We start from the raw sequence: 122,811 nt of genomic DNA on the forward strand, positions 1-122,811 counted from the left end.
GCGCCAGAGGCTGAACCTGCCGGGCTCGTCTGGGGCTCATTAATATGCATGTTATCATTTGTGGCTTCCCTTGTGGCTGTGTGTGCTGGAAGAGTTGGCTTTGCTCTGGTCACTTGTGTCTGCTGCCTGGTCTCAGAATGGCTGAGGAGCTGGCACCAGAAGGGTCACTGAGCCGCCAGCTGGCTTTGGCCTTGTTGAATACCTGTAGGTCAGGGCCTGCAGAAATTAGTGTTAAGCCAGCATTGGCCACACATCTCACCCTTCTCCCAGGGAAGGCTACTGCAAGCCGCTGGAGGTGTTTCCAACAGCTCTCACTCGCTTGGCAACCTTGCTTGCCCTACCAGGGCCACATGGGGCCTGTTTTCCTGCAGAGCTTAGGACCCACCACTCCTAATGACTTCAGTTTAAATGGTGGGTGCTGAGCGCTGCCAGAAATCAGGCCCACGCTGGTTCCAATTGGGCAGCCTAATCCAGGAGCAGTTTTGGCAGTACTGGCCTTATTCTGTCTAGCTGGATGACAGCCTCGCCCTGGGCTGAACCCAGAACCGAGACCCTGTTATGGGAAGGGGGGCACTGGAATGAATGAGCTTTTTCTACATCTTTACAGGCCGGGAAGGTTTCTCCTCCTCTTTCTCTCTTTAAAAGAGCGATTGTGGCTTGTTTTTTTCCCTTAGAAATATCAGGAACACCAAGGCTTCTGTCTGGATGGAGTCCCACACAGCTGAGTCAGAGCACCTGTGGGGACCTTTCCAAGCCCTGAGTTGGAAGGCGAAACAGCTGGTCCCTTACCAAAGCACTTTTCCTCTGTGTGCATTGGCATGTTTTTGAATGTTTTAAAACAATCTGAATGTGATGCCTTTCCTCCTCAGTTAACCAGCAGAGAAAGCTGGGAGGGAGGTTTCCAGAAAGAGACACCTTGTCCTGAGAAATGGCCAAAGGTCGCAGTTTCAGCCTCATGCGTAACAGGAAAAATTTTGAAATCTCCAAAATGTTCACAGGCCAGGAACGATTTTCCCATGCAGATCTCTGAACCAGGTTTCACTTCACTGGCCCAGTAAGGTTATAAATCCTGAGACTAGTTCTCCAGGGCCTCATAGAGCATTAGAGAGTCAGACAAAGTGACCTGAATTTCTAATTTAAATATAAGAAAAAAATTCCTTAGGGACCATAAAGATTCAAGAAAAAGCACAAGGTCTGGTTTAAATTAGTCCTTTGCAGCTCACCTTTAATCAGCTGGAACTGACAGCCAGTCTCTGCTTGGTGGGTTTGTACCTAACATAGGCCCTGATCCAGCACGGCATGGAAGCATACGCTTAAAGTGAACCACTTTTCGCTTAAGGGTTTTGCTTGAGAGGGACGGGCTGCTGAATCAGAACCATAGCATGCTAGGGCGAACATGCTAAAAGCACCTCCTACTGCTGGTTCAATTTGGTAGTGGGGAGGGAACAACCAGTTTTCCCAGAAGGGATGCAGGCTACCAATTAACCGTAACATTTTGGGGAGCAGACAACTCCTTGGCCTTCACCTCAGGCCTCTTGTGCATTGTCAGCAGGCCTGAGCCATGGCCTCCCTACCCACCGCCTTGCAGTGCTGGGAACAGTGCTTGGGAGACAATTACATTTTTTTTTAAATGTCTCTGCAGACACGTCGTGTTATGACACATAACATCAGTCTTGTCACGTTCCTGAGCTTCGTGACTGACGCAACTTGATGTGACATGCTCCTGTGTGACACATGACACAAGAGCAGGGCAATTCTCTAAACTGTGGTGTTTACAGGAAAGCATATCGGTGGTAGGGAAGGATAGGGCACTCCAAGTTTGTTTGCATTTCAAACCTATTTGTGCCCCCAAAGCACTCAGGCTGGCTGTGTGTAGTACTCAGCTATTTTCATAAGTCATTGTCAAGTTCGCTGTTTGCTGGCCACTCCCAGTGTGGCTGCCAGACAGTTCTGGAGCTCACAGCACTACTTCCCGCCATTCAGCTATGGCTTCTCCATTTGGTCTAATTAATCCTGATGTTCTGCCAGTGTTATTGTGACATTCCTCAGCAGAGAGAAAGAGCAGCTTGCCTCCCTGACAGCAAAGAAAAGGGAAAGAAATTGAACCACCAGCACTTAGTCCCTTCTTCTGTCAGATGGATAAGTTGTTTTTATCTTCCCCCTAAAGATCATAATAGGATGAGCCAAACTTCAGAGTTAAAGAGCTAGAGCAAGCAATCCCCATGCTGGCCTGCCTGGGAATTTGTTTGTAAGCCTGCAAGCCCTTTCAGAGACTAGCTATGTAAGGAGATATTTATGGAGCTAATAACTCACCTCTAATATGCAGTGTAATTTAGAATCGGCACATTGGAGATGATGTATACACAGGGATGGGTTTAAATTCAGCATTGTAACAGTACAAATTGTAGTAGAAGCAGAAAAAATGGATTGCGTGCTGCTTAGAGTCGCCTCAGTAGTTTGGAGTCAATTTTATAATAGACAATGCTAGACAGTTTCTAATAGTCTTGGTATTTATTGTATTAATGTAGCCCATTTATGAATTAATATCATTTGGACAATCAGGTCATTTGGTTATCAATGTTGCACCATTTTCCTGCCAAGCAGCAACAGTGGTTGTCTAAGCAGCAAGATGTGGAATTTCCGAGGATCTACATTTAAAAAGCACCATTGCCTGTCATTTTGCCAAGGTGTCTGAACGAGTGTGTTCTTGGGAATGTCAGTCTGACTCCATTGCTTGAAGGAAGCAATATTTAAATGTCGTATGGTGATGAAAAATGAAATAAGCCTGAATTCGATAATGAAATAGCATCTTTTCTTTCTGAACCTGGGGTTCCTTCCACTGTGTTTGAAAAATAAACATGCTGTTTGAGTCAGGCTTATGCCCCAATAATTAAAGTTTTTGAAAGGGCTCCTGCAAGCCTTGGTTTCTCTGGGCTAGAGAGTATGTTCAAGCCAGAGGTGATGGGCTAATGTGTCTTTGTTCTGCAAACAGATCCGAGCCGGGCTTGCTTTACATACCTCGCTTGCCATCTTGAGGCCACGGGAAGTAAACCAGCAGATGTGCACTTGCTTGCTCTGAGCCCATGCTGCTCAGAGGCGGCATCTGCATTCAGAATGGTCATTTACTTACAGTAAAAACAAACCAAAGAGGGGAGAATTCGCACAGTGCTCCCTTTGCAGGCCCTGTACGTTAATCCCCTGACATTCTAAGGCAGCCAGGACCCCGGGGTGGCAGATTTCCCCATCAACCTCTCCTTTGGAGAATGAGGGGTTAGTACTGAACTCTTCCGCTCACCCTAAACAGCCTGGAAATGGAGCCTGCCTGCTCTTGAGTTACAACACTCTGACCTGACTCTGAGCCTCAGTTGTTCGGAGAGTTGGAGCTCAGCACAGGACTTGACCTCCTTTTGCTATTTACCAGCTTTATGCCCATATCCTGAATGCCCCAGAGGGCTACTTGCAAAGAGGAGCTGCTATAAAATTTGTTTTTACACAGCTGATGATTAGCTGCAATTTATCATGCTGCGTGTATTAATTCTCTCTGTGCTGAAGGAATGCGAAGAGGCCCATTAGCGGATCTAGCTGAGTCGCTCCCTCTCACCATCTCAGACCTTGTTTAGCTGGCTCCCGTTTAGCACGACACTACGGTGCCACGGTAGGATTTCTTCCCACCATGTCTCAGATTTATCTCCTATGAGCCCTGCACTGGCACCTGTTGGAGCCTCCATATTATGCAACAGCTAGAATAAGTGATCTCCTGCCCTCAGCACCCACCTGCCTTTGGTTTGCTTGGGAATCCCACACCACCTTGCTGTGCAGGATAAAATGGAGGCATTTCTGCAGGTAGGTTTATAAAGTACTGCCGGGGCGGGGAGGAGGAGCAATTGGAAGAACCAGCAAGAAGGCCAGACAACGCAGTCTCCCAACACAGCTCTCCAGGGTGCAGATTCTTGGCCTATCCCTCCCCCGCCCCCCAGGTACAGACACATAGGACACTGTTCCACAGAGCACCTCAGAGAAATTAAATGCAGGACCGGTGTGGAAGTGCCACTAGCAGCCCACCTCACATGACCCCTCGGGCTGAAAGCCTCACATAAGCCAGGGTGCTCACACTGCATGACCTAGTGCCTGGGTTTAGGGCTCCTGAATCTCTGCTGCACCAATGGGCCTTTGGCCTGAGGAAGGACTGAGCAAAAAGCCTGAAGAGATTTCAAGACTGGGCCATACACCGGCAACTGAAAACTAGGATGTTCCCAGCTTCTAGAGCAGAGGGTTTGAGGGGTAGATGCCCGGAGGCAATGAGGGGGAAATCAACTGTTGCCATGATCCTACAAAGGAAGCTTAAGTCTCTGACTCACTGGAACAGTATAAACCACAGACAAGCTCGCCTAGTTCTACCAGCCTGGCAAAGAACCAGTGTGCATGGTGAGCTGGCTGGAAGGCAGCTACAAACCCATCCCACCTTGACAGAGGTATCCTCAGTCAAGTCAGAATTTCCCTGTTGCTCTGGGATCCCTGATCTGACAGCATCAGTGTAAAACTCTGAGATAGAACATGGGCCAGAGACCACAGCCAGTCACAACTTTCAGACTCAGCCCTCATTGTCTGGCTTGGAGAAGAGATTAGTTGAGTTAAGGAGAACATTGCAATGGAGCGTTCACAGCAAGCCTTTAGAGGAGCCTCTAGACCTAGCCCAGGTCAGGTCAGTATTATGCCAAATGGGACACGTCCTTCTCTGGAAGGAGTCCCTCAGGGAATCTGCATGGTGGTGGAGAAGGCTTACACTGCGTCACATTTGTGTGAGAGGCCCCAAGCACCCACATGGGCCTGTGGGGCCCTTCCTTGGCATTTTAGACTGAATCTTCACCCGCACACTGCAGACCCTCAGCAGGGATGTGTATACCACGCACTCCACAGCCTTTCTGGTATCTCCTGCTTGGGTGTCCAGGTTACTGGCTCTTTTTGGAATGTTCATCTTGTTTGGCGTTTTCTTACAAAGAATAGTTATGCATCCAAGCTAGCAGGAATGTGGGCTCTTTCAATGTGACCAGAAACCTGCTGGCTATAATGTATCACTGCCCAGAACTTAGTCTACACTGACTAAATGCTTTTCAGGAGCAGACATTTCATTAGAAGGTCAACTGTGACAGGGCCTCAGATGAACAGATGCTCAGGCCCTTCCAAACTTTCTGGGTCCTTACTCCATTTCTAATTTCACGGCATTTCTCCCAGAGAGAGGATTTAGTTACTTTAAACTCTGAATGGCTGTTTCTGTTATGTTGATGGTTCTGTTTACAAAGTCTTCAGATTATGTTATCTAAAGGCACAAGCTCTGGGCTGGATTCAGGAATCACTGGGAGAATTTCCTGGCCTGGGATAGGCTGAAGGTCAGACTAGAGGATCGTAATGGTCTTCTCTGGCCTTAAAAATCTATGATTGTACATGCAGGTCCTCCCAAGACTTCCTTTGGCCACTGTGCAAGAGGATTCCAGCATCTAAGAGGTTCCATTTGGGCCTCCAGAGTTTACAGGCTGCAATAAACAGCTCCCCCTAAGCAGCCAGAACACCTGAAATAATACCTCCAGGAAACAAGAAACCTAAAACAAGCAAGCGTCGCACTCCCATGTGTTTGCAATTCTACAGCTGCTTTCATTTTGCTGGATTCTTCCAGCATAGCAAGAGGGGACTGTTGCCATCAGATGAATCTTTTAAAACTCTATAACGTGATTTCATTGAACACTTTTAGTACGAGCCATTTAATACCCTCTGCTAATGGTTACAGTGAACACATTCACCCCCGCCACATGGATATGGATTTTAAAAACCCCAGACTATTAAAGCCGCATTCAGTCATGTTAGAAGGGAGCAGGGCTCCGGACAGGACTGGAATGCCATGTACCGTGCTGTCGTTCAGTTTAGGAAACCGTGCTTTCCTTCTCTCCAGGCTGCCCGTGTGCTTCAGAGTCACGCAATGTGAGCATTGCTGGTTTACAGTATGTGATTTCCGTGTCATCTGCATAACTGCCTCAGGCTGTTTTCAGATCTTTATGCATTAACTCAACATGGAGATACAAGAAATATTTCAATGCTAATTCTTTTTAAAATGATAAAATTTGTCTGTATTACAAAAGTTAAGCCCCCAGATTCCTGAAAGCAAAAAATATTTAAATGTATTTCCATATAAATTTTGGTTTAGAATTTAATACCCTTTTAACATATATTAAAATTTTAACATTTCGCAAGCACTTGACTACTTTAAGGGATTAGTTGTATGTGCTGGATTAAAGGGCTCGCCAGCAGATTGCTGGGAGGTGAGGTGACGAGAGAAGTCAGCTAGACAAAGTTAGCCACCACTGCTGTGTTTTCATTATTTTGCTAGGTACTTCAAAGCACTGTTGACATTCCTTGCTGCATTGGCTGGTGCATTCTGGGTGCCCAGAGAGTTCTCTTGCAGACTTTCTTTTGACCACTAGAAAAACCCATACACAATGAATGAGTTTCATGGCTATTTCAGTTCTCCCATGTGAGAATCTGCCACTTACCTATTTCTGCAGCAGAATGACTGTCCAGTGTGGGACAATTCTGTGCATAAACCAGGAGCACTCGAGTAAAAGAGATTATAATAAAAACCCTAAAGTTAATTAGAAACTCAATGATTTGGGAGGAACTGGATGAGTAGTCTTCTGTTTTCCACCAGATAAATAAGCTACATAGACTGGGTAATCAATGATAAAGGGGAAATGTTAGACAGCAGTTACAACAAACTCTTTCGCAAACACTTCCCTTTTTCAAAGGGTCTATTTTTCAATCAAGCTTTCAGGGTCCATTTTCTCTTGTGAAAGTTCAGACAATCAGAGCTGTAAAGAAAACTATCTCCTAACATAACCATTTGTATTCTGGCTTGATTCTGTTAGTCTCTTTGTTGCTGGAGGATTCAAATCATCTCAGTATTAAGCAATAAAATAAAAAAACAAAATCAAAATATCGCTGTGAGCTGGTCTCTTTTCCTGAAGCTCAGGCACATTCCTTTGGCTTGTGTCCCTGGTTCTCTCTCTGTAAAACATTGTTATTAGTCAATAAAAGTTAAATCCCTTAGATAAAATGACACCCCCTGTGGAGGAACAGAAGGCACCCCCTGGCCTTACTGATTAACTCTCTGCAGTCCCAGGACTGCTCATGCCTCCCTCTACAAATAGAAAGATCAGATAAAGATCTAATCCAATTATATCTCCGTGCTCCCAGTATTCTTCTGTTTTAATGGAACTTTCTTTGTTCTTCTAAGCAAGAATCTTCCATCTTTGCCCGGCTCTATTTTAAAATCTGGGTGACAAAATCTGGGTGACAAAACAGTGCTGGAAATCTGAGAATTCCAACCCAGTGGAGGGAATGGCCATGGCTAAGAGTCTGATGCTGCAGCATCCCATGAAGTGAATAAGAGTTTGCAGGATTGCTCCTGAGGCCTGTGAGTGACTAAAGGTAACTTTGTTCAATAGCTTGGTATTGATATGGCTCAGGATTGTGTAGCAGACAGGCCAGACTTCCCTCTGGCAGGAATGCTCCCCGCTCCATGGACTGCAGAAGAGAGGCACCACTTCACACCAGCAAGGGCCTATCCCAACGATCTGACGATCCGTGCTTGTGCGGACAATGTGCCTTTGATGTATGTTCCAAAACCAACATCACCCCCAAAGGGCCAGTTAGTTATTGCCTGGGCTTTGTTTTGTCTCTTTGAACATTCTTTTCCTGCCTTCTTGCCTTGTTAGAGTTTGGCACATAAACATCCTTGTACTGAACAATACACTCAGCTGTAGGCTGCGCACAGGTGGGTACGAGCTACGGCCCCAGTGAGTGTCCAACAATTCAGCTATCACTGCCGGGTCCCAGAATACGTAAGGAAAGCAAGATTGTGGCGGTTACTGAGAGTGTCAGAGAACTGATGACCTTATCCAAGAACTCCTGATGGACCTGTGCACAAGGAGGCCAGGAATCTAGACCATGAGTTTGAGCATCGTCAGACAGACTTCACCCCACCCACATCGAAGAACCGGCACACCTCTACCCCGATATAACACGAATTCGGATATAACGCGGTAAAGCAGTGCTCTCGGGGGGCAGGGCTGCGCACCCTGGCGGATCAAAGCAAGTTCGATATAACGCGGTTTCACCTATAACACGGTAAGATTTTTGGGCTCCCGAGGACAGCGTTATATTGGGGTAGAAGAGTAGTAGTTTTGATGTCTCTACAGTCTTCTCCACAAAAGTCTTACAACTTTCTCAAAGATCTGGACAACTGTACGCTCACTTCTGGAGACTTGTGCAATATGCACAGGCGCCATTTAGTGTTGGCACCAACTTAATTCCCCACATCCATCATAAAAAACGACCACGTGCCAATAGACATGGGAATAACTTGTCTCTTGAGAAGTGTCCTGTTCTCACTACAACACACAGCCAGGGCCCTCAGTGCAACAGTCACAGCAATTTAAAACCTCAGATTCCATCCACGTCCCCACTAGCTGGTTCCATGGCTCAGTAGCTCCAAGGCATTACCAAAGAGCCTGTTGGAGACCCTGAGCTAGTACCCAGCCTGCCAGAGAGTCACCCGAGCATCGCTCTCAGAGGTGACTCTCTTGACATTTTGCAGCACCTCTTTTCCTGCTGAATGCTGCAGACACGGCCTCACACAGACCCGTCACGGCAGCGTCCAGCACCTCACACTCTCTAGTGTCGTTACCCTCACAGCCCCATCAGGAAGGGAAAGGAAGCGCTGTCATCCCCATCTGGGAGGTACCGGGAGGATGGATCCATGGCCACACAGATGGAGTAAGGAACGGAACCAGGTCTCAAGTGCCAGGCTGGTCACCCTGACTGGGTCACCCTGCTTCTCTGGGGCTGTCCTTGTGATCGGGCTGTTGCCAGCTCCCCAAGCAGCAGCAGCCTCACTCAATCCCTAATGCAGGCAACTACAAGAACCATCCTGCTGCAGTGGTTCTCAAACTTTTGTACTGGTGACCCCTTTCACATAGCAAGCCTCTGAGTGCAACCCGCCCCTTATAAATTAAAACCACTTCTTATATATTTAACACCATTATCAATGCTGGAGGCAAAGTGGGGTTTGGGGTGGAGGCTGACAGCTTGTGACCCACCCAGGTAATAACTTCGTGACCCCCTGAGGGGTCCCGACCCCAGTTTGAGAACCCCTGGGCTAGGCAATGCCGTTCTCAAACCCTCTCCCCCCAGCTCCTCCCTTGGCTGCACGGAGCACTTCTCCCAGCGGCCCACAGGATCCAGGCAGCCAGCGCTACCCATTGCGGCCACAGGCCCTGAACCAGCACTGGGCAGCTGGGAAAAGCAAACCCCAAGTGCTTGGATTGATTAAATGAAAACCTGGGTTACTGCAGGTGGCCCCAGGGAGTTCCTGGCACACTGGGCCATCCACCACAAAGCCAGGACCAACCGTGGGAAACCTGGTTCCTTTACCTACCTGTGTCCTTCAGGAGGAGTTCACTTGTGAGACACAACACACGTGCCCACTGTGGGCTCCCAGCCCCGTCCCAGATGGGCTGGAGCCCGACCTCACTTGGCCATCCCTAGCGTTCTCCACTTGCAGTACCTCTGTTGGGGTTCCCATGACAAAGGAGTCCCTCGGCTTGGATCCCCTCCCTGCTGGTGACCTTGTGATAGCTGCTAAGAACTAGTCAGGATCCCCCCAGAGCTGGGCAATGCGGCTCCTGGATGGGCCAAGACCAGTCACTACAGACCAATATAAGGGTCCTGCTAACAACCCTGCTGGCCAAGGCGGTGACAGACAGGATGTGGAACCAGGACTCTGGATCATAGCACAGAGTGTCTCTGGCTGCCTCTGCATTTAGTTGCTTTACAGCTAGTTCAGCATAGCCCAGTCTTTGATCTACACCTCACAAGTTGCTCCAGAACGCAACTGCGCAGCCTGAGACCAGCTTTGTCTTACACACGTGCTAGCCATGAAGTTTGGTAGCGAGGGCGCTGGAATGTGTAGGGGCACAGAGAAGACACATTCAAAGGCAGACGCAGGTCTCTGCCCAGCTCTCAGGTGCATGCAGAAGCAGCGGGCTGCCCTGGACAAGCTGATCACGGCCCTTCCTCACGGTTAATACAGAGGAGAGTCCATACGGAAACATGAAGTCATTTCATTTTAGTTGAGTTGCCGCTTCGGAGCAGGTCCTGGCCTCCCCATGGAGACAGTCATTGTACTCGTGTCACCAGTGGCCCTGCAAGCAGCTGTTGCTACTCCTTCATTTGCAACCAGGTCACCATATAGCCTGAGGGACCCAACAGCTGATGTCCGTAGTTGATATTGAAGACATCTGTTCATCTCAGTGGGTTGGGAGTTAAAAGACCATTGTCATCCTTGCAAACAACAGGTTATGGGAGCCAACAGAATGCCAGAGAGACAGAGCAGCCCCACCAAAGTGAGCTTGACTCGGAAAAGCTGCAGAGATGGCAGTGAAGCTGGCACCGGGGTGACATGGGTATGGGGCGATGTTATATGCAGCACAGTAAAAATGGCAGAGCTCAGCAAACATTTGGATTCCTTGTATTTCCATGCTTGAGCAGGAATTATTTGGAGGGTAGCAGCAGTATGGCGGGGAGCAGCTGCACACCCCATCACAGTGCGGGGGGTTGGAAGGGGTAGCTGGCCTTGCTTTGGAAGTTCCGGTGCACATCCCAGTTCACTGGAGTATTAGGGCAGGAGGGAAGTGGGTACCAAGAGTGCCATAGACAACATGGCTTATTACAACCCAAATGCACCTGTGCCAGAGCCGTACTGTTTAAAGGGGATGTTCCCAAACGAGATCCTAGAGCAGACAGCACAGCCAGCACTGTATGGACAGGCGCCTCTCAGGCTGCAGCTCCACACCCTCACCGTGTCCACAAGGGTCGGTCTCCAACACTGGCAGCCCAGTATTGTACCGGGGTGAATGGTCTGAGCAGACTCAGCCAGAGCACACCACTCATGTTTCCCTCTGTCATAAACAGATAGCTAAGGGTTAAAGTTCTTTTACCTGTAAAGGGTTAACACAGGGAACCAAACACCTGACCAGAGGACCAATCAGGAAACAAGACTTTTTCAAATCTGGGTGGAGGGAAGTTTTGGGTGTGAGTTCGTTGTTCTTTGTCTTGGGTCTGTGCCCTCTCAGCTCTGAGAGTGATTTTTCTATGTCCAGGCTTTCTAATCTTCTGTTTCCAAGTTGTAAGTACAAGGATCGTAAGACAATAGGTTTATATTGGTTTTTTTTGTATTTACATGTGTGTAGTTGCTGGAATGTGTTAAATTGTATTCTTTTTGGATAAGGCTGTTTATTCATTTTTTTCCTTTAAGCAATTGACCCTGTATTTTGTCACCTTAATACAGAGATCCTTTTATGTCCTTTTTTCATTCTTTTTATATAAAGCTTTCTTTTTAAGACCTGTTGGAGTTTTTCTTTAATGGGGACTCCAGGGAATTGAGTCTGCAGCTCACCAGGGAATTGGTGGGAGGAAGAAGTCAGGGGGAAAATCTCTGTGTGTTAGATTTACTAAGCCTGACTTTGCATACCCTCTGGGTGAGGGGGAAGAGAGATTAGATCTCTCGGTACTTGTGTTTCCAGGACTGGAAGCAGGGAATCTCCTAGGGTCGTCCAGGGAGGGGAGCCTGGGAGGAAGTAACAAGGAAACAAGGGGAGGGGGTTATTTCCCTTTGTTGTAAGACTCAAGGCATCTGAGTCTTGGGGTCCCCCAGGGAAGGTTTTGGGGAGACCACAGTGAGCTAGGCACTGTATAATTCCTGGCTGGTGGCAGCAATTACCAGGTCCAAGCTAGTAACTAAGCTTGGAGGTTTTCATGCTAACACCCATATTTTGGACGCTAAGGTCCAGATCTGGGAAGAAATGTTATGACACCCTCAGTGCTAATGATCAGGGTCTAACTCTTCAGGGGAGCCAGGCACTCGAAGGGGAACCGGGGACCAGCTGCACTCCAGTTCTGCTCTTGAGACTAACAGCCAGCACCTGAAGGAGCCACCCCAGCTTGTCTCTCATAATGGGGGGCACAATGAATGGCCTCACGCTGCCCTCTCTCCTCCCAGGGCCAGTCTGGCTGTGACCCTCTGACCCAGATCTGCCCCCTACTCCCATCACCCTGCATAGAAGCCACCGGACTTGCAGCAAGGGACCAGGCTCCTGCAGGACAGGAGGATTTTGCAGGTAACTGAAGATTCTCAGGCAGTTTGACACGTTGTCCCCAAGGTCAGGGCTGATCACTAATCACTGGGTATTATCTGTAGAGCTGGGGGCTCCCGAGTCTCACTCTCACCCACACCCTGGGACTAGCCTACCCAATGCTTCTTCAGCCTTGGTTCCTCTGGGCAGTGAGGAGAGGGCAGGGCCAGCCAAGCCTTGCTGTACAGCCTTGTTCGTGCAGCTGGGGAATGCCTGTATGCCCAGCCGTTCTGCTAGGAGGACACCATACCTGGCTGGGTGCATTTCCCATCCCAAACCCTTCCTGTCTCCAACAGCTCCTCACAGCACGGTCTGCGGATTTCATAATGCTGGGCACATTTTGGAAGCATTTTCCATGTCAGAGTTTAATGAAGTGCCGTTTACTGTTATTTTTATTTGCTTGCACCCTCTGAACACAAACGATCACTCCGGACTAACTCCTGCAATATTGCTTGTATAATGCATCCGCATTCCGATTAACCAGCTTGAACATTGCCCTCTTAGCAGGTATCTGAGCAGGATGAGCAAGCAGAGCGGATGGGTTTTTATGGAGCTAGGCACATTGAGAGAGAGAGGGATTTGGCTGTGGACATTACTCTGCACAAGAAGCAGACAGTGGGTTCATTACAGCAGCCACCGGCCTAGCTCCTGTCTCCTCCTGCCAGGGAACTCACATAGGATGAGGCTCAAAGCAACTTCACACTTACATTTTGAGGGCTGTGTTACTGTGCATTTAAGATGGGCAGCAGAGCTGCCTCCAGTTCTGGCTGCGAGCTGCAGGCAAGGCTATGCTGGCCCCAGCTGATGCCCTTGGCTCCCAGCCCATGGTGTGGATGCTCAGATATCAGCTGTGTCTGGAGAGGGAATGTGGGAGGCCTAGGATTAACTCTTGGCATTTTCCCAGCTGCCAGCCAGATGAACCATGAGGTGCATGCTCCTATAGAACATGCAGGCTTCCAGGGCCGATGCAGCCCCTCGCTCTAAGAGGCCTGAAGCCCTGAACCAAGACTCTTCAGAGACCCCACAGAAGTCCCCTACACAGCTGCTGAACCAAGCAAGTGCGTGCTGCTGCCTAGTCTCCTACGCCACAGTTAGGGAAACACAACACTGTGTTCAGAGACAACTGCCCAGCCCAGAGAAAATTCACCTGGTGCCCAGACAAAGGGGCTGGAGAGACCCAGACACCTTGAAAGAGAGGGCAGAGACCCAGCCAGGCAGGCCACCCCAGGGACAGAGGGTGAGCAGTAGCCAGTTTAGGTGGAGGTGGAATACAGCACAAAGAGTAGAAAGACCAAAGCCAGGCCAGGCAGCCTCTGCAGCGCCTGCTCCCCTGGGCATGGATCTCCACTGCTACTGTCACCCCACACAGCCGCCCCCCTGCCTGCAGCCTAGGAGCGTGTCCTTTCCATGGGGCAGCCCAGACAGACCACACCGTTCAATCTTGCTGCCGCACTCTGCTTCTTTGGTGGCCATAGGGATGGCACCCTTACAAGTCTTTCTACTGCTGTGGGTCCAAGACTATCCTGAGAACATAGGAACCAACAGACTGGATCAGACGAGGTACAAGAACTCTGCATTTGGCAGCCTGCCCCCAGCTTACATTTCATCCTGATCTGCAACTGCTCGAGCTCGGTGCAGGCCCTTGCTCTGAGCATAACACCATGGAGCCTGGGGAAGACATTGACAGTCCTGCTTTGCACCCAAGACCCCCACAAGTCAACTTCAAACAACAAATGAAATTTAGTGTTTTCAATTTCAAATTGCTCCTTTGGTGTTTTAAAAATAATAAATTACTAATCAGCAGCCACCCCCTCTCCTGCGTCCTTTGCAGCGACACTCCAATAATTAATTACAAACTACAATACTGATCAGCTTGCATGTACTCAGTCTTTACTGACAATCATTAACCATAATATGAAATTTATAATGTTGAGACACGAAACCCCGGTGAGATGAACTGCTCTGCTTTTTAATCAGTTTTATGGGATGATATAATGCATTGATCGACAAAGACAAGATACAGTATGTGTTCCTACATCTATAGCTGTGCAATCTTCTTAATTTAGATTTACAGAAGGTGTCTTGCTGCAAAGGGGAAAGACAAGGCTCAGCTGCCTTGTATAGGATGGCTCGTTCCCAGCCAGCTGGGACATCCTCTGCTAGGTAAGCATCCCAGGCACTGAGTGTTTGCTGCCTGGGATTCCCTCCAAGAGCATCATGGGGTGGAAAAGCTCTCTAAGGCTACTCATGGCTGCAGACAACCGAAGGCAGATCACGCATGCTACAGCACCTGCATCCACAGATGGGGCTGGCCAAGCTTGTACAGATGTTCCATCTCCCAAAGCAATGAGAGTTTCTATGTGCAGCCTCCAGCTACCTGGACAGGACAAAGGACAAGAGGCTAAACTAACAAAGTGGCAACAGCCCAGCGCCAAAGTCTCTGTGCAGCCACTTAATCGGACTTGCAGCGTAAGCCTATGACAGCCGACCAGTCAGACGTCCCAAAGACTGAAGCCTGTGCAAGGCCTGCAGTGGCAAAGGGCTGACTCTCTGCTTAGAGGGGAGTGAATTTGAATCACACAGAGGTAGGAGGACCAGATTATGTGAACAAAATATCAGGACACATGGGGGGCAGGTCCAGAGCGCCGTTGAAGGGGGAAAAAAAACGCCAATTGGCGGCACTTCAGCGGCAACTCAATGGTGCCACTCCATTCTTCGGCGGCAATTCAGCGGCGGGTTCTTCACTCCTTCTCTTCCTCTTCGGCGGCACTTCGGCGGCAGCTCAAAGAGGAAGAGAGGGACTGAGGGACCTGCCGCCAAATTCCTGCCAAAGGCCCGGATGTGCTGCCCTTTGTATTGGCCGCCCCAAGCACCTGCTTCCTTAGCTGGCGCCTGGAGCCGGCCCTGGGAAAGAGGAACCAATAGACTCAGTGGGACGTTTGGCCAAGAACTGGACGTGTGTCATGGCCGTGGCTAAGCCCAGAATCTGGGTGGGAGAAACCCCCTTCTGTGTGCACAGCACAGTACTGTCTTGCTCGGTGTAGTTGTGAACATACTGAGTGCTTTGTACTGGATAAGAAAGCACAGCCTGCTTCATAACCCCAGAGACACCAATGCAACAGCCTCAGACGGGTGAGGAGATGGCAGCAAGCTCCCAGAATCTGGTCCCTGGAGATAAGTCAGTTTCAAACTCCCATAAGATCCAGATTTGGTGCATTCTCCCCAAATTGGCTTTGGGCCAAATCCTAAAGTCCTAACTTCTGCAAAACTCTAGTGGATTTCAATGGGGGCTTAGTCCATGTGAGGACAGCGGGGTTTGGCCCTGCATTAGTATGATGCAGATATCAGAGAGACGATCCAGTAACAGACTTTAACGTGACATTTTTAGTGTAATTATTGTGTGAAAAACAGGGGGTGCAGGGGCCAGCATGGATGTGCTGCCAGAGTGACTCAAGAGCCCCCTTCCTTTGCAGGATACAAGCTGATCATATGTCTCCTCACGGAAACGAGTGAGGGGAGACCAATGTGCACAAGAGGGGTGTGGGAGAAGGGTCCCTCTGGAGGTCTCCGTGTGTGCACACATTTGTGAGGCTCTGTGCACCCGTACGTGAGGGGGTGGCATTTTCACACCCTTGCATAGCACATCCTAATCTCATTGCTTTGCATGTGCTTGCGAGTCTCTCCCCCTCCCCCCCCAATGCATCTGTGGCTTGGCCATTCCCTTCTAAAGCAGCACTGCCCCATGAAGCCCAGACAGCTGGTAACCACATTTGTGTGTTACGCTGTCATATCCTATTTGCAAGCATGTTCCTGCACTACATTCACGAGCGGTTGGACTGGGTGTTTTCAGGTCAGACATTGTGCCCAATACAAGCAAAGTTTCTGCTTTCCCCAACAGCTCGTTAACTGGGAAGTGGTTCATGCAGGTGAGCTGGGGGCCAAGGCTGTGACAGGCACTCACCTTTCCAGGTGGTGCTTTGGGAGCCTTGTGCAGCTCTCACTCTGGGGGCAGCTCAGCTCTGACTGGGAGCAGGCACAAATTCATCCAGGGAACGCGAGCTGCAGACATTTAACAGTTTCATGGCAAGAGCAGGAGGTTTCCTGCCACTGCAGGGAGAGACCTGAGAGCACCAGGGAAATCTGCCACTTGCAGCTCCCAGAGCCCTGGGCAGAGAACCCCTGGAATGATGCACGATCCAGAGGCATGGTGGGTGCTGTGCAGAGTCCAACACCAGGTTGTCTCCCAGAACAGCCTCACGAGAGCCCCCTGCAGTGCTGAGGAAGGGTGGGGATAGAACACAACACCCAGCAGTGTGGCTGAGCCAGAGGCTTAGAACAAGGCCAGCGTCCCCACACGACTGTATTTGTTTTTCATTTCATGTGATCTATTGTGTTTGCACTTGTTTGAAGGGAGCAGCGAGGAGCAATGCTTAAAGACATGGTGGCAGAAGCGTAGGGATGAGGTGTGAGAGCTGCTCAGGGAGGGGTAGCAGGTGTCCAGGGCTGCATAGGAGGAGGCATGGAGATGGGGGGGAGGAAATCCACCAATCAGTGCAAGTCAAGAGGGGCCAAGAGAAGATGAATGGCCCCTGCTGCAAAGAACTCTGGAGCTGGACTCTGCCATCATGCTCAGGGCGGAAGCACCTCAGAGCCAGCCCCTGCCACAGGGCTGACCCAGGAAGGGTGACCAGACAGCAAGTGTGAAAAATCAGGATGGGGGTGCGGGGGTAATAGGCAGCCATATAAGAAAAGCCCCAAATATCGGGACTATCCCTATAAAATTGGGACATCTGGTCACCCTAGACCCAGGTGGAGAAGACAGAGCAGCACTGACAATTCCAGTGCCTTGGGATTACAGGGTAACTCTTGCTGCATCCGCACCATTGGCTCTACACTTGCTAAACTTTGCACGTTCCCCCAGCCTGGGGTCCACAATTCATCAAGAGAAGGTTTTAGGCCTCTTCTCTAGAAGACCTTAGTAGGCTCACATAGGCCAGCAGCCCTCCGCAGCAAGTTCAGAACGGCACAGCCCCTGCACACTGCCAGGGCTAAGGCGAATTGGCTGAAGTTTCTTACCTCACAAAGGCAACGACAGTAGCGCCACGTCAGGCTGCCTGTGTTAGCTGCTGACGTCAAAGGACAGAGAAGACACCTCTCCAGTAAACTCAGTGCTCGGTTTAATAGACAATGTGCCTGGGCTATGGGCAGATACCACAGAAAATAAAAAATGTCAGATTCTTGAGGCTCCCAAAGCAGCTGGTGTACGTTCCTTGCCCTTCTTGCCTGACAGGCTGGCCATGCAGGTGGTGTTCTGCATCACTTGAGATCATCAGTACTTCTAATGAATCCAACTGCTGCTATGAACTACCTCAGCCAATGGGAAGGGGCTGCTCTCACCCGGCTGGCACAGGAATTATTAATGTTCTGCGTAATGGACAGCAGGCAGGGTGGGTTAGCCTGGGGGAAGTAGCTGGGACGGCATGGTTACCAAGGCTGTGATGAACAACGGAAGGACTGGTTACCTGGTGCAGTGCAGGCTGATTTCAGCAGGGAGCACAGCTCTGCCCTGTGCACAAGGGCAGGATGGCATTCAGGGAGATCCGAGACACTTGGAGCAGGCTGCACTATGGAAATGTAGGTCGGGTATTTCTGAGCACGGTACCACGGCTGCCAACTTACTCAAAAACATGCAGCAGAAAAGCAGTTTCAGCATCTTGTGAGTCCTGATGAGCCTTCTGTGGGGCCTAGTGTGTCAGCATGGGGGGAAGGGACAGGGCCGTTAGGCTCTTACTCCTAACGACCAGCCCCTGAACTACTCCTCCAGGAAGCTGGGAGCACACCAAAGGGTGTAACAAGCTTTCACCAGGTAGAAGGCCTCCAGCCTGGTGGGGTTTAAAATACGGCTGGGATTTCCAGCAGATCTGAAGGGCGCTGGGCACCTGAATTCAGAGAATTGGGCACCTAAATCCCTCAGACTACTTGGAAATTCCCAGCCTAAATGACCAAGGTCAATTTTTAATGGACACGTTTTTAAAAGTGCTGTTTAATTAAAGTTGTTGAGGAGAGTTATTTTGGAATTTCATTACCATATTGGGTTTAATGCCAAGGAGTGGCTGGGGCCCGGAGGTTAAGCACTGAAATCACTTTATAAAGTACTGCTGCAAACATCTCTAAAGCTCCCAGGTGACACCACTAACTCCACCTGATAGATACCTGATAGAAAACCAGACACTGCTCAGACCCTGACCACACTGGTGAGAAAATGCACAATATAGCAGTAAATAAAATGCAATTAAGAGTTAGAGGGAATTGTACTGACAATCTACCAGTGCAGACACATCCCAAGCCCCATGGGGAACCAGGCACATGCAACATGAGATAAACCTCTATCTATGGAGATCAAAGATGGCACAGAAGGACCCAGTGGAATGACACCCACTCACGCCCATTCTGAGTTTGTGGACACACACCCCAGGATCATCATCTGTAGCAAGCAGTGGGGACTGTGACTGCAGTTCTCCAGGGCCCTGCTTGCTGTGCAGAGTGAGGATAAGACACTCCCTCCCCCAGCAGAGTGGAGCTTTTACACCCACCGTGCACTGGTGTGACCGACTCCCCCCAGGCCGTGCCGGAGAGAATCAGGCCCTTGGTGTCGTGGGTGAAGTTGCTCTTGTGCAGCTTCTGGTTAGTGCTGAGTGATTCTAACCCAGCTGTGAAGCCTTTCAATTTGCGATTGCTGGTGCTCACACCACTAGATGTGTTCATTAGTGACATGGCCTTGTCATTTGGGGACAAGCTGGATGACAAGACTGTCTAAGGGAGTCTTAAAGGTTCCAGTGTGTGGCAAACCCCTGGCATGATTCTGGGACCACAGGCAGGCAGGGAGGGAGACAAACAGGAACATGAGCTGACTGCTGGAGCTTTTGGAGCTGCTGCTAACGCTCCTGCCTGTACCTCTGGGCAAACGAAGCCTCCACCCTTGGTGCCCTGGGACCAGCCCCGGAGGTAGGTGAGATTTGTGATTCCAAAGGGCTACTCAGGTCTGAGGAGCAGGAGATTTGGGTTAGAAACACAACCAGGAAGGCTGGTCTAGTTACAGTCACACTCCTGCCTGGAGGTCACCAGACCTCTGTGCAGGCGGGCACACAGAACAGCAGCGACGTCCATTCCTGGCACCAAGTCCCAGGAGCAGACTCCTTTTTCGAGCACTTCTGCACCCAGGGACGCCACGCAATGGTTTCCTGACTGACCTCAGCATTTCCCCCTCAGTGACCCTGCCTGGGAACCACTCAACACAGTCCTGATTCTTGGGCTTCAAAACAAGCTATTGTGCAACTTCCTCTGCCGCCACATCTATCCCGTAGCCGGGACAGTGACCTCGAGAAGTCACCTGCACCATTCTGAGCCCGGCTTCCCTCAGCTCAACTCATTTGCTAGGCAGGGAGGTTCTCAGGCACCAGCAGAGCTGCTGCACACAGAGCAGATTAAATGTTTGCTCAGCAGAAAAAGGTGAGGAAGGGAGAATCCACAGCTGGCAGAGGAGGAAGCCTGCTCCCCTCAGGGTCCTTTCTCTGCCCACCCTGACACTTACAGGAGAGGTACATTTTAGAAACAGAGTTTTAAAGTCTCGCCTCTCCTAGGCAGAGGTTTTCCCATCCCCCAGCTCTGACAGGAATTAGCCAACTGGCCCCGCAGCCATGGGAGGGGAGTATTCTGTTCAATTTACACCTGAAATAACCAAGAGGTGGGATCCAGAGGTGCTGAGCAGCCCCAGATCCCACTGACACCAGTATCCAAACCCAGGAGTCAGTGGAAAAGCCAGGTGGAAGGGGTTGCTACCTGCCCAGCCTGGCTCGGATGCTAAGGATGCAGGGGAGGGAGTGCAGGTAGAAGGAGAAGCCATTTCTCAGGCTGAAGGCCGGTCAGAGTGCAGACCCTAGGGAGTCCGTCTTCCTTCCCAGGCACAGCACATTCATAATGGGGAACCACGTTTGCAGAACGCACTGAACTGGGTCTCTCGGGGCTTGGCAAGTGCTGATGGTTTGAAATCCAGCCTGAACAGATGGCCGTGGAGCCACCTTCAGATACACCTGGCGTGCGGAAGGACATGTCCTGTCATTTAAGTCTCTGCAGGGGGTGAAACAAAACCAACCAGGCTGCAGCTTCTCTGTAGGAACCAACAGCCCACATCATCCTGCTCGCAGGGCTCAGTATTAAAAGGCAAAGTGAGCCACAGCCAGAGAGAAAGACCTGCCTCTGAGTCCTGGCCTGCTCAGAGCTTGCCATTGCTGGCTCTTCTTTCCTGCTCCCCTTGCTTTGTGGGTCCTTAAAACCAGCTCCCGAGGGGGCCGTGAGAGCAGGCAGGCTGCAGCACAGCTACAAGCTCCACCCCGCTCTTCCCCCCCCCCCCCCCAAGCAGACCCCTGCCAACCGATTCAGCAGCATGTGCCGGCTCAACAGGGAGTAGTTCCCTCCCTCGGCCTTCTCTGCAGGGGAGCGAGAGAACACATGCCCACGAGCTGCCTTGGCTTCGCGCTGCGAGATTGGGAAATGTGCAAAGAATGAACGCAGCTGCATGAGAAGCCATCGCATTGCCCGCATTCAGCCGGCACTGCAGTCGTGTTGCCAAGCCGCGCGCTCTACCTGGGCTCAGCCTTGGGAGGAAGATTTACCTCCCTTGGTATCAGTCATTGTCTGGAAGAGGGAGAGGGGGAGAAACCTTGGTTTGCCTTGCCAGGCTTTTTGCTGGGATGATCTGGGTGAGTTTCTAGCCCTGAGCGCCTGTGGCAGCCCTTTAACGATGCTGTGCTGCCATAAGGCTGTACTGGTCCAATAAAAGATTATCAGCTAAATAAAACAAGAAGTGAGTGATGCCACTGTGCCCTGCTGGATTGAAATTGTGCGAGCAAAGTGGTTTTCTCAGGGAGATTTATTTCCGCTGCCGGCTGCAGGCAGGCAGCCCAGCAGAAAGCACGAGCGGCTCACTCACTGCGTGCTGGTGGGGTGAGGGCTGGGTTTTTGTGTCCTTTGCAAGGGAATCAGAACAATAAAGCCAGTGCAAACAGACATTCTCTCTGCCACCACAGGATTAACCCGGCCAGGGGCAGCCTGTGCCCAGGCTCACCCTGCTCTCCTGCTGCAGCCCTCACGCCAGGCACACCCCAGCCAGCACTTCAGCGCTACCATCCCATCCATGGCTGGCCTGGCTGCCAAACGGATGGGTCTGGCCTGGGCCTGCAGGCTCCCCGAGTCAGCGAAGCTGCCCTCTACCAGACCAGGAGTTCAGCCTCCTCTGAACCAGCAGGGGCTGGGAGAGGGGCAGCAGACAGGCTCAGCCACTGCAGAGAAGAAATGCCCTGCCCAGCCACCCCAGGGCTCTGTTCTTCAAGCCTCTCAGCTAAAGGCAGGGCCATGGACGGAGAGTAAAGGCAGCAGACAGGATTCTCTGTGCAGCTCCCTTCCAGGACTGTACGTTCCTGACACCACAGGCCTGTGAGGCAAAGCTGATCCTGATGCGCGCATGACCCCAGGGGCAGACTCTGCACTTGCCAGGAATTGCAGAATCACATCAGATGACATCGTCCATTCTAAGGGTTCCTCTGCCACCCACCATCACGTCTGCACACCCGCTGACTGCCCTGGTAACATGTACCCACCTGCTAGGCTGCCAGCTCTCCCACATGCCTCCTGGTGCTGCTTTGCGCTCCCAGCCAGCCGGGTGCTGAACCCAGCAGCCCAACGGTTAACAATAGTTGGTCGGAGAAGCTGATTGTATGTATCAGTTCTGAGCAGGAAGTACCCTTGGAGAGAGAGGATCAGCCAGGTCAAAGCCAGCAGGACAGGATTGATTTAAAAGTAGGTGCTAGGTAGCCTGGTGACAGATCTAAGAGCCATGCAATATTCTGCAGTGTCCTGGGGGCAGTTAGCAGGGGAGGAGAAGATGTGTTTACCTGGAGTTTGCAGGAAGAGTTACAGTTCTGGCTGTGATTGATGCACTCACAGACAGGACTGTTTGGGCTAAAGCAGGACCAGCTGTTATAATATTTTAAATGTCAACAAACTAAAACTCAGCTTATGCTGAATTACGAGGGAACGTTCCTGAACCTCAGCCAGATCCACGCTAACTCAGGGAGCTGGGGCCATTGCGCTCATCAAATGTTAGGGGGGCTTGAGAGTGCTAGAAAATCTAACCACACAGCCTTTGGCTACACTGGCGCTTTACAGCGCTGCATCTTTCTCGCTCAGGGGCGTGAAAAAACACCCCCCTGAGCGCTGCAAGATACTGCGCTGTAAAGCGCCAGTGTGAACAGCACCCCAAAGGCCTTGGCTACACTCGAAACTTCAAAGCGCTGCCGCGAGTGTGGTCACAGCACCAGCGCTGCACGTCCTCCACCTCCTCATGGGGATTCGCTCCCAGCGCTGGGAAGGAACAAGCTGTCAAAGCACCTTCTAAATCTGCAGCCAGGCTAGGGTGACCAGACTGCAAGTGTGAAAAATCGGGACGCGTGGGGGGTAATAAGGGCCTATATAAGAAAAAGCCCCAAATATTGGGACAGTCCCTATAAAATCGGGACATCTGGTCACCCTATGCCAGGCAGACGACTCGGCCCCAGCAAGTCCCAGAGGGAGAGGGCCTGAAGGGACAGATGAGTCAGCACTGCCTGCCATTCGCCCCCCAAACTGGTAAGGGGGATTCAGGCAGAGGCTTCTTCAGCCAGCTCAATAAACAGCCTGAACCAAGCAGCTCTCAGCATCACCCAAGCCTCAGGAATCCCGGCTGCACCCAACAGCCAGGCTGCCCGTGGAAAGAATCTTCTCAAGACAGCCCTTCAGCGAGTGCCCTGGCTCTGCGGGCAAGGCAGGCTGTCCTGTCCCTCCATGCACGGACAGTGGCCAGGAATCGCAGGGGTGCCACTTATCAGCTGCAGCCTGGGAAGATGCAAAGCACAGAGCTGCTACCAGCCTGCATACAGCATGAGAGGGACAAAGGGAGTTGGATCAGCATGTTATCTTCTCTCCATCGGGCAAGAGACACCTCCTCCCGGCCCCCCCCCCATCCTACCAGGCACAATTCAGAATGCAAACTGCACCTCTCCAGTTGGGTCCATTCAGCAGCCCTGCTCACACCTCTTCTGTCAGAACATCAGCCTAGACCGCTCCTCCACAAAGGGAAAGTGAAGGTGGTAAAGAGAGAGGGGATACATCGTGATCAAAGGGAAGTAATTACATTCCCAGTCCAAGAACAATCATGGGTAGAACCAATGAACATTGATTTTCTGTTCTGTCAGGAATTGACTATTTTGCCATGAGCCCATTTGCACTGGTTTGTTGTGTGTATGCTCAGATGCCTCTGGGGAGCAACAAGCTGTGTGAAGACAATTCGGTGTAAATGTAGATTCATGTGGGCATAATCTTCTTTGGGCAGGAAGAAACAGCTCCAGCAAAAAAAACCAGTGTCAACAGATCCCAGCCCATCCGAAACTGTGTGGGCTAAATGCTACCATTCCCTCTGGACATGGGACCACCATCCAAGGCTGCTGCGATTGTATGCTGCACACTTTGGGTTCCACAGCGTTATTGCGCAGGGCAAGAAACGAAATGGCTCTGCTGGAGAGAGCAGCTGGCATGTTCAAGCAGGGCAGACAGAGCCACTGGGATCCTGTCTTCATACGTGTCCATGCAGTGCCTAGCACCACCCAGCCCAGTGGTGACCCGGGCACTCCCACAGGGCAGAAAAAAATCACAGTAGGAACATCCGGCTGCCATTAACTATCTCGTCATGTCCAGAGTGCTCAGTGGTGTCTCAGTGCTGAGCTCTCTCTGGCTGGACAGCTGGGTGACTGGAAAGTTTTTCCTCTGCTTTCATTTTTGCTGGAAAGGAGCTGAGGGTTATTGGTGTTTTAAGGAACTTCCTGGAAGTTGGTGGCTGTTTAATTTACCCTTAGAACTAGTGGCTTTTGTCTGCAATTTTTACCATGCAGATAAACAGGATAATTACACACACCGCCCAGGCATCTGAGCACAGAAACAGATAGGACGCTATTGTTTTCTATGGCCACGTTACACACAGTAACTGGACCTGTAAATCAAATATCACATTCAACTTGCAAAGAGGTTTAAAGATAGCTCACTAGTGCCATCTAGGGGCCAGACCACCCCAGTGGGCACATGTTCATACAGAGTGAGGACAGCAAACTAACCAACCTCACAGTATTGTTACAACCAAATGGACCTTTCCTCCCCTCCCCAGCCCGTTCTCAGCAGCTGAGAAAGGGCTAGCGAGTGACAAGGTAACTGGTGGAAGGGAGCCGCCGTTTCTCTGAGGAAGGAAGGCTCTGGCTTGGCAGGGGCTAGCACTTTGTTAAGGCCGGAAGGGAGCATGGTGACCATCTAGTCTCACCTATGGCATGGGATGGTTTAGCTGGGGTTGGTCCTGCTTTGAGTAGGGGTTTGGACTAGATACCTCCCTTCCAACTCTGATAGTCTAGGATTCTCTGATCACACAGGCCTGAGAATCTCACTGCACTGAGTGATTCCTGCCTCCAGCCCAGAACCCTGGCAGACCCCTCTCCTGTAGGAAGGCGTCCGTGCTCGACAGCAGTTGTGTCATTGGAATGAATTAAATGATAGTGGGAAGCTGCATAAACTAATGAGGCCCAAGCCTGAGTCCACATGCAGCTCAATGCCAGACTGGAAATATGGCAGCTTTCTGAAGATAGGTATGAGCGCAAACTACCTGGTCTTGCTGGGAAAGGGATCCCCTGCCCTGAATCTCTCCTTTTGCCTGCATGCCAGTTAAATGCCCAGCAGAAAGAACCCTTTGCCCTGACGGGCACCACTCGTGAGTTGCGTAGCCCAGTCCTGCCATGGGTGGTACAGAGTCATTAGCCCTGAGCTACCCGCAGACGGGATCCAGCCTCAGCCGGGACCCTCCGTCGGTGATGGGGACTGCACAGCCCCTCGGCAGCTCAGTCTGGAGTCTCGTGCCAGCATTTAATCTGGCCTGTTCCTCCTGCTGTTTAACCTGTTCCTCTGTCCCCATTGGCTAGTGAGCAAACCACAGCTCTGTCCAACAGCCAACCCCAACTGCTCCAAAACCCTGGGTCCGAGCCCCCAAATCATGGAACCCCACACGACAGTCCTTTACAAATCATAAATGTCGGGCTCGTTTTCCCTCCTCTGCTCTGTGAACCACAAGGGGGCAAGCAGGGCACGTTTCCCAGCGTTCCTCTGCCACCCGGAGGACCTGACACTCGCTGCTGGTTGAAATGAAAGACGAGATTCGCAAATAATCACCTAGCTGCAGGTGCTGGGGCTTTAATACAAACAGCAGCTCTTGTGAAAAAGTCACACGGGTCGGTAACATGGACCATCGCCACACCTCTCTCTCCAGACTGCTGCCCTTTCCCTCCCACACGCCCCCACATGCTGGGAGCAACTCTGCATCAAAGGCCAGAATGTGCCCTCTGGCTCCATGCATTCTCCCATGTTATGCACCGGCAGCGAGACACAATGAATCAGTTGGTTTATACCTGCAACCTGTGTAAACAGCAAGGCATTTATCCCTCACTCACCACTGTGGGGTCCTCTCGCACCCACCACACTAGGCACCATTCCTGGAAGTGCCGCTTCCCTGAGAGACCCTGTGGAGCAGGGCCCAGCACACTGATGGCTCTGGCACTCAGGCCAGGCCGCAGCCTGTCTGGACACAGCATCGCCGACTGGCTTCCAAATCAGAGAAGGACTAGCTGCTGAGAAATGGCCAATTTCTACCTTGCATAGTGCTCGCAGGAGGGAGAAGGGAACAGATCCCCTGCAATGTGCTCCTCTTGCACAGGGGCTGGTAGATGAGCAGAGGGACTGGGAGGCCACCCCCTTGTGCCCCCCCAGGGCAGAGATGGCACGTAACAGAAGCTTTGCTGCCACTGCTACACAGAAAGCTCTTACTCCTGCCACGTGGAATACAACATCCTGCCAAACTCTTCAGGGAACAGATCAGGATAGGCCACCTGGCCCTTGGGAGGCACTACTCCGAGTGGGAGATGAGTCACAGAGACTGATAAATGGTTAGTGTCCATCTCGCCCCATGGGCCAGGGATTGCTCCCCAAGTCTGTTCCCCAGGGCTCGCTGGACTGCAGCTCTTCACTCTCCAAGTTACATGCAGACACACTTTTGGTGGGTGCTACCTAGACACATAACCTGCTCCAGCCATTTCTCCTGAGTGCACCATACAGGACAACGGTCTGGAAATCCCACGGAAGGGCCTTTACTCAAGGTCACAGCCTTTCCCTCTCACAGCCGCTTCACCAAGCCATCAGTGCCCCTGCACACAATCCGCCATCAGCCCCCCATATAATCTCCCAGCCTATTACTACCTGTCCCCGGGGTCCCACCTCCCCCATCCCCAGCACACAGGCTCTGGGGAAACCTCCCAAAACTGAAGCAACTCCCCTTTCACCACAAGCTGTCCATAATGAGTGACTCTAGCTGCCCCCTGAGGGGGAAAATGCAGGAGCATTGTCGTTTCTATTCCCTTCTGAATATATGCACACAATCTATTCCTGCCACATCGGTGGGGGCCAGACCACAGGTGTGTAAACACAGCCATGGATCCGTCCCTAAACAACACACCTCTTGCAGCCCAGGGCTTCCCAGGGACACCGCAGGGAAAGGAAGCAGCGCACTTGAAAGATTCCCCAACAAAAGGGTGCATATGTCCAAACGCCAGTTCAAATGCCCCGTCAGACCCCTGCCCGGAGTGCCAGAGGCCTCGCTCTTGGTATGGGAAAGATGGCACTGTCGTACCAGCAAGGACTTTCTCCACCGACGCCAACTTTCCACCAATGCCTGCCTGCACCGGCAGAAGGACACCAAGTCCTGGCACAAGGACTCCTTAGGCTTGAGCTTTGCAGCTGGAAAGGACAAGGCTCTGGAGACAGCCTGGTAGAAAGGGCCCAGACCTGCATGCACATGTGAAGAGCTTTTCTCTCCTAGACACCTGCCTTTGCCCTTACCCAACCATTCAGCAGCTGAGCTGAACCAACTGGGACCTGTAACCACCCAGCCCGTTGATGGGACACAGTTACCACTGCATTCACCTCCTGCCATGAGAAAGACCCCTGACTCCTCTGAGACACCTGCCATGTACAAGGGACGAAACTTCACCAGCAACCCCAAAGCTCTGGGCCAGGGCCCGAGCCTGTGGGAGCAGGGACAGACTGGAGAACAATGCACTTGGGGCATACGACCGTACAGAAGAAGGGACCACAGCAATCTGGAGCTGGCTCCAGGTTACACCAGTTCACACACAAAACTCCTTTGGTTCCTTTGCTACAATCTCTCAGCCATGAACAGTTGCTGCCAGACCTGTAAACTCTGCCATATCCCATCCCACAGGAAGCAAATCTGGGCTTCCAAACACTGTATTGTAGATGATCAAATTTCTACTGCACAGTCACCCTCACCCCAAACACACATTCTCCCTCTGCAGATGTCATTACAAAAATGGGATCTGAAACCACTTTCTATTGCCTCCTCTGCTGAGAGCTTCGATTTCAGATACCATCACCTAGAATAACTGGGCACCGGTATCTACTCCTGAATAAACCCCATTCGTTGGAAAGCATGCCATTATAGCTCCAGTAATTGTATATATTGCGAAGTGCTTGAGTCAGCAGTCCTGCTGGATTTTGCTTTCGACATCTGCAACCCTATAAATCTTTGTCTCCTTCAGGTGACCTGTAGGCTCCCTGCGCTCTGCACAGGCTCCCATTCACCGCTCCCAGCACTGCCATGCCTGTCTGAGCGGTGTCTGACCCCCAAGGGGGTCACTGCCCTCCTGAACAGCCGCTTGATTTGTAACCTCCCATGGAAGAATGTTACCAGGGCTCGTTCCCATACACTCAAGGGTGTGCTGTACTTCAGAGACACCAGCCAGGAGAGCAGATCCCCACAGCTCTGCTCCCATCTATATGGGGAGGTTCGCCAAAGAAGGGTGCAAACACTTGGGGAGGGGAGATGGCCCCCTGAATGGTCCCATTTTCCTACACTCTGTTGTCATGGGGCTGACAAAACGGCGCCAAGTTGCAGCACTAGAGATCAGATGCCTGCAGAGTGCTGGGTGCTGCTCTCGGAACTACAGGCTAGTTTGCTGTGTTGGACAAAACTGTTTAGAACTGACAGCCCCTCCTGGCTGTGCTGAGCCCAGGGCAGGATGCCAGGGGCCCAGACACCATAATGATGGTCCCAGTAAAGGACCTGAATAGAGGATTCTCCCAGACGGTCACCAGCGCCGTGTAGCATTCAGTGTGATGGCCAGGTCGGTGCCGTGTTGCAGCAATTCCCCAGCCACAGGGCCAGAGTGGAGTCTCTGAAAAAATGCAGGAGGCCTTAGCGACTCCCTTGTGGCAGAGGGGAGAGATGGGCCATGTCCATCCTTGTGGACCATCTGTTGCCAAGGGCGGCTGGGATGCAGCGCGCCCCCTTGGCTAGCTCACAGCTCACTTTGCAGCTGAAGCCTTCCAGTTACCAGGCCTGAGCTGGGCTTTTTTTTTTAATTGTTTTCAAAACAGATTTCATGTGGTCCCAAAATGAGACCATGATTGTAAATTAAAGTGTAATTAGCCTTTATGCTTTTATATTCATTAACTCTTCTCTGTTAATGATGCAGAGGCTGGAGCACAAACCCAGCATTATGAAACCACATCCAGGAAATAAAATAGTGATTTAGATAATGGCCAGAATGTATTGCTACTTACACATAATTAAACAAATGCTCCATTTAAACTTGGAAACATGAATGAATCTTGATTAACCCCAGCCCAATGAGTCTGTCCGTGATTTCGTTAAGTGACTGTGCTGCTAACGGGGACTGGCAGGAGGAAGCAGGCTTGCTACAGCCATCAAACACACCTGCAAGGCGCAGGTGCTGCAACGTGCTCACAGGGCACAGGTGGGAAAGCGCCAGGCAAGTCTAGTGGGGACTAGCCATTGCAATGGGTGTGAGTGAGGCTCCTGCTGCGACGGCGACTGCCCAGCTCAATAGCTGCAGGGGCGGCACTCCAATGTTCAGCTCCAACAGACACCCACCTCCTGCAGCCTCCACGACTGCTCCTGTGCCCACGTCCAGTTTATCCTGCTGTGTAAAGTGTCAGGGTTAAATCCCTGCGGACAGCAGCGTCCTGCCCCCTGCAGCGAAGTTCCAGGTCCTGCTGGCCCATCTCTGCTCCCATTTCAGGAGAATGCAGGAGTTCAGCTCCTGCCTCACATTTTTACTACACTGTTGCATTACCAGCTGGTTTCCTGCCTGTCTTGCTATTCTGGGGTGCCACTAAAGAGGAAATACTAGTGTGCTAGGAGACCAGCAGTCCTTGGATTTAGATCTGTACATCCGGAACAAAAAGATTCAACCCAAAAAAGGAGAAAAATGTGTCTGGCCAGAGACAGTCGGGAGAGTGCTGCCCAATGCAGCAGAGCATTGCAGGGCATTCACCTTCTATCATTACACAGGGAGGCCGTGCAACGTGAAAGGACAAACCCCACAAGTCACCAGGAGATTTGAGCTGAGCAGGGAGAAGCTTGTGACATTTAGTCAGACAGGAAGGGGGCTCATTGAATTAAAAACCTGAGTAACCTTGCCCTGGGCAGCTGTGGTTTTCATGATGGCCCTGGAGACGCAGAACAATTTCTCCACCACCCCAGAGGCCACAAAGTGGGCTCGATCATGGACTGCCAGCCAAAGGGACAGCAAACCACTTGGCATTGTGACACCCAGGGGCTCAGCAGAGTGGCTGTCCCAGCCGACTTGCTCAAAGCCCATCATGGTGCCAGCCCCTCTCACAGGGACACTCCCCCACTCAAGGGCTGCCTCGCCCCAGCATACGCCCGAGAGCCCTGGCATGGGGCAGGCTGTGGAGTGATGGCCAGCGATGGAAGCTGGGAGCTCCAGCCCCGAGGCCAGCTCCCCACTGAAGGCTACAGGCCCGGGGATCAGCCCAGCTGGGGCTCTATCTCAGCAGTTTGCTTGTTATCATTTTAATCTGCCCCAGGCTCCCCATTAGTTACTATGGAAACAACCTCATCCTTAGTTTGGAAGGAGCTTTGTGAAGTCCACTAGTGCCATATAAAATTAATTTCTGTGGCGTACACAAATTCCAGCCCCAGTTAGAGAGAGCAGGTGGGGGAGAGAGGGGAGACCCGCCCGCACACACACACACACACGCTATTTTCCCTGTTCATTCTCTCTGAGGGGGCAGCCTGAGCATCCTGCCCACGATTGGCGAGTGCAGGGGGAATTTTGCTAGCACGGGCCTAGGCAGTGAGAGGGCCCAGCCCGAATCTAATCCTGAGGACATCCAGACTTGGCGTCCAGTTAAGGCAAACACAACCCTAGAGACAAACAAACACAGGAACAGTTAGTGTGGATGGGCCAACGGGAACAACTGAAACCAAGCTGGAGGAGGGTGTGAGAGAGGACATGGAGGCAGACAGCAAAGGGGCTGTCCAGAGCTCAGAGGGGGCAGCAGGAGAGATGGTGGCTTTAGCAAAACTGGGCAGGAAGCAATTTGTCTGTCCGGTGAAGATTTTCAAGAGTTTGAAAAATGTTTCCCCATCTTGAATCGGGGCAAAAAAATGTAGAAATATTGAAAATTTTCAAGAACCAAAAAACTGAAACATTTTTAGTTTGGGTCAAACAAAATGTTTCATTTCAATTTTTGACCTTTTTTCTTTTTCTTTATAACCTTTTATTCAGTCTAATTAACTTATATTTCAAAACGCAAACTCCAGCTGAGCCAGACAAACAGAATTATTTATTTAAAAAATGTTGAAACAAAATGGTTGGACAATTTCAAAACACGTTTTCCCAAAATTGTTTCAAGTGCGGAGATTGAGTGATACTGATGCCGTTTTGTGAACAGCTGCAATTTTGACAAAATGGCATTTTCTCATTGACAAAGGAGCAGGGCGTGCATGACTTAGTTAGGGGAGATGCTGTACCCGGAGCCAGCCAGTGATAAACTCACTGTTCTAGTTCAGAGGGGATGCTGTAAAACCCCTGATTTCAGCAATAATGGATTATTGGGCATGGTGGCTCGTGTGTATCTCAGTGTTATTACATTCTGCTCCTTACCAGCATCTACAGCAATGACTTGGCAAAGGCACGATGGCAGCTTAGATTAAATTATACCCTTCTGCAGCCCTAAGGTTTGCATCTTACATTTTCAGCAGCTTTCAGCAGCCTTATGGCTATAATAAGCATTATAATCCAAGGAGGAACTACAGAAGATAAGGAAAGGTTGGGTCCCTTGTGGCGCTTTAGAGCACATCAAAGTGCAGAAAGTTTCAAGCCCTAGCCTGGCTGGGGTTCTCCTCACCCTGCATTGCCCTGTGCATAGGTGTCGACTCTGCTCCGTACCCATCGTCAGCCAAGCTCCCCGGCAAGCGTGCCGCACGGGCGGGAAGAGGCGGGGCAGGGGTGGGGCCAGGGTGGCGGGGGGGGTCAAGCACCCACTGGGCAGAGGGGAAGTTGGTGCCCATGGCCCTGTGATGCTCTAGTGTCGCTCAATCTCGGGCGTGGTTCTCCCCAGACTCACATACCGCCTGGCCTGGCAAAGGTGGTGCTAACAGAGCGATGCAAAGCCTGCTCTCGTGGGAAAGTCAGTCCCAGCAATGGCTGGTGTCCGATGACAGGGAAAGAACAGCCAGCCAGGCAGAACCCACTCTGCTACCCTTACACATGGGACCCAGCGCCCCAGGCACCCAGCTGCATTGTCTGTCTGCTCTCCTGCCAGAACACCGGGCCTGTGTGGGGTCCACGCCTGGTGCTCTGGAGCAGTTAAAGCAGTGGGTCAGGTGGTGAGCAGCTACTCATGGATACTGACCGATAGCTCCCTAGGTCTGCCCTCTGCCTCCCTCCCGTCAGCAGGTGCCAGACACAGGGTATCCTCCTGCCCACCTAGCTCTCATAGCGCCCCAGTGCCCCTACATGGGGCTGTCCTGACCCACACAGAGAAGAGGGACAATGCAGTGGATCCTCCCCCAGAAGCCCCAACATTTCTAATCACCAGCGATCCACAGCAGTGGCTGGATAACGACAAGCAGCTGAGGAGGCCCTGAACGCACCTGTGCCTTCCAACAAGCCACATGGAAAGGTGCCCAGGCTGCTGAGTCTCCCGTGGCATGAATGAGCAGGTCCCCAAAGCAGTCAGGCTGTGCTACTTTGCCCCCAGCACAGCAATGGAGCAGCAGCTCAACCAATTGTGGCTTTGAGGGAAGCCAGGAGCTTTAAGGAATATGCTCCCCTGTACAAAAGTTAGAAAAGAAGCCGGAAAGCCCCCTGAAGCTGGCATGCTGCTGGAGCATGGCTTTGTATGCGGCCAACTCCCAAGCCTCAGAGCCGCAGGCTTTGGGATCAGATAGTGGCACCAGCAAAGAACATGCTGTGAGGGAGAATGGAGAAACGGCCACCAACCCTCCCACACAGCCCCTTGGGAATGGCAGCAGGAGGGCTCCTGGGCCAGATCAGCAGCCATGGGGTGTTGGGGACTAATGCAATGGGACCCAGTGCAGGATACCGGGAAAGGGAGCTGCAGATCGTCCTCACCACACTCCCAGCAAGCCTGCTCGGAGTCAATGCTACCCTGACGCGATGGAAATATATAGGAACCTCAGGCAGCTCCACTGTCACAGGCCTGCCAGAGCCCGAGTTCAAGGTTCAACACTCCTGCCATGGCTGCCGATGGCATCTCCGGTACCTAGAGGTGAGCAGAGAGCATTCTGACTGGCTGCCTCGGAACGAGCCCTGGGCTTTCTCACAGCCCCCAACACCGGAGGCTGGAATTAGCCACAGAGCTCCCCCCTTGACTGCTGGGGGACTCGCAAGGGAGGGAGCTTCCGCAGGGGCTTTCAACCCAGGTGACGGAGCATCCCGCAAGCGTGGGGTCAGCCCATGTGCTGGTTTTCTAACAGGCATGGTCCTGCTGGTCCCGGGTGGAATCACACACTTGAAAAGGGTCATTCTAGTCTACAGGCAGCAAACGCTGCTGCCGCTGCTGGGTGGAGAGATACAGGCTGGGGCCAATACACTGCCTGGAACAAAAATCCCAGCAACCTGTAATCCTAAACTGGTTAGGGAGACCCAGGTGTGGGTCAGGGAGGCAAGACTGCGCATACACACATGCAACTCTCTCACACACACACAGACATGCACACACTCACACACATAGACACACACACTTGCACATACACACTCTCACACACAAACACACTTGCACGTTGTCATAACTTTAGTCCCAGATTTGGACCTTAGCGTCCAAAATATGGGGGTTAGCATGAAAACCTCCAAGCTTCGTTACCAGCTTGGACCTGGTACTTGCTGCCACCACCCAAAAAATTAGAGTGTTTTGGGGCACTCTGGTCCCCCTGAAAAACCTTCCCTGGGGACCCCAAGACCCAAATCCCTTGAGTCTCACAACAAAGGGAAATAATCCTTTTTCCCTTCCCCTCTCCAGGTGCTCCTGGAGAGATACACAGACACAAGCTCTGTGAATCCAAACAGAGTGACTCCCCCTCTCCGTTCCCAGTCCTGGAAACAAAAGCACTTTCCTATTCCCCCAGAGGGAATGCAAAATCAGGCTAGCAAATCCAACACACACAGATCTCCCCCTGATTTCTTCCTCCCACCAATTCCCTGGTGAGTACAGACTCAGTTTCCCTGAAGTAAAGAAAAACTCCCAACAGGTCTTAAAAGAAAGCTTTATATAAAAAAGAAAGAAAAATACATACAAATGGTCTCTCTGTATTAAGGTGACAAAATACAGGGTTAATTGCTTAAAAGAAATATGAATAAACAGCCTTATTCAAAAAGAATACAAATCAAAGCACTCCAGCACTTATATTCATGCAAATACCAAAGAAAAGAAACCATATAACTTACTATCTGATCTCTTTGTCCTTACACTTAGAAACAGAAGATTAGAAAGTAAAACTACTTCTCCAAAGCTCAGAGACAGCAGGCAGACAGAAAACAAAGACCTCAGACACAAAATTCCCTCCACCCAAAGTTGAAAAAATCCGGTTTCCTGATTGGTTCTCTGGTCAGGTGCTTCAGGTGAAAGAGACATTAACTCTTAGCTATCTGTTTATGACACACGTACACACTTGCTCACATACAGACATGCATAGACACACACTCGCACCCACAAACACATGTACTGACACTCAGACATACATACACAAAAACAGACACTCACATGCACAGACACACTCGCACACACCCAAACACATGTACAGACACTCAGACAGACACACACAAACACTCACATGCACAGACAGACAGACACACAGAGACATGCACACCCTTTCATTCTCCCTCCCCCAAGGCCATAGAGACACCAGTGCCTCCTCCCAGCTCCAGCACATGCAAACAGGCCCTAGCTACACTCTGTGGGCACAACTCCTCCTCCCGCTGGGGCTGTGCTCTCCGGGCTAGTGACCGGCCCAAGGGGAGCACAGGCTACAGAGACCTCAGGAGCAGGACAGGCCCTTGTGTGCCTGGCTGTCAAGCAGCTCGGAGCCAGGTGCCCTTCCCAGGGCCAACAGTGGCCGTGGGGGTCTGTTCTGGGCTGGAGCCAGGTGCACATAGAGCACTGCAGCGAGTGCTGAAGGGCAGGCTTTGTACCGGTTTAATTGAACCTGCACAGCTCTGTGTGTGGACCCTCCTCTTGAATCACCCTGGCTCGCAGCCATCTAGCCTGCATTGGTAAGTGTACAGACTAAACCCACAGAACCAGATTTGAACCAATCAGAGAGAGTTCACACACAAATGTTGCTCTGGTTTAACTAAACCAGTTTCATTTAAATCAGTGCAACTCCCATTTGCAGCTGGGCCCTCAGCCTGTGCAGCCAGGTAGAGAGTGGGCAGGGACCACCAGAGCCATGGGATGTCTCCTCCACTCCTGGCTGCTCCTTGCCCAGCACCTGGCAATGTCCAGGATGCCTCATCCAAGCCACATGGAGACGGGTCCTGCCCCAAGGAGCATCCCATCTGTCATGCACATCAGGAGCAAGCGCAACCAAGGAAAGCCAGAGCCAATAGAGAGGCCAGAGCGGCGAAGGGGCACCAGGGCTGCAGGTATTACTCAGCACAGCAAGCTGACTCAGTGCCCTGGGAGCAGGAAGGATTTGATTGGCTGCACTATAGGAGGAGGAGGAGGATGCAATTGGCTGGGAGATATGACTTCATTGCAAAAAGATGCACAGGCTGACTCGTTATTGGAAGCAAGTGTTTCTATCAGACTCATAAGGTATGTCTCCTCTGCACCCATGGCCGGCTTTAAGCCGATTCCCCAGAATTGGGCCCCACACAGAAGAGGGCCTCGTGCCTGCGCCTAAGGGGGCCCCGCTCCGGGGGTTTCGGCGGCATTTCGGCGGTGGGTGGTCCTTCAGTGCCACGGAAAACCCGGAGCAGATCCCCCTGCCACCGAAATGCTGCCAAAGACTCTCAGAGCGGGACCCCCTTCCAATCTGGCCCCCCAGGTCATAAAGCCAGCCCTGTCTGCACCCTAAGTCCAGCCTCTGACTCAGGTTTCAGCCCCAGCCCCCAGTCCACACACAAATCAGTCTGACTTGGGTCAGCCAGCACTCAGGGCATGGGATCCTGCTGGTGCATCAGAGCCCAAGTCCTGCTGGACTCAGGTCCAAGCCTATTGAGCAGTGTGGATGCAGGTCAAGCCGCAGACCCGAGTCGGAAGGACTGCGTAGTGCAGTGTGGATGCGTTAGCCTGGCTGTGAGACCAGGGTCCAGCCCTTGTAAACCCAGGTTTCCAATGCAGTGTGGATGCTCAAGCTCAGAGCTGGAAATATCAAGTCTACCAGGCTGGGTCCCACAGTGTGCAGTGCAGAGATACCCACAGAGGGAAGAGGCCTGGCTATATGGACCCAGCCCGGGGTAGTTCCCTGCAGTCTTTTCCCCAAGGTCTGCCCCAACCCAGCGCTAAGTGGCTGGAGCAGTTTGGTGCTGCTGCCTCTTCCCCCCTTGAATGATTCCACCAGGGCAGGTCCTTCAGGCTCAGTCCAGGAGCCTGGCCACATCACACACAGTGCGTTTGGAAGCACAGATTGCAGCCCCCATAGCTCTGCCTAGACGAGGGACAGAGGACCATGGCAGTGCAGGCCAGCCACCCCTCTACTGGCCCACCACACGGCTAGTCCCGTTACACCTGCACTGTGACTTTACCTTGACCAGCTCAGCATGCGGGAGCTGGCGTCATCTAACCTCCCAATCCCAGCCCCGCTGGACTCTGAGCAGAGGCCTGGCCTGCAGCAGAGCGCCTCTCTGGTAGCTCATATGTAACAGATACAGCAGACATGATAGACGGGGCCGTTATGACCCAGTGTGTCGAGACCTTCACTCCCAGGGACTTCCTTGTTCACGGACCATTGACTCAACAGACCATAACGGCTCCATCTATCGGGGTCAATATGGGCGCCTTTGACACATGACAGACAATAATTGCTCCTGCTTAGAGACTCTTTAGTTCATGGATCATTGACCTGATGGGCTGTAACAGCTCTGAAGGAGGCTGCAAATGCGCTGTACACCCCTGTGCTTAAATACCCTCAGGAAAGAATGGCTGGGTCAAATCCCAGCGTGCGCGCACACCCACACATGTTCAGGCCTGGTCTGACGCTCGTGGTACTCACCCTCTGACAGGAGAATCACCAGGAACAGCTTCTGTTTCTCTTCCTCTTTGGAAGCGAGGTTACTGGAGCAAAAAGTGCCAACACTGAGGAGCCGAGCTCCCCCACCCCAGCGCCCAGAAAGCCGCTCGCAGGTAAAGATCCTCAGAGACGTCCCTCCCTGGCAGCGTGTGGAGGGCATTGCCGTAGCACAGACAGGCCAGCATCTCTCTCCAGTGGCAACTAATGTGCCATGGCTTTACCCACTCAGCTGCGCAGCTCGCTACAGGCCCAGGCTTCCTCCTCTGGGCCCCACCCTCCATCCAGACAGCTGCTGTAGGGCACAGAAGTCAGGCCCTGCTCCTCTCACCTGCCATGGAGCTGGGCGCTTTGGGCTGAGGCCAGCTACCTTGAAGCACCCTGAAGCCTGGCGGGGATGAATGATGGGGCTGGGGTGGAGCCACACAGGGCAGCTGGATAGTTTCACTCCACAGTCAAACACACCCAGGTTCCACCCAGAGGAGGAGACATTGGAGGGTAGAACCACAGGAGCAGAAAGTACTCCCATCAGGGAAAGACCACAAGCCCCTGTGACCCAGGCTGGAGGCGGGAGCAGGACACCAAAGCGGGGCCAGAGGCCTGGGGCTCCATGGGAAACTAAGGGACCGAGTGTGGAAGTTACATGGTTAAACAGGGACATAACTTTCCTCAGAGCCATGGGGAAGGCAGGACATAAAAGCATCAGAATGCACCAGGGGCCTGCCACTGCTTGTTGGGGGGCTTATTCTTCAGTGTCTTTAACCCTAAGAAAAGCTTTTCCTTGTCCCCTATGTGCAGGGGCTGAGGTGAGCCAAGCTGGCCTGTCAGCAGCAACATGTCAACCCAGATGGGGCCATGACAGGGTAACAAGCCTTGTGGATGGGGGGAAGCGGTAGACATGGTATATCTTGACTTTAGTAAGGCTTTTGATACTGTTTCGCATGACCTTCTCATAAACAAACTAGGGAAATACAACCTAGATGGAGCTACTATAAGGTGAGTGCAAAACTGGTTGGAAAACCATTCCCGGTGGTTCACAGTCATGCTGGAAGGACATAATTAGTGGGGTCTCGCAGAGATCAGTTCTGGGTCCAGTTCTGTACAATACCTTCATCTATGACTTAGATATTAGCATAGAGAGTACACTAATAAAGTTTGCAGACAATACCAAGCTGGGAGGGGTTGCAAGTGCTCTGGAGGACAGGATTAAAATTCAAAATGATCTGGACACATTGGAGAAATGGTCTGAAGTCAATAGGATGAAATTCAATAAGGACAAATGCAAATTACTCCGGTTAGGAAGGAACAGTCAGTTGCACACATACGAAATGGAAAATGGCTGCCCAGGAAGGAGTGCTGCGGAAAGGGACCTGGGGTCATAGTGGATCACAAGCTAAACATGAGTCAACAGTGTTTGTTACGCTGTTGCAAAAAAAAGCAAACATCATTCTGGGATGTGTTAGCAGGAGTGTTGTAAGCAAGACACGAGAAGTAATTCTTCTGCTCTACTCCGCACTGATTAGGCCTCAGCTGGAGTATTGTGTCCAGTTCTGGGCGCCACATTTCAGGAAAGATGTGGACAAATTGGAGAAAGGCCAGAGAAGAGCAACAAAAAACATTAAAGGTCTAGAAAACATGACCTAGGAGGGAAGATTGAAAAAAACTGGGTTTGTTTAATCTGCAGACGAGAGGACTGTGAGGGGACATGATAACAGTTTTTAAGTATGTAAAAGGTTGTTACAAGGAGGAGGGAGAAAAATTGTTCTTCTTAACCTCTGAGAATCGGAGAAGCAGCAATGGGCTTAAATTGCAGCAAGGGCGGTTTAGGTTGGACATTAGGAAAAACTTCCTAACTGTCAGGGTGGTTACGCACTGGAATAAATTGCCTAGGGAGGTTGTGGAATCTCCATCATTGGAGATTTTTAAGAGCAGGTTGGACAAACACCTGTCAGGGATGGTGAGGGGGGTTTGCTTCAGGATGGAGGGCAGAGGTGGGGAGTGGGGACTATGATTCGGATAGCAGGGAGGCTGCAGGTCAGGACTGAGGGACAGCAGAGGCACTTGCACCCTGCCTGCCCTGTGTGAAAGCCAGAGAGGCCTGCTGGTTACGCAGGGCTAACTCTGCCCAGGAGAGGCATTAAGCAGCATGTTATTGCCTGTTCCAGAGAGCCCAGACAAAGGGGCCGCCTGCGCTCCAGGTTGGGGCCACGCAGTTCAGCTGGGACAGAGTTTCTGGGAATCTTGCTTGAGCGCAACACCTCTGAGCAGATTCGCTCCCAACTCCTTTGCATACCCGCCACCTGTTTAATGCTGCTGTTCTGGAAGCCGTATAGGGGTCAAGCAGCCCTGTTCCCAGCCTGGCAGATACAGTAGACTGCCCAGCTTGCGCTCTGCCGCTGCAGCTGCACACGCCATAGGGAACAAGTCATTAATGACAGAGCTCATTATTAGGCCAGCAGGTAACATTCCACAGGGCCAGGGTGAAAAATAGTGATCTCCAAACCACCTCCTCTCTCCACCAGCTGAAAAGCCACGATTAATATTAGCATCTGTTGAGCCCCACACGGCACAAACTTTAGCCAAGGAAGGGGAACAAGAGGGACTTCAGAACAAAGCCTCAAAGATCCAGCCCACTCCATACCCTGCCCCAGCACTTTGACTCCTGACAAGCTGCATTCGTGAGGCCTCCTCGGTAATTGCGTGCCTGTGGACCAGTGCATGCACAGCTGCCAGGCAGTGACAGCCCTCGTGAGCAAGGCGAGAAAGAGACTCCAGCAGTTTGGTTTTGTGCAATTCCTGAATCTGAAGTGCAAACCCAGGAACAGGCTGTTTTCTGATGCTCTAAAAGCCTCAGGGGTTCAAAGGGCGACAAGACTGGGCGACCCCGTGAATGGGGCACTGGGCTGATCCCTCTGGAAACCCGAGCTCCTCTCTGGGGTGAGGATGTGGTGAGCTGCAAGTCCAGTGTGTGCCCTGTTGAGTTCAGTGGACATTTCTGCCAGTCACAGAACCACCACAGATTTGACCGTCTCTGCCCAAGCAGGGCCCGTGAACAGCAGGGCACCTGCTGCTGCAGTCAGGCCTGAGGCGTACTGGCAGAGCTATGGGGGGAACCATACTGGCGGCTGTGGGGGAGATCTCAGGCAAGTCTGATGCCAGGAAGTCTCTCTTCCAACAGCACCAGCTTCACACACAATTTAAACTATACACTATGAAAAATCCACGGGAGTAGCCTCCCCAGGAGAAACCACCAGCTGGCCCAGCACGTCCTGCTCACCCCTCAGGAGAGGCAGCAGACTGCAGAATAAACTGCTCCTGACCCTATGGTCAGAACAAAGGGCCTGGCTATTTCCCAGACACATGCTGGGGAGAGGCAGACTCAGCCCTCCTAGCAGCCAGGACTCTTCTCTGGCTGTGTTGGCTCCTGCTGGTTGTCAGGGAACCTTCAGAGGCTTAGCTGCCATTGCTCAGAGTATCCATGAAAGGGGAGCAGGTTTCCCGGGCCCTGAACTGCTGGTGAGAGAAACACAGAGAGACACTCTCAGGAAACACAGGCAGGTTTGAGCTCCAGTGCATGTAACCTGCTGTCTGCACTGGGCTCTGTCTAACCGAGTGAGGACCCAGTTTCTGCTGCACCCAGGACTGTGCTGCGCAGGAGGCTGGGCTCCACATGGAAGCTGGTCTGAAGTGACATCTGCAGGCACATGAAGGCCTCTCCCCAGCCTTTCCTTCTAGCTCCAGGCGGGGTCACAAACCTTCTAATCAAAGACCTCCCAGCAGCTTTTTCTTTAACCTTCCTTTGCTTTGAACCTGATGCCTTCAACTCTCCTTCAGATGAGCTCCTCCCGAGTCTGCCAGTCAGGTGAACTGAATGCGTGTAATCCTGGCAGAACCACAGGCAATGGGAGAAAGGAGGCAAGGAAGGACGAGCCCAGCCTTTGCTCTTGTCCCTGCCAGCAATGCGCAGGACTCTGATAGAATGAAGCACTATGGGAGCCATCAATAAGCAGCATTCCCTGGCCACCCGGGCCTTCACCCAGGACCGTCCCATGAAATTCCTCACGCACGCTGGATACAGCACTCTCAGGAAAGGCACTCAACTCCCAAGGTCTGGAGGCTGAAAATCTCTCTGATGCTAACTTCCAGGTATATGATTTAATGAAAGGCACAATAAGAAGTGAAACAATTAGAATTTCTGCCTCATTATCATGGTAATCTTATCAGTCGGATAATGAGGTATTAATGGAGATTTAATGTGCCTCTCATAACAGAATCCCTTGGAGAAAACACATAAGGAAATTGCAGTAAATCCACTTAATGATGGAAAGGTCCCCAAACACCATATTCCAAAGGATGAAAAATGCTGGATGCAAATGAGTGAGAATCAAGGTCAATAACACTGCAGGGACTGAGCTAATGGTGGGCCTGGATACAGATAATAAAAATTGCATGTTGCTTTTCAAACCTCAGCCTTTGTTGTTTTCAAGTGTGCATTTCAGCTAATGAACTAACAGAACCGAACAGGGTGAATTGTGTGTTTTAGAAATGACTGAAAACCCTACCTGAGCTGATGTGTCCAGGCGGGACGGACTCTCACCCTCCCACCGTCTGATGCAGGGCAGAAGTCGCTGGTCCAGGCAGCTAAAGAGGAAAGAGGCGTTTGTACCCAACATGACACCAAAGGGCAGGTGCAGCCGGAAGAATAGCAAGGCGGGGTCATCCACCAGCCAAGGGAGGGCGAGCGGGAGACTCAGCGGCCCAAGGTGGTGTCTAAAGGCCCAGGGTCACTCCAAGCATGGCTTCCTCTCCAGTCAGAAATGGTGCAGGGCAAGGAGCTTCTCCGGCCAGCAGCACCTTGGCAGCAGATGTGGAGGAGCTAAGTCCACTCCTGCAGGCCAGTGTCTTTGTGCCAATGCAGCAGAGGAAGCTGCAGGCCTCGATGCACTAATGACTCTGAGCCTCCCCTTTGCACGGACCATCTGGGGTCTGCAGGTGCTTTGCACCTATCAGTTACTCCCAGGAATCTGGGCCCCAGTTCTGTAGCTGCTACTGACGCAGCTCTGCAGGAATGGCTCTGCACTGCGCCGTGCCGGGGGGTCCCCTTGGTCCTGACACACCTTCCACTTTGGGACTCACTGGGCCGTCAGTGACCACAATCAGACCCTGAACTACACTCCCTGGGCATGGGCAGCCCACGGCCCACTTGTGCCTCCCTTTCCCTGCTGTTTCCAGGCCTCAGCGAGTGATCCCAGGGCTGTCACTCAAAGCACAGCAGAGCAGGGCCCAGGGAGCTGGCCACTGAGGTTTGCAGCACGGCAGGTGTCAGTGAAATATGGCTGCCCCGCCACAAGACACAGATTGGGTTTCTTGTTAATGGAAATGGCTGGGAATGGAAACCCTCCCCACCTCCACACAACTCCAACTTCTGACCTTGCCAAGGGGGGCAGGGCTCAGGCTGACAGTTCCTGCCGGTGGGCTCCTTAGCTCCTCTGACCAAGACCCAGGTGCTGCTTGGGACAGAGGAGGTTTACCGGGGGAAATGCCCAGCATGGGGCCCACCTGACAGACTCAGCTCTTTGCTCAGGGCTCCATCCTGCCAGCGGGTGATCAGGGCCGGCTTGCTTGCACCTGGGGACTAGCAGCACAGCAGAGGGAGGGGAGGACACCACAGGCCAGGCAGCCTCCTCCACCGTTAGAAGCTGCTAGATTCAACCTCTTGACAGCACAGGCCTGGACAAAGGTCAGTGACCATCACTAACAGCCTGGCAGCTGACCTGGGGTGCCATGAACTGTAGGGCCACTGCCAGCACCCAGTGCTGGGGCTTTAGACCCCACAGCTGCTGCCTCTCCCTCCTTGTCCCCTTGGCTGAGATGGGGGAATGAGTGACCCCCCTCATAGGAGAGGGGCTCCAGGCCCAGGGGAGGGGGCTGATGTTGCCTCTCGCTGGGGCAGTAGCTGGAGCTGGCACGTTCCACCAGAATGTTTCTGCAGCTGCAGGTTGCAGCATCTGTTGAGCTGGTGCCTGGCTTTATCAGTCACAGATTTTCAAGGAATCGTCTCCCCATTTATCATCATCATGGCTCCAACCTGCAGTGTGCGGTGGCCATGGGCTGCCAGTGTGCTGCCCACCACAGGCCCCTGGCCTCCCGCTCATCCGTTCTCTCCTGTTTACAGCGACATTCACATGCCGGTGGGGGAGCTGCCTCTCCTCACAGCCTGTCACAGGCCACGTCTCCACAGTCCCTTCTGCTGCCAGCATGTTCTCCACCCGCCCCACCCTCAGGGGCTCCGGCTGTCCTGGGATGGTCCCTCGGGTTGTTGTGTGTGCCCAGGTCATCTATCTCCTGATGATCTCCTCAGGCCAGGCCCTCTCGGCCCCCTTGTCTAGGATGTGCTTGGCTCTGGGCCAGCCCAGTGCAAGTGTAAGGAAGTGGGAGTAACGACGGTCCTGTTCCCTGAATGCCTGGAGAGGAAGGTGTCTGAGGAAGGCGCAGAGCTGTCACTGCATGAACTCTGACCAGCTCCCCGCCGCCCTGGGGCCAGGCAGGAAGGGTGCCAGGAAGGGTGGCTGCAGGGTGCCTGGCACACGCTGCTGTCTGACTGGCGCCCACAGTGGCACTTCCCTGAGCCCTTCCTGGCCCGACCGAGGATCTCATGCTCTCCGTCCAGGCTCCCAGCATAGTGTCAGTGCAGGTGGCATCTGGCCAGAGAGCTGGGCTCCCGTGCAGCCCCTCCCATGGTGAGCATGGGGGCATTTGCCCACTGGTGACAGAACAGCCTCCTTGGGGAACTCTGCCCTAGCCGTCTTTGGAAAGTATCGTCAGAGCTTCCGGAACCTATCGCATGCCTCTTCGTTACAGTTAGCAGCTGGACAGAAGAGTGGGGAGCCAGCCCCCTGCACCCAGCCAGCTCTCCCTAGGGCACGAGCAAGTGCTCTGCAATCAGGCAGTGCATGCCTCACGGTGCTGCGAGATCCTGGAACCTCGCTCCCCAGACGCGGGCTGCAGGAGGAGGGGGAGCAGGTGGGTTTTCATTGCACGGTTTCTGCATTCTCAGCTCTCCAATAACTCGTGGTGACAGCTAGAAGCTTTGAGCCTTGCGGGGGGGGCAGGGGAGGGCAGTGAGAGACTATGGGACAAATGCATGTGCCGGATGCTTCTGCTAGAATGGTCCCTGGAGGGAGCTGGGGGGGTGATGCACTGTGCTTCCCCTCTGGCACATGCTCCCATGCGGACCAGTTCATAGTGGGAGCTGCCAGATGCCCGCGGGGAGGGCAGGGCCTTGGGGGATGTGCATGGGGCTCTCAGCCGCTAGATGTCACCCGTGGAAAGGGAACGAGAGAGGCCGGGCCTGGGCTTGCAGCCATGTGCGGCCTGCCAGCATCTCCCCTTCCCCGCCCAGTCAGGCAGGTGTAATGCTCTCTCCCGGGCGCTACCAGCAAACGATGCTCTCAGGGTGGGTGCAGGGCCTCAGCTGCAGGGGCCCCTCACTGCTCCAGTCCCCGCCTCATCTGCGGCCAGGGGCTGTGCGGCAGTGCAGTGCAGGCAGCATGGTGCTGAATGGGCCCAGTGCACGGCAGGCCAGGCCTTGTCTCACTGCGCTGCCTGGCGTGGCCATTGGAGCCGGAGGACAGAGGCGGGGCTGGTGCAAGTCACTTACCAGCAGTTGCCCGGCCACACGAGGGGTGAAAAGGTCAGCGGCAGCTCCCCTTCCCAGCATGCTGCCTTCTGGCTGGAGTCACACATGCCTGCAGGCTGCAGTGTCACAGGGCCAGAGAGGCCGGCTCACGTGGAGAATATGGCACGGCTCTGCCAGCAGCATGGGTAAGTGCCCCTGCCTCCTCCAGGGGTCTAGGAACCAGGTGGGCAGGCAGGGTGGGGCTCGGCCCCTTGGTCTGCAAGGCAGCTGGTAGCTCAGTGCCATGCGGACACCCGCCCGGCAGGAGCCTGCTGACACTTGCCCTCTAGCCACCCAGAGGTGGGGCTGGCATCACTGTGCCCTTTCTATGCCCACCCAGATTCCCTCGCTCTCCAGAGCATGCTGGGATGAAGACCCTGCCCTGGAACAATTCAGGAGCTTCTGTGGAAAACTCCTGCCTGAAGCGAATGCCAGTGGCAAGGGGCTGTGCTCTCATGCACCCCCTCGTAAGCACACACAAAGCCAGGAAATGTGCCTGTATTTTTCCTCTCAGCCATTCGGCTCCTCTCATTGCTCCATCAGCTCGTTACTTGGCTGTAAAGGTTTGTTTCCAGGTTAGGGAGGAAACCCAGATCTGCTGTGCACATAGCAGAAGCCAGTGGAACTCTGTTCAGGGGCCAGATAAACCAGCTAAGAACTGGGGATGGGAGGGGAGTGTTGTCTAAGGGATCCAAGCAGTGGGGACTGGGCATCAGGGCTCCTGGGCTGCATTCTTGGCTTTGGGAGGCATGTGGGGTCTAGTGGATTAAAGCAGGGATGACTGGAGTCCTGTGGCTTGGTCACAGGCCTCAGTGCTCTGCCCTGTTAAATGTCTATAAGCAGGGCCAGCTCTAGCCATTTAACCGCCCCAAGCACGGCAGCACGCCACAGGGGGTGCTCTGCCACTTGCCAGCCCCGCGGCTCCGGTGGATCTCCCCCAGGCTTCCCTGCAGAGGGTCTGCCCGTCCCGCGGCTCTGGTGGATCTCCCGCAGGTGTGCCTGAGGATGCTCCACTGGAGCCGTGGGACTGGCCGACCCTCCGCAGGGACGCCTGCGGGAGGTCCACTGGAGCCTCCTTCCGCCCTCCCAGCAACTGGCAGAGCGCCCCCCGCGGCATGCCATCCCAAGCATGCGCTTGGTGCACTGGGGCCTGGTGCCAGCCCTGTCTATAAGAATCCTTACCTGCTGGGAGACAGGGAGGGATAGCTCAGTGGTTTGAACGTTGGCCTGCTAAACCCAGGGTTGTGAGTTCAATCCTTGAGGGGGCCATTTAGGGATCTGGGCAAAAATCTGTCTAGGGATTGGGCCTGCTTTGAGCAGAGGGTTGGACTAGATGACCTCCTGAGGTCCCTTCCAACCCTGATATTCTATGAGTCTATGCTCTGGTATCTGAGAGGGTGAGCTCATGCTTGAGGGTCCTCAGCAGAATAGCAAGAGGGCAACAAAGCTCCGTTCAGTGATAGATGTGTCATTAGGCCCAGGTGCCAGCCTCTGCTGTGTGCTGGGCTCTCATGAGCTGTTTATTGCAGGATCCCCCTCTGGGTGGCCCCGGTCCTGGAACAAGCAGCAACAATGAAGTGTGATAAGAGCAGGAGGCACAAGGCATACAGACTCATCCGTAGGCGGCTGGTGAGAACAAAGGAGGTGGGGAAGGAGCCCAGCCTTTTGCTTCAGGCTCCCCTCAAAGAGCAGGGCCTTGGGAGCGAAGGGGAGGCTAATGGGTAAACCTAGCTCTAGTGCAGGGGTCGGCAGCCTTTCAGAAGTGGTGGGCCAAGTCTTAAATTTATGCACTCTAATATAAGGTTTCGCATACCAGTCATACATTTTAACCTTTTTAGAAGGTCTCTTTCTATAAGTCTATAATATATAACTAAACTATTACTGTATGTAAAGTAAATCAGGTTTTTAAAATGTTTAAGCAGCTTCATTTACAATTAAACTAAAATGCAGAGCCCCCCGGCCTGGTGGCCAGGACCCGAGCAGTGTGAGTGCCACTGAAAATCAGCTCTCATGCCGCCTTCAGCATATGTGCCATAGGTTGCCTACCCCTGCTCTAGTGTTACATTGAGTACATGGGACATGTGGGATGCAATGGACTTCTAGGGAGCTGCAGAGCACTGCAGAGTTGCATGGCTAGCTAGGGCACGGACAGTGGGTTTGCAGTAAAGTCAAGACAGCTTACCCTGGACCTGAACTGACAGCCCCGGTGCTAGAGGAGCCATGAACCTCTTCCCCAAGGACGCTCTGCAGCCTTACGCTGCAGTGATTTCCATGACCTACATGTGGTGCCACAGCTCATGGCAAAGAGGCATGTGAGGGGCCCTTTTCACATCTGCTCTGGGGACGAAATGGTTGTGTACAATGTGCCCATTTTGTAGCATTGTCCAGTATAACCTGTCTGCTTGTACTTAAAGTGGGAAGGAAGAATAGGCCTGGAGAAAACAAAGTATCCAACTTACATTTACCCAAAGGAGCTGAAGAACTTAATGAGATCCGCCTTCCCAGCAGGGGTCTGCGACTATCCTGACCCAGACCACAGCAAGGTATTGCCAGGAGAGCCTTTCCCTACTGCAGCGGGCAGCCTCTCTGAGGTCACAGCATTAGAGAGGGTTAATTATCAGAGAAAGGGAAGTGTTAAAGCTTCATCTCACCTTTCGGTGCTTGGGGCAGGAGGCAGAAAATTAAACTAGGGGCTGAGGATGAATCTGTCTTGCAGATTCTTGCAACAATCCAGGCCTAGCTCTCCTTAGAGTGGAATCAATGCCCTGGCAATTCTAGGTTTGCCATCCTGGCAGTCCGCATGCCTCTGCTCTGCACTTGCAACAGGCAAGACCAGGCCTATCAATTGCTTGGGGCAGGACTTGGCTCCCCACAGCAACCAGTGGGCTCCTAGTCCCTTGCTTTCCCTGAGCGACAGAGCTCAGGCATCCGTAGAATCCCAGTTTGGCTCCAGAGTGAATCTCTTTCTGCTCTTCTTCGAGGTAAGGGGACTCTGCGCCCCAGGCAGAAGGAAAAAGCTGCTCTGCCTGCCACTCCCTTGCAGTGGAACTAGGCAATGCAGCTGCCTTTTCTGTATCTCTGAGAAGCCTTCCCTGCAGGGCTCAGGAGCCTCCCTCTCCTCCAGAGGGGCATGCCAGCTACAGCTCTTGGCAGTGCAGCTCCACGAGGCCTGATCCTAGCTGCTGAAGCTGCAGAGCAGAAAGCTCCATTCTGGGAACTGTGAGCCTGGCTGCAAGAGACCAGCATCCCAGCACGAAGACTGCCCGCTGGCCTGGCTCCCATCCTTTGCTCTGTGGTAGCACTGAGGGCCCCTGCTCATGCTTACACGGGGTAAGAAGGGGGTATTGTGATTCTCCTCCACTGCCCTGCCCAGGTAAACCATCAGCATCTGTGAGCACAACAGAGGGCCAGAGTCTCACTAGTGTAACGCAGTGCAGTTCACCCAGTCCCCTGGAGCCACGCAGCGTTGGTGTGGTTGTGTCAGTCCCAGGATATTAGAGACAGGGTGGAGGAGGTGTAATATTTGAGCTATACCAAGCTCTTCCTGAGGCTTTATCTTCCTGAAGAAGAGTTGGGGGTAGCTTGAAAGCTTGTCTCTCGCCCTAAGAGAAGTTGGTGCAGTAAACGATGTTACACATCCCCAGGGCAGGCTCTAGGTTTTCTGCCACCCCGCATCCCCAAAAAAAGCTGTTCGGCAGCGGTTCCTTCACTCCTTCTCTTCCTCTTCAGCGGCACTTCGGCGGCAGCTCAAAGAGGAAGAGAGGGACTGAGGGACCTGCCGCCGAATTCCTGCCAAAGGCCCGGATGTGCCGCCCCTTTGTATTGGCCGCCTCAAGCACCTGCTTCCTTAGCTGGCGCCTGGAGCCAGCCCTGCACCTCCCCCCCCCGAGCTGTGAATTACAGCAGCTGGAGATCTGGCGTGGAACAAGAGCACCCTTTGGTTTGTCAGAACCATGTTGTGGGGGGATGGGTGTACTGCTCACGCGGTGGGCTGTAACTATGTGCATCCTCCTGTTTGAAGGTGGTACACGTGACGCTCGAAGACCTGCACCTGCTCAATCACCCCGAGGCAGGGAGTGCACAGCCGTCTGCAATAGACCTTCTTCAGGCAGCAGAGCATTTACCGGAACAGGATGCAATGAGGCAGCGGCAAGAGAGTTAATTTCACCCTGCCCAGGAATGACGTACATAGGGCTCCAGCTACGTCCCTCCCTCAAAACAGTCCTCCCAACTCACCCCATTACAGCCAAGTCTCACTGGCAGGTCTCGAGCTCTCTCCCCAGGAGCCCACCCTATGAGCAAAAACACCTTTGTACCCACCTGCAGCCACCTCCCCTTTCTCCAAAGGGCAAACTGCTGAGTGAGTTCCCATTTCTCTTACCTGTCACTGTGGTCCTGGCTTGATCTTCCACCCAGCTGCTATTCCCCTAACGAGATCTGCTGCCAGAGGAAAGCAGCACAGCTTGCATCCTTCACTCCACCGTGGAAAGGGAAGTTCTTGACTGGTCCCAAAAGTGACAACAGAAGAGCTGCATGGAGGTGGGGGTGAATGCTTTTCCAGCAGCCCAAGCCCAGGGGGCAGAATAGCCCCAGCAGATGTACACTATACCCTTTCCACTGATACAGGTGGTGAGGTAGGTCTGAGGCAGAGCCTTAAGCTGTGAATGCTCATTTCCACTGTCCTGGTCTAGGAATTGGTACAGCTATGCTCTCAGGGGTGTGAAAAGTCCGCTCCCCAGAAAGACAGCGTTATACTGACCTAACCTCCAATGTAGTCAGCACTAGGTCACGAGAAGAAGTCTTCTGTTGACCTAGCTACTGCCTCTCAGAGATGGATTACTGATGCTGATGAGAGACACCCTCCCGGTGGCATGGGTAGCACCCACGGAGTGCATCCATTGCCAGCTGTTAGTCACAGAGTGACCATGGGCAAGTCATTTCACCTTCTGTGTTTGTTTCCACAACCACACTTATCTGACAAAAGTAGTTCATGCTTTGAGAGCCTTGTATGAAAAATGCTGGAGAAGTGCAATGCTAGGTATTCCCTACTCATTACTGTTCTGACAAGAGGATGTGTTGTGAATTTCATTTTTGTTAATAAAGGCTTTATGAAACCAGATCCCTTATTGAGGCTGCTGTAAGTGGAGAAAATGTGAACAAAATTAACTCCTGCTGAACTGTTGTTTCAGAAGCACATTTAAGATAAGGACTTCACTTTTGATGTTAAATTATATTGCTGGGAAAATATTCTGTGTAATGGACTGAAACACGGATGGTTTTCTCCTAGCCCTATTGTGACTGTGCATGTTGAAAGAAGCTTTTCAGTTAAAAAATATACATTGTGTATGACAGCTTAATTTTACATATTGCTGCTTTTGAACAGATCAGTGTGGAATGAGGCCAGATGGACTGAGGGGAAAAAAACAACTACTACTAAACTTTTACATTCAGCCAAGGTAGATGCTGTTCAAACACTAGATGACGAGAGATCATTGGATGGTATTGAATTGCTTTCCCATCCCAAAATACAACCATGTAAACGTTTTCAGCTGCAAACCACAGCACTGTCTCAATCCATAAGAGGTGCAGGATTCTTACTGTATAAGATTTGCTGTTGGGCTGTTGCCAAATTATTCCACTCTGCTAGCCGAATTAAATGGAGGACAGAACCTAGCAAAGTCTACCCTTTAACTGCCAGATAATGTTAAATGAGATTACTAGTAGATTAACCTGTTCAAGATAGTCTATTCATCCTTCAGGCAGCAGCATGTTAATCTGAACCATGTGTTATGGTCTTCAGTTTTCAATAGACCTTTTTTTTAAAAAGGGAAGAAAAACTTAAGTGATTTTAGTGCTATGGACCTGACAGCCATGGTGAATGAAATCTTCTATCCACTGATCAGGTACAGTACAGGCAGCGAGAGAGAGAGCTTCTCCTCCAGAGAGTCCTGCCCAGGTTAGAGAGTCCTGTACTGGAGCCATCACCTGCACAGGGCTAGAAATGACTTCACTGCAAACTTATTTGATCTTTTGCTCCATGTTGAGACTGGCAACAGGGCCAATCAGCTTCAATAGTGATGGTGGACTTTGTGAGACTTGAAATGCAATACTATGCTCAGGACTGTACAAACAGTGATGCAGAAATCTGTCCATCACACTGCAGTGCAAGTCCCCAAACGCCACCAACTGGCCACTTGGTAACTACCATCACTATTAATCAGTGCCCTAGAAGCGAAAAGCTCCTTATCCTGTCACTGGGGTCTTGTTTCCTTTCTGCCCTTCCCCCACACCACATCCTTTGAGCTGTACATGTGCATAGATGGGAGGAGTCTACAGATGCAACATCCCAGAAAAGTGTTGAATTGAAAACAAAGTGCAAAAATTAGTGGAAACAAAGTTGTATATATTACAATAAAATAAGCTTGAAATGCTGGCTTCAATGCCATTGCTGAATATACAGAACATGACCTGAATGTTACAATGCAGAGATGCAAAACCCAGTCACGGTTAAACTGCTCTCCTTTTTAATCAGTTTTTACAGAATGATATAATACATTAATAATCACAGTAGAGACAAGATGGGTTTTCTGTATACAAGATTGTGCAAGCTCATTAATTTAAAATTTTAAAGGCTTTACCAGTTTCAAGAGAGGCAGTACAAAGCTTTTAAATAGAGGTGAAGCACAATTAAAGGTACAGAACACACAATAGTAACTCAGCAATTAATTCTCAAGTAGTACAGGCTCAACCAAGCTATCAGCTGTTACCCAAATAAAAGGAGTACTTTCCCCTTCCTACAGTCCATTGTTTTTTCTGCTGCTCCAGGTTCTCCTGCCACACAGCTAGTCTAAGACTGCTTTATATATATATGCCACAAATTACTAGACTTTAGACAAATATGCTTCACTTTCATGCAGCTTTGAGAAGCAGGACTGCTCTTGACTGCTTCCCCTTTCTTAGCCTACTAATTTCCCTCTACAAACTATTCAGCATTAAACATGTCAACGAAATTGCAAATTTCTGATAGAATTTGGCTTAATAGAACATCAACCTTTTCAAACTAACAATCTGATGCAATACTCGGTGCTCACCACAAACTACCTACAGTAAAGAGGATTCTGTTTGTGGCTTCTTCCTAAAATTTATGGCAGTTACATTCAGTATTTGTTAGTACCAAAAAAAAGGCCATCCATTGCAATTCTTCTTGAAGAACAAGCTTTAAAAAGAAAAATCATCAGGGGTTAGAAGTAAAAGGGGATTCCCCTGCAGATGAAAGAGTCGAGTCTCTTCCCTCCTGCTCCCCATCCCAAGAGAGGAAAATAATGCCTTTGTAACATGTATGGGCCCAATCATATGAAATCACAGACAGGCGAGTACTCCTTACTCCTTCAGGCAGCACCCTGAACTTCAATAATTCGGCCTTGAGTCTGCATATATAATCTGCTGTTAATAACCTCCACTCCCCACCTCCCAAAACATTTGTCAGTTCACCGTTAAGTAGCTGAAGTAATTCTAACAGCAGGCACTGAAGTTCTGAGTACTGATTCAATGCAATGTGTGTGTATGGCTGGCTGGAGCCTTTTGGCAAAACAGTTCTTTACTGTTTGGTCCTTAATGTGCTTTCCATCTTTAATTTTCTTACTATTGCACAACAGAAAACGGAAAGTCTTCTTCCTGTACATATAATTTAACATGTTAAAACAAAATCAGGACACCAGGAAAAAACACACACACACACACACACACACACACACACACACTACAATAAGATTCCTAATTCTTTGGAAAGCCTAATTCTTTGACTACATTAATAACAGCGTATAAAAGGCTTTTATAGCCGGTTAAAAAAGAAGCAAAGGACCATCCTGCTGTGAAGATTCTCACCTATATTGGGGCTTATACAAATATTTACCATTTTTAAAATATTTTTATTTTAAAAATTGTTCAAGTTCTTCAGTAACTTTTCTATACAGAAAAGCAGCGAAGTGATACAAATGTGAAGAAAATGGTTTTTGTCAGGAGAAAACAAAACAAAAAACTTTCCAATAAAGAGAATAAATCCTGAAGATCTGATCAAGCTGATCACAGAATCATAGATCAACTCCTTTGTGTCCAGACTGCTCATAATAAAAAGGTAAAATGTATGATAAACACTGACTATCATTTGCTCCCCCGTAGAGAGTTTTGTGCCAAATGTTAAATACACCTCTACCCCGATATAACACAAACCGATATAACACGAATTCAGATATAACGCAGTAAAGCAGTGCTATGGGGGGGCCGGCCTGTGCACTCCGGCAGATCAAAGAAACTTCAATGTAACGGTTTCACCTATAACACAGTAAGATTTTTTGGTTCCCAAGGACAGTGTTATATCTGGGTAGAGGTGTATAAGAAAACAGTTTAGAATAAGACAGGTTTTAGGGACCAAATATTCTCCGTCACTAAAACCAAAAATTGCAGAATTAAGGGTACAACAGTTTTATATCAACACAGTAAATTCTCAGTGATAATTTAACATAACAGAACACTTCTAAATTGTGACATAACAGATGTACGTTGCTTTTAGATGTAATTCTGGCTCTCTCTTAAAGGGCAGTATTGTGCTTCGCTGCTGAATGTTATTGGTCAGGGCTGTGAATGCAATATATTAGCACCAAAAAACCATGAGAGCTAAACAACTAGACTATTACAATGCCATTCAGACTCAAGATCACAGTAAAGCAGACTACACTAACTACATTGCTACTAGAAAGTATTGCTGTACCCTGTAAGTCTATTATAGAGGAGAAAGAGTATAAACAAACTTAAAAAAAAATACCATCTCACTTGATTCCCCATGATTTATTTAACATGATAAAAATGATATACTGAATTAAACATTAATGATTAATTCATTGAAAACAAAGGTTTTTTTCACTGAATTATGCCTAGACGGGTAACACAATCACATCTCAATCACTTAATACTGTACATAGATTGTTATAATTTCAGTTAATGTCTCTCAGAAGTAATAGTTAATTAGATTTTTATGGATTCCCTTTTTAAACAGCTCACGTGGCTTCTAACATGTGGTATGTTGGCCTTTTCAAGTACAGAAAAAATCTTCAATCCATTTTTAACTAGTGTTTAAAAATATAAACTGTTCATCTATTTAAAGAAGGGATGCAGATTATGTAATTTCTTTCACCACTCAAAGCCAGCAAATCCAGCTCACCTCACTGCCAGTGAAGTGATGTACACTGGGAGAAAGAGGAGAGAACGAGGAGTAATGCCAGCATTGGAGGTGTTAAGCAGTGTGCCTTTTACAAAAGAAATTGATCGCAGCCCTTTTTTAGCTAGATCTACAAGAACAAAGGCCAATGACCACTCACAGGAGTATAAGAAATGGCTTGGGCCAGCTATGGAAACACTATTATTTTTGCTCATCAAGGAAGTGCACCTGCTCTTCTCATAACTGTCAGTTTCAAACGGGAGAGGGGTGAGACACATCTGCAAAGATTCCCTGAACTGATTTCATGATGTGTTTTATAAAGGACAATGTGGTACTTATAAAATATTTTATATGAATAGTAAAAGCTGCACTGCTAGAGAAAAGACGATACAAAGAACACATAGTAAAAAAACATTCACTGAAACCCCTGGCATGTATATTTAATGTGAATAATCAAAATATATATTACAGTTTCAGGTTCTGTAAGGAATTCTGTTTGGGGTTTGTACAGTATACACAGTATTTCAGATGAAAAATATTACAATAAGGTATATACTATTCCTTTTTATATTAGAACTTATCTATTGAAACTTACAGCCCTCTCTTCTATAAATTTAAACTATTTATTTAAAATGCTCTAATTCCCGAGCCAAAATTTTAAACTTTCAAGTGAGAGCCCTGTGAATTGTAAATTCCAGTTTCAGAAAGTTCTGTAAACTTTATTAAATTTAAATAAATATTTAGGTTTGCCCTTTTTAAACTTATCCTATTGAGGAAGTCATCTCATTACCCAATACAGTATGTCACAATCTGCTGTAGGAGAGAGAAACTGCTTGTTTGCTGGTTGAAAGGATAATGAGTCCAAAGATGACTGCAGTTTATTAAATATTATATCATATATTTACATTGTCCTCAGGTTTTAATTTTACCATAGGTGAAGTACAATTTATAATTGTGTCAACTGCTACAAACTTTCAGTGCAGCTGGTGTTCTCTTATAAAAGGTGTATTGAGCTAGAAAGGCTCTTAAAAGTGCTTGCCATGATCTTTTTGGTTGGAAACAAAGAAAATGAATGAATTTACATAAAGAGAAGTCTAGGGGGAAAATAGTGTCTGCGTGAAAGGGGCAGTGACAGCAGAATTTCCTAAGCGATTTTGAGAATCCACAATACCTGAAAAATGTGGTCCCTTTTCCCTGTGCTAATCCCTAAAGGGGGAAAAGATGCAACCAAAACAGAGAGGAAAGAAAACCTGTTTAATTAATTAATCTGATTAGTAAAAAAAATTTAAATGCTTCCACTCTGTACAATATTATACAAGGAAAGTATTTCTTCAGCCTTTGAAACAGCTGATCTACATTCTTACAGGCTCTTTGCAGCTAACAGTCTGTCTACACAGGTGCTCCTTTGGGTCACTTGCGATCATCAATGGTTTTAATAAATTCAACTGCTGCTGTGAACTGCATCCACCAGTAAGATTCTTCTCCAGTTAAACAGTTAGCATAGAAGCTACTGATGTACTGAACAGTGGACAACAAGCAGGGTGGGTTTGCCTGGGGGTGAAAAAGAAAAGGTACATGCCTCAATTAAGTTTGAGACCAACGTTTTAAAAAAGTGTTACAGATACAATGGAATTGAAATGGAATGTTATATATATAAGCACCCACAACCTAGGTTTTGAGTATTACACGCTGGTAGGGCAGTGACTGTGCAGACAAATACAGACACCATTCCACACTCAGCAGCAGCTCCTTGAGCACCGTATGCAAGAACTGGCTTTGCTAAGGAGGCATGCTGGCTTATTCTCTCCAGAAAGAGTCCCAGGAGCTTTAAAATTCCCTCCAGACACCAGTGACTTCCACTGGTACAAAGGACTATGATTTTATTGGCTCACACAGGAGAGGGCAGCCTCCAATTCCTAGTTCTTTTGAGTCAGCAAATGCATGTAAGTCGGAGTTCTAATGAAGAATCTGGCCCTAAGCTAGGCTATTCTCAGTACCAACTGAGCCACAGACAAATGTTGAGGCACAGCATTTTAGCTGATTGACTCCCAGATTTGCATATAACCAGAACAATGTCCCATCTGTGACTAACTTTCTGGTGCAAGTTGTGCCATACAAATGAAGTCTGCACTTTAAATCAGATATACAGTCAATAGAATGCATAACATCTCTTCAGAGGATTTGATGGTTTATCACAAGAATTAAAGGAAACATACCTATATCTATCTATAAAGTATCTATGTTCTCTGCTAGAAGACTCACCTTTATCAGAACAAACACCAAAACAGGAACAAAGTCATCTGCCCCAGGGACTGAATCTTCATTGGCCAAACTCAGCAGGTTCATGATGGTTGAACACATTCGCAGAATACACTGCACTTTGTCCCGTGGGGTTTTGTAAGCGCTGATTGTGCGGATTTCAGACTGCGCAGATGGCCATGGTGCCTCCCGGAGATACACCTAAAGAGAAGAAAAACATTTCCAATTCTAGTCAGTCCAAGCGATTAAGGATCTTCTGCAGTGCACTCTAATACTGGAGACTTAAAGGTGGGAGCAGCACACTGAGGAATGGGAAATTAAGGGACAAATTTGATACAGTACACCTCATCAGAAAGCCTCCCTCATTCTGTGTGTATAAACACTGAAGGGAAGTAATATTAATGGTGTGACTAGCATACAATCAGCTTGTTCTTTTATTGATTTTCCCCAAGAGCCAGTGTTTCAGAAGAAGATCGAGACATAAGGTTCTAGCATCCATATAAAATGATTTACTGACCCTCGCCTGTTCAGAGGTGTGGACCAAGAACTGAACTGGAAGCCAGGAATGCATGAGTTCTAGACCTGCCTCTGACATGGACTTTTTCCTTTGACACTGGACTAATCACTTAATCTCATTTTATTTCTGTCTCCCTACCTGTATTATAAGGTTAATAAGTTCCTTCATCCTACATAACGGTGCTGAGAGGACTTACTGTTGTAAAGCAATTTGAAGAAGAATCATGCTGCATAAAGGGCCAAGTATTATCCAGGTTAAAAACTATTATGCTAAGACTAGTAGCTGAAATCCTGTGCTGCCGCACAGGTATAATTCTTGAAGTTGTGTGTGTAAAAAAAGCTGAAAATAGCTGGGAACTGAAAAATTAGATGGTAACAAACCGCAAGTCCCAGTGATGATTGAAGCTGGTGATATTCTAAACAAAATTAGCTCCCTCCCATTTGTAGCTATTTCCACTGCTTCACACTGACTCAGACATTCTAGGCTTCAGAGTGAGACCCAGACAGTGACAATCCTGGAATCTTATTAGGAAGACAAGGAAGGCAGTATCAGCAGCCATGGGAAGCTGAAGAATTATCTTCACACCCAAGGCTGGAGTTGATCTCTGCCTATCAGGGATTGCTTGGGAATAACAGAATCATCCCTGCCTTGATGCAGGGATATACATTACTAGAAGTACATTCCAACCTAGGTAATACTATGAGATTTTAGTTTACCTGGTGAATATAAACCACTACTACGATATACATGAGTCTTGAGCCCTTTAGTTAAACCACCTCTTAAAAAAAAAAAAAAAACAGTGTTTTTACAGAGTTACTGCTTGTCAGTTCAGGTGGGTTGGATATTGTTAGTGGCTTTTTTTTAAATGAAGAGCCCTCCATATTAGTTTACCATTTGTCACTTGTGCACTGACTAATATTAAATACATCTTCAAACTTGTGTTTCATGAGTGGAGTATAACAAACAGTATCACCCAAGGACAAGGAGTAAACTGTACAGCTACGTCACCTGCTTTAGGAAGAGAAGTGCTACTATTTCCTCTAGTTTGAAATACAAAAATAGAGGGAAGAAGCAGTTACCTCTGGTATCTGAAGTGCTCGGTGGTTTGCAGTCACTACCTTAGACAACCTTTGGATATGCTCATGAAGGACCCTGAAAAAGAGGGGGAACAAAAGTGAAGTGAGAAAAGGAGACAGCCAGCCACCTCAAGAGACCAAATGTAGTTTTCATAGAAGAGGCAAAAACCCCTTTTGGATTTCCCATGCAATAAGGTGAGTTTATAAATAAGACCTATTTGAACAATACACTGCACACAAGAGTAAGCAACAGGAACACCGTGTACAAATAGTAACCACGGTCAGTTTGCATTGGCCTCACTAACAGCAGGATTTGCCTTATGGTACACCAAATCCAATACCATGCTGGCTGCAGCAGTCAAAAACCTGGTGCCCTAAGGAAGATGAAAAACCCAGGAGGTACATGGCCAACTGCACTAAAACTGTCAATGGAGGGTGTGTGCCCTGAAGAAAGTTTTAATTATCCATCGTGGAACACAAAACTACAGGGGTTATCATCTAGTTCCTACATTATACAGTTAGGATTATTTTCCTCTGGCTTTAGTAGCTTGCTGCGACTGCAGATCTTTGCATAGGATGTTAAAATAAAAACCTAAAATAGTTTCTCTCTCATACAGAAAACCTATTTAATGTAAACAATTAAGGCAAGGCAAAGCAAGGAGGTTGTGTGGTAAGGCTGGCTTATCTGCCTAGGCACTCAAGTTTGTTTCCTGGAAAGAGCAGTGCTGCTTTCTCTACACACTGCGAGATAACTCAGGTACATCTAGTCTTGTTCACTTACTGGTCACGCAAAATGTCTCCATCCTGATTAGGGTAGAATGAGAGTTTGAAAATGCGATTCATCACACTGCGTTCTATGGCTAGCTGTGCATCCTGGAGCTGCTCTTCACTGGCATTTTGCCAGATGACATCCTGGGCCATGGCCCCATATAAAAACTGAAGAAAGTCTTCTACTTGGGCTGTTTTATCGTCTGCTGCAGTGAGTTTCTGGAAATCTGAATACAAAGCAAAAGGAGGAAATTCAACTAAAAAGGCAAAATTAAAGCAGTTTATCTGGCTCTACTTTCTGGAAGTGCCATAAACTGGTCAATGGTGGTAAAGGTTCTTGTCTGTAGCTTTTTGGGTGGGGGAGTATGGGGAGGAACATGGTCATTCCGATGAAGAAATTAGAAAGAAGTAGAGGATACATTTTACAGGACTGTGTGGTCTAAGCACTCTGCTTGGCACTGTACTACTCACTTCATTTGAGGCCATTAGCAAGTTACCTAATTCTCATGACTCACCCCTTCCCCCTAAACACAGATACTTTTCTACCTCTCTCATTGGGCACTAGGAAGAGGAAAAGTATAAGTATAATTACTGTAAAGGTCACCAATAGGGACCAATATCATTAAGGCTGTCAGACATTATCACTAGGAAGGGAAGAGATTAAGAAAGTCCATGAGTATCATTTTCCAGTCTTATATTTGATTAAAAATGCATTGTTGCTATAGTCACATTTATGTAACAAAACATATACTAAAATACAGGGTGTGCAATGCAGCCAGGGTAATGCAATGGGTAATAGGACCACTGGCCATCTCTCTTGGTTCCTCGCACTCAGGAAGCACAGCTATCAATTCCACCTCCCTGCAGCCAGTTGCTAGTTCTTCTCTCTAGCCTAGCAGCTCAGAGATTCTTTCAGGACCAAATTTCTCCTTTCTGCCCTGTGACAATGTTTATGAAGCTGCAGCAAAGCAAAGCCCAAAACCATGGAGTGACTGTGCATTGCTTGTTTCCTCTACATTTCTCTGCTCGGATTACTTTCAGATTCTACATACGGATAGATTTTTAAAAGCAGTTCTTTTAAGGCAGTAGTTCTCTAGACTAAGGTGCCCTGTGCCAAGATGAATCCCACGTATAAGCATAATACAGCTTTCCAAACACCAACTGTTCCCTGTATCCTCTGAGACACAGTTAGACCTGGTTTCAACCAGTAAACAAATCTATTCTAGGAGTCTAACTTGAGGCACAGTCTATTTATTTTTAAATACTGAACACAAAAAGGTACAGATGACCCACACTCTACATTAAATTACCTTGAATGAATTCCCTTATCTTTTTTTCTTTGCTTTCCAGAAGTAACCTCACACAAACTGTGGTGAAATATCTGTTGGCGACTTCCTTATCACGTAATACCCTTTGCAGGAGCCTTTCCAGATGGGCTTGTGTGGTCTGCAGACCTTGGCGACATCGAGTTAAATAAGCAATATATGGAGCCCTTTTCCTAAAATTAAAAATGCTTTTCTCATTAGGGATTCCACAATAAAGACAGCACTAGCTCCTAAACCTGGTAACAGAATGACATGAGAGGAGCCTTCAACTCTCCTAGGTTTTACAGAATAGCAAGTCCTGAATTCAAGCTGTTGTACAACCTTCTGTTTAGTGCCTCAGCCTATGCAGTAAGACACAACTAACCAGATTCCAATGCTGGTTCGCTGACTCCACAGCCCTCCCACTCCAAGAAGTGAGAGACTGCAGCAGAATCTAAATGCAGGTCTCCTGTGTGCCAGTGCAGAGCAGCACCCTCAGGCTGGCCTAACATTCTCTTACTGGAGTTTGTTACTAGTTGGGCTGATTTAAGATTCAAGCCTTTCATGGTTCGTTCCCAGAAAGGAGATAGAATTTTAGCATTTGGTGGGAAAGCGGAGATGTAAAAAGTTGACTTTTGCTAAGCCAAGTTGGACACTTCCAATCTGCTAATGGATAAAAACCTGCACATGACAACTGCTCAATAATGATAAAAAAAACAAATTACCTATAATCCTCTGCAATGGAAGCCAGTAGCTTTCGACATGTTCGGTTATCAAAGCGGCTTACACAGCGCATTGTCTCCTGCAGTTGGGCCATCAAATTCTTATCTTGTAGATTAATAGCTTCAGCTAACTGAACTTTCAGGAAGCACACAATTTCATTGTCTGACCAGAAACATGACAGAATTAGCATACTGCCTACATGGTTTTAGACAGAAGAGAGGTGAAAGAGTGCTTTTATCAGAGAGAGCTGCATGGAAAAGCTGGTGCACATAATACTTTCAAACCATTACACTGATGTATGTTAAGCAATATCCAACACTCGTGTTATTTTGATATACATTTGCCACAATTATTTAAGAAGGGACTTTAAATGACCTGGATAAGGGATAAGTAAAGGAAAAACTGCAAGTAAAAAAAACTTAGAAATGCACATACATATATTACATACGTGCAAATGTACATGAGTGCACACTTTTCTTAAGCAAACAGCTGAGTTAATCTGAAAAGACACTAACTCGTCCAGTGCATCCTTTCTCAATTTCCTACAGTTTCTCTGCTGCTCCATTTTATAATGTTTTAACAGGAGGCTATTCCCTGGCAGACTCAGGTTCTGCCTACACTACGTTACTGCACAACTTTGCCAAGGTACCTTGTTACAACACACTGGAAACTGGGATTTGTCAGGTTGTCTCATGCGTGGGAAAAACACGGAAGAAAATATGAAGATGATGGTAGGGGTAGGAAAAACAAAGTCAAATAGAGAACTGTGTGTTTGTACGTGTAAGAGGATTTACCATCAGGGTCAGTGTGATCTGGTAGGCCATTTCTTGTTGAATGGGTCAACATTGGGAAGGCAATGGAATCTGCTGAACAAAGAGCCAGTCTCAGTTTCTTCTTTGCATCCCTAAAGAGAACAAGTGTTATTTTCTCTAAATACAGTGTTGCTTAAAATACACTTGCAATAACAAGTATTTACATCTTTAAAAATCTCTTAGAAACTTTTTTATGCAATCTTAACAGACTCAGACGGTAAAGATTTATTATTTTCAAATAGTGCCAACAGCATTGATGCTTTTGATGATATGCCACTTAGTTCAGCTCTTCAAACAAACTGCTCCCATTTAACACAGCTTTAGAAGAGGTATCTTTCAGTAAGTACTGGAATGCAACTTCATGAAACTTAGTCCCAACCTTGGCTATATCGGAATCTTTACCAACTAAAATTAATGACCTCTTTTCAGTGAATTTCATGCTCGTGAAAGGTGTCCAGCTTAGCAACCCTGAAGACTGACATTGTCCATCCATAACAGGCACAGTATACAGACCTTATCAAGCTACTTTGGCAATGTTCCTCAGCACTGATCTGGAGCAGACTCCCAGAATTCTCAGACCATGAACACTAATCTTTGGCCTTTCCACTGGGTCTGTCAAGGTTGTTAATAATTGGCCAAGTGAAGTGAGGCCCTACATTCAACTCATGGGCATTTATGTTTGTCTGTAACCAATAACTTTTGAACACTGCATTCAATCAAGTCCTGAATTTCAGGAAATGTTCTAGGTATTAAGACACAGAATCTTATTGATTTTGGTGAAAGATGGAGAAATAGAGATGCCTGATTTTCACAAAATCAGAACCACACAATGCCCACTTGGTGCTGCAGCAGCAGAATCTCTCTAGTGCTACTGCTGCCTACAGATATCACACGCAACAGCGATAGGCTGCTCTCTCTCTTTGGGTGTACAGCTTGGCCTACATAAGCAACAGAGCATTTTCAGTTCCCAAGTACCAGAGATGTTTGTACCAAAAGTGCAGAACTGTACTGGAAAAGCTGAAGCTGGCACATAAGAAAACAGTCCCTGCCCCAAAGAACTTACAATACAGGATGCCTAATTATGTAGGCACAAGTCCACAAATAACTGGACTAATACCAAAAACTCATGTAGTCTACTGAAGAGATATTGATAGTAACTGAAAGTAGTTACAATTAAGCAGGGCTGAATTCAAAGCAATGACCTAGAAGCCATAGATACAATGTCCCAGAACCAACCCCTTGAGCAATCCAGTCATCTTGTGCATTTATTAGCTAGTGCATTGTTTAATGAATAATATTTAAACATTGCTACATCAACCCTATACTATTTTAGACATGCAGCCCAGAAGTCTGGGATCTTCATTAGCGAATTAACTTTCAGTGCTTTCTCCCAACACAAACTAAACATCTTAATTCCTTTAGCAAACAAAAATCCACATGAATGTATACAATTATGGGAGGCTTTTTTTACGTGTCAATCCTAAATGGTATATGCACGGAGACAGATGGAACCAATTGCTTCACTCCCAAGTTATACAGGTTCATTAAAATAAGTATGAGACTCTTTAACATAGGAGGTTTAAATGCTGGAAGAAACTGGAGGCAGAACAAAAAGGAGAAACCTGGAATGGAGTAAAGCTTAATAAAACTGATGATAGGTGAAAAAAGGCATACAGCTACATATGCTTGTAAGGTGATATAGCAGCAAAAAGCCAATGTAACTTTGGACTGCATTTGTGGAGGCATCACATCCTGGGAAAGGGGTGTAGGTCCTTCTCTATACAGCTGTGGTGCAACTGCATCTTGGCAGGTGTATTCAGTTCTTGAGCCCCTAATTTCCAAAGAAACAGGAGGAAGCTTGGCAGAGAGCAACAGAAATGATCAGGGAGCTGGAAAGAAGGACAAAGAAGAGACCCAGAAAGAGAAATGATTTGGCATATTAAAAAGTGTAAGTGGGAGGAAAAGAGTGGGACTAAGCAGAAGGAAATATAGGTGGAACTTCAGGAAAACCTTCTTGAGAGTGTGCACTAACAGACTGAAAAATACACTCAGTAGAAGTGGTGGATATCCCATCATTTAACTACACTGGACAAAAAATATCTGGAAGTCTACAGTAAGAAACAATACTACTGGTCCCCAGGAGACTAATTCTTTCCCACCATTAAGATTAAGGACACCTACAGTATATATCATGATTTCTCTGAAGATCAACCACATGGCTTCAGCTTTTGTCTTAATCCAACAACAAAATCAAAGTTACACACACAAATATTACGTTTACCTGTAAGAGAAAGCAGAGTCTTGCGGCTGTGCTACTTGACTTGCAGAATCTGGGAGGTCATCAGCTGACATATTCTGCAGGGCTTCATCGCGTGGAGAGTCGTGTATACTTTCACCATCTCCAATTACCTCTAAGCAAACATTCCAACAGAGAATTCACAGAAAGGAACTTGACTGTCTAGTACTATATTGTTTGTTTTTTCTCATTTTCAATTTCCAAGAAGTTTTTTTAATTATATAGAAAAGAAACCTAGGTCAATCCATCCATCCATCAAAAAAAAAAAAGAATAGAATTTTAGAGTAAATTAAAAAAGATTCAAAATATGTACTGTACAATTTGCTTTTAAAAGGAACTGTATAATTCTGTTTTAGATCTCAATGTCCTTTTATTGTTTTCCAGTTCTTCTAAAAAAAAAATTGCTAATATGAGATGCATAAACTAACAACACTAAGAAATCCCAGCTGATTCAATCACGGAGTTCTGGCCTTGGAGATTATCGTTTAGCTCCCATTATCAGCGTGGATGCAATTATAAATTAAACAAAGAGAAACTTCCTTGCTCCCCGCACTAGAGAGAGTGTTAATATAGTTCAGATGTTAGTATCATTTGACTAGAATATCATTTGACTAGACTATTTAAGGGGTGTTCAACTTTATCACCAAGAGGTTTTGTGCTGCCCATTTTTTATTGTTGTGGATGTAGCGCTGCAAAAGTTCTTACCTGCACTTTCAAAATTTACTATAGCTCCTTCACTTGGGCTGGTTCGCTTAATAGCATTCCTATATTTGTCCAGGATATCCTCTGCAGCCTGTGCCTGTGCACTTAGTCTGGGATTGGGATCATCTGAACAATGAGGAAAATATAACAGGAATTAGCTCCATGTGGTGCTGAGTTCAATGCTAAGTGCAAACAACACTGCATAACAAGTTTAAAACCCATTAAGTCTTCAGGGCAGGTACTGACTAACCACAATAACCTCCTCAGTTAGGAAGCTAATTTTGAATATTAAAATGTTCTCTCTATACTAGTCTATACATTGCTGTAAAAGGTAACGTTTTGGCTGTCCCAGGAGAACATTTGGGGTGCATACTCTTAGTAAAGGCACTGCAAGAGCAATATACAAACCTTGAAGTGTTGAGAATCTCTCAGACACAAAGTCATCTTTGTCTTTTTCTTGTTTTTCTTTTTTTCTAAATGGTATAGGAGCTGGAAATTACAGAAAGTCTGTATAAGACACATTATACATGGAGACAATAAAGCATGGAATTACGAACTACATTTAGAAACAGTAAGTTTAACATCAAATAAAGTCTCCATGAAGGGTATTTAGATGTGTAAGAAACTGCAAAGGTGATGTCTGAAGCTTCTCAGTAACACAAGTCCTCTTTAAATACAAAAGTTAATGATACCCAAGCCTGTGGGGTGAAACAGGCAGTCTATTGTGAACATATTACAAATTATGTCCTTAACAGTTACTAAGCTGAGCCAGACAATCAGCACCCCCAAAAAGCCTGGCCTTCTGAGTTCAGTATTTTTCATTTACTGATTAGGAATTGAAACTGGCTAGTTTCACAAATTTACTCTAGACATATGTCCACAGATCCAGAGTCATGCACTGATTATAGTGATGTCAATTGTTTCTGGAAGCTACTTCCAATGAATGGTTCCTGATAAAAGTCACAATCCACTGTGCAATACTAAAATATGTAGAAAAACAAAATTCAGTTGTATAAAAGTATTTAAGTCAAATTCATCCAAGAAGAGTTTCCCCTCTGCAAACTGGGGACAATGCTGTTCTATTTTCACACAGGTGTTGTGACATTTAACATTTAGATAATACTTTACGTATGCAAAGTCTTAAATACTAGACATTATCTTTTAGACTGAATGTATACCTAATATCCTTTACTTCTAAAATGGTACTAATACCCATAAATTCAAACCCAATACATCTGTTAGTCTTTAAGGTGCACAGGACTCTTTGTTGCTTTTTACATAAATTCTAAGACTCTTTTGTGATCTACTGGCCAGATTTCATCATTTACAAGATCTCTGACTTTGCACTACCTGATTTTGTTAAGTAATTAGCATAACAATCTCGGATTAAAACAACATAGAAAGGGCAGAAAGTACTGTGAGCCTGGACTGGTTGCAACCTTCATGTAGTCAACTATTCAGACTGACCATTTAATATATGATCTCACAGTAACTGGAGAGTTAGTCACAAATTTTCCTATCAAAGTGCAGATTTATTGAAAGCAATGTACAGCATTTCTAAAGGCACCAAGAACGTGTAAACGTGAGGCTGTTACCTTTGGGCATGGCAGAAACGAAACGCTTTCTCCACCAGGGTCTGTTCCTGTCAGATTTTTCATCGTCACTATCTTTTCGTTCCTCATTCTACAGGGAAAGTGAGTTTTTATTTCAATCAACACTATGCTGAAATCATTACATGATTTTGTACAATGGAAGACTGAAAAATATTTTCTTGATTACCAGTAACAGATCATATCACATTACCTGCAAAGCAGCACAACAACAAAGTAAAACAACCTGCTCTTGAAAGTTTAAGTCCTCCCTTGAAGAGGTGTTTGTAAGTTTGAGTGTAACTATTTGTTCTGGACTAAAAGTCGGTGTACAACAATCCAAGAAAATCTCTCTCAAAAAAGGGCAATGTTTGTTTTCATTATGTTGACGCATTTACTACTACAAGACTTTATGGTTAGAGATTCATTTTGGGGGTCCTACAACTAAAGCATGTCACATAAATCGAAAAAAGGGACTTTGTCTATTTAGGCCATTCATCCCATCTTAAGCTTTGACTTTTATAAGTAATACTACAGGCCACCCTTCAGAAGGTGCCAGAATTGCACTATGCTTCCCTAGTTAATATATTTAATGCTAACAACACTAGAAACACATTTCTACTCAAAAATGACGTGAGAAAAAAAAACAAAGATGCAAAATCAGTTCAGCTTCACAACAGATGTCTTACCTCTCCTCTAGAGGAATCTTTACTGGGGGATGACGAAGAGGACTGAGGCGCAGGCCCTGAAGCAGCTGCCCCAATGTTGGGTGTTTGTGTGGGAAGCTCCCTTTCTTCATTGCCAGGCCGCCTGTTCCAGCCAGGGTCACTCATCGGTCTCCGAACTGATGACACTATGTCAGAGCTCCTGCTGCGGACCAGCCTTTCTGGATAGGAATGCCTTTGTTTGAACGCCTCCAAATCAGTTGGGATTAAGATGTGGGAACCAAAATTTGGGAATCTGGCCTCATTACCTCCCATAGCTCCTTCCAAGATTGGCGGATCTGGTGGCGGATGAGCGGGTCTTGCATAGTGCACTTTAGGCCTAACCACTGCCGATACACCTGAAGCAATGAAAAATTACATCATTGAACCAAACATTGAAGGATTATACTGGGGTGGTTATGTGTGTACATGCATTTCTCAAATGGGTAAGATTTTTTCCCAACTAAAATGGACAGCAGCCTTTGATGTACAGTAACTCTTCACTTAAAGTCATCCTAGTTAATGTTGTTCTGTTGTTACGTTGCTGATCAATTAGAGAACATGCTCATTTAAAGCTGTGCAATGCTCCCTTATAACACTGTTTGGCAGCTGCCTGCTTTGTCCACTGCTTGCAGGAAGAGCAGCCCGTTGCAGCTAACTGGTGGGGGGGGGCTTGGAAGCAGGATGGACAGGCAGCCCCCCCATCAGCTCCCCACTCCCCTAAATTCCCTGTGTGGCAGCCCCCTAGCAGGCTATCAATTGCTGGCAGTTCAGCTATCGCTCCCCCCACTGCCGTGTGCTGCTCCTGCCCTCTGCCTTGGAGCTGCTCCCAGGAGCTTCCTGCTTGCTGTGTGAGGAAGAGAGAGGGGGGCTAATGTCAAGGTGTCCTCCTCCCCTCCCTGCTCCTCTCCCCCACTTACCTCATCCATAGAGCAGGGGGGAAAACATGACAGGGCTCATGATGGAGGGAGCTTGCTGACTGCAGCTGCTCTCTCAACTTCCTAATATATTTTAAAAGGCAATGTACTTAGAGTGGGACCAGTGTACTTAAAGGGACAATGCGTGTGTGTCACTCTCTCTCTCTTTCACACAGGGTGTGTGCCTCTGTCTGCCACGCTGTCTCCCCTCTCTCCATTTGTGCTGCCTTGTAGAGAGTGAGGCTACATTAACAACAACATGTTAACCCTTGAGGGCTCAGCCAAGTGCTAGTTCATCATTTAGCAGCAAGGCATTCCCTGGGAAATATCCCACTCTCTTCCACCCTCTACCTTTCACCACCTCAATCAAGCTTCACAATCATTGCTATGTACAGTATTAAATTGTTTGTTTACATTGTAAACTTTAAAACTTATAACTCAAATATATATAATTTCCCTGGAATCTAACTCCCCTCTATTTACATTAATTCTTATGGGGAAATTGGATTCGCTTAACATCGTTTAGCCTAAAGTTGCATTTTTCAGGAACACGACTACAACGCTAAGCAAGAAGTTACTGTATTGATCTTAAAAACAAGAATAGCTCATTCTTTACAATTTACCTTCATGTGATGACAGAGGGTCAAACAATGCAAGCAAAGAGTCCGACTGAGAAGGGGGAGAAGTCAACTGACTGGCTCCTGAAACAATACAGAAAGTGGGTCTGCATGTGCAATGCACTATTCACTGCTTCTTAGCTAGAGTGCTGCACAATACAAATGCAGTCACAGAGCTTATGAAACAGGCAGCATTTAGATCCTTTTACAATGTTAATAAATGCTTAACACACTTCAAAATGTACTGACAGGAAGGCACCTGAAAGCACTCACAGGACTGAACAGTCAAATTATTATAAAAACTGTTAAAAAACACACACACACACACACACACACACACACCCTCAGAGAACAGTGAAGGGAGTGAGTCTCAAGTGCAAAAGAGCAGTCAACCTAACTTGGTTGAATTAGATAGAATAAAGACTTAGATCTCAGACTCTGCAATACTTCACCACCTCCTCTTTCTATTCATAAGCATAAACACGTCTGCTGAACAAATATGGAGAGAATGATTGTAAGTGGTTTCTCAAAAACCAGAAAATACATTTTCTAAATATAATTGAACTTTTCTTCTACACAGCGTTTACCCCACTTATTCTTGCTGGGATGTACAGTGTTAAAAGGTTTTACAGTCACAAGTTTAACAATTCCTGATGAGCTTTCATCTAAGGCGCAGTTTATTTTTCACTTACTATCCAAGGGCTTTACTTACCATGAGCTGTTTCATCCATATCAGGACTTGTCACAGAATCTTTCCCTCCAAAGTCAGAGCTACACTCAGACCTAAGGTCCTCGATCTTATTAGGAATATCCTCAGAGGTTGCACTAATACCTTACAAATAACAAAAGAAGGATCTGTGAGGGTCTTTGAGACAAAAAGGATGCAGATATCAAAAACATTAAACTTTTTTGTGACAGCTGCAATGAGCTGGGGTATTCTTGCTGCCAACTCCCTAACACTGAATTCAAGAGAAATGGCAGCTTGACATTCTGAGAGCCATGACTTTAGAATCTGTCCTGATATAAAGGTTTTGTAATCTTCGGGTTCCATCTGTTTATTCTGCTATTTAATATAAGCTTATGTACATGCTTTGATGTTATGACTGGCAATATAAAGGACCTTAAGACTGACAAATAATTTGCACAAATCTATGACAGAAAATGTAAGTAAAGTGCAGAGAGAGACTACAGAGGTGTGCTAAACAAAATGGGATGAAGAGAAGCTGAAGGGAGGTGTCCACAGTGAGATGCAAGGAAATATTAGGTGATTTCTTAGATTCAAACACCCTGTTGCAAGTCTCTGCTTCTGTACAACAGATTCTCTGGATTTCACTCCATTCAGTAGGATGGAGAGCACGGTACTACTGCTCTGGAAATCAGAGTATGAGCACCAGACAAAAAAATCCTTTCAAGGATGAGAATAAATATGATGAAACTAAGCACATGGCAAAACATACTGGTTACCATCTAATAAAGCAGAACTTGTTCCTGAAAATAAAAACACACCTGACACGACGCTGAGGCCTGGTGTACTGGGACGAGAACTGACCTCCCTCACATCTGTGTCATCAGAGGTGCTGCCTAGCCCAGAACAGCTTTCCAGCTCCTGCAGTCTTTCCTCCTGCTTTAGGTCTGGGGCCTCTAAACAGGAAATGGTGCGCATGCATTACTGCCTGATGTTATAGTCTCTTACAATTCACATGCAAAAAGATGGTGTAGGGATTTAGATTTTAATGTAAAGAGAGTCTAGCTAACTTTGCGAAATGTACTCTGAAATGGCAACAAATAATTTGAGCTATTTCAGCCAATTCTACTGTGCTGTACTGCAGGCAAGATAATGCAGATAGTCCTTTATATCTGCAGGGCATTTTGCTAGATCTATTTTTACTCTAACAAAAACCAAAATTTGAATTATTGAGTTTCCTAGCCAGAGACTATGGAATGATATATTAAATGCTCATGAAAACATTGACAGTATGTAAAAATTCTGCCTAGAAAGATTCCCATAGTTCTACAGTGCTCCTTTTATTCTTAGTTTTTCCAGAACACTGCAAACAGTCACCAAGTCATGCTAGATCTTCTCTCACATTATAATTTAGTCGTCTGTCCATCATGGTAAGGTTAATGGAGTCACAAAGCTTAGCGCCTTCTGCGCATTAGAAGTCTTTGTGCACTGCACCTACTCACCCAAACAAATTAAAAACAAGACATACACCACAGCACATCTGCCATCCTCCTAGTCATTGCTCATCATACACCCTTCCCCCACCTTACAGCATGCTACCCAGCCAAAGAGAATGGCTACAAACCAGCTTATTTTGTGCAACCTGAGAGCTATATAGGTATTTGTATTCACAATATGTCAATCTTAAAGACTTCCATAATTCTCACAGTTTTATTTTGGAATAATAAGCAATCATCTTTGTTTGAAAAAGGACCACTATGATTACCACCTGCCTCTGAAATAGCATGTGGTCTTTGGGCAGGTAATATTCCCTTTCAAAGTGATGGTTTCAAGTGAAGCACTTATCCAAAAATATTTATGAAATAATGCTTTGCAGTTCATGTCAAAGACCAAACTAAAGATGAGTTGCGGGATTCTGACCTGAATCACTTGGCAATACCTCCACACTCCACGCTTCACTGGTGGTTTCTGATATGGTTGACCCTGTGCACGGGTCAAGCAGCACAGATCCTGAACCTGGCAAACATAGCAAGCTGCCAAGCATGTTCTCTGCAGCTGTACCTGCACAACCAAGAGGGAAGAATGGATCAGGTAGGAAAGATGAGAGGATTCTGGTAAGACAGACACCATAAACTGGGTGTCCAGTATTAAGTAATTATAAAAAAGACACACAACGTCTACTGGCGGGGGGAGGGGGGAGGGAGAGAGAGAGAAAGTACCCATAACAAAGGCAGGACAGATGTCTAAAGTTTTCCTACAAAGAAACTTAGATTTAACAACCCCACATTTATTTCATAACTAAACAGAGACTGAATGAGAGTTCCAAAAGCCTCCTTGCTTTGCAGCAAGCTTAAAGTAGTTTTCATGTCGGATGTGCACAGTTACCTGCAATTTCTTGCAACCGGTCTTCATCAATATTTGGATCAAAGTCACTGCCCAAGACATCTGTGCTCCAGGTCTCGCTCACAGTTTCTGATATGTCCCTGTCATCAGTCAATCCCATCATATCACGAATTTCAAATTTACGGAGCTTGTCATCAAGATTATCCTGAGTCGTAGCTATGTAAACAAAAGGTCTCAAAAATTCTTCAATATGCTATAGGACAGGAAACTAATTCTATCAAGTAAAATGCAGTTTTAAATAACTAGGATCTGTACAGTACTTTAATAATAATCACAATAATTTGTATATTCAAATAGATGCAATGTGACAACATTCTTTACTCATATTTGAGAAACACTAGAGATTTATTTATGAGAAAAGGTTTAAAAAGTGTATATATTTGCCTAACACAGAGCTATCATAACTGTCTATAACTATGAATGACCGACACCAAGGAGTAAGTAAATTATGGTGAAAACTGACTAGAAGGGAGATTAATTTGTGGAAGGGAAGAGGCTGCATTCCTATCAGTTGGACCACTTTGACCTCTCCAGTTAAAGTGTTGGTAAGTATAAAAATATCTACGATCTAACATTTCCAATTGCTACAATTCAAATCATCCTTTTCCCTCTTGAAGAGGAAGGCATCACAAAACAAAAATTTAAAAATATTTTATTATAGTGACTGAGATTTCAAAATACAATATAAGGTCACTGTTCTAAGAATGATGTTAACATTGTTTTAGAGGACAACAATAGCTTGCTGATGAAAAAAATCAATGAAAATGTAAGATATTCAAAAAAGTGTTAAAGTAATTAAACGATGTAGAAAGCCCCTTTATTCATCTCAGACATATCCAATTTAGAGATTTAAAACTTATGGATTTAGAGAAATTGTAACAGTCTACTCGCTTTGAGCTGTGTATCTGCACCTACCTTGTTCATGTTCTAACAGCTGCAGGGCTTCAACACCATTGCTCCCAGAAGGCCCTGCACCAAGCTCTGACACAGACTCTCCTTCTAAATCCAAAGAGGACACAGAATTGGAGCGATTTGATGGACCTGACGAAAATTGATTTTCCTGTTAGATTTGTTCAGATCAGACTATTTATTTTCCAAACTCGTACCATAAACAAGATACAACTTACTAGTAAGACTGAAAAAAGAGCTGAAGCCTGTCATTTTCAATACAAATTAGCCATGTATGTGAAATACTGAACTGAGGAACTCAAAAATTCTTCTCAATATGCCGAACTATTTAGTAAGTGTGTTAAATACCAACATCTCTATCTTGTAGAATTGGAAACTGGAACACTTAGCTTTCAAGTAATTAACACTTTACAACTTTTTAGTGCCACACAACAACATTAACTAATCTTCAGATACCTTGCCACACATGGTTAGCACATCAATATTAGTGTACTAGCTTTTAGTCAAAATTCAAACACAAACTTTTGTAATGATTAGTTTTCTCTAATAACTTGATTTTGTTTATATTGAAAACAAAGAGAAAAAACTAATCATGGAAAGTTAAATAAAACAACATATTACCTGGAACATTTGAATGGCTTGTAGAAGCCTATTCAACATCCCAGGGAAACCTCTCTTTGCTGTGTGTGATACTCATATAAAAGAGCTATTGTTCTAGGCTCCTAACATTTTGGCATACAAAAAAATTGATAAAAATAAGATTAAAAGTCAGTATGTGAACTATTTATTGACAATTTAGATTGCAGTTATGCCAATAACATGCACCAAGTTGAAAGTCCTTTTTTCAACTACATTTTTTGTTCATCTCTTCCAGTCCAAAATTATCTTCAGCAACCAGTATGTCAAAGTTTCAGTCAAGAATGACTTGTTAGGGCCAAACATGAAGGCAGGCTTTTCGGGGGAAAATGAGGGTATGTCTATACTACGGGATTATTCCGATTTTACATAAACCGGTTTTGTAAAACAGATTGTATAAAGTCGAGTGCACGTGGCCACACTAAGCACATTAATTTGGTGGTGTGTGCCCATGTACTGAGGCTAGCGTGGATTTCCGGAGCATTGCACTGTGGGTAGCTATCCCATAGTTCCCGCAGTCTCCCCTGCCCATTGGAATTCTGGGTTGAGATCCCAATGCATGATGGTGCAAAAACAGTGTCGCGGGTGATTCTGGGTAAATGTCATCACTCATTCCTTCCTCTGTGAAAGCAACGGCAGACAATCATTTTGCACCCTTTTTCCCTGGATTGCCCTAGCAGATGCCACAGCATGGCAACCATGGAGCCCGTTTTGCCTTTTGTCACTGTCAGCGGCATCCTGTACACATATGGTGACAGAGGCGGCACTGCAGTGCTACACAGCAGCATTCATTTGCCATCGCAAGGTAGCAGAGACAGTTACCAGTCGTTCTGTACCGTCTGCTGTGCCATTGTAAATTGGCAATGAGATGACAGTTATCAGTCATTCTGTACCGTCTGCCGCTGTCATGGGTGCTCCTGGCTGGTCTTAGCCGAGGTCGGCCGGGGGCGCAAAGACAAAAATGGGAACGACTCCCTGATTCAATCCCTCCTTTATGGTTTATCTAAAAATAGAGTCAGTCCTGCCTAGAATATGGGGCAAGTGTACTAGAGAACCAGTGTATCAGAGAACCCATGAGCACAGCCACTCTGTGTCAGATCCCGCAGAAATGATGAGCTGCATGCCATTTACAGGGGGTGCCCCTGCAACAACCTCACCCCGTTGATTCCTTTCTCCCCCAACCTTTCTGGGCTACTGTGGCAGTGTCCCCCATTTGTGTGATGAAGTAAAGAATGCAGGAATAAGAAACACTGACTTTTTAGTGAGATAAAATGAGGGGGAGGCAGCCTCCAGCTGCTATAATAGTCCAGGCAGGACATTAAACCATGTGGGGGAGAGGAGCCCAGTATCCCACTGCTATGATAGTCCAGGCAGTACAGAATCTTTTCTTTAGACATGAAAGGGGCGGGGGGGTCTGATGGAACTCAGCTCCCAGTTGCTATGAGGACGGTTACCAGCCGTTCTGTACCATCTACTGGGAATGACCGGGAGTCATTCCTATTTTTACCCAGGCGCCCCCGGCCGACCTCACCTGAGGCCAGCCAGGAGCACTCATGGGCTGATGATGACGATGGATAGCAGTCATATTGTACCGTCTGCTACCGGGGAGGGGAGGGGGAGGGGAGGGGAGAGGATGCTGCTATTCATTGCCGCAGCACTGCGTCTACCAGCAGCATGCAGTAGACATAGGGTGACATATAAAAAAGTCAAGAAACGATTTTTTCCCCTTTTCTTTCACGGGGGGTGGGGGGGGGGCAGAAAGGAGGGGTAAATTGACGACATATACCCTGAATCACCCCGGACAATGTGTTTGACCCTACAGGCATTGGGAGCTCAGCCAAGAATGCAAATGCTTTTCGGAGACTGCAGGGACTGTGGGATAGCTGGAGTCCTCAGTACCCCCTCCCTCCCTCCATGAGCGTCCATTTGATTCTTTGGCTTTCCGTTACGCTTGTACACAGCACTGTGCTGTGGCGTCTGTCTATCATAGCCTGGAGATTTTTTCAAATGCTTTCTCATTTCGTCTTCTGTAACGGAGCTCTGATAGAACAGATAGGCAAATAACACAGGAATGCAGAGGCAAGATTAGAAAAGCAAAGGCACAAAATGAACTCAAACTAGCTATGGGAATAAAGGGAAACAAGAAGACTTTTTATCAATACATTCGAAGCAAGAGGAAGACTAAGGACAGGGTAGGCCCACTGCTCAATGCGGAGGGGGTAACAGTAACGGGAGACTTGGAAATGGCAGAGATGCTTAATGACTTCTTTGTTTCGGTCTTCACTGAGAAGTCTGAAGGAATGTCTAGTATAGTGAATGCTTACGGGAAGAGGGTAGATTTAGAAGAGAAAATAAGCAAAGAGCAAGTAAAAAATCACTTAGAAAAGTTAGATGCCTGCAAGTCACCAGGGCCTGATGAAATGCATCCTAGAATACTGAAGGAGTTAATAGAAGAGGTATCTGAGCCTCTAGCTATTATCTTTGGGAAATCATGGGAGACGGGGGAGATTCCAGAAGACTGGAAGGGGGCAAATATAGTGCCCATCTATAAAAAGGGAAATAAAAACAACCCAGGAAACTACAGACCAGTTAGTTTAACTTCTGTGCCAGGGAAGATAATGGAGCAGGTAATCAAAGAAATCATCTGCAAACACTTGGAAGGTGGTAAGGTGATAGGGAATAGCCAGCATGGATTTGTAAAGAACAAATCATGTCAAACTAATCTGATAACATTCTTTGATAGGATAACGAGCCTTGTGGATAAGGGAGAAGCGGTGGATGTGATATATCTAGACTTCAGTAAGGCATTTGATACAGTCTCGCATGATATTCTTATAGATAAGCTAGGAAAGTACAATTTAGATGGGGCTACTATAAGGTGGGTGCATAACTGGCTGGATAACCGTACTCAGAGAGTAGTTGTTAATGGCTCCCAATCCTGCTGGAAAGGTATAACAAGTGGGGTTCCACAGGGTTCTGTTTTGGGACCGGTTCTGTTCAATATCTTCATCAACGATTTAGATGTTGGCATAGAAAGTACGCTTATTAAGTTTGCAGATGATACCAAACTGGGAGGGATTGCAACTGCTTTGGAGGACAGGGTCAAAATTCAAAATGATCTGGACAAGTTGGAGAAATGGTCTGAGGTAAACAGGATGAAGTTCAATAAAGATAAATGCAAAGTGCTCCACTTAGGAAGGAACAATCAGTTTCACACATACAGAATGGGAGGAGACTGTCTAGGAAGGAGTATGGCAGAAAGAGATCTAGGGGTCATAGTGGACCACAAGCTTAATATGAGTCAACAGTGTGATACTGTTGCAAAAAAAGCAAACGTGATTCTGGGATGCATTAACAGGTGTGTTGTAAACAAGACACGAGAAGTCATTCTTCCGCTTTACTCTGCGCTGGTTAGGCCCCAACTGGAGTATTGTGTCCAGTTCTGGGCACCGCATTTCAAGAAAGATGTGGAGAAATTGGAGAGGGTCCAGAGAAGAGCAACAAGAATGATTAAAGGTCTTGAGAACATGACCTATGAAGGAAGGCTGAAGGAATTGGGTTTGTTTAGTTTGGAAAAGAGAAGACTGAGAGGGGACATGATAGCAGTTTTCAGGTATCTAAAAGGGTGTCATCAGGAGGAGGGAGAAAACTTGTTCACCTTAGCCTCCAATGATAGAACAAGAAGCAATGGGCTTAAACTGCAGCAAGGGAGATTTAGGTTGGACATTAGGAAAAAGTTCCTAACTGTCAGAGTAGTTAAACACTGGAATAGATTGCCTAGGGAAGTTGTGGAATCTCCATCTCTGGAGATATTTAAGAGTAGGTTAGATAAATGTCTATCAGGGATGGTCTAGACAGTATTTGGTCCTGCCATGAGGGCAGGGGACTGGACTCGATGACCTCTCGAGGTCCCTTCCAGTCCTAGAGTCTATGAGTCTATGAGATTTGTCTCCCCATACAGCGATCAGATCCAGTATCGCCCGTACAGCCCATGCTGGAGCTCTTTTTGGATTTGGGACTGCATCACCACCTGTGCTGATCAGAGCTCCACGCTGGGCAAACAGTAAACGAAGTTCAAAAGTTTGTGGGGCTTTTCCTGTTTACCTGGCCAGTGCATCCGAGCTGAGATTGCTGTCCAGAGCAGTCACAATGGTGCACTGTGGGATACCGCCCGGAGGCCAATACCGTCGATTTGCAGCCACACTAACCCTAATCCGATATGGTAATACCGATTTCAGCGCTACTCCTCTCGTCGGCGAGGAGTACAGAAACCGGTTTAAAGAGCCCTTTATATCAATATAAAGGGCCTCGTTGTGTGGACAGGTGCAGTGTTAAATCGGTTTAACGCTGCTAAAATTGGTTTAAATGCGTAGTGTAGACCAGGCCTCTGACAGCCTTTGCAAAGGCAGATATGACATGCTGGATATAACAGAAGCTTCTTTTAGAATTAAAATCTGAAAACAAACTTTTTGAATACTTAAGTAACCCTTCACCTTCAGATATTCCTTCCAGATTATCACTGCAGAGGGAAAAGCGCAAGGTTTTATCAGGTTTACCGTGGAGTTTGGTTTCATCAACAGGGACATCTCCTTGTCCTCCATCGGCAAGCTGCATGTTTAAGACCTATGGGGGGGGGGGGAAATCAACATGTTTAATTGACCCAGAAAAAAATTAATTAATTTTATTTACAAGTCAGTCTAACAACTGAAACCAGATTTTTTTCAACTTTTCTAGATCTTTAATGGCTCAGTCAGTATCTAACATCTCACATTTGAGGAAAGGTTATTTGAATCAAGACTGAGCACGTTTCTGCAAAGTAACAACCTGGTGAGATTTTAAAATAGTCAAGATTTAGACGTGCAGTATATCATGAAAATGGAACCTCAACTGACTTTTTACTCTAATGGCACCTTAATATCACACAGCAATAGATAATTATAGCATTCCAACAGGAGGGAATCTGAACTATTGGGCAAGACACTAATAGACTTAAGGAAGTTGTCCTCTTATTCAAAGGACACATTATGCCAACAATTGCAGATGCATAACGTAATACTTGGATATTCAGCATTTACAAGCTCGGATATGGCAGCTCAGGTTTGCTCCCAAGCAATCTATCATGAAGTAACATCTCCACAGGCTTGACATAATTAACTCTTCATGATTTATTATGCTGCAGTAGTTAAGTCTGTTTCACCACTTTCATTCTAAATACTACGTTTCAAGAGTTTATAACTTGGGCATGCACAGTAACTTCCATATACAAAAGTTTCTAGAGGATTAGCATAAGACTTAATAGGCTTGCAAAGCACAGAACAAACCAGTTCCTCTGGAGATACTAAAATCTCTTGGTTCTATGAATCAGAAGGTTTTACCCTACTAAGAAAGACGAGGCATATCTCTGCACAGAATGACAAGGCAGGGATGGCTTAATGAAGGTAGTGTTTATCTGCTTTCAAAATCCAACTGCAGACACCACACCTTTACCTGGCAGCAGAGAGACACCAAAACCATATAAAACACAATACTTACTTTACAGTTGTCCTCCAAGGCTTCTTCAGAGTCATTAAAATTGGCCAGGTGTCAACTTGTGCGCACACACACATACACTCACACTCACTCACTATGAGGGAGGGAAGATGGTAAGTACTCTGTTAATTTACTACTTAAGTCCAAGGAACCTTCTCTGAGATCCTTCCTGTCCCACAACAGCAAAAAGGCAGAAGATTCAGGGAGTGAACCATTGGCTAGGTCGTTTTGTTAAACACTAGTCTAACTCCTGTTGGGAGAGGGGTCCATATAGTTTGGATGGCCTCCACCTCAATAAAAAGGAAACAAATCTCCTTGGGGACAGGCTGGCTACAGTAATGAGGAGGGCATTAAACTAACAGCAAAAGGGGATGGTAAAAAGAGGGAAGCACTCATCATAAAATCAAGATGTTGAGAACAAAATTAATCAAGGAACCAAAGGACAAGAAGAGACGAAATTCCTGAATTGCCTATACACCAATGCTAGGAGCCTGTAACAAACAAAAAGAATTGGAATTGCTCATTTGTGTGCATAAATTCAATCTATTTGGTATTACTGAAACCTGGTAGGATGTATCACATTATTGAAACATTAAAATCAATGGTTATAACCTATTTAGGAAGGATCAAGTAGGCAAAAAGGGAGAGGGAACAGCATTCGATGTCAAAAATGGCATTACCTGTTTCCGAGTCACAGATAACTCGGAAGAAAGTGATGTTGAATGATTATGGACCAATGTCCTAAGAGATAAAGCAAAAGATGGGATATTAGTTGGTGTCTGCTACAGACCACCAAATCACACTAGGGAACAGGATGACAGGCACGTAAGGGGGCCATCTATAAATTGTAGGCAAAAAAAGTGTGATCGGGGGGATTTCAGTTTGAGAGCCATATGCTGGAGGTCTCATGCTGCCAGTACTAAAACATCCTTGGAATTTCTAAACATTATAGATGACAATTTCTCAACTTAAAAAGTATTGCATCCAAGACGCAGGAATTCTGTATTAGACCTTGTCTAACAGATAAAGAGGACCTGACCACAGAACTAAAATTAATGGTAGCTTTGAGACAAGTGATCATTCCTTGATCACATTTATAACGTGCAGAATACAGTCCAGACCAACAATATGTATACTTGGTGCTTTACTAGGGCCAAATTACAAAGCTGAAAACAATTACGAGACAAATCAGCTGGGAGGAGGAATTTAATCAGAAAAGTATGAAAGATAATTGGAAATCATTTAAAAACATCTTATGGGACGCCCAAAACTCACAATTAAGGAAGAACACCACACTGGTTAAAAAAGTGACCTTGTTCAGAGGGGAAATGAAGGCTGCTATTAAAAAATGATAATAATAGTAATCACCACTACCACCACCACCAATGGAAGGAAAGGGAAGTTGACAGAAATGAATATACATCAGAAGTTAGAATTGTAGAAAACTGATAAGGGAAGTAAAGGAACCCAAGTATAAATATTTGGCAAACAGCATTAAGGACAATAAGGAGTATTTAAAACATATTAGGAACAAAAAATCTTGACAAAGGAATTGGTCCATTACTAGATGGAAATGGTAGAACCATCAATAATAATGCAAAAAAACCAGACAAGGTAGTTTAATAAATATTTCTGTTCTTTATTTGGTGAAAAAAAACAGATGATATAGTCTCATCCAGGGCTTTGGAGCGGAGCCCAGAGCTGGAGAGTGGAGCAGCTCCGGAGCAGAGGAGCTGCAGGTTTTTGCCTGAAGCTGGAGCAGAGCCGAAGCACAGTTCCAAAGCCCTGGTCTCATCATATGGTCATGATACCACTCCTTTAATTCCACTAGTATCTCTGCAGGATGTTAAACAGAAGCTACTAAAGTAAGACATTTTTAAATCAGCAGGTCCAGATAATTCTTTGATGCAAGAGTTTTGAAAGAGCTGGCTAAGCAGCTTGCTAGACCATTAATGATGATTTTCCATATGTCCTGGAACCTCCCCAGTTCTCCAAAGGGCCGTAAGATAGGTAAATGTTGTGCCAATTTAAACAAACAAACAAACAAACAGGATGACCTGGGCGATTACAGGCCTGCCAGCTAGACGCTGATCCCAGTCTCAACTGAGACTTAAAGGAGGGCAATGTAATTAATGCAAGTCAACATGGGTTCATGGAAAATACATTGCGTCAAACTAACTTGATATTTTTTGATTAATTTACAAATCTGGTTGATAAAAGTAATAGTGTTGATGTAATATACATAGACTTCTGAAAGGTGTTTGACTTGGCACCCCATAACATTTTAATAAAAAACTAGAATGATATATGGCACATGTTAAATGGATTAAAAATGGCTAAGTGACAGATCTCAAAATGTAACTGTAAACTGGGAATTTTCATTGAGAGGCTGTGTTTCCAACGGGGTCCTGTAGGGATCAGTTCTTAGCCCTATGCTATTTAACATTTTTATCAATGACCTGGAAGAAAACATAAAACCATCACTGATAAAGTTTGCAGATGACACAAAAATTGGGGGAGTGGTAAATAATGAAGATAGGTACTGAGTCATATTATTGCTTGGTAAACTGGGTGCAAGAAAACAGTGTGTTTTAAAACGGCTAAATGTAAATGTATACATCTAGAAACAAAAGATGTAGGCCATACTTACAAAACAGGGGACTATCCTGGGAAACAGTGACGGAAAAAAGATTTGGGGGTCATAGTGGATAATCAGCTGAATATGAGCTCCAAGTGTGATGCTGTGGGCAAAACAGCTAATGCAATCCTGGGATGGATAAACAAGGGAATCTTGATTAGGAACACAGAGGTTATTTTACCTCTTTATTTGGTACTGGTGTGACTGCTGCTGGAATACTGTGTCCAGTTCTGGTGCTCACAATTCAAGGATGGTGATAAATTGGAGAGGGTTCAGAGAAGAGCCATGAGAAGGATTACAGCATTAGAAAATATGCCTTACAGCGATGGCCTCAAAGATAGCAATCTATTTAGATTAACACAGCCAAGGTTAAAGGGTTACTTGATTATAATCTATATGCAGAACAAATATTTAATAATAGGCTCTTCAATCTAGCAGAGAAAGATATAACATGATCTAGTGGCTAGATGTTGAAACTAGACAAATTCAAACTGAAAACAAGGCATAAAAGAGTAATTAACCATTGGAACAATTGACCAAGGGGTGTACATTCCCACCACCGGCAATTTTTAAACCAAGACCAGATGTTCTAAAATGTTCTAGGAATTATTTTGAGGAAGTTCTATGGCCTGTGTTAAACAGGAGGTCAATCTACATCACAGTGGTCCCTTCTGGCCTTGGAATCTATGAATGGAAGGCTCTGGCATAACCACCTACCTGTTTAATCAGGATGCTGTATTAATCATTACAAACAGAAATCAGTTGTGGTTTGGAGAACATTTGCAACACCTAAATACAGTGGAACAAATACAGGGTTTTAGCCCTAATTCTCCAGTTTAAACCTTGTCTTAGTTTGTCACAAACTTAGTATTATTTCATGGTCTGAACATACATTCTTCACTTCTCAAAGCATGTGATTTCTATTGGACACCTTTTTCATACCTCATTTTCTGACATCATCCCCGGAGTAAGCTGCGGACCTGTTCCCAAAGAAATAACCAGCACTTCTTCTGGCTGAACTTCCTGTATAGACTCCTGGGAGGATCCCTCATGGTCTCCATGCTGGTCCATTGGAATATTTGATCTATTTCTGCTACGGGTAGCTAATGATACATGTTAAAATACAGAGTGTTATGAAGGTTTTCAATATTTAAACTCTCAAGAGTACACCTCTACCTCGATAAAACGCGACCCAATATAACACGAATTCGGATATAACGCAGTAAAGCAGCGCTGGGGTGTGGGGTGGGGGCCTGTGCACTCCAGCGGATCAAAGCAAGTTCAATATAATGCGGTTTCACCTATAACGCAGTAAGACTTTTTGGCTCCCAAGGACAGCGTTATATCGGGATAAAGGTGTATCTACAAATGCTATACAATACACATGTGTGATGTTAGCGCATGCATACCAAAGAATGGGCAAAAATGCAGAGTACAATTTACAACTTTCTGGAAAGGTGGACACTGATACTGGGGATGTGCAAAACTGACACTGGGGCTGTGTAATTATTTAAATATTGCACTACTGTGAAAATATCAGACTTGTAGCATAATGGCTTAAGAAGCATATAACATACCATGCTTCTCCATTAACCCCCAGATATTCCTGTCCGAGATGGGCAGGACAGCTTTCCCTTTAGGTTACCTGCACACATTCTTCCTTTGCAAGAGAGACTCCTCTCTGCTTCTGTACCATTGCAAAAAGAGAGCACCAGCAGAAAGGCACTTTAGCTTCCATGTTTAAAATACCCTTTCAGTAGTGGTGGGGTTTTTTTCCCCTACAAACTGCAGTCATGCCAACCTCACAGTCTCATGACCTAAAAGCACCTTGCACTGATAAGAGATCTCCATCGCATTAAATAATAGGAAAATGATCATCAAAAAGCACCAGGAGACCAAGACAACCAAATGAAGAACACCTGGAAAAGCAATTTTTTGCATTTGTCCAGTGAACCATTTATGGGTCCTTCCCGGGCCCTTGCTGAATTTAACAAGCAGGGAAACTTAAAGACCCTATTATTGCCAGCTAGAAGGGCATCAAGCCTCTTATGGCTAAGAGGTCTGTTCAGAAACAATGTAGAACAATGGTCCCCAACCTTTCTGTTGCAATAGCATCTTCGTGTTCCCAGAAGAGTGTGACGGGCTCTGAACGACCAGCCACCAAAATGCCGCCTAGAAGTGACATTGAGAAGCACTGTCACTGAAATGCCACTGAGAACAGTGGCATTTCAGCAGCAATGCTTCTTGGCGTTGCTGCTTCTCAGCGGCTGGTTGTCCTTGTCAGTAGGCAGGTGCACATAAATGCCATGGAACCCGCGGGCACTGCATTGGGGACCACTGATGTAGAGGGTGGATATGGGGGCAGGGAGGAGGAAGGAGAAAAATGAAGTGGTGAGAGAATTGTTTTTATTTTTATGTTTTTTAAAACTTGAATGTCTAAGAACCAGCTCTCCATTTAAAATTCTAATCTCCAAGATCTCTGACAAGATTGATTATTTAATGCTATGCACTAGGCCAGTGGTTTTCAAACTATTGTTCTGGTGACCCCTTTCACACAGCACGTTTCTGAGTGTGACCCCCCCCTTATAAATTAAACTCCCTCCCCCCTTTTTTTTTTAATCTATAACATCATTATAAATGTCGGAGGCAAAGCGGAGTTTGGCGTGGAGGCTGACAGCTTGCAACCCCCCACCTAATAACCTTACGACACCCTGAGCGGTCCTGACCCCAGTTTGAGAACCCCCTACACTAGGCCATGAAATAACTGGATTATAAATTAAGCTTTTTGGGGCATCATCTGCTACTACATGTTTGTATAGTGCCTAAAGCCCAGATACTTAATAAGGACTGTTAGAACACTACTTTAATAAGAACGGCCATACTGGGTCAGATCAAAGGTCCATTTAGCCCAGTATCCTGTCTTCCGATAGTGGCCAATGCCAGGTGCCCCAGAGGAAATGAACAGAACAGATAATCAAGTGATCTATCCCCTGTCGCCCATCCCAGCTTCTGCCAAAACGGAGGCTAGGGACATACATACATACAGACATACAGACAGAAAGGTAGGTTAACCCTTTAGCATTCACCAGCAAACCCTCTGGACTACACCCAGACATCAGTGATAGTTACTCAACATGTTAGCTGGTGCCCATCCCAGAAATGCCTGCAAGAATAGGCAAAGAGTTCATAGGCAACACAGAACTCACTGTAAGGGAAGGCACACTGCCAGCAACTCAGACAGTGCTGTTCAGAACAGCTATCTGAACTCTTACTTAAAAAACAAACCAACAAATAAAACTTTGTAACCAAATGTACAGCATTACAAAAGAATTAAGGCCCTGCATCCCATGAGTTGCTGAGCACTGTCCAATCCAGTCAACAGAAGCTAAAGGCACACACAGCCCCTTGCGCAACTAGGTTCTAAAGCAGCATTACTTCAATGTTTTGTAGAGTAAACCTTTTATTAGGGCATTTAAGACAGTTTTGGACTTTATTGGGCAAGACCTTTTCAGCAAAATCTGATATAAAAGGGGATTCAAGTGTACACTAGATTGGATGTGTCAAACACTTACAAGCAAAAGCTGGTAAGCCCTTATTCCTTTTACCTCTTGGGCATGTTAATTTATAATTTTTGTGATGGCATAAATAAAATGGAAAATGCCACTCTAAGCCTGGCCTAGGATGGGTCTATCCTGTTAGCAGGTGCTGGTAAAGGAAATAAGTCATTCAGAATAGTGGTATGCCACACCTTGCACTGGAGAGCCACTCAACAAGAAGAGCGCAGAAAGTCACAACAACAAAACAAAAACAAAAACAAAACAAAAAAATCACCACAAACCTGAAGACCTGATGTTACATCATCAGAAACGGACAAACACATGGCAAAGCAATATCCTAACACTCTGTGGTTCTGATTACTCTGTGGTTCTCTAACTCCTTTTAATATAATCTTCTCTCCCTCTCCCCATTCTGGACCCTTTGGAGAAAGAGTCAATGACCTGAAGTTCCTTATCTTATCTAGGGGCTGGCAGCATCGCATCAATTTCCTCAGTTGAAACATGGGAGCTGAGGCCAAATGTGCAAACTGAGAGAAACTTTTACCTTCAAATATCATGCATCAAAGAGAGAGTAGGCTTTTTAGGGTACTACATTTTTCTAGCTATTTAAGTAGGAATTGGCCTTTGTAATGGAACAAACAAAGAAGCCTGCAACAAAGCAAACTAAAGACAAGCATGAGAAGCATGGTTTTATGAAGTGAATAGAAGTTTTGCATAGAGGAAGAAAGGAAAGAGTCCATTACCCACCAAATGGGGTTACTAGATTAATGTGAGCTGAGAGATTGGTGGTAGAAGTATCCCAGGCAGTAATGGCTGCCAACTGTTGTCCTGGGTTTCGACAGCATTAAACAGAAACAAAATCAAGCCTTTGAACAACAAAAATATTTTAAACTGTAAAATAAATACAAACAAGTTGTTACTTCACTAATGTAAACTTAGAATAGCAGTTGTGCACAGAGAGGTAAGGATAACTCAGGGTACCAAAATGAGGTTTTAGTAATTGCTACCTTTAATTTACTATTTTAAGTATAAATATTTTTGCCTATGTTACAGATAAATACCAAGCTCTTTTTCTACTGAATACCAATATTCCAATCATAAAAGTAAACACTTTAACAGAGTCCAATATTTAAGTATCTAGAGGAAAAAAGTGTCACATTTTGAGATGGGATATTTCTGAGCTGAAAAAGTATAAGATCATGAAATTCTATGCTTCAGAAGAGAATGTGCAACATCACATCAGTACCCAGATTTAAGACACCATAATTACAAGGCAATCTCCCCTCTTAAACTGCTTAGCACTTGTTTAGCATTATCTTTAATGGATCCCCCTTCCTGCCATTTTCCATACTGGTGTTGCCAAATGTCTGCACCCTGGCTTCCTTACCCACTCTCATCACTTGAGTGATCATCTCCATGGTGATGATTTAAATCTACCTCCCTACACCTAACCTCTCCCCAACTGACCAGATTTCCATCTCTTCCTGTTTCTCCAGCATTTTATTACAACATTCTGCCACTTCTCTAACTATAGCAAAATCTGAACAGCCTTCTTTCCTCCTACTTTCTCCTCATATCCAAACCCTCTCTGTATCAATGTTGACAACTGCACTATCCTCACCACCACTCAATCTCTGACTCTTCCCTTTCCTTCTTTCCTATCCACTGGCCTGCACCATTTCACTAACATATGATAAGATTAGATTAAGTCTACATTACATGCGAACTAGGAGCCCTACAACTTCATTTACTATATGAATACACTAAAATTCAGTCTGGTTTAAGAGGTGTAAATAGGAGTAAAGGAAAAATTACACTATGAATTGGAATATTCTTCCAAGGAAAGTGGTGGAAACATCTCGGAAATTTCAAACTTGACTAGACAAGGCACTAGAAAAAAATATGACAAAAGTACAGTCCTGCTAGAGTGGTTACACCAGAAAGATGATCCAACAGATATTTTCATTACATAAAGTCTGATTCAATGACAACTATGCTACACAAACACACACACAGTGGAAGTGGTGTGAAGAAAACTTAAGCATATCCTACAAGAGGACTGAAGAAATGCTGAAGAAGTGTATACAGGATGCAGGAAAGCCTATGAACAAAAAGCTTTTGTTATAAGAATTTCTCTCAATCTTCCTCACCTATAGGCAGTCGATTTTTTTTGTTGGCTGGGGTAGTTGCAGGGGAGAGTTGTGGGGTATTGTAAGGAGTCATTTCAAGGCTGCTACTTTTCCCGGGTCTGTTCTGGGGTAAGTTTGCCAACAAGTTTTCCAGAGCCATCCGATCTTCCTTCAGCTGATCACTTGACATTACATTCCGCATAAAGCCAACCTACAAAATTAGAGTTTGTATAATTAAGAAAGGAGCATGAAGCTACATATTAACCTACTACACCCACTTATATCTCTCTCCTGCAAGCATGTGCAGGAAAACATTACTCCTATTGAATAACCAGGATATTACCAGATTAATAAGTTGGCTGTATGTCATATAAACCACAGTCCTACTCAACCCTTCTAGAAGGTTAACTGAGGACATCGGAGGGGTTTCCACAGCACGCCCACTAATAACAACATCCAGGAAAGCAGCAACACAGCTCTGCAAGGAGAAGACGTAGGTTTTTTAGTGAAAGGTTTCAAATTTTAGAGCTACAGAACACCACAAAAGGTACAAGAGGTATACACATAATTTACATGGGAATATGAGTTTTGTTGCTTCTTACATATTTAGCAAATCAAACATCTTTTAGCCAATGAACAGTAAGTACAAAATTATGCAAAAAATTTAGGAGTTTCCTTCACTCCATATCTGCTTTGAAAGTGTCACTTGTTTAAATAGATTCTATAGTGCTCAATACTTAAGTACAGTTTTAAAAATGCTGTTATGCAATGGCACTAGAAGACTTAAACTAGCTCACAGTAATGAACTTGTACTTAAATTGTTCCTTCCTCGGGAACCAGCTGAGCATAGCTTACAAGTGAAACAAAATTATAGGGGACAGGGATAGGCAAGTAAGGGAACTGTCAATTTAAAAGTCATATCTAACTTAATGTTTACCTAGTTACATTAAAAGTAGCAAGAGAGATTGAAAGAAATGAGCAAAAAAAGTTTGTTAGTTTGCTTTCTGCATTTGACAGCACATTGTGTATAGTCAGTTTCACTGTTTCCTCCACAGAGTCAGTTCCCCTATTGTGTGTGCATCCTTCATACAGTAAGAAAGGAGAGTACACAATTTACTAAAAAGGGCAGAGAGGTGGGAGGAAGAGAGGAAATGAGGCAAAAACTGACAGGAAGATCCATGGGCTGGTGTGCAATTTTTTTTTTCTTTAAATTGACTACATGGCGTTCCCTTAAATAAAAGTAGTTTATGCTAAATTCAGCAGAGAAAATTATTAAAAAAAAAATCACTTCATATCTGTTTCAGAAAGTATCATACTTTGACATTTTGTTAATATTGTCATTTAAGCAACAAGGTAGTGTGTGTCTAGTAGTCAGGAAGCATCACTCCAAGTTTTATTCCCAGCTCTGACTCTACTGTATGTGACCATGCGGATGTCACTTAACCTGTACCTCAGTTTACCTACTCATAAATTAGATGTGCTGCTCACCTACCTCATAAGAGGGCTGTGAAGCTTATTTGTTTGTGAAATGCTTTGAGATTCTCAGATGAGAGGGGCTACAGAAAGGCAAAGTGTCAAATATGTACATATGTACTATTTTGTGACTCTTACTTTGTCGAATTTGCCAAGGTTGCTCTTCATGTGCGGATCTCCCTCTTCAGAACCTGTCATTGCCAACTGCTGCAAAAGTCTCCCGACCTACAATGGAAAAAGAATACTTTGGGCAAATATTTCAGAAACCATTACAGAACAACAAGATAGACTGTAATACAGGAATCAAATGAGAAAGCTCTTCCATTTTAAACTATTTTAATTTACATATAGACTTTCCCAGAGTTACTTTTGGGGCTAAAATTTCTCACAATTGTTCTTAGGCCTGAAGTAAAACGTTCTACATGGAAATATACTCAGTCCTGCCTTGAGTGCATGGGACTAGACTAGATAACCTCTCGAGGTCCCTTTCAGTCCTATGATTGTATGAAAGTTTCACTAAAAAAAGTTATCCGAGTTATCTAAACAGGAAGAGTATTTTCTCCTATTAAGAAAATTATGTACTTTTTTCCACCCCCAACTCAAAGGCTGCTTTGTTTTAATTCCCTCTTTCATTCAATGAACAATCTATAATAGTACCTTATTTGAAATTATTTCATTATTTGTAAAAGAAATCCTAGCCATTTGTTTGAATATTGCACGCAAAGCAGTTATTTTCCATATGTTTTTAAGCCTATGCTGGAGTATTAGGCTCTGATTCTTCACAGCAAATATGGAAGGGATGAGGATTGAACCTAGAGGTCTTAGACCTGTAAATTTTGGTAGACAAGCATGGAAAAAACACAAACCTCTGACTCAGTTTGTACACTGCTTAACATCTTTTTCCTGAAAATTAACCTTCCTTAACCTGTCACCAAGAGGTTTATAAAACTGAGTCCTATAACAATATACAAAAAATGATATGGCAAGTATATAAGTGATCCCTTGTTTTACAGCAGCATCTAAAGAACCCAATCAGGATTAAGGCCCCCTCCTGCTATGCACTGTGCAAACATAGTAAAACACTCTCTCTGCTCTACAAAACTTACTGAAATGAATTTCATCAGTCAGTTCACCAGTTACACGTACATACGTTGATGCCATGTTTTGCCCCATGTACATGGAACATGCGGCAGTTTTTTAGTTAAATGGGTGCTATTTAATACCACTAATGAATATTAAGTTCCCAAAACATTTGCACAAAGACAAATTCTGTTACCTGAAGGCATATTCTAAAGTGTTAATACAGCGGGTAGTTTCCCAATAAGCAACATAGTGTACATCTATTCAGAGGACAAGAGAGACAGACATTTAGCAGAAGTGCTAAATGACTTTGTTTCAGTTTTCACTAAAAAGTTCAGTAGCAATTGGACATCTAATGTAGTGAAGATTAGGTAGGATCAGAGGCTAAAATAGGGAAAGAACAAGTTAAAAAATGGCATGGACAAGTTAGATATCTTCAGGTCACCAGGGCCTAATGAAATACATCTTAGAATACTCAAGGAGCTGACTGAAGGGATATCTGAGCCATTAGCGATTATCTTTGAAAAGTCATGGAAGATGGGAGAGATTCCAGAGGACTGGAAAAAGGCAAATATAGTGCCAAGCTAAAAAGAGGGAATAAAGACAACCTGGGAAATTCCAGAGCAGTCAGCTTAAACTTCAGTACTCAGAAAGACAATTAAGCAAATAATCAAGCAATCAATTTGCAGACACCTAGAAGGTGATAAGTAACAGTCAGCATGGATTTGTCAAGAACAAATCATCTCAAACTAACCTAATAGCTTTCTTTGAGAGGGTAACAAGCCTTGTGGATGGGAGGGAAGTGGTAGATGTGGTATATCTTGACTATGTAAGGCTTCTGATACTGTCTCACATGACCTTCTCATAAACAAAGTAGGGAAACACAACCTAGATGGAGCTACTATAAGGTGGGCGCACAACTAGTTGGAAAACCATTCCCAGAGGGTAGTCATCAGGGGTTCACAGTCAAGCTGGAAGGGCATATCGAGTGGGATCCCACAGGGATCAGTTCTGGGTCTAGTTCTGTTCAATATCTTCATCGATGATTTAGATAATGGCATAGAGAGTACACTTATAAAGTTTACAGACGATACCAAGCTGGGAAGGGTTGCAAGTGCTTTGGAGGATAGGATTAAAATTCAAAAGGACCTGGACAAATCGGATAAACTGTCTGAAGTAAATCAAATGAAGTTCAATAAGGACAAATGCAAAGTACTCCCCTTAGAAGGAACTATCAGTTGCACACAACAAAATGGGAAATGACTGCCTAAGAAAGGAGTACTGTGGAAAAGATCTGGGGGTCACAGTGGATCACAAGCAAAATATGAATCAACAGTGTTGAGTGCTGCAAAAACAAAAACAAGGGGTGGGCGTGCAAATAATATCCCCGAACGTATTGGCAGGAGTGTTGTAAGCAAGATGTGAAGTCATTCTTCCGCTCTACTCTGCGCTGTTACATCTTCAACTGGAGTATTGTATCCAGTTCTGGGTGCCACATTTTGGGAAAGATGTGGACAAACTAGAGAGAGTCCAGAGAACAACAACAAAAAAGCTTAAAGGTCTAGAAAACAAGACCTGTGAGGAGAGACTGAATAGGACAAGAAGCATTGGTCTTAAAATGCAGAAAGGGCTATTTAGGTTAGACATTAAGAAAACTTCCTAACTGTCAGGGTGGTTAAGCACTGGAATAAATTGCCTAGGTATGTTGTGGAATCTCCATCATTGGAGATTTTTTAAGAGCATGTTAGACAAACACCTGTCAGGTATAGTCTAGATAATACAGGGTACTGGACTAGAAGACCTCTCAAGGTCCCTTCCAGTCATAGAGTTGTATGGAATTCTATTATTTCAGTTAGTGCAGATTAGCAAAAAAATACAAATATGCTAGCAAAAGTGGAAGGATATTAAAATTTACAAGAGCTGCTAGATCAGTCTTACAAATATTTGTACTTTACAGCTCTCACCCATGTCAAAGCAGGTGTATTGCCTTTTAAAGCAGTTTAGATGGTTGCTATATATTTCTGAACTTCAACAGCGGAAATCAAAAACACCAATATATGTCTTTTAAAACTCAGCATTTTAAAACAAATGGATATTCAAGCTTTAAAATTTGCCTCTTCAGGAATCATAATAGCAGAAATATTTTAAGTCAGGTTTCATCATCTTATCTCTAGTAAAATCAGTAAAAATACTTTAACAATAGCCCCAATAAATGCTTAGAAGATCTCAGATATGAGGAGAGGTTGCAAACGACTGTAGAGGATTTTTAAACTAAAGGTATGGAGGAAAGCTGACAGGTGTGGAGCTGAACATAGTTCAGGCAGAAAAATCTCTTAGGAATAAATTTACTAAAGGGAGATCTCTATGCCCTAGTAAAGACGATAGAAGAGAATTTGGTATAGTATAGACAGGAGAAAGTAAGGAACAGCCAAATGCAAAGGACTCCATTTAAATACAAAATGTACAAATGTTTATATACAACTGCTAGATATCTAAATACGAAGATGGGTGAACTACAATGCCTGGCATTAAAATGAGGATATTGATATAATAGGCATCACAAAAACTGAGTGGAAGGAGGATAACTAATGAGACATGGTAATACTCGGATTCAAAAATATACAGAAATGACAGTAGGTCATGCCGATGGGGAACTGTATGTGAAAGGAAGCACAGAGTCAAAGTAAAAATCTTAAATGAATAACTCTGCCCCATAGAATCTCTCTGAATAGAAAGCCCATGATTGAACAACAAGTGTATAGCTGTAGGAATATACTACCAACCACCTGATCAAGATGGTGATGATGATTGTGAAATGCTCAGGGAGAGGCTAAAAAGAGGCTATAAAGGCAGAAAACGTAATAAAAATGGGGGATTTCAATTATTCTCATATTGAAATGGTACATGTCACCTCAGGAAGTAATGGAGAGAAAAATTTCTAGACACCAAGGAGTAGCTTGTCCTGGCACCTACAAGAGGAGAGGCAAGTCTTGATTTAGTCGTAAGTGGAGAATAGGATATAGACAGCAGTTAAATATAGTTGAACTGCTCAATAGTAGAGACCATAATGTAATTAAATTTAACATCTCTGTAGAGGAAAAAAAGCCAAAGAAACCCACCGCAGTCAAATTTAATTTAAAAAAGGGGAACTGTACAATAATGAGGAAGTTAGTTAAACAGAAATTAAAAAGGAACAGTCACAAGGGTGAAACACCGGCAAACTACAGGGAGACTATTTAAAAACACCATAATAGGAGGAGGCTCAAACAAAATGTATACCCTGAATTTGAAAAACAAAGAACAAAAAAATGCCACCATAGCTAAATAGCGAAGTAAAAAGAAATAAGAGGCAAAAAAGGTATCCTTTTAAAAATTGGAAGTCAAATCCTAGTGAGGAAAATAGATAAGAGCATAGACTCTGGCAAGTCAATTATAAAGCAGGCCACAAAAGAATATGAAGAGCAACTAACTCAAGACACAAAAACTGACAACAAAAAAAAGTTAACTACATCAGAAGTAGGAAGCCTGCCAAAAAAATCAGTAGGGCCAGTGTATGACTGAAGTGCTAAAAGAGCACTCCAGGAAGACAAGGCTGTTGCAGCAAAGCTAATGAATTCTTTGCATTGTCTTAACTGCAGAGGATATGGGGGAGATCCCCACACACAAGCCATTCTTTTCAGGTAACAAATCTGAGGAACGGTTCCAGATTCACGTGTCAATAGAGGAGGCTGGAACAAACAGATGAATATGGTCCTCATGACTTATTACTATCAATTTTATCAAAGAGTTCTGAAGGAAGTCCAATATGAAATTGCAGAACTACTAACTGTGGTACATAACCCACTGCTTAAAATCAGACTCTGTACCAGATGACTGGAGGGTAGCTAATGTAACATCAATTTTTTAAAAAGCTCCAGAGGCAATCACATGCCAATAAGCCTAACTTCAGTACCAGGCAAAATGCTTGCTATAGTAAAAAACAGAATTATCAGACACATGCAGGGCTTTGGAGCTGTGTTCCGGCTCCGCTCCAGCTCCAGGCAAAAAACTGTAGCTTCACTGCTCCAGAGGCGCTCCGTGCTCCAGCTCCGGGCTCCGTTCCAAAGCCCTGGACACATGGATGCTTTTATAAAGGGAAATCATGTCTCATCATTCTGTTAGAACTCTCAGAGGGGGTCAGCAAGCATGTGGACAAGGGGGATCCAGTTGATACGCATATTTGGACTTTGAGAAAGCCTTTGATGCTATCCCTCACTAAAAGCTCTTAATCAAACTAAGAAGTTATGGGATAAGAGGGAATGGTTCTCTCATGGGTCAGTACGTCATTAAAAGATAACAAACAAAGGGTAGGAAAAACGGTCAGCTTTCAGGGGTCTGTACTGGGACCTATGCTGTGGAAAAGGGAGTGAAAAGAGAGTGAATTGTGGCGTTGCAAAATCTGATGATGATACAAAATTACTCAAGATAGTTAAGTCCAAAGCCAATTGTGAAGAGTTACAAAGGAATCTCACAAAACTGGGTGCCTGGGCAACAAAATAGCAGATGAAACGATGTTACTAAGTGAAATGCACACAGGAAAAAATAACCCCAACTATACATTAAAATGATGGGGTCTAAATTAGCTGTTACCACTTAAAAATCTTGGAGTCATCATGGATAGTTCTCTGAAAACATCCACTCAGTGTGCAGCGCCAGTAACAAAAAAAAACAAACAAACCCCCCCACACACAACTAGGAAATATAAGACAGAAAATAGATCTTATAAATCCACGGTACACCCACACCTTGAATACTAGGTGCAGTTCTAGTCGCCCCATCTCAAAAAACATACTAGAATTGTGAAAAGTACTGAGCAGGGCAACCAAAATGACTGGGGTAGCCAACATCTTCCATATATGAGGAGAGATTGTTCAATTTAGGAGAGGAACAACCAAGAGGGAATATGACAGAGGTCTACAAAATTATGAAAGGCACAGAGAAAGTGAACAGGGAAGTGTTTTATTTACACCTTCACAGAACACAAGAATTAAGGGTCATGTAATGAAATTAATAAGCAGCAGGTTTAAATAAACAAAAGGAAGTATTTCTTTACACAACACATAGTCAACATATGGAACTCATTGCCATGGGATGCTCTGAAGGCTAAAAGTACAGTAACTCCCCACTTAACGTAATTATGTTCCTTCAAGCAAAATGATGTTAAGCGAATCTAATTTCCCCATAATTAATGTTAATTGGGGGGAGGGAGTGTTCCAGGGAAATTTTGCTTTGTTGAGGTGGTGAAATCAGAGGGTGGGATATTTCCCAGGGAATGTCTTATTACTAAATGATGAACTAGCACTAGGCTGAGCCCTCAAGAGTTAACACATTGTTGTTAATACAGCCTCTCACACTCTACAATGCAGCAGGAATGGAGGGAGGAGAAATGACATATATGAGAGAGGAGATACATTCATTGCCCCTTTAAGTAAGCTGACCACACTCTAAGTACTTTACCTTTTTAAGCAGATCAGCAAGTTGAGACAGCAGTTGCAGCCAGCAAGCTCCCTCAGTCCTGAGCCCTGTCATGTCCACTCCTGCTCTGTGGAGATGGGGGGCAGGAGCGGGCGGACACCTGGACATTAGCACCCCTCTTCCCCTCCTCCTCCTCCCTCCCTCCCCCCGCACAGCAAGCAGGAGGCTCCCGGGAGCAGCTCCAAGGCAGAGGGCAGGAGCAGCATACGGCACAGGGGGGAGGGACAGCTGAACTGCCCAGCAATTGATAGCCTGTTGAGTGGCTTAAAAAAAGAATGAGATAAATTAATGGTCTCTCAATGGCTATTAGCCAAGATGGTCAGGGACACAACTCTATGCTTCTGGTGTGCCTAAACCTCCAACTGCTAGAAGCTGGGACCGGATGACAGGATACATCATTCAAAATTGCCCTGTTCATTCCCTCTGAAGCTTCTGTCATTGGACACTGTTGGAAGACAAAATACTGGGCTAGATGGACCATTGGTCTGACCCAGCACGGCCATTCTTATCTGGTCTTATTTGTTTAGAGTAACATAATAAAGGAAGTGGTACCTGCATCAGATTAAATCTTGCCACCTCGTTTATTGGGGCATCCGAAATTATTCCATACTGTTCTGGGTTGACAACTGCAGGACAAATGAAACATGCAAGCAGAAGATCCGTGCACATTGCTCGCACCTCCCCAACCTCCAGGCGGTCTACACAGGAGAGTGTTTTGTACATTTGTGATAAAATCCATCTCAAGCTATGCGGAAAGCAGTATGTGTTCTGCTTGAGATAACCAATGAATTTGTTCACCAAAGCCACTAACTTAGCCTCATTGGAATCCACCATTTCTTGGACTTTTTGTTTGAATCTTTCTGTGCCTTTCTCCCCAAAGAGTTTTTCCTGTTGTGCGGAAGAGAATCTCTCAATCAATTTGCTTGCATCTGTTTCTAGGTGGTCTTCATCTTCCACCAGCAGCTGCATGATTGGCTCATGCAATGTTGCAGTGAGGAAGAGTTTTGCAGAGAAGAGTCCTTCAGAAAAAAGTTTGAATAAAATGCTGAATGCACACGTGCCTCTCCTCAAAAGCCGTCTGGGATTGTCGCTTTCCTTCAGTTCAAATTCTATCAAGTAACGCAAAACTTGAAGGAGGTAGCTCTCATCTTCCTGCATGATGCAATTCCCATAGATGGAGGTAAAGACTGTGTAAATAACACTTTGTGTGTTGTCCTGGTTGAGTTTCTCTCCAGCAACCAGAGAGGAAGCAATAAGCCTAGGGTTCTCTCTCAACCTGTTGAGGAATTCTCCATAAGCAGTCTCTTGAAATCCCAACTGCTTGTACCCATCAACAAACTGTGTGTCCTCCAAGACTTTGGCATGCTGGCAGCATTCAGCAGGAGAAGCTTCAGCACTTCAGAGAAAAAAACAGTGAAAAAATTCAATTATTTGTAACAGGACTGTCAAACGATTAAAAAATTAATTGCGATTAATCACAAGATAAAAAAGTCCCGATTAATTGTAGTTTTAATTATACTGTTAAACCAGTGGTTCTCGAACTTTTGTACTGGTGACCCCTTTCACATAGCAAGCCTCAAGTGCACCTCCCCTTATAAATTAAAAACACTTTTAAATATATTTAACACCATTATGAATGCTGAAGGCAAAGCAGCATTTGGGGTGGAGGCTGACAGCTCACGACCCCCCATGTAATAACCTTGCGACCCCTTGAGGGGTCCTGACCCCAGTTTGAGAACCCGTGTTAAACAATAATAGAATAGAATACCATCTATTTAAATATTTTTGGATGTTTCTACATTTTCAAATATACTGATTTAAATTACAATACAGAATGCAAAGTGTACGGTACTCACTTTGTATTATTTTTTATTACAAATATTTGCGTGTGTGTGGGGAGGGGAGCGCTGTCTCTTTAAACGGAGCACTCAGAAGCTTGAATGCTTTTTTCAGCCAGCAGCAGCTGCTGTTGGCAGCACTCACTCCTGAGCTAGCAGCAGACAGGCTCCTCCTGATTCCCCACCTCAGCTCAGTGGCGACTTGGGAACATGTGCAGGGGGAGGGGGAAAACCCAATATCAGCCCCTCACCCCCACTTTGCGCAGCAGACAGGAGGCAGGCTCCCAGTCTGGAGCAGGTTGGCCAGGAGCAGCAGTGGAGCACAGGTATCCCTGTCCCAGAGGCATGTAGCAGCTTCCCCGCTCCAGCACAGCATCCTGGGCGGTGGCCTCCCTCGCACACCCCTAAGGCCGGGCTCTTCTCTCCTCCTCCCCCAGAAGGTGTTTAGCCAGCTCTCCCAAATTGCCTGCAATCTCTTCTCCCTGTCCGCCTTCTGCCCACTGGCACAGGCGGTATCTACCTCCCCGCCACCACCACATCCCATCTACAGAGATGCAAGATTAAGACTCATTTAAAAAAAATAACACTCTAATTTGTTTTGAGTTAATTGCATGCAGTAACTGCGATTAATCGACAGCCCTAATTTTTAATAGGCAAATTATGAAATCTAAAAGCAGCAGCATTCTGAATCCATTACCAGGAGCTCTAGACCAGTTGTTTCCAAACTTTTTTCTAGGGACCCAACTGAAGAAAACTGTTGATGCCAGCGACCCAACGGAGCTGGGGATAAGGGGCTCGGAGTGTGGGAGGGGCTCTGGGGTGGGACAAGGGATGAGGGTTTTGAGGTGCAGCAGGGGCTCCCGGTTTGGGGGGAGCTCAGGGTGCAGGAGGGGGGCCGGGCTCTGGGGGTGCAGACTCTGGGGTGGGGCCAGAGATGAGGGACTTGGGGTACAGAAAGGGGTTCTGGGTTGGGGGGGCACGCTCACGGTTGGGGCAAGAGATTGAGGCGCAAGGTTGGGGCACGGAGTTACCTCTGGCAGCTCCCGGTCAGCGTCACAGCCAGGGTGCAGATGCAGGCTTCTGGCCTGTCCTGGCACCATAGATCATGCTGCGCCTGAAGCAGCCAGCAGCAGGTCCAACTCCTAGGCAGGGGTGCAGGCAGCGCTCCCAGCCCAGTTCCCACTGGCCAGGTACCAGCCAAAGGGAGTTTAGAGCCAGTGCTTGGGATAGGGGCTGCGCACGGAGCCCCATGGCCCTCCGGCTTAGAAGACAGAACTGCGGCTGGCTGCTTCCAGGGCGCAGCGTGGTGTCAGAATAGGTAGGCACTAGCCTGCCTTAGCTGGGCAGCACCACCGACGGGACTTAACGTCCCATTCAGCTGTGCTGACCAGAGCGACCCAGAGTCTTACACGCCACGACCCAGTACTGGATTGTGACCCAAACTTTGAAAAATGCTGCTCTAGACAATAGAGTAAAAAAATACACTGCAAGAATTTTTCCTTTATTTAAAAAAAAAAAAAAAAGAAGAATTTTTCCTTTATTTAAAAAAAAAAAAAAAAAAGAAGATAGCAGTTAACATCTACAATCTTTATTGTACGTTTCAAAAACAAAAAAAAAAAAATTGTGAACATTAGTCAATTTATGAGCTTCATTACCACAACAAACTTGAGCGTTTAATAATAAAAACAATTTCTTACTATGAACTACCAATCAGAAGAGATGCAACATGTATATATACACACACCGGAAGTCCAAAAATAAAAAAATAAAAAAAAGGTAGAGTGTTTTAACTACCAGTAGTCACATCATATTTAAGAGCAAATCTGAGACAACTCAGATTTCCTGTTTTAGAATAATTTTTCAGAATGGTTTTAGAGCCATTAAAATTGTGTCTTTAGAATCATCTTTTGTGCTCAATATATAGTATGAAAGGAATCATGGATTTCTTTTAATTCACAAGAGTTTAGGAATTCAATTTCCCAGAAAGCATTTATCACCTTGTTATGATAAGTCTGTCCAAGTTAATCCTTTGCTGCTTGGAAATCCACGCTGTGTGGTACAGTTTCTCAGCTGTCTTCAATACATCTGTATTTAATCTCTGAATAAGTTGCTTTTCTGAGTTTACATAGAGCCGTTCCTGCTTGAGGTGATGAGCCAGAGTGTGAATATCCAGCTTCACCATCTTTGAGGGTGAGAGGACTACACTGTACACACTGCAAAAGGAAAAATACATGAAGAATTTCACATTATATATGGCTTCTATTTCTTAAAACTCAAGCAGACAAAAAGAATTTGAATACTGAAAAGTTATCAAAAACTTCATGATAAAATTTAAGAACCAGTGATAATTGTAAGTTTATGACTTACTGTAACTATAGTATGTATCTTTGATTCTGATTTTCCTCATGGATCCCTACTTTCTTCCTGGATTGCATTTTTTAAATGGACAACCAACCTAATTCTCAGTTACTGAGGGACAATCTCTACTCATTGATATATTTTGCTTTCCACAACCAAATCTCTGTACAACTTTTCATGAGGGATGTACCCAAGTACTTGGATTCTAATATCTAAACTGTATCGTTAAATCTATTCACCTCAATTTGGATTATTGCTGATTATGTACTCTATGAATCACATGACTTTAAAAACAAACTTTGTATTTGTGGACAATCTAAACACTATACCCAGATGTAAAGACACTTTTCTGAACCTATGTATTCTATAATTTTTTTAACATTAGCTTTAATACAAATTTTAAATCTAGCCCCACCTCCCCAACCCCAGGCAACATCCCTAGTTATTGGGCCATCCTTCATCACTGTAAAACACTTCAAGTTGATAATGTGATCTTCAAAATTTCTCACATGCACTTGCAGGGTTCGGTGACATCATATTGGCCAGTTCCACACATATTAAAGCTGCTCTCAGCTCTGGTAACTTAAACATTATTCTGTTTTCACTAATAACAGCAAAGCTCTCCCCAAAGTGCCACACTGGGGTGAGGGGAGGTGGGGGAGGGAGAACACCCTCAGGATTACCCTTCTAATTTCTAATGGTGGAGGCCAGCATGATGACCCACAGACTCAATCATACAGGAGGTAGAAGGGGGAAAGGAGTCCCATTCTAACATATTATATGGTCAGGTCAGTGCTCAGTGAGCAAAGGAGTACATGTGAATAAGATTTATCAGAACACATACTTATTTTAAACTGCAGCATAGCTTAAACTGCAGCATAGCTTAGTATTTGGGTCTAGTATTTGGGTCCTGCCACGAGGGCAGGGGACTGGACTCGATGACCTCTCGAGGTCCCTTCCAGTCCTAGAGTCTATGAGTCTAGTAGCCCCACGACCGACAGAAATTCACGCTTTTATGTGAAATAAAGAGGATTCTGTCTTCTACATTATTCAATTTGCCTTTTCTGCTAGAGACTCATAACTAGCACCACCCATACATAAACATGCACAGAATGCATTGCTAGTCAATAGTAGAACTCATTCAACAATGTCTCCTCGAACATCCCAACCCACAGGAATGTACTTGCAGGCCATGATCCAGAAATTCTCCAAGTGACAAAACAAACTGAAGAAACCTCAAGCTGGAAAGGAAATCTGCAAAGGAAATCTGCAGAGTCCATTACAGTACAACAGCAGCTAAGTATTTAGTGAACAACATTTGCTTTTTAATGGCTAAATAAACCAAAAAAGTATCACAGTATTTAAAACCTTTCATTGTTAGAAATTTAATGAAGGTTGGTAAGAAGTGCTTGCCAAATATGTAACTATATATGATATAATCAGATATTGCAATATTAATCAGATGCAACTTGTCTAGTTTAGGATTTAAAGGTGTGGTCTTTGCACCTGTTAGCTAACATGTCCTAACTACCCAATTTAAATGTCTAGATAGATAGGCATACCGCCATTGACATGTGATAAAATGGTCAAGTTATTCAAAAGAAATTTCCCTTTTTCCTCTATTTATTTAAATTAAGATGTTGAGGAATCATTTGTGAAAGCCATATTAACATGGACAATATAATTTGTGTAAGCACAATTACAGAGAAGAAAACCAAGCAGCCATTAACCTCACTTGATTTCTTACAAAGAAAATTACCTTAGCTGACCACTCATTTCCTCACCATCAGATGTAGCCCTTCTTGAGTGTTAGTATGGCAGGAAGAATTATGACCAGCTCCATCACCCTGTATATGTTAGACAGAGCACTCAAGTACTATTGTGATGGATACTTAAATACAATAAATGGAATGCCTGTCTGTTCCCTATCAGCTCTAGCACCTTCAGTGAAGCCTGATCTTCCAATGCTACTTGCCCCTACACTCAGGGAACTAGAGTATGATTTATGATTTGCAAGCATATCACTCTCCTCTTTGTACTCTTTAAAGATCTTTCCAGCCACACCAAGCACTAAACCAGAGGATCCTTTCCAAACAATATTTATTAGCTTCCCTAAGTAGGCACAGAATTTTTAAAAGAAACCCTGATGGTTCAAGAGCATGAGTCACCAACAACTACTTACCCAAGTTCCCTCACCAATGGTTCGACTTGACAAGCAAAGCCCTATCATCCAAAGGAAGATAAACCATAAATAGCTGTCACACATAATCTTTATATATAGAAAGGTTTAAACATCTAATGTCTGAACACCTCAACTTACAAAGCATTTTCTAAGCTTGCAAAGGAGACTCAGAGTATCCTTAACAAAAATCAATCCAAAGGCTGTAGTTCATGCTGAGATCATCTCTCTACTTGAAGGTGATATTAAACCAAAAGAACAATGAGGAGGCCGGTGGCACCTTAAAGACCAAAATTTATTTGGGCATAAGCTTTTATGGGTAAAAAACAAACAAAAAAAAACAAACCACACACAATACATTTCTTCAGTTGCATCTGAAGAACTGAGGTTTTTTACCACAAAAGCTTATGCCAATATAAATTTGTTAGTGTTTAAAGTGACACTGGACTCCTCATTGTTTTTGTAGATACGGACTAACACAGCTACCCCTCCGATACATTAAACCAAAAAGACTCAAAGAAGAATACAAAGTACCTTTACAAAAAGTTGTACAGGTGACTGCCTCATTAAACGAATGGAGCAGTTCTATTAATGTGACAGAACTGTACCAGCAGCATAAAGTTTCTAAGAAATACTTTCCTGCAATAAATTATGCTTACGATAAAAATCAAGAAATAGATTATATATACCTATGTTAAAGCAACTGCCAGGTGACCAGAAAAAATGATGTATATAGTGACATACGTTATTGTATTCCTCAGTTTTTACAAGGTATTGCAGCACATGGATTTAAAACAAGATAGCTATAAACATACAAATTTTGATTTATAGATATATTATATAAAATATCAAATTATATCCGGATGTGGTTGGTTATATATAACCACATCCGGATAAGTTAAAGAGCTGCCTAGATACTTTTATGGCCCTCATCTCTACAGTACCCAGGCACCATGGCATAGAATTATTAATTCATTTTAACTCATTCTGGATGTGAGACAATGCACTGTGTACGTTTTAGGGGGAAGCAAGTTCCTAGTTTTGCAAAGTTCCCCTATTATAGATGACATTTTATAATTAACCTGCATCTGATGAGTTTCAGATCCCTAATGTAAAATTACATCTCAAATACTTGCATAGGGTTTCACAAAGTCTGTTTTTAATAGTGAAAACAATCTCTTGTTGAGCTTGTTTTTTCTCCCCTTGCACATGCATTACAAAAAGGTTTTTTTGTTCAAAAGGGGACTGCACAGCAAGAGAGTGTGTGCGCGCATTAAAGAATAAGGAATATTTTCATTAGATTTTACAAATTGTTATTAGGGAGAAGTTTTACTTTGCAATGGCAACGTCTTTCACAATGGCAACTGAAATACAGGAAGACTATTCAATTCTTTACACCACCAATTAATAGTTGGTATAATTTAAAAACAGGCGGTGTCTAAAAAACTTTTGCTCAGTATTAAAGACTGTAGGATAAAGAGATCCATTTGAAAGTTGCATTTCCAATTACGTAAAGACATGCTATTTGGAACCTGAAGTAGGTCAAAAACACTTAAAATTTTTTTTTATTAAACTAAACGTTTTTGCTATGTTATTTGGAAAGCTATTCATTATTCTCAGGACTTAATTTGCTCACCTTTTGAATAAGAGTTTTATTTTTGTGACTAAAACAAGATTTTTTTTATATGATAAAATCCCTGCAATTAGATTTAGTAGTTGGAGGTGATAATGCAAATTCACCTTTGGTAAGAAGGAAGCCAGCTATTTCTTCACACGCTCCCCTTGTTTGCTAGTCATAACATTACCTTCAACTGTGGAGGAAATGAGAAAGCATAACCAGAAAGTTATTTATGAAGAAAAGACTGCCAATGATAGCTCTCTAAAAAGCTAAAAGATCAGTGCACTCATCTTTCCTTCATAAAACTGTACTGAAAAAAGTAAGAAATATCCTTTAACTAGCTTTAGAAAGGTGAGGAAGGATTTCAAAGCAGTTAAATAACTTTAAGGCAACTCTGAAAATTTGCATACAATACAAAAATCTTCTGACAGTCCTAGATTCCTGGGATCCCTTGATATAGAACAGAGGGCCTACTTGGAGTTCAAAGTGACAACAGCATTTTAATTAACTAAAGCAAGAGGCCAGCTGGAGTTCTGACTGACATATTTAACCACATTTTCTCCGGAAACATACCTGGCCAAATTCAGTGCCAACTTGATTTCCTGAACTGGATGCAAGTCAGCACAGAATTTGGCCCAGAGTGTCTGAGAGCTGACGCAGACAGCAAGATGGGAGTGTAAATGCTTTGGAATATAAACAGCAAAATATATAGGAAACAAATAATATTTTGGACTTAAGGCCAAATTCCAATAATTCACTCTGGAGTTGCATGGCACACGGGAAGGCAGAGTTTGGACCCAGAATGCTTTCAAGCGCAAGAGCTTTCAAACATACTTTCCATAAAAGACCGAGAGCATATTTCCAACCCTACTAGTTTAGTTATGAAGCAGGAAAAGAAAGCATTTACCAAGGTTCACTGTTCACAGCTTGAGAGCCAGGACTGCAAGTTAATCAATATGAAACAGGTCCTGTCAACTTATTTATTTGGTTGGGGGCGAGGGGTGAAGGAATGAGGTGGATACTTCAGAAAACAGGAAAATTTATCATCTCCTCCTGTCTCAGGTGCACAGGATTTCTACCAGTTTCCACTGTTAACTTGTGCTGGTGAGTCAGGCTTCTGAGTGCCATATTCATGGCTCCGGCTTCTTTTTCTACTGTTCTACATAATGTTTCTCTAGATTGCCCCTCTTTTTCTTTCCAGTGGTCTCCATATTATCACTTAACATGAAGTCATGTTGGGAATCATTTTTTCAATTTCCGTTAGCTCTTCAGAGCCAATACAGCAATGGGAGAGAAAGCTGAATTTCATTCTGGCTCATACATTCCTGACTTACTAAACTGCATTCCAATTTCAAGATCAACTTCTAACCTAAGTTACACCTGATGTACAGAACCATTTCAAGACAATGGAGTTCTATAGGTAAACCCCAGGCAGAATATAGCTTTAAGAATCCTTATCACTTATGATGCATGTGCCTGACTTTCAACACCTAAACTGAGATTTCAGGGCTGATAGTTTACAAAAAAAATTTACTTATAAACAGAACAAGTGAGAAGAACACAATCATTTTTATGGTCACTTTTCAGACTATAACTAAAGTTTGAATTCAAAAGAGATTTTAATAATCAGCACTTATGTAGGACTTTTCATCTTCAAGGAATGTCACAAATATCAAATAAAATTACTTCCGAAGAGATTGGATAGTAAAGAATTATAATTTTACAGACTGGAAAAACAGAGAGAGGTAAAGATGTTTGCTCAATACCACAAGGATGAGTCAGTAGCTGAGCTCAGTTTATGATACTCCAGACTCAGACCGTGCCTCACTTCTCCCCACACCCTCATTCACTAACCTACAAATTCCAAAAACCTGATCAGCAAACCAGGAAGGGGAAAAGTTGTTTCATCCCAAATTCATGAACAATGCTGGGAAGTAGCTTTAAATTCATTAGTCTTGTCTTCCTTGTATGGGAAAATCAAGAGGCATGATCCTGAGTTGGCTAGCTTGAGGTAAAACCCTAATGAAGATAAAGCATTTGGCAAATTTTACACACAGCAGGTGAAGTTAGTCTTTAACTTAATCTGCTAATCTGTGTAAAAATTGTGTTTGTATGTGTATATTATTATATAATATAATCTGTCTTATCTTCATTTAGTTTTCACCTCAAGTTAGCTCACTTACATTAACACATTTCTTTTCTCAGTAAAAATCAGGCCTAAAAGATCAGCCAACAAAAGTCTTTCAGATAATAGCTACTGCCTTCTCAGAGGGCTTGTTTAACACTGGAGTTTTAAACTGGATCCAGTCTAGTTAATCCAGTTTGAAAATGCTTGCATACAAATGACGCAACCCATCACCGAGCACTACTACTGCATTTAATCAGGAACACTGGAACCCTCTTGCATAGTGGACTAGGATTACTTTTTGGATTTTGTTTGGTGTTTTATGCGTACGCAATTGCTGTCTGCCACTTTTTGCATGCTTTCAAAGGCTACTCCACAATGCTTTGAAGGTCAACCATTGATGACCTGTCCATTTACTTGTGTGCCCTCCCTTTCCTGATACCAAATTTCCAGGGTGACCCTTCTCCTCTTGAAAAGACAGTGAGGAGCCAGATGTTGCCAATTTGCTCTTGGATCCCACTGTACCATTATATAGATGATACAACCACAATGGCATTCCAAAAGCCCCACAACATGCCACGTGCAGCTACTGGGAGCTGTGCTGACACTTTGGACTTCCTCACCATCTGGAGTGAAGCATAAATTCAGGAAACTCTCGTGGCCAGCCACGCATATAAGGACTTTTTCATGGACATTACAAAGCAGCTATCCACAAAATGCCAACCAGTGCTGGATAAAGACTTAGAAGCTCACAAGAAAGTATGTTGACAGAAGGGATAAAAGGAGACAATCCGGTAGGGGAATGTGATCTGTCCATTTTTATTTTTTTAATTAACTGGACAAGATTTTACTTAACTATAGTACAACCCAACCCAGGCACTACCTGGAGCTGCTACCCACACTGTCCCCCACAGCAAGGATGACCAGCTGGACACATCAGAAGATGAGCTGTCCCCTAAGAACCGGGATCCTTTTGGAAGTCAGGAGACTGACAATGGCCAGCTGGAAAGCCAGCCCCAGTCCTGTCCTGCCACAATGGACCACAATTTCTGCCCTGTGTTGGATGACTGAATCCCCACCAAAAACTCAGGCCAGGATGGAAGTCAGACCTCCTGGAGGGAACATCAGTATGTAAGTACCTATCTTTACAATTTATTATTCATTATTATTGTTGACAGATGTTAGCTAAGAGCCTCTGCCTGCTTCCCCACCCCAACCTCCTTCTGTTGCTTCAAAATGGTGCCTGACAGCATAGCAGAATTACAATGTGTTCAAATCTGCTGCAGAAGCAGGGAGTTGAGAAAAACAAAGCATTCATTTGTGCACAATTCAGTTTACTGAGACAGTGCTTATAGGAAAAGAAATTTGGTTAGTTTATATGAGGTATAAGTGCACGCTGCCTGCCCGGTCAAGGCACAAACAATATTGCTCCCCGCTGAGGTACAAATGCCCTGTAAGATGCATTGTAGCAGACAATTATTGTAGGATCCCTTCTATTTTTCTCTGCACTCTCTCCATGTCTGCATGGGAGATACAGCAGAACTTAAGACTAAGAAATACCTTGATTTTGTTTTGCATATTATAAGGAATAGCCTCATGTCCATGCCCCCTACCCTTGTAGACTGCAAGCTCCTTCCACTCCTCCAGCACTTCTCAGGGAAATGTCCTGGTGAACAACTTCTGAGCATCTCTCAATGGTCTGCCCTTTGTCTTCCTGAATAAGATCATTCTCTCCTCCTAGTCACGTGCCTCTGTGTAACATCATAGAGAACGAGGACAGCCCAAAGGAGATTACTATCCAGCTCATCTTCCATAACCTCTCTCCTTTACAGCTCCAATGCCACAGAAGCATCTCCAGCAATCTCCAGCATATAAACCACAAAAACAAACCTGGAACATAGCTCCAATCACCCCACTCCAAACAGCTTGAAAGCAGACATGATGGACAAAGCCAAATGCACCCACTACCCTTTATACATGCAGATCACTTCCTATTCTTTGGAGGAAGCTCAGAGAGATAAAGCCACACATACATACGGGGGGGGGGGGGGGGAGAGGAGTGCTACCATGACTTGTCTGGGATATGAACAAGTGACTCTTTCCAGCTCCTACTCCCACAACCACAATGCCTGCAGCAGCCAGACCATCAAGGCCTGGGCCTCTATTTACTTCCAGTGGGCTGACCAACCTGCAGGGGAGAAAAAGCAAAGCTCAGGATGAGATGTTGGCAGAACTCCTGGCACAGTCACAGAGGAAAGCCAGGCTAGTGAGATGTGGAGGCTGTAAATGAGGATCCAGAGGGAGAAAGAAATGCAGCTCTCCTGGGAGACTGTGGCAGTGGCGAAAGACAGCAACGCAGTGGCCAGGGAAAGCATCACCATGACAAAGTAGAGCAGCATGAAAAAAGACAAATGCAGAGGCAACTCATAGATGTTATCCTGAGCCAGAATGCCCTCCTGGAAAACACGCACCTGCTAGGCCAGCAGTCCCTTAACTTGGGATCCAGTCACGTCCTTCAGGCCCTGGACAATGCTGGCTACTGGGACAAGCAGCAACTCCTAACCTCCGCATCGCTGCAGCAGTGCTCCCAGCGACTCCCATTCCCCTCTCAGCTCCAAGCTCTAGACCAGTGGTTATCTACCTATGACCTGCTAGTGGCCCAATAAGCACACAGCTGCAGCTCATGTGACATCCTCCGGGCCATACAGGTAGTATATATTGTATGGATGCAGCCCATAATGGTCAACAGGTTGAGAACCACTGCTGTAGACACTAAGAACACTTGCACTTGTGTCCAGCTCTTTTGAGCCTTGTAATGCCCATGAGAAGTTTGAGCCATGACACTCAATCCCAGAACCCATGTGGACAAGAACTACCAGCAACAAGGTGTATACTTGTCTTTAACTTTATGCACTCCCCTCCAACACTGCAAATTGTTTTATTTGAAATGTCCTTACTGTTGCACTTTGAGTTCTGTCTGCCCTGTTGCAGTAGTTAAAAATTTGTGAGCATCTAGTTACTTAAGAAGATTAGTTAAAGGCATTTCCAAATACAGATTTTTTCCACTGGTTTCGTTCATAGATTCTAGGACTGGAAGGGACCTCGAGAGGTCATCAAGTCCAGTCCCCTGCCCTCATGGCAGGACCAAATACTGTCTGATTTAAAAAAAAAAAAAGTTTTAAGTCTATTTCCTAATAGAACAGTTTACAATGCATCCATTATGAGAAATCATTGACTTTAAACACAGAAAATCCTTTAAATAAAGCTGAAAATTCATAGGCTATGCTATCACATGATGCAAACTGAAAATAGAACAGGGGTTCCACGTGCATGCTATTGGTGCAACTTGCATACTGAGAGTCACCTGCCATGGATTAAAAAAAGCTTCAGACTAAACCCCCTGTGGAGATTCACTCTCAGCACTCAAGTAAATCATCTGACATCGTGCAGCAAATATGACTTGGGAGATTTGGATTTGAAGGTATGAATTCAAACTTTGCTAGTCATGGTTCTATAGGTGATCTTGTAGAAGTTTTTCTTGTGTGGCCAGAAAGAAGATTCAATATACTTAATCCCTGAATCAGTCTGTTTTCTTACTTGTAGGATCATCATTGGCAGCTATGGAAAGGATCTGGATGCGAAGTTTATTACTGAAGTAAGGCTTTACGAGTGACATTGGTGCATTTATACATTCATTTGAAAATATAGGACAGGCTTATGTTAGAGACAACAATTTAGGGTTTTTTCTGATTATCAGAATAGCACAGCATGTTTTTACTCCAAGAAGGCTCCACAAAGGAGTGACTTGATATCAGGTGATGCTCAGAATCCAAATTAACACACACACACACTTTTAGTATCTTGACATAAGTGCAGTATATCTAAAAATAAGTGACAAGTTAGAGTGCCACAACATGGCAGAACATATCAGGTTACCTCAATATAATCTTTTAAAGTGTATTATGCTGTCAAGAGAAAAAAAGATATTTATAAATATACAAAAATTGTAGTTTCCCTAACATACTACATTCATCAGCAGATGTCTGCATCAGTTGTATTATTCCCATCAAATCAAGAGACAGAACACCTAAGCACAGAATAGTTGAGAGGTTCTCCATTGTCATGCAGCTTTTTAAGCTATTACTATTGTGAACTTCAATACTAAAACAATATAAAGTTTGAATAATGACACTTATGAGCTTCCGTATTGATAAATACTGTTGCCCACCCGTGGGCTAACTATGGCTCATGGGCTCTAGCATTACGATTCCCGAAATGAACATGCAAAAAGTGTCTGTCTCTTTGTGATGGAAATTCAAACACAATAAAAGACCATTCAAAGTCTAGATGTATGAGACTCACGGCTTGGCTACACTTACATTTTATAGCACTCTAACTTCCTGGCTCAAAGGGGTGAAAAATCACCCCCCTGAGTGCAGCATGTCAGAGTGCTTCAAAACACTAGTGTAAACAGGCTCTGAGTACTGGGAGCCGTGCTCCCAGTGCTCGGAGCTAAACCCCTTGTGGAGCTGCTGCGGGAGCGCTCCCACAACAGTGTTTAGACGTTTCCAGTGTAGCCAGGCCCTAAGGGCTAGTCTACACTAGAATCGTTTCAGTGGTGCAGCTGTACCAACATAGCTGCGTCACTGTAGCGCTGCTAGTGCAGACGCTCTATTCCGATGGGAGAGAGTTCTCCTGTCACCTCTCCAAGCGGCAGTAGCTATGTTGCCAGGAAAGCTTCTTCCGCCGACAAAGCGCTGTCCACCTCGTTGCTTAGGCTGCTATAACTTACGTCGCTCAGGGGTAGCTTTTTCCACACCCCTAAGTGACTTGAGTTATATCGAAGCAAGCACTAGTGTGAACAAGCCGTAAGCTGTGAAATGGTGAGTCGGTTGCTATTAAGTTCAACTGTGTTGACAAATATCAGAGGGGTAGCCGTGTTAGTCACCCACGGAAGCTCATGCTCCAAAACGTCTGTTAGTCTATAAGGTGCCACAGGATTCTTTGCTGCTTGTGTTGACAAAGTTTTAATTCATTTGGGTTTTCACATGGTGCTGTCAATCTTATTTCATCTGGAAAACAGAATCAGCAGCTTTTATGGTTTTATAGTCCTCCATAAAATAAGCTGATTGCCCTGCTAATGACTGCTACTGAACTCAGCCTCTGGAAAAAGCACTGCATCAATGAGAGGTACTGCTCCCACTCACCAGTTTTCAACAATGCTTCTAAAGTCATGTGTAAGTCTGGAGTAACAGGGCAAACTGATTGGAAACTAAAGATGAAGACTCGGGGCTTATCTACACTGGCAATTTACAGCGCTGCAACCTTCTCGCCCAGGGTGTGAAAAAACATGCTCCCCCTCCCCTCCCCGCCCCCCCGAGTGCAGCAAGTTTCAGCGCTGTAAAGCGCCAGTGTAGACAGTGCACCAGCGCTGGTAGCTACTCCCCTCATGGAGGTGGTGTTTTCAGAGAGCTGGGAGAGCTCTCTGCCATGACCACACAAACCACGTTAAAGCGCTGCCGCGACACCACCAGATTAGCCCTAAGCTATAGCTTGTGAACCTTGGATCTGGTCTACATTACAGTTAGGTTGACACAAGGCAACTTACTTCAACCTAACTAAGGAAGTCTTCACACTTAAATTTTGCTCCCGCTGATGTAACTGCCCTGCTACTCTGACTTAATAATTCCACCTCCACGAGCGGCTTGCAGTCAAGGTCGATGTAGTTAGGTCAACACAGTGTCAGAGTAAACACTGCATTGCTTCCACCGACTGTTGGATGGCTCCTGAAAGCCAGCCACAATGCCCCACACTGACAGCAAAATCAATACAAACGCTGCTGGTGAGAAAGCGCACCGCTGACCCAAGGAGCAAAGTGTAGACAGGCCAAGCAATGTAATTACTGCAGCAGCTGTATGCCGGCATAAGGTAGGTTGACTTAATATTGTAGTATAGACATGTCCTTATGAAAGTAAAGGAATGCATCTGATAGGTATGGCATGTTGGAAGGCTTCAAACTACTGCATAAAGAAACATTACTAAATTCCGTAAGTGACCAAAATAACCAACTCCAATTCAGCAAAAAGAAAAGCACATGAACAACAACGTAAATAAATGATTGTGCTCAGTCTCACTTTCACTGCTCTAAATACAAATATTAGGAATACAGCCTAAATACACCCAGTGTGATATTTCACTCCATATTCTTTATGAAAATATGCTTATGAAATGAATGACATAACTGATATATAGTTTATGCAAGTTGGCTCACATAAGATATAATTGGAAAGGTTAGGACTTATGAATGTGATTATCCAATGAGTGTGCCTGTACCATTTTTGTATCTGAAGTTAGGAATATGGACTATGTATCTGTATTTCAAATGTATTACTTTGGGTGTCACCCCCCAACTAGCCCTTCAGGTACAATAAAAAATCCAGACAGGGCTAATGGCCCATTAGCAAAGACAATGGCCGTGAAAGAGCGTAGTCTTCCTGTGGACGCTCCAGACAGCCGACAAGTAATGGCTGCCACAGCCCTGCAGAGACATGGATCTGCGTCACCTGGTACTGGACCCACCCCTTGGAATGCCAGTGTTCTTCCACTGGGAGACAAAGAGTTCCCGCCATACGCAAGAGCTATATAAGCCAGGGGAGTGACATCATCATGGTTCTCTTCTGCCTCCCCACCCAAAGAGACACTGAAAAACACCTGGAAGCAAGAACTGAACTGAGGGGACAAAGGCTGAACACAAGCTGAGAGTGTCCAGTCTGTGAGTGGAAATACCTGAAGTCTCAAGCTGCAGGCCAGTGCAGCTGCCTTTCAAGACTTTCAGTAATCTATCTGTGACAATATTTAGGGTGAGAAATTACTATTTGTAACCAATTTATTTAGTGAAACAAGCTTAGTATGTGTGTTTTGTTTTATTTGCTTAGTAATCTGCTTTGTTCTGTTTGCTATCTCTTTAACCACTTAAAATTCACCTTTTGTAGTTAATAAATTTATTTCTTGTTTATAATATAACCCCATTTCTGCAACTCATAATGGGGCAGGACGTATGCACACCTTCCTCCACACTGAGAGAGGGGATGGATTTCATTATATACCTTTGGATCTGCACTCCAAGGGAGGTGGACACCTGAGTGCTGGGGTAAACCCCTTAAACTCAGGCTTCCCAGAGCTGATCTCAGTGTTTGTCTCATTCTGCAGTTGGGTGTGGCCCTGCCTGTGTGTGTGCTGGAGGAGGCATAATAGCCTGGTTCAGCAAGACAGGTAAAAAGGGTGCCCTGGCTGGCAGAACAGGCAAGTTCAGTGAAATCCCAGCACATGAGGTGGACCTTAAGGGGTCCAACCCGTCACACTCAGCTAGTTGGAAAAAGAGACAAATCAAATAAAGTTCTTCCCTTCTTACTTATCTAAAGAAATCATTAAGAGCAAACAATTGTATGTGCTGTAACCCTCCTGTACTGCAGAGCAGTTCAATTCACTCCAGCATTCAGGACAAGAATTTTAAAGAATGTTCTTATTAACTTCTATGGAATACAAAAAGTCATAATTGCCCTACTGTGTTAGCTCGTAAGTGCTCATGAAAATCACTTTATGGTCCCAGACAAAACGTACCAACTTGAAGAGGTGAAAGATTATTTACAGTTGTCCGAAGGCCAAAAAGTTTATAAAATCCAGATACTTAAACCACTTCTGTGACAAACAGAAGTTTAAAATCCATGTGGCTGCAGAACCAATAGAATTTAAGCAACTACCTGGATTTTTCATATTAAATTCCTGCTATCTCCATAATTTCGATGTAGATACGCTGAAGTGGTTTTTTTTACACTGCAGGGGTTTTCACATGGTGCTGGTATCGCAGCTGTAAATTATCATGAGGCTGCTTAAACACTACTAAAAAAGAATGACAAGCCACAGAAATGTACTGTAATACAATGATTAATGTTAGTAATATACAACACATCATGATGCTCTTGGATAGCATGAGCTGAAGTGTTTTGTCATACCTGTCTGACATGACATTTGACAACTGTTGTCACAGCATAGCACAACATAAGAAAAAGGGGATACGGTGCTTAGATACCAAGGTGTTAAACGCCTTAGAAATACCTAGGACATGCAGATAAAAAGCAATAAAATCCTAAAAACCACTATACTGAATTAGATGGCTGAAAATTCAACTAATGCTTGATACAAAATACATGTCTGATTTTGTATTGCAATGTAAAGAAAAAACACCAGCTCTATAAAATACTTGTGCTTCACAAAAAAAAAAAAAAAAAAAAAAAAAAGCATTAAACAAAATTGATAAGGATTATTTACCAAAGTGGTAAAGAACATTAGTAAGTTTTATTTTTTCTTTTCTTCTCCCTTGAAACATTTCTTGCTTCAGGTTATTTTTTAGCATGGCGCCCTCACAGGATTCAGCTTCCATAGCAAGTTTGGACAAGTCAAATCTAGGTAAGGCAAACCAAGACAAAATTGGAACCATTCCATCAAACTGAAAAATATCTCCTAAGTAAGCTTGCTTGGGTTCCCTGATAATTTGTCCCACATGAAAACATAAAAGTTTCCTATCTCATTAACATATACAGTAACAGCTAAAAAGCAACAGAATTTGGATTTAAATAAATGGTATGTGTCTCAAAGAGATAGCTAAAAAGTTAAAAGCTGAAAATTTTACTTGTAAATAAAAGATAGCTTAATAAATTATACGAACTGAGTTCTAAACTTTAAAAACCAGCATCTCAAACTTTCAAACCTCAACTTTAATAGTAGACTAACCCAACTTTGCATTAGAAATTCACTTGCGCTCACTGGCTGCACTGCAACACTGAATGTATTGTCTTTTCAACAGGATTACTATTCCTGGGCACAATTTAGCACAACTGGAGCGGGAAGGAAGATTAGTAAATACAACTAGTATTAGAATATTGTGGTGTTTGTAATCAAGTGTGTCCACAATAGTGTGGTGAAACAAAAAACCTATCTGGTGACCTTTTGCAATCATTCCCATAGGCAAAAAGGCAAATGTCTTCCTCCTTTACTAACCACACAGTATAACAAATTTTTAGTTTAGTTTCATCACCCTACCTCAGGAGTTAGGGCGATCAACTATCATATCTAAGCAATGTTTTAAAATCCAGATAGCATATTCTCTTTAACAGAAGACTAAATGTCTATACACGGTGCTTACATTCACATCTATCTCCAGGGTTTTTCCTACAGAATAGATGCTTTGTTTTTCCAAAGTATTGTCTTTGATGGAAGCCTCAACCCAGCTTGAAATCTAGGATAATAATAATTCATAGTTTAAAGTATGAGGTGGGATTTTTTTTGTGCGGGGTGCAAAGTCCCTTAATGTTCAGGATCCCTTTACAGAGTACATCGATCATTTGACGGATGGACTTATGCAGTGTCTAAAGATATGTCTACACTGCACACTATGTACGGTGGCATGTAAAGTACATACACTATTAGCCCCCCTATGAAGCGGATAAAGACCAGTGCAGACAGCGAGGCACTGCTAGGGCAAATAAAGGTATGCCTGAAGCCTGTGGGTATATATCCTATGTGATTCTCTGCAGCCCAAGCAGCACCTCCCACATCTACACTATTGTTAACAGCTGCCTCCAGTTGATGGAGCCTTTCATTGACATAGGTAGCTACACTCTCCAGTATGGATGCAACTTGCTTTTCATTGCTGCATGATTCTACACTAACCCTACCCACTGCTGACACTGATGGGCAGTGCAGACATAGCCATTTTCAGACGACTCATTTTGTGCTGCCAAAAAAAAAAAAATAAAAAAATGGAGGTATTACTAGAAAATGATCATTAACCCAATAGCTTGAACATTCTTATTTAAGGCATTGTCTCTCTTCTTATGCCATCCTACCACACTTGCAACAGCAGATATGCACAAGTTGGAACTCCTTGGATTTAAGAGAAAGGAGGCTGGCAATAGGTTGCTCTCCCATGAGCAGCTTGCAACCTCCTCTCCCTGGTCCAAAGCATCCCAAGTCTGCTGACCTCCAGAGCACATTGCAAAGCATATGTATTTGCCAAGACCTTAGGAGTAAGAGGAACTTGATAGGGGCTGAGGATGGTGTGATGGTTGGGAGTTCAGGGCTATTAGTTGATACATTATTTGCCTCTAATTTATGTCAAACACACTTACTGTTTTAAGAATGGCATCTTTTTATATTTTATAAATTTAAATAAATATTGATATGATTACCAATAAAACTCATTGCAATTGCTCTCTCTCATTATTTTCTATCATCTCAGCTTCAAAGAAAGTCAGCTTTGAAAGTCTGTGAAAATGCTGTCATCACACACAACCACGTAGTTGTGGGGAATTAGTCCCTCTTGCCAAACTTTTTTTTTTTTTTTTACTTATTAATAAACAAACAATATCTGCAAAACGTAAATAAACAGCATGAAGGCTTTAGGTTTGATAACACTTAAAAACAGATAAACTTAAGATTGTCTATATTTACAAGAGAGGACCACGAACTTTCAGACTCCACAATTGCTAGCTTAATCCCAGAGGATCATTTTCACCTACTCAAAAAACCAAAAGCAATAAAAGAATAAAAACCCCACCCCAAAACCACATTTGTAAAGATGCCATTTTCACAGGTTACACTATTTAAATTTACAGAGAAAAACAAAAGCTCATAAGAAATTTGACAAGAGGAAGGCAAGTGAACTTTTAGACCAGAGGGGGGCAAACTACGGCCTGCAGGCCACATCCAGCCAGCAGGACCCTTCCCTCTGGCCCACGAGCTCCTGCCAGGGAGCAGGGTCAGGACAGTCTTGTAGAGGAGCTAGCCCAACTCCCCAGCAGCCCGGTGAGCGGGGTGGAAGCTAGCCCCTGGCCTCTTCTCTTTTGCTTCCCTCCCTTGCAGTCACAGTTCCCCCAGTGCCTGGGCAGCATGGCTGCAGCTCTGGCCGGGCAGCGCGACTATACCGCTGCCAGACCTGGTGTTCCAGGGTGGCGCAGTCAGAGGGAGTTTCGGTGGGGGGGGGGAAAAAGGGGGCAAGGAGCAGGGGGGCGGTCAAGAGGCCTAGGCCCTGCTGCCAGGGACAGGGGCAGAGCAAGCCACAGCCCCCCTCTACCCCCAGCATGCTTGGCCCTTCTCCCCAGCAGGGAAGCCCAGACAAGGAGTGAGCCCTGCCTGACTGCTAGGGAGAGCAGCCAAATGAGCAGGGGAAACGCACAGGGAAAGGACTGAGCCCCCCTTTCCCCCACCCCACAGGTAATGTGGGGTGGGGAGAGCAGGGAGGGTTGGATAGGGGGAGGTCAGGGGGTGGTGAGCAAGGGAGGTTGGATGGGGCAGGAGTCCCAGGGGTGGTCGGGGGTGGTGAGCAGGGGAGGTTGGATTGGGCGGGGGCCCCAGGGGTGGCGAGCAAGGGGGATTGGATAGGGGACAGATGTCCTGGGGGGATAGTTGGGGGCAGAGAGCAGGGATGTTTGGATAGGATGCAGCAATCCCTGGGGGCAGTCAGGGGTGGGGAGCGGGGGGGTTGGGTAGGGGCTCTGGCGGGCTGGACAGGGGGTGGGGGCCAGGCCATGCCTTGTTATTTGGGGAGGCATAGCCTCCCTTGGCCTTCCCTATCTGGCCCTCCATACAATTTCTGTACCCGATGTTGCCCTAGGGCCAGAAAGTTTGCCCACCCTGTTTTAGACAAACATTAAAAAACTCTGTTTACTTAAACCACGTCAAACTTTATAACTCTGTGAATACCACACACAGTACCACTATATTTAAATTTTTCATGACATAAGCAAAAACAAAAAAACCACTACAACTGTCTGTGTCTTAAGTAATAACAAAGACAACAGATGCTAAAAATGGCCCACTAATAAAGGGTCAGCAGTATCTTCCTTGCTAATACATTTCTAATGTGTATACATGATTATATTTTTAGAACATTTTACTAAGTGACACTCTCCCCAAAGAATATAAGAGACTGGGAGGTTCTTAAAGTTATTAAGCAAAGAAGGGCTTATTTCACATTAGCAGGATTCAGCATCTGCTGGAAAGAGAATCTCTTTAAAAGTGTGTATTTGCAAATAAGCTGTATATAACAAGATGTTAAAATCATTTTTCGTATTAGGAAGGTTGTTTTCATGTTATGCAAATTTAGGGCCCTATCCTGTAAGCTGTTTTGCATGGGTGGCCCCATGTCAGTGTGAGTCTCTGTGGGCACTGGGGCCTGCTCACGTGGAACAGCATGCAGGATCACTGTGAATAGATCCTCAGATACACCCAATAAAAGTGATCTATTTTCCCAGCAACACTGTGAAGATTAACCCCCTGTAACGGGGCTGGCACCCACCACAAGTACCCCCTTCTGGTTGGGCGTGTCTGCATTCTTTAGTGCTGGTGACCCTCTGGGTGGTTTCTCAGTGACACAGCACTCCGGCTGAGTCACACTGTCTGCATATTAACCAGCACAAACCCCTTCTGGGTATATGGTCCACTGGGGCCAATGTCTGTCTCTCTCTCTCTCTCGCCCTCCCTGGGCTTTGGTTTTTAAGTAGTCTAGCCCTGTTATGGGGCTGTATTGCCAGGACTTCATCCTTGGAGACACTATCTTCCCGTAGCCCTCTTCAGGCTCAGTTCTTACTCATTCCGAGCAACCAGCCAGGAGCTCCCTCGGTCCCTGCTAGCAAACTGTCCGTGGCCCTGCAGCTCTTCCAGGCTGCCAGGCCTGCAGTTCTTTCTTCTCCAAGCAGCAACTGACTACTGCTCTGCAACTCCTTTTATATGGCCCTCCTGGGCCCTGATCGGCTACATCCTCTGCAGCCACTCTACCCTGCTTGGAGGACCTCTCCACTGCTCCTTCCTTGGGAAGGATGTGGCAGAACCCTCCAGCAGGGGCCTTTGGGCCTAGTCCATCCCATCACACACCCCTTCAGGAGTTTTCTATTGCATTTTGAGAATTGCAAGTAAAGGATGATTTAAAATATCCAATTAGGCTGAAATACTTAAGGACTATGAAATAGAAAAATAAAAGTATTGTGACAGCCTTGTACAGTAGAAACTGGATCCAAGTATTAAAAATGGTGAATCATGAGATCTTGAATAAGTCTGTAACTAGGAACAGGAAGATGTACAAATGAGTACCATCCTGCAGCCCTACCAAGATGCAAGGCACAAAGCAGGGAGATCTTAAGTTGGCAAAGTTTCTTTAAGTACTTAGTGAGGGACAAGTTCTGATGGCAGGCTTCAAATTAAAATCAATAAGAAAGCCAGTAGCTATATAAAGAGGTACAGGTCTGAATCGGGAGTCCCCTTTAAGGAGACTGATGTAGGTAGGCTGGCTAGACACATAGGCAGTTGTTACAGTCTGATTAAAGAAGATGCAGATAAAAGGGAGGGTCAAATAGTTTCTCATGCTTTGTCTACACTGGACTTTTGTCAGTAAAACTTTTGTCATTCAGGGGTGTGAAAAAAACCCTGAACAACAAAAATTTTACCGACGAAAAGCACCAGAGCTCTCTCCTGCTGACAAAGAGGCTGTGGCATGGCTGTAACATAAGAATGGATGCACTGGATCAGACCAAAGGTCCATAGAATCATAGAATATTAGGATTGGAAGGAACCTCAGAAGGTCATCTAGTCCAACCCCCTGCTCAAAGCAGGACCAATCCCCAGATTTTTTACCCCAGTTCCCCAAATGGCCCCCTCAAGGATTGAACTCACAACCCTGGGTTTAGCAGGGCAATGCTCAAACCACTGAGCTATCCCTCCCCCCCCATCTAGCCCAGTATCCTGTCTTCCAACAGTGGCCAATGCCAAGTGCCCAGGAGGGAACGAACAGAACAGGTAATCATCAAGTGATCCAACCCGTCACCCATTCTCAGCTTCTGGCCAACAGAGGTTAGGGACACCATCCCTGTCCATCCTGGACAATAGCCACTGAGGGACCTATCCTCTATGAACTTATCTAGCATCTTGGCCTTCACAACATCCTCTGGCAAAGAGTTCTACAAGTCGACTGTGTGTTGTGTGAAAAAATACTTTGTTTGTTTTAAATCTGCTGCCTACTAATTTCATTTGGTAACCTCTAGTTCTTGTGTTATGAGAAGGCCTAAATAACACTTCCTTATTTACTGTCTCCACATCAGTCATGATTTTATAGACTTCTATCACATCTTCCTTAGTGGTCTCTTTTCCAAGCTGAAAAGTCCCAGTCATATTAATCTCTCCTCATACGGCAGCCGTTCCATACCCCCAATCGTTTTTGTTACCCTTTTCCCCAATATATTTTTTTTGAGATGGGGCAACCACATTTGCATGCAGTATTCAAGATGTGAGCGCATCATGGATTTATATAGAGGAAATACCATATTTTCTGTCCCTTTCTTAATGATTCCCAACATTCTGTTCACTTTTTTGACTGCCCCTGCACATTGAATGGATGTTTTTTCAGAGAACTATCCACAATGACTCCAAGATCTCTTTCTTGAGTGGTAAGAACTAATTTAGACCCCATCATTTAGCTATGTTGCTAAGAGGTGTGTAGTGAAGACACAGCCTCAGACTCCATCAAAATATGACTAGGCAGTCTTTTTCCCAGGATACTTTTTGACAACAACGCATATATGACACATGAGCTTGACATCTAGCACATTCGTACAGTTAGAAAAAATCACTGTCATTGTTAGGGTGCCATGCCTCACAGAAAACTTTGAAAAACATGTTATTTGAAACAAATGTGTGTGTCTGTCCCACTCTAAGAATTCAGGTGGCTGTCTTAAGAATTTACCTATTTATTTCCTATATGAAGTCTCTAGAAATGATTGGTACTATAACCAAAGATGAAGTGAAAACTAATTTCAATTAGGGAACAGAAACTCTCTCAGGACATTGCCATATTTTCATACAAGTAAACTAACAAAAAGAGCAAATAAAATAATGAAAATGGGATGTGTAAAAAGATGCCTAGCCAGAATATTTTAAAGTTCTCTGTGAAGTAGCACGTTTACAATGTATAAGTCTCTTTTCTAAAGACTCCTCCCCAACTCCTTACCTAGTATACTGAGGTTCACTCTCAAAACTTTCATAGTTGTCCCATAATTAATTCATTCCCTATCATCTTCAGATTGTCTCTTTTACGCATGGTAGGCCACAGTTTTAGCCTTCAAGTGACTAGCCCGTCAATAAACAAAAGGGTCATATGTTCAGTTATAAAGATCAGCAATTTTTACAGTGCTGTTTTCCTTAATGCCATAAAAGCTGGTTCTATAAAGAAGGATTCAATATCACAACTTAGCAAAGAAAAAGCATTCAATTTGAGCAGATACATTCCAGCAGTAACCAAGAGGTGGGAAAGTCAGAACGCTCTTCCATGTAAAGCTTTTTAAAATCTATGAATATATCCTAAACTTCTATAATAAAAGCTACCCAAATTGACTCTAAAACAGCTTGGTACTGTCAGAGTGACTTAGCTCAGACAGGGCTATGGTCCTGCAGTACTTCTCTTTGGAATGCCGTGGGAGGAGAAGCCTCATTAATACTTCAGTGACCGCAGTTTGCTAAATAGTGACATGTAAGGTAACAATGGCTCCCGGGAAGGCAAGAAGGCAAACGGGACCTTGAATGGTTCTGCACCGCAAATGCTGAATGGTTCTGAGAGCTACATTCGTTTGTCTAGAAACAAAAGCAGCGGCTAAGTCGGCATTTCACATCCACGCCGATACACACATTCAGTTATCACTGCTGGTTTCCCGTCCCTCTTTTCTCCATGGCCCCAGGGCGCTACCCCTCCCCAGCACCCCGGCACCGCTCTGCCACTGCTCATCCCTCCCCCAGCCCGGGGATCCCCAGCGGGCCCGCAGGCTGCTCGGGGGCTCTGGCCCAGCTCCCCGCGTGACCTTGGGCGCAGCGCCCGCGCCGGCTGCAGGCTCCGAGGGGAGGCGCTGGCAGCGCCCCAGCCGCGGGCCCAGGGAGTGGCGGGGAAGGGCAGGCAGAGGCCCCGCGGCCCCCGGCGCTGCCCCAGCAGGGGGCGCGAGGACTCGGCCTCCGGCCCCTGGGCTCCCCCGGCCGGGCCCCGCGGCGCGCGCTCCCCGCTCGCGCCGGGGCCAGCAGCCGCCAGAGGGGAGGGGAGGGGGCCCAACCTGTGCATGTGGCGCCGTCGCTCTCCGTCTCCAGCTACCGCCGCTCCGCCAAGACCCTGCGGCTGCTTGCGTCTTTCTCCCTCAGCGAGAACGAACAGGCCCGTCACTGCGCATGCGGCCGGGGCGCCAGGCCTTCTGGGAGATGTAGTTCCAGGAGGAGAGAGATGGGTGGGGATCCGGCCATGGAAAGAGGAGGCGAGAGAAAAGGAAGAAAATCTAGGTCTGCCTTTGGGAGAAATGGGATTAGAAATAGCAGACAGCCGCTACCAGATCAGAAACGGATTGTCAGGCCTGACACAGAACCCCACGTTGCCTTAGCCCACAGGCACGGGTAGGCAGGGCAGTCAGGCTGTCTAAAAACTGTATTTCTGATTGTAATGCTTTGCATTGTTGTATTGCATGGTGTGTAGATGCTGGGCCTGCCAAGTGTACTAAACTAAATAAAGCTCTTGCTTGCATAAGGAGCATTTATTATGTCACTTTTATTGTTTATTCACATTAGCACCTAGGGGCCAGGGCCCCTTTTTGCTAGTCAGTGTGTCCCCATTAAGAAAAAGGACAGCCCCTGTCCCAAAGAGCTTGCAATCCAACTACAGAAAACAGGTGAGTAAAACGCACTGGTGTGGGAAGCTCAAGGGAACAAATTGTATTGGTCAGCATCAGAAACAATGGTCAATGACAAACCATCTACTTAACCACAACTGATTTTTTTTGTAGATACTACAAAAGAAGAGAGTTGTTTTAGTCAAATTTGCACCCTTCTGACAAATGCCTCATAAATATGCCTGACTGAGACGTGTATCTTTGTATCTGATACTAGTCTGATTTTGTAACCATCAGTTCAGGATTTCAATTTCAACTTTTTATTGGACTCCTCATAAATGTAATTAAATATAAAGACTGGGTATCTCAAATGAGATCAGAAATGTATGAAATAAAAACAGTAAAAGAAGCTGTAAGTCAGCCAACAAGGACAACACCCTGCTCAACTAACAACGCTGTCTCAGGATGAAATTGTCCTCAAGTAAGCTTTGAATGCTAGAGCTGAATTTGGTACAGTTTTTTTTTATTATTATTATTTTTTACTTTATTCTGGTAATGTTCAATGGAACAAACAATTTGTATACTATTGGACTTTAATATTTGTAAAATTTTCAGGAACTTGTTTGTTTAAGTTCTTTGTCCTTCCTCTCCCAGGTTCAAGTTTGACACTTGGTTTGTGGGAAGCTAAAGGTCTTAAATTACTTGCAAGCTTCTTGATTTACTTGCCTCGATTTTGCAAGAGTTCATGTGCAATATTTACTAAGACCCCAGTCAAACAAGCAGGACTGTATTAATGCAACCATCATTTTCTGGATTGTAGGTTACCTGTGCATATTTCCCCCAGATAACTTTGAACCCTTGTGTCACAAGGCCAAGCTCACTCACATTCACCTCAATAATGGTACCTTTGGTAATTACACCCAATGTTGTGTACAGAGGGGAAGAGGGATTCTTCTTTACACCAAGTATCGGTAGACAAAAACTTTGGTACAGTTCCTATGTTTGGCAGAAGTGTGACATCTTGTTCTCTAATACAGATTTGTAAAGAAAAAAGCTCTGGAATTTTTAGAATTCTATTCTGAACTTTTTTTCTTTTTGTAAGTAAGAATGCCTGTTCACATCAGAACTACATAAATTCATACTTGGATCAGACTGATTACACCGCATACCAGCATCCCTGGACTGACCAGAAACACTGAGAGGAAACCAACTGATCTGTAACAAAAGAGTCTTTGACCTCTTTCAACAGTTAAGAAGCCACAGATCAATTGCACATTTATGAAAATAGTTTTCTGGCTTAAGGAGGAGTGTCAGAGAAGCAG

The 122,811-nt window shown here is 45.5% G+C and overlaps 2 protein-coding genes across 8 annotated transcripts; one reads left to right on the forward strand and one right to left on the reverse strand.

Annotated features, from left to right (window-relative positions):
* Nucleotides 1-44,355: 44,355 nt before the first annotated feature.
* Nucleotides 44,356-49,754, forward strand: LOC127036242 (uncharacterized). 2 transcript variants are annotated; one of them, XM_050927017.1, is made up of 4 exons: nt 44,356-44,781; nt 46,165-46,264; nt 47,050-47,178; nt 48,657-49,754. In XM_050927017.1, exons 1-4 carry the CDS (start codon nt 44,702-44,704, stop codon nt 48,795-48,797), a joined length of 450 nt encoding a protein of 149 aa, XP_050782974.1. In that variant the 5' UTR covers nt 44,356-44,701; the 3' UTR covers nt 48,798-49,754. The 2 variants fall into 2 exon arrangements, with proteins under 2 accessions (XP_050782974.1, XP_050782972.1); XM_050927015.1 differs by lacking the exons at nt 46,165-46,264; nt 47,050-47,178.
* Nucleotides 49,755-51,136: 1,382 nt separating this feature from the next.
* Nucleotides 51,137-121,037, reverse strand: GAPVD1 (GTPase activating protein and VPS9 domains 1). 6 transcript variants are annotated; one of them, XM_050927005.1, is made up of 28 exons: nt 120,947-121,037; nt 98,522-98,737; nt 95,239-96,082; nt 88,231-88,317; nt 86,963-87,097; nt 86,641-86,830; nt 85,238-85,318; nt 81,876-82,036; nt 77,260-77,389; nt 72,137-72,262; nt 71,204-71,377; nt 70,739-70,879; nt 69,640-69,774; nt 68,846-68,965; nt 68,140-68,217; nt 66,869-66,958; nt 66,585-66,781; nt 65,902-65,989; nt 64,715-64,795; nt 64,310-64,432; nt 63,590-63,719; nt 61,291-61,400; nt 60,499-60,658; nt 59,780-59,967; nt 58,483-58,696; nt 57,705-57,777; nt 56,112-56,309; nt 51,137-55,400 (listed from the first exon to the last, which is right to left on the reverse strand). In XM_050927005.1, exons 1-28 carry the CDS (start codon nt 120,952-120,954, stop codon nt 55,260-55,262), a joined length of 4,419 nt encoding a protein of 1,472 aa, XP_050782962.1. In that variant the 5' UTR covers nt 120,955-121,037; the 3' UTR covers nt 51,137-55,259. The 6 variants fall into 6 exon arrangements, with proteins under 6 accessions (XP_050782962.1, XP_050782959.1, XP_050782960.1 ...); XM_050927002.1 differs by having other exon boundaries at nt 51,137-52,309; nt 55,214-55,400; nt 66,585-66,958; XM_050927003.1 differs by having other exon boundaries at nt 66,585-66,958; nt 77,323-77,389.
* Nucleotides 121,038-122,811: the final 1,774 nt, after the last annotated feature.

The sequence above is a fragment of the Gopherus flavomarginatus genome, chromosome 17, assembly GCF_025201925.1.
Source record: "Gopherus flavomarginatus isolate rGopFla2 chromosome 17, rGopFla2.mat.asm, whole genome shotgun sequence".
In the NCBI taxonomy this organism is placed as follows: domain Eukaryota; kingdom Metazoa; phylum Chordata; order Testudines; family Testudinidae; genus Gopherus; species Gopherus flavomarginatus.

Excerpts from the sequence above, each read along its gene's own strand:
- LOC127036242 (XM_050927015.1), top strand. The coding sequence starts at position 44,373 with ATGCTCTCTCCCGGGCGCTACCAGCAAACGATGCTCTCAGGGTGGGTG. Across the intron at positions 44,782-48,656 it reads CGGCTCTGCCAGCAGCATGG|GTGGTACACGTGACGCTCGA; the intron begins GTAAGTGCCCCT and ends TCCTGTTTGAAG.
- GAPVD1 (XM_050927002.1), bottom strand. Across the intron at positions 72,263-77,259 it reads TCTGGAAGGAATATCTGAAG|GTCCATCAAATCGCTCCAAT; the intron begins GTGAAGGGTTAC and ends AATTTTCGTCAG. Across the intron at positions 61,401-63,589 it reads GACTCTGCTTTCTCTTACAG|GGATGCAAAGAAGAAACTGA; the intron begins GTAAACGTAATA and ends TGTTCTCTTTAG.